General features: G+C 39.5%; 1 protein-coding gene and 2 long non-coding RNA genes across 7 annotated transcripts in view; 1 reads left to right on the forward strand and 2 right to left on the reverse strand.

The window, feature by feature from the left end:
- Positions 1-2,552: 2,552 nt before the first annotated feature.
- On the reverse strand, positions 2,553-118,045 carry ALCAM (activated leukocyte cell adhesion molecule). 5 transcript variants are annotated; one of them, XM_066175157.1, is made up of 17 exons: positions 117,664-118,045; positions 37,028-37,128; positions 34,111-34,330; positions 30,089-30,153; positions 29,621-29,708; positions 28,608-28,790; positions 23,680-23,807; positions 21,939-22,068; positions 16,438-16,550; positions 15,445-15,580; positions 15,236-15,369; positions 13,619-13,751; positions 12,856-12,894; positions 12,431-12,548; positions 10,449-10,505; positions 5,475-5,589; positions 2,553-3,916 (listed from the first exon to the last, which is right to left on the reverse strand). In XM_066175157.1, the coding sequence occupies exons 1-16, from the start codon at positions 117,764-117,766 to the stop codon at positions 5,502-5,504; spliced, it is 1,836 nt and encodes a 611-aa protein (XP_066031254.1). In that variant the 5' UTR covers positions 117,767-118,045; the 3' UTR covers positions 2,553-3,916; positions 5,475-5,501. The 5 variants fall into 5 exon arrangements, with proteins under 5 accessions (XP_066031254.1, XP_066031250.1, XP_066031251.1 ...); XM_066175153.1 differs by lacking the exon at positions 10,449-10,505 and having other exon boundaries at positions 117,664-118,044; XM_066175154.1 differs by lacking the exons at positions 2,553-3,916; positions 5,475-5,589; positions 117,664-118,045 and adding an exon at positions 81,385-81,522 and having other exon boundaries at positions 6,748-10,505.
- On the reverse strand, positions 101,233-109,785 carry LOC136284772 (uncharacterized). Its single transcript, XR_010719296.1, has 3 exons — positions 106,783-109,785; positions 105,685-106,692; positions 101,233-103,165 (listed from the first exon to the last, which is right to left on the reverse strand). It is a non-coding gene; the product is annotated as an uncharacterized lncRNA (long non-coding RNA).
- Positions 118,046-127,152: 9,107 nt separating the features above from the next.
- LOC136284773 (uncharacterized) overlaps positions 127,153-144,179 on the forward strand; it is a 17,112-nt gene continuing 85 nt past the window's right edge. The window contains exons 1-4 of the long non-coding RNA XR_010719297.1: positions 127,153-127,229; positions 127,982-128,746; positions 129,631-129,766; positions 144,030-144,179. The exon at positions 144,030-144,179 is cut by the window's right edge and continues 85 nt beyond it. This is a non-coding gene — a long non-coding RNA (uncharacterized lncRNA). The remainder of the gene's footprint in view (positions 127,230-127,981; positions 128,747-129,630; positions 129,767-144,029) is intronic.

The raw sequence follows: 144,179 nt of genomic DNA on the forward strand, positions 1-144,179 counted from the left end.
TGCCAGTTTGAGGATGTTATCCTTTTCCAGAAGAGCTTGGGAGCCCTTCAGGGGTTAGAAGCACATAACTGGAAGTTATGTACCTCCTGTGTTCTTCTGGCTCCTTCTGCCTGGAGGAGAAACCTGCCTGAAAATGCTGTATTGGGCAATTCTTGGAAACAGACACCGGAATGCAGATGCATTCTTGTCCAAAGGAAACCCAGAAAACATTTGCACAGATGTGGTTGACACAGGAGGTCATGATCTCATTTCACATGTCACTGCTTAATCTTAGCTGAGATAATTACAGACATATGGCTGTCTAAATATGAAGTCAACAGGAAGATATCCAGCTACATGTGGTACTACAAGTAAATCAGATTTCACTGCAACAGCCAGCAGCTGAGGCTATTAGGTGAATATCGGATGTTCCCTGACAAAATTTACCATTTAAAAAAAAACAAAACAAAACACAAATTTAGATTTAGTCATTCTTTTTACGTCTTTGTGTGCTGGCACCAATATGGATAAAACTCACATTAGTATCTCATCATGTTCAAATAATGACCTATACAGAATTTAGTTACTTATTTGTGTATTTTTTCCAAAACGTGACAGGATGAGAACTCTGTGTCCAGGAAAAGGTGTAACATAGTGCCTAAACCATTTGGGTTGATGCTGGCAAAGCCTGGCAAGTATCCAGACAATGAGGTGTGGCTGGTTTGTTCCCCAGCTCAGCACTGTCCCTGGCTTGGGCTCTGACCCACTGCTGGCCCCAGCAGCACAGCAGCTGGAGGAGCAGTAAAGTCCTCAAGCAGAGGCTGGTCTGTAGTACTCAGAACCAGGACAAAATGTCCCTGATGCTTTCCCTTTTATAGTGTTGACCCCAAGCACTTCTTTTCCTTTCTTTCCAGAAGGCCTCACCTATGGCCACACCATTATCACATTCCTGTGGCTCATATCCACTGCAGCACAGCTACAGCTTTGATATTACTGCTTCAGAGGACCCCCAGAGTTGCTTGGGAAGCCCATGGGTATTTTTGCATGATACTGCCATTGAAACCCACTGGTTTGTTCCAAGCTCAGTGGCAGTTTTCTTGCACAGCCGTGAACAGACACCACTAATCGCATTATTTCCTGACTGCAAAGCAAGAGGATGGGCTCTCCTCTACTGCCTCCTGTCATGCTTTGAAAACCATTTGTGAGCAGGGATTTGTTTTTCTTCCTGTGTGCAGTAAACTGAGGTGAAACTCTTGTGGTGTCCTCAGTCAGATTTGAACAGGGCCCCCCAAATTCAGTGCTGGACAATTATTTGTCCAGGTCACAGGCAGAGACCTGTGTGACGAGCTTTGGCAAGACTTTGTGTACCAGCTTGTGCATTTCTCTGAGCAAGTGCTTGTGGTCCCCAGGTGCTGTGGGCCAGGATAAGCTCCACAACCCCACACCTATCACCCCATGACTCTTCCTGCCAGCCAGACTCCACAGGGGTGTATTTGCAGGACCACAGGCAGCAGCAGCAGCTCAAGCTCTGGGTAAGCACCTTCCCTGGGGCTCACACGTGTTCTTGTAAACTGAGATTTCACACAAACCAGTGAAGACAAACTTCAGTTTTATTGTTGTTTAGGCATGGATAGAAACATTAATTCTTTTGCACTCTTGGTTCTTGAGACTTGCCCATAGTGAACTTGGAGCAGTGAAAAACCCAGCTCCTCGGACTGACGATTTAAAGTGCATAGGAGATCAAGCAGAATCCCAAAAGGCGAGGAGTTGTTTATATTCCTTTTTCTGTAGCTGTGAAAGTTGAAGGACTTTTTTTTTCTTCTTGTTTGCCCTACATTCCCCTGACAGTGGTATGAAAATTTTCAGCCCTTCCCTATGCTTTCCCTTTGGAATTTTCCCTATCTTTGGAAGATTCCTCTCTCTCTTTAAGAATTATTTGCAGTGTTACAAACAAAGAGAGGTGATGCACACTGTTTGACAGGACTCTGGCACAACTTTTCCCATTCAGAGTCATGCCCACTGAATTTGTTTTTTCTTTTAAAAAATGTGTATCACTTGGCAGTGTTCTTGCACCAAAAGAAAAAGATATATTTATATATAAAGTAACATTTTTGTGTGTTCACGTTTTATTTTGGAAAAACAGGTGTTTAAAAATTTTAGAATTTTTTTAACAAAATTCTAAAAAGAAAAAAATCACAATATTTACAGAGATAACAGAATGGCTTAGCCATGCAAAACAAATTACTTTGGTTTTTCCCCCATTTTACTTTGGTTTAAATATTGACCAAGATTATAATTTTTTTTCTTTTTGCCAAATAAAACAGTAACAAATTAAAGTTTAGAGGCATATAACAGGATTTCCGTCTAATATTTTTTACAGCATAGAGTTTATAGGACATCTTATGTATTTAATCCATGCCAATGCACTACAGGAAGCTTTTATTAAGACATCAGTCACTACTGCCCAGACATTTAACATTTTACAAATTTACAAGTAACAGTGTTTTCTGCCCCCTAAATAATGCAAAAGTGGCAAAATACATTTCCTAACGTCCATCTTTTTCTTTTATTTATTTATTTATTTATTTATTTATTCATTTATTTATTTATTTTTGCCTACCAGTCTATAAAAACTTACTTTTTCCCTGGATATTTGTAAATGGAAACCTGATGTTCTGCTTACTTCTAGTGTTCCTCTCCATCAAAGGTGCCTGTTACCGTCCTCCAGAAACTAACTTTCCAGATAAGATGAAACTTATCTCCCTTAAGTACAGCTTTCTATTGGCCATTCACCCTAAAACCTTTTCTTATCAAGTACCATTCTAAAAATTCCCTCAAGCAAAAAACATGTTTATAAAGTTACAAACTTGAATGTAACTAAAGATACATAGACATTTCATTGTTACAATTATATGTACTGTCTGATAAATTAGGTACCAGTTAAAAACACTAAAATTATCTCAAGGTGCATTCAATATCTGTAGCATAGTTAACAAAAACACACAAAAAATATATATATATATATTCTATTTTTGTGGGAAAAAAATGCAGCTTTGATATGAGCACTTTTTAAAAAAAGTTTCCAATTCTGACTGGTATCTCTCTGAAAAGAAGAAAAGGTACAGTACTTTAAGGCAGCGAATAACATAAAGGAATCAAAATTAATCCAGAATTCCAGTTCCTTATCCTAATGCTAACATGAAGGATGACTAATAACCATCAATAATGCGTGTCTTGCTTTAGAAGAAAAGGATTTTTTAGCCACCAGCTGTATGTAGGCTTGGAATTTTTCCTAGTGTTCCTTACTCAATACCCAGACTTCGTCAGGGAAATTCTTTATTCCCTCTCTAGCTTGTTTAGCTTTGCATGGTTTTTTAAATGTTCACTTTCATTAACAGTTTTGTTCATTCTTGTCACAGCTGTCACCCTTCTGCTTTACCATGATTTCAAAGAATGAAAAAGGAGTTTGACATTTTCCTTTAAGACAATCTTACACTCTAGGTACTTGCTACAAAGCAGAGGCTTCACTGATAACAACCAGAATCAGACATGTACCTGCTCAAAGGGTGTCATAAAAACAATTGAAATAAAACCATTACACTATACATCAGATTAACAGCAACTCCCAGAACAAAGCCTTACAGTGTATAAAAATAGCTACGTAAAAAATTTACATAAAGGCAAACAAAAAGAAATCTTCAGTGCAGACATTTACAAAAAAATATTTCAAACAGAACACAACATGGTGACCTATTATCATGGCTGTTGCCAAAATTAGTTTGTGGGGTTTTTTTTAGCTTGAGATAATTGTGTCTAAAATCCTTTGAAAACCTGGTAGTATGATCTGCTTAATACTTGAACCATGAATAGCTGTCACTTCTTTGTATATGTTTAAATACAATCCACGTTCATGCTTCAATTGGTCTATATGTATTCTCTGAAAATATGAAAGATAAAGCCAGTTAAATATTTTAAAATATGTTAACCATCATAACTACTCAGTATCTAAGCTTTAAATAAACAGCTATATGAACAGTACTTTCTTCTGCAGCTCAGTGATGTAAACGCTTTCCTTCATGACAAGAATCACTGTTGCAATATTGTTCCTGGTAAATCCAGAAAGTTTATCTGGTAAGTAAGAGATTTATGTTCATTTCATTTATCTACTATCTACTATCAGATCGACTGATCTGAAGGAATAGAGTAGAAGATTGCACTGAAGGCACACAATGTGCACACAAAATTAGGACATAATTTTGGTACGCCCAATTCCCTTTTCCAAACCAGCAAAACAGTGATACTGCTGGTAAAGTGCCTACAGCAATTCTGCATCTCTTTATATACTATGTAATTGCTCTATATAATCCAATAAATTCTAAACATTTAATGCAAAACTTGTGCTTTGTATTTGAAAATTTCAGACAATACTGACATATTGAAATTACTGACAATTGCATTCATTTAAACAAGAAACCTTGTTATGTAAATATGAAATATCATAATTCCACATAATTCCATATGCTTTAAACCCCTCCTACCTCAAGAAGGTACCCAGTGATATTTACTTAAGATCACTGAAAATCAGGGCTGTCTACAGCTTTCCTGTGGAGGAGCTTACAATGTAAACATCCCTGAACATGTAATACTCTTATTTTTTAGAACAGTTGATGACTAACTCAACAAACCTCTCTATGATTAGTTGGTTTCCAGACTCTTGTGTTATCACAGTGTTAATTTTAAATGGCTTAAACTGCCCAGAAAAATGTTGTAACCCCCTCCTTTGGGTCCTAGGAGGAGAGGTGCAGCAGTGGTGTACATATGTGTGAGCACAGGGTGGTGCTCTTGGTGCTCTGCCGTGCTCCTGTAATTCCCAACAGAACTTCGGGATCTGCCAGATCATTTGCAAACAGTTCATTTCATACAGATCCCAGCAGGGGAAACTTTCAAACCTGTTACTAATGTAATACACAGTGTCTCTTCCCAGGATAAAACTGATCACAGTACAGGTGTGTGAAATCTAGACTAAGAGAATTGTTTTGTTCTAAGGGAAGGAAATTTCATGACCTTTGCATTAATGATGAAAAAAGTGACCAAGCACTTGGAAACTGTTGCTTTCAGGAAGCGAAGAAGTTCCTGTAAACATTTCAAGTCATAACTTGAAACCTTCTGAACTCTACCTAAACATCCTCTTCATATAAACACATACTTACACACGCGTTATACAAATTCGTATTTTCATTTCCTCAAGCATGTGCATTAAAATCAAGCCAAGTATTAAGTTCCATCTGAACGTCAGCCTTCTGCTTATATTTGTATGTGCAGCTCTGAATTCTTAACTGGCCTAAAGCTTGAGTCTGTCTGTCCTAAAACTGCACCACAATATGACCCCACTGCCTTTGCCTCAGGAAGGTGAGCACCAGACCAAACTAGAGCTTTGATCACCAGAGGGAAATGATAGACAAAGAGATTTTAATGCTGTAATATGAACCACTTACCTGGAATGATGACTGACACGTTTTCTCTTAAGTTTCAGATTTATGATTGTTTTCCTCTAGTTTTTTGTTTTCTTCTATATTTCCAAGATCTTTGTCTACATGTTTTGATGCTGACCTATAATGTAAAGGAAGGTCATTTTTGCATGCCTACAGCATTTTGTTCCATACTGATATTAATGACACTGCCTCCTCCCCTCACAGTGAACAGAAAATTTTGACAGTTCTGTTCTGAGCAGAGCAACAGGTTTGCATATGTCTGTAAACAGGGCAGTGACACCAGATCCCCCAGTGCTGTGAGTACCACAGGGAGTATTGCAGCACGGGTCTGTGTGTTTGATCTACCGCTTGAGGAATTCAGAATAGTTCTGAGCTAGCAGACATTTAGTAAGGTTAAACCAGTTGTGGAGATCCATGTTCCTTGACAAAGTAATTGTGCAGCTTGTTTCAATAAACACGAGTCTGCTTTAAGGCATACTAAAATGTTACAAGTGTGGCTAAGATATCTTGATCAACACAGCAATCTTTTGTGTACTTGTCGTAAATGACTTCCAGAGCCTGTGCCAAGCGGAAGCTCTTTAAATGTGGAGAAATTAATGAAAATTCTGGCAACACTGAAAAAAAAATATCTCACTCTGGCTTGTAGGTCTGTGTTAGCTATGACTGACAAGCTTTGGGTAAAGATGAGATTGTGTAAATATTTGAGGGGGAAAAAAAGAAGAGGTATGCCTCATTTAAAATATCAGGGCTTCCTTAATGCAAGGAGTGGTGATGAATTAATGAGTTAAGTGCTTAGTTTAGCTTAGCACAATAAAACCACTATGCCATTCACTTAATCTGTGAGAAGCCTCACTGTCTGCCAAGGTGAAAGATTCCTGCAGTGCTGTGATAACATTTCGAAGGCCCCAATTTTTAAAATGTAAATGGGCAAATGCGTTGGAGTGGGACAAAGTAAATCCCTTGTGTCAGAGCAGATTATCTTATCTGCATTCTCTCTACAGATAATTTGTTTCCCCTACAGAAAAGTACGGTCTGCAGTGACGGATTGTTGCATATGCTCACCCTTGCTTCAGGGTAAAGACCCGGAGGACGCTGACTGGCAAGATTCAATGAAGACACAAGTTAGGCAGTGTGACACTGACACCATGCAGGACAGCACCTCCCGGACCGGTGGGCGGGGTTCCCGCTGCTAGGGGGCTCCTGCGCACATCCTCCATCTGAGCAAAGGCCGGGGGAGCACCTGCACCCCGCGTGTGCCCTGGGCTAGCTACCCTGGGGCAGGAACAGTTCAGTCCTTGTCTCTGAGCAGCTCCTGGGGGAGTGCCAATGCACCTCACCCCTCCCCACCTCTGCTGAAATGCTGCTCTCCAGCTTGAGGTGGGAGCATGGGATCTGGATCCCACACCCCACAGGCTACACTGAAAGGGACCACTCTAAAATCTTTTCGTTTTTAGAGGAGGTTATTTCCTGAGGGGCCATAAGTTTTAATGTTTTAAAGCTGCATTTGCCTTCTGCTGTTGGTTTAGGGTGCCCCTGTTATATTTGTGTGACTGACAGGAAGGTGTCATGCTCAAAACCCATTTACTGCAAAGATCTGAGCTCCTCTTTATTACGGGCAAATTTAATTTTAAAAGTGCTGAGACCGTATTACAAAGTAACTTATTCTACAGTGGTAAATTTCTATTGTGCAGTAACAATATATTTTTTTCTGGAATTCAAAACCTGAAACACGTGACCTGAATAAAAGGAAAGGATGTGAGATGCAATGAAGAAGAAAATTCAATGCTTTGGTAAAGACTGACCTTCTGTGAGCTTAATAACCTTTCACAAATCTCTTTAATCCTAACAAAAAAAGAAACAACCCCTCAAAAAAAACCCCTTGAAAATTAAAAAAGTTCATAATTTAAATTTAAAACGTTTGGTTTAGGTTGAGCATATAATTTGACTTGTCATGTGCTAATGAGTTTTTTCTGTAAATAAGTCTCACAAAATTAGAGACAATAGGGGAAGAGATGAAAAGCTGAAAGAATCTGGACTCAGGCAATTACCTGTGCTGAAGTGAGTTGGATGTGAGAAAGCAGTATCATGCACATCTGTCCTCATATAACTGCTAATGTCTGCTCTTGGAGACTGGATAGACTACTAGCATGGCTCACTGGAATTCTTTTTTTTTGGCCTCTTATCATCGGTTTTACAGTGCCCAAAGCAGACTGAATCTCGTATCACCTGACACTTAACAGCAGAGGGAACTGTCTGGTCTTTGATTAGGTTAAAAGTATTCAATGACTAACATCAGGAGATTCTGCAATGCGATCAGGTTTGGATTTTTAAAGTAATCTATTTTAGTTCTACATTCAGTCAAACTAAATGTCACCTTTATTTTCCTAAAGCCACACTGGGAAAAAATGGGAGACTTAAAGGGCAGCACTAACTTTGAAAGAGGCATGTGCTCCAGAACTCTTTTGGAGGATGTTACAAACCACTTGCTTGAAATGAGAGCAGCAGCAGTTTTTCATGTCTGACAATCAGATGGATTTTGATTCTCAATGCCTGAGCATGAAATGCAGCCATTTGTTTGTGATGGTTCCGTGATCCTGCTGACCTATTTTTTTTGTTCCCCAAATACCATTATCTAGGCAGACTCACCACCTCAGCACAAACAATGCTGCTGCCTTTTCTAGTGCTATCTAAATAGTGTCACTAAGAGACACAGGAGTTATTTTGCACGGAGGTGTGCTCCACAGGCAAACGGCAGAGGAACAGCTGGCCCTGGCATGAAACCACTCCCCAGCGTTCGACAGACTTGGCTTGGGTTTGTAACAGAAACATCTCAAACATGGGTTCCATCGCTTCCTGAGGTGACTTCAGGCTCAGGACAAATGGTCCTTCCCCAGCTTAACATCCAACAACAGTTGTTCCTTACTTTTTTTTGTGCAGTAACTCCTGCCAGCTTGCTTTGTTTGCAACTCAAGTTCAACTTCCCCATAATATCTGAGTAGCTGGGCAATGGAGTCTGAATGGATAGAAATATTCCCAAGGATTTACCCAAAAGGGAAGACAGTCCACTTTGCCCAGACCTGGAGCACTCTCACACTGTCATTATCTGCAGCTCCACAAAAAAAAGCCCACACCTTTGTATGCTGTTGCTCTGAAGAGTGAGAAGTTGGTTGTGTAAATATGAGTTTACTCACTCAACTCTTCTTTTTTTTTTTTTTTAATTTTTCCCCCTTTAAATTAATTTGTAAATCATGGATCATTCTAAGCTCTTGCTAAAATTATGACTAATATTTAATATTTATCTATGCTTGCTCTTCAGGAAAATAATTATCCTCAGGGAATCCTAATCAAAATCTCTCTGCAAGTAGTACTGAAGTTAGATTTTAGCATTCTTTGGAGTACGTGTGCTATGGGGCCACTATTTTCATGGATCTTGTTCAGATACTGTTCATAGCACTGTTTGTAACATGAAGACCATTTTCCATAATTGTTTTGCCTGCTGTAGTGTAAATACAGACTACATATAGGTGACCCAAAAATTGCTGTAGGCTTTTAACTTCTGATTTCTTTTAATCTTGCAAGTCTAGGCCTTGCCCACAACACCATTTAAGGAAGAAAGTATGCAGTGCTGCTTGTCTTTGTTACCCAAGCTTGTGATATTGACAAGTAAGATGATACACATCTGTGTAGTTCTGGGTGCAGAAACAAGAGCCATGAATTTCATTAAAGCTACACTCAACTGCACTGTTGCAGATGATCTTCTAGGAGCTAATGATTTTATGTATCCCAGTCTGGACTAGCTGCAACCTCCTTATTTACTCCATTCTTGCCTTCCACTTCCTCCAATTATTTTCAAATGTCCATCAGTAGGAAAAACCACAGAGATATTAGAAAGATATTCCAGTCATCAAGAAATGGGTGACCATTTTAATTTGTGTCACTTTTATATTAGATTTGTGCCATGAGCTGACACTTTGGGAGATGTTTGGTAACTGTGTCTTTTCTCTGAAAGGGAACTGAGTGAAAACCCAAAAAAATGCTGAGTCTTGTTGAAAACATAGTGAGTTTCTTACGTATTTGGCCCACCACATCTGACTCATATGTTTTTTTCGCTATAAAGTACCAGGAAAGCAGAATTTTTATGCTTCAAGTGTTCAGTTTCTGAGATGCCAGTAACCTCTATCATTGCTGTGATCTAAGAAATATTTGAGGAGTTTGATGTGCTCTGAGTGTGAATAACTTTAAGACTGCTGCTCTGATTCAGCTGGCCCAACTGAAGTTTGCTTCACTGGATGTTGAAACTCTTTAACCTCGATCTAGCCTCATGTGTTGGGCACCTCCAAACTCCAGGGACAAAAATGGGGCCAAGATCCAGCTACATGCAAACTTTCATGACTAGAGAGCAGGGGACAGGGCTCTGAATGCACTATTGCCTTTCTGAATCTTTAATTTCTGCTGTACCCTCAACTGTTTCTGGCAAGGTGAAAATTTCTTATATGAGGCATTTACCTAAGATGGGTGTCCTGCAATCTCTCAACCGAGGTCTGACACAAAAAAATTAGAAAGATTCTGAAGTGCTGAGTTATATTCTGTTCAGTGCAGATTGGTTTACAACATCAGTTTTGGAAAAAGGAGAAATTCTGCAGAGAACATGTGCTTGGCCTTATGCTCAGATGAAGGAGAAACAAGGCATGCTGGGGTAGGTAGCCTCAGCTCTTTATTCAAGAGGAGGCTGGTTGTGGGATGTGGAATACAGATGAGTCTCTGATTTATGGGATAATATTCACACTGAAAAGAATATGTGGCAATAATCAGCTTTTCCATCAAGTGGAGCTGAGGCAGTGAGTAACTGTACAAGTGATTTATTGTGAATATATTCCAAGGCTACGAGTATAATTCCTACTCAGTGTGGATGACAAGACAATAGGAGATTATACAAACCACAACACCAACAACAAAAAAAAGTAATGTTTTTCTTGCCTCGGCAGACTTGGTAAGTTCTGTGCTGCTGCCTTCTCAGACTTTCCTTTGGCGTCACTTTGGGGATAGAGATTAGGTGAGTTACTGGTCAAGGGTGGGTTCAAAAAATAACTACTACCTGCTGGCCTGGACGGAGATGGGGGGGAGTTGTGTCCAGAGGTGTAAGTTGCTTTTAGCAAGGTCTACTTTGATTTCTACGCTATGATTCATAATGAAAACTTTGTCAGAATAGGTACTGACATTCCGCTTGCTCCTGCAAGTATGGTTTGCAGAAAGCAGGGAGGATAACAACAGATCAATTTAAAAATATACAGAGAACAGGAGATTGTCAATGATGATACATCAATTAAGGGGTTTAGAAGCCAGCAACCATGTGTTGTACATGTACAGAGACTATTATTTAACTATAAAGACATTTTTGTTTCCAGTGAACCTGTCTAATCAATTCTAGTTCTAACTTTTCCTCTAAGCTTTAGGAAGAGAAACTGAGCATGAAGAAAAGAAATGGTGTCCATTTAGATTATGCCATATCCTATCTTGGAAGCAGAAAAAATTGTTGTAATTCATAAATTCATCTCATGCTATATTCTACAATTCCTGTCAGCTCTCCCCACGCTACTCATGGTGCAAAAAGAGACATTTTACCTTCTCTGCCCTTGTTATACTCAAACCACCTCATCCAAAGAAACCCAAAGCAGTATACCACAGTTTTATGACACCACATTCACACATTGGAAAAAGAAATAAGGAAGTTATCTAGACATTTTTGCAACAGTAGCAAAGTGTGGGAGGAGGAGAACTATGTTGTTACTTTTAGTTTTTTACCAAAAAAAAAGCATAAGCTTTGGAAAAAATCAAAAAAACCCCTTCTATAGTATCTGCGTGTGGTTCTTTGCATGGGTAATTTATAACAATTCTATATTTGAAAAACTTCAAGAACCTGATTAGTTATGGTTGAGCCAAAGTCTTTATGTATTATGCAAAAAAAGAGCATTTCTTAGCAGATGGAGAATTCCTTGTACTTTCACATCAGTGAAAACACATTTGTTCATAGTAAAATCCCACTGGTATATTTTAGATTTCATTTGATTCAATTTTAATGGAAGATCACAGTAAACCCAATTGAACTTTCAGACTGCTTTCACACCTGTACTGATTGGAGCATGTTATGCACAGCCACTGAACCTCCCCTGCTCAGGAGCAGCAGTAAGAACTGTCCGAAAGCAAATCCACTTCTGAGTGCCCTCAGCTCTCCCTGGAGACTAAAGTATGGGGCAAGACCAAATGGGGCACACAGCTTCAAAAGGATGGAGCAACATGGTCACTTCTTGATACCTTCCCATTTATTTTCTGAAGTGAGCCTCCGTGACAAGGAAAAAACTTGAAAGCAGGCAGGCCTCACTGGAAAATGCCATTCCATGCCTATGATGGCTAAAACCTGGATTGGGTTGAGAGGTCCTAGATTTTTCAGCAACAGAAGCTCTATTTTTACCAATTTTATTTCAGAAATCTCAAAGTACAAGTGAACAAAACAATTAAGGACCTCTCTTCTCCCTGAGACGGTTGAGTCCTATTCTGTATGTTATTCGATTTTTAAAGGAAACTAGCCAATTTCTAAATGAAGGCAGTTTCTAGCACCAGTACCAGCCACACAGACTTCCACACATCGAGTTCCACAATGAAGTACTATATTTAAATGCAAGAGTCAGCACAGACTTGGCTGTCAGGAAACAGGACCTCATTACTACTGTGGTCTATGAAAATCTTAGAACCCGCGTCCAGGAGATGAGTCCCACTAAGCATTAGGACAAGCCAATCAGAGGTACCAAGCTTCCTGTCACTATCAAGTGCACCTGCTGTAACAGCTTTGCCCCACTCCAGAAAACTGGAATGCTGTAGGGGAAGGAAAACAGGTGAACATACATCTCTGCTTATCGCTGTTCTTTTTCCAGCTTAGTACAAAGTTTCGAAAAAAATCTTACTTTGATTTCTTCACATAGAGCCAGTAGACAACACCTGCAATCAGAGCAACCAGCAGAAGACCGACCACAATTCCTACTATTAGCTTTGCCTGGTCATTAACCTTTTCACTATTGTCATCTGAAGCAAAGAAGAAAAGTTAATGAGATGACCTATGATAAAGTAAAGCATTACAACATTTCTAAAGAATTTCCACCAGAAACAAAAAAAGGCATTAGAAAGTTTAAAAAAAAAAAAAAAAAAAAAAAAAAAAAAAAAAAAAGTGCAATGTTCTTTAAAGGCATTTTTAACACCTTGGTCAATTACAGCACCAGCTGATTCCAAATCAAATCTGGCTTTAAAAGACTTCCAGGGACTTGTGAACTAAAAAGGTCTTGAACTGAGACAATCAAAAATAAGGGTTACAGAGAGAGGAAACCATACATACCACTTCTATCCTCTGGCTCGTCATATTCTGGAATACTTACTGAAATGAAAAATATTAAAATTAAATTAAAGACAACACATAGTAGACCTGAACATCACATTTAATTACCTATTTAGATACAGCAATGACAGAAACCAGAAGAGTGTTTGCCAAACAAGATATTTAATCATTAAACAGATCTTTAAGCAGAAGTCTTTTCTCTGCAGCTATACTAAAGCCATTAGAAGAATCTTACTCTATACCTGTAATATTCAAGTCAGAAATATTTCTGACTGAGTATTTCTGTGCTACCTTTCCATACCTTCTCACTGCCTTTCATCCTGACATATGATTAAAGCCCAGCGTGGCTGATATTTCTTTTGTGAGTCAAGTCATGCCAGTAAAAACAAACTGGAATTTAGGGACTTAGAGATACTGCTAATTGTGTAAATAATAAAGATCTCCGTCTTGCAAATGAAGTATTACTTTGCAGTATTTTGTACTATTATGCTGTACTATTATTTTGTAGTCTTGTTTACTTTTGTAAATAGAGGTAGCTAGCCAAGAAAGTCATGAAGACTAAGTGACTTATTGTAGAAAGCTATCAAGAAATTTTATGTACTACTGATCCAGAGTAGATTTACAAATGCTTGACTTAAGACAAAAAGGTTAAATATCTTAGTATCAACATTACTATGCAGACCTACTCTCCATTTGAGTGTGATGTATGGGTACTTTATGAGAAACTGTAACTTTAAGGAAATTATCTTTAGAGGACACTCACTAGCAGAGACGTTCATGGAGGTCACAGTCCTTTCTAGCTCATTTTCTGCAATGCAAGTTAAAGTTACATTTTCCTCAGGAGCAATTACAATTTTACTGGAAAATTTCCCATTAACATATTTTGTCTCCTCTGTCTGAAAGGTGAAAAATGAAGATTAGTATCCTTTAAAAACACAAAGAACAATACATGCATCACTTGTATTAAACGTTGAAAATGTTCAGAGGGAAATAACTTTAAACTAATATTTCTGTTTTCCAAACAATAGCAAGAGAAATACTACATTGTTTTACCAATGAAAATGCGAATACTTGAAAGAAAAAGTTGGCCAAAATATCCAAGTATAGATAGTATAGTGTGTACTGTAAGACCAATGATAAAAAAAGGTTTTTTTTTCTGAAAAAGTTCACATTCTCTATTTGCTTTTAATTCAAGTATTTAAAAAATATTGCAAGTGAAAGAATTGTTAAAGAAAATTTAAAACTTCTAATGTATAATTTTTTCCATCTTACTGTTTTTCATTTATGTCATTATAAGGAGAAGAATTGCTCCAAGTTTTCCAGTTTCCAGTTTTCCAAGCTATGTCCACATTAAGCATTATTTTGCCAAGCTATGTGTATCTAGTAACAATTATCGTATCTGTACTGTAATATTGATGTGTTGCTCCTTAAATTTGCTGTACCTCAGTCTTGGATTAATGCAACACCTAGAGAAAATTATTTTCCATCACACATACAGCTTCAAGACAATTCCTGTCCTATACCTATACAAGTAAAAGGACAAATTTTGTGAGCTGCGCATAATTTCTGTAGGCTTAAAGCAAAACCTAATGAAATGTAATGGAATCTACAGGAGTGCTTTACATTGTACTTCCAGCCACTGATTGTAGAGAGGTCTCATTTATTTTTCCTGCTAAGGCAAAATGTGGCAATGCTTTGTATGGGATTTGGTAATCCATATAAAAATACTTCGGTTTGCATATTTTCCAGGTATTTTTCTCGCTATATATGAGTTCTTCTTATTTATCCCTCAGGATGAATTCATAATCGTTCTGTTTCCAGTGAGAAACAACAGGTATAACCATACAAAAACAACTATAAATATTAGGATAAAAGCTGCAAAGCTCTTAAGGAACTATATTGAACGTAACTTCTGATCCACACATGCCACATTTCATTACATTTCACTCAGTTAATACCTACATCAAGTGCACATTTGCTTCCTAATGTAAGTTCTACAATTCCATCTTTATTTGCAAATTCTTCATGCAATGGCAAAATCAGCACATTACCGAGATAAAACTACTAAGTACCTTCATTTAAAAAATGCATATTTCATTTGTAACCTTTTCTTTTTCCATCCAACTTCAGCTTGTAGCCAGTGGACCTCCTTTGCCTTCACCTGTTCTATTCAAAAAGGCTTTATCATAAAAAAATCATCCATGTAAATACCATGTAGCTCCAGCTACCACTTAACCTTCTCTTAGATAAATGAGAAAGACTTTTCTTCGATCTCACTATCTCAAAAATGCTCCCTGATTTTAATTTGCACTCTATATTATACTATACTATTTCCTATACTCTAGTTTTTGGTGAATAAAGTAGTAAGAAAGATACTTGCTTTATTTAGGAGGCTTCCGCTGCCCGTAACCGTCCACTGCACTGCTGGTTTGGGGAAACCTTCCACGTGGCAGATAATTGTTTTAGACATTTTATTTGTGTTGGTTTTCTTGGTCATTTTGATTTGAGGTTTTCCTACAAGAACAATATTACAGTTAACCTTTTTATTTTTAAAGAACAATTAATAATTGTGATTACTTGCTTGCTTACCTTCCACAATAAGTTTAAGTGTCTGTCTTTTCCTCAATCCTTCAACCTCCTGTAGAGTAGTTTCACAGACATAGTTTCCAGCATCTTGATACTGAAGACTTGAAAATGATGGACTTGTTTGCATTCTGGTATTGTCCTGATAAAGTCAGGAGTTAGAAATGACAGAGATGGACTCACTATACATTAACCCCTTAATGACAAATGTGACTGCTATCAACACAAGTTTTCACATGCTTTGGAAAATTAGAGCCTCACTTTTTTAAGCTGTTTCTCCACTAATAAGTACATTTGAATGCACAGCACAAAAAGTGGAAACTGCTGGAGATTTACAGAAGCCATCTCCTTTCATCTTGAACAGTTTTGCTTTTAAATCAAGAGCATAGATGGGATCAATTATTGGCTCTAAGTTTTTCTAGTAGATTGGTCAAGATCATGAGTGATAAAACATGTCTGAGACACAAGCAACTCTCCTCTAGGCCAGGCTTACAAGAGCAACACATGCTCATGAACAACCATTAGGTATCATTATGGTAAGTTTCCAGCACTACAGGTTCATATAAAGCCACCTTCTTCAATAGCTACATTTTTCATCATCTGACCTCTCAACCCTTACCCTTTAGTTATGTTTATCAAAACCAAGACCAAGCACACCTCTGACAAAATGCACCAAATTCCTCCTAATGGGCTTTTTTTTTCTTAGAAGAACCTTATTCTCAAAGGGCTCTTGTATGGACCATTTCAAAAAAAAGTTGTACTTGTGCTACAATACGCCTTAATTCTCTCCATTTGGAAGCTGAGCTGATAATTACAGTAACTGATTTTCAGTCATCAATGTGAGTAGATCTCATTTTAACCACATGTGTAACAATATTCTTTAAAAAGCCCAATGAACAACTTCCTTCCTTCCTTCCTTCCTTCCAAAACACAGAAGTAGCAGCAGTAATATGAAGAGGAGAACACTCAGATGGAGTGTGAAATAGATGAATTACTGACCTTTATCCAAAAAACAGTTGCGTTTCTACTGGAAGAAATCGTGCATGACACAGGCAGGGCCTCTCCAATCTGTTTTGTGACTTCTCCGCTAGGAGTAAGCTGCAAATCCAAATCTGGGATAGAAAGAACATTTGTAAAAAGTTAATCTCAGAAAGCCTGGCCCATTTCAGAGGCTTACCAAGAAAAGAAAATGTGACTAATTGCACTCATTAAATTCAAGATTTCATTTCTTCAATAAAATCTAAGTCAATTTTACAAGGAAGGGAGATGAGAGAATTATTCTAAAACAGGCATTGCAGAACATTCATATTTTTGCTGTAATTATAGGCTAAAAGGAAAAGCAAAAGCTCACTAATCGCCAGACAAATGGATTTTTTTTCACCTTGTTCTGCTGAAAGGATGACAGAGTAGGCACAAGAAGCTGAAGAAGTAATTCACATAACTGTGTGCATCTCAGAAAGGGAAGCACAGAATGCTGTGAGGGTACCTTACTATGGGTCAGCTAAAAAAACATCTTCAGGAGAGGACTAGTGTAGGTGGGGACAGGTTATCCTAAACAGTAATTGAGGAGAAAGGCAGGTCGAGGGGTACCTTTTTTTTGTGTGATAAAACTAGAGGATTTTTATCCTCAGAATCTGCAGGGGAAGAAGAGGGTCAAAGAGGGTGTATGAGACATGATACTGACTGAAGGGGTGAGAAGTCTAAATTACAGGGTTGGGGAAGTGCACATGAAGCCCTTTATTTGTTCTCATTTGTAACTTAAAATGCCACTTTTGTGTACCTCAAAAAAGAGTCCAAGCTCTGAGTGGCACATTTAAGCTCCAGGGAGCAGTCAGTGACAGCTGTGTTTGACACAAGGCAGGGTGAGAGCCACTAAAAGAAACATCAGAAAACATTGGTCTGGATTTTTCTTAGTATAAGGACTTGGTGGGCAGGTCATTTTTTAAATTTTAATCCTACAGTGAAAGAAACCCAGGGTTTTCCAATCTCTATTTTGCTTCCCCTCTGACAGTGCCTTGCTTGTAAGCCAAGTTGCCTGGCTGAATGACTATCACAGATGTGTGCACACACACACAGACACATGCAGTCAAAAGCACACATGACTTCATCTCAAATATAGTACTTGCTGGAAAAGGACTGCAAAGGCTCCTTTTGGCTTTTAAGCTGAGCTCAAAAAAAGCTTGAGAGAAAAATCACAGTAGAGGAAAGTGAGTTTCCCTTAACAAAACAGTGAACTTCACTACTGGCTTCATTCAGTGGTTGCCCTGGGAACACTACTGTAATTAAACGTAGACGTTCAGGGAACAACTAGGGTTCAGCCTGTACTCCTGGTCTGCAGCACTATTACCTGTGTTACAATGTCTTGTCTGAGAGGTCACAAGAACTGTACTTTCATCTGTGAATGCATGAAAAATCTTGATGAGATAAAATGGCATCTTGTTTCTGTATTCTTATGGGGATTTCCTATCCTCCCTCCTGAAACCAGCAAATGGAACCCAACTGTTCTCCTGTGGCTTCCAGAATAAAAAAAAAAAATAAAAGAAATAAAATAACAAGACTCCTTCACTGAGCAGCATATGGATTTGGGATAGTGTATGGGATGTGTTTCTTCTTGGTTTGTGTTACCCTTAAGCACATTCTATCAGGGCAGAGGGGTGATTGAAGAAAAAGCTAGGATTTTTTCTTTTTCCCCTCAAGAATTTCCTTCTACATGTACTTAAACCTTTTGTTCTTTGAAGCAAGATAGCATCTCAAACCCAAGAGATCACCATTCAGAAGACCATTCAGAAGGCATTGCTCTCACATCTGCCATAGGAAGCAAAAATTCATGAAAGTTTTTGCTTTCATCTCAGGCAAGACTGACACTGAGCCCAGAGCAGTTCTTCAGCCCGGTCTTTATGCAGTGTAACAGACTACAGTCCCTCCCACACCGAGGTCTTGGTTGCTATAGCAGCTCAGGAAAATGTAGTGTATGAGATGAGCTATGTAACTCAGAGCAGTATTTGTATGACTTATGAGGCAAGACAGAATTAAGCTACTGTTAACATAGGATCCTCTACATGAATCACTTGATTTAGCTTAATTTTCTGCCAGTTTATCTGTATGGTCCACAAAGAAATATGATGTAGTTTCCTTTACCTCACTACTTAGTAAATAATCTCTCTTTGGTAGAGAAGTATGAGGAGAAAACATTTCATGCATATAAAGGCCTGTCAAAATTAAATTTTTGTCTCCATTGAAAGAAAAACTTTTCTGTGAGAATTTTCTGTACATTTCACATTTGGCTTTGAAATGTTCTTCAGAAGCAAGCTTGTCATCAGGCACCATTTTCAATATATGCTAGCTCTTAATGTGGTCTCATTTGAAGTCTTGCATTGATTTCAGTGCTGCGTTTGCATACCAAGTAGGGCAAGGAAGAGACAAACAGTGCATTCTGCACGTATCACCACATCATGTGAGGGAGGTATGGAATTAATGTGGGCAAGACTGGAGCACACATTTCAGTTTGGAAGCTGTGGCACATCTAGGACAGACTTCCAGCATTTAAAGGAGGCCTCTGATGGAATATTGGGAAAACTATGCAGGCACTTGTTTGTTGTCTGAACTCCATAAATAAACTAGTAGACAACTGGAAACTTCTCCTAGTACCTTGAGAATAGATTTTTCCATGCATCATTCAAAAGTTGATTTCCCCTGTATTTTCAATGGCTTTACTGAAAGACAAGACAAGACAAGGCTATAAAAATATCTACAGAGAAATACAAATGCTATACTCCTCAGGCCTTTAATTTACCGGATGCTTTGTAGAACGCATTTTAGCAGAAAGGAAAGTACCACAAAGAGGAACTTCCACAGACCTACATACTCCACATTAGGTTTTATGGACAGAAACAGTAACAGAATCATAGAATGTTTAGGCTGGAAGAGACCTAAAAGATCATCTACTTCCAAGTCCCCTGCCATGGGCAGGGACACCAGCACTGCACCAAGCTGCTCAGATCCTACAGCAAGAGATAATGTAAGGGCACTGTGGGTTGAATGAGTTGCTTCTTTATAGCTGAGGGAAGATATACCTGTCCTCTACTGCTGGGTGCTTTCCTTGCCTCACTCAGGGTGTGCTTCTACATCTCTGTAAGTGGCTGTAAACAGCTTTTGCCCTGGTCCCCTCCCTGCCAGTTTTGCTCATCTGACCCTGGGCAGACTCACTGAAGGAACAGAGCTGGCAGAGGATTTACAACCTAGTGTAAAAAACCCCAAATCCACAACATCAATCCTGCTCTGTTTCTCCCTCTGTAGAGGGACAAATCATGCCAACCACGAGCACTCAGTTATGCTGGACTTTAAACTGGGACCTGGCTGCACAGATCTTGCTCTGAAGGGCAAGAGCTCAGGTTGTACAGTTTGTCCTTTATGTTCCATGGATAACGCAGGCAATCTTTCATCCCCCCTCAATTTCCTTCATAACTAATTTCCTTAAGCATTATGGGTAACTCAGGTGCGTTAATGTCAATTTTCATCTCTCTGTAAGTCTCATAATTTACAATCAACTTGGAAATAGCGAGCTTGGTATTCTTTAAAAAAAAATTTGAGGATTATGGCATGATAATGTTTTTTCATACCAGCAAGAGGCTTTCTCTGTCTAGACACCAAAAAAATGAATGCCATTATAATGCTCAATAAAATTGGTTTGGGTAAAAGCACTAGAGTTCAAATTTAACATATTAGTATAAATAGTTTCCCAAATTTAAAATAACATTATTATATATAGTGCCTGCTTGTTGTTGTGTTTGTGGTTGGGTTTTTTAAAAAGAAAAAATCTAAAATGCTGAGATTGGATGTGAAGAAATGAAAAGCCCTGACTCCTAATCAAGAAATTTTTAGTGTAACAGCACAGAGAGGAATATTCATCCATATAAAAGGTGAACAATAAAGCAAAAGAAGCAGAAAAAGTAGGATTTGATAGGCATTAGTAAGTATAATCTGAAGGACAAACTACATGCCGTAGAAATGCTTTAGATCAGCATCAGACAAGACACTGAAGTACCTTAAAGATGGGGCATGGTCTGGACATTCAGCAATTACAGAACTATTCCAGGCCACTGCATCTCATTTAAAAAAAGGGCTTTATTGCAGATGGAGGTGTTTTAGAAAAACAAAACAAAACGAACTCAAGTAAACTGAAGCAGTAGGGTACTGGAGTGCAGCTTTGAGTTCTGAGTGGCTGCATTAGCTGCCAGCACTGGGAAGACTCATATCTGGAAATTACATGTTTCTCTGGCATAGTAAAGCTCTTCAGATGTGCAGACAAAATGGAAGAGATAGTAAAACTGTCTTGTTAAAAATAACTTGGAGCTGAGGAAGCCATTTTTTAGAGTAATTATTTATGAAAGTACAAGTGGACACGCAATGCACTTGGAGAAAAATTAAAGGGTCAGTTACACCAGAGCAAAGCTACCTTTGCTATCCAGCAGTTAAAAGGCAGTAGCACAGGACCCTTTTCAGGTTTTACATGCTCAACACTTGGCAAACAAAATGGGTGGGCAGAGTAACAATGCATGATCTTATGACAGGCAAAATATTCATTAAATATAATAGTGTAATTAATCATGTACTGATACATTACGCGCGTATTGCACCTCTTCCAAGAAAAAAGAATTCAAAGCCAAGTATAGAAACATGAAGTTCGTTTTCATGTAGAATATAAATACAGTGGAAGCCTTTAAACTTCATTATCCTTCAGAGAGATCCATCTGAACCTGTCAGCTATTGATGCTACTGTGAAGACTATAGACCCTCATGTTTTTAGGGGAAAAGTACTACCCCTGGCTTGCGTTTTATTTCCCAGCCTGTGATAGTAAAGCACAGTTTGAAAGAGTTCCTGCTCTTGTCTTCTGCATAAAGACATTAAAAGCAACTATTGCTTCAATGGTTCAACTAGTTCAATGGCTGCTTTTGAAGTGTTGCTGATAGTTACTAAATAGTATCCAGCTAAAGAAAATTTACTGAGCTCTGTGGCTCTCACCATCCTGGGAAACGTAGAAAACCCCAACTTTTCCTACATGAACATAATGACTTCCTAAGATTCTTTTCAAGACTCCTTACATGTTAATCTCGTTGAGGGAATGGGAACTTGACAATGAAGAATGACCTTCAGTGATATCCATGCTTGTGTACATTCTAAGGCACAGCTGGAAGAGACTAATTTGCCCTATATACATTCACATGAGTGAAAGAAAAAATAACAAAATTCTCACTGTATGTGACAATGTATAGAACCATATACTAGCCAAAGTTACACGAAGTGAAACTATCCAGCCAATGAATTGAGAAAGTCAAGATTTTCAAACAGAAATATATTAGAATGACTAGAAATGACTGGACACCCCTTCAAACCAACGCTTCACCTGTAGGTAACTGCACTAAGCTGCACGCACAAAGCAGAGGAACCATCCTAAGATCAGTTTGTGTCCTACCTAGGAGTGCAGAATGCAGTGACTTACAGTGCACAGTGATGGTGGTCGAGTCCATCATGCTTTTGTCAGTCAGCGAGCACTTGTATTCTCCTGTTGCGTTTCGTCTCACATCTGTCATTATGTAAGTATCTGAGCCTCTTATACCTTCTGGTTCTCCCTGGGGGTGGAAAATGATACATTTACTGTACATGGGCCCACTAAATCCACTAATTTTTGTTGAGGATTTTTTTGTTATAAGGATGGTGAAATACTCCAAAGTACGTATAGACGCAGCATCACTGAGGTGTAATTGCCTATTACTTAAACTAATATTTACGTCCTGCATGACAACATAATTTAAAAAAAACTACAATCAAGAGCTTACTCTTTTAATTGAACAACTAACTCATTTTAAGAGGACGTTAAAATACAAAATTTGAAAATGTAGCAGAAAAAATAGCCTATTAATAAGTATTGCAGAAATCAAAACAACAAAACAAATCATGTTTCTAAATCTAATTCTGATATACTCAGTTCAGGACAAATCATGAGCTGAATTGTACTGCACTGCACATTTTTGAACAGCAAAAGCACACTACTGTTTTGAATTATCCAGCAAATGTTGCTTTATGGCCATCCAGTACCCCAGTTTCCCTGATTACTGACTTAGATCAGCTTTGAAACAAGCACAGAATGATACCCTTATTCCTATCTCTGAATCCAGAAAGAGGTTTATAATACCTGTGAGCCTTTCAAAGAGATCACCCATTGCAGCTCTCCTTGAGAGAAAGGACCAGTATCAGGGAGCCTGAAGATAAGACAAACTTGGGTGTTTAGCTCACTCACTGTGATAGTGGAGCAAGGAGAGATACCAGACACTTTTTCACTGGCATTTAGTGAGTTTCTAGGATGATTCACTGAATCTAAATGGCTGTTCCGAGATAAGGACTTCGGCTCCTAGCTCCCCTTGCTCTCTCCAGCAATTCAAACATGCCAGGAGTCCAGAGGAGATGACTATTATGTTCAGAGGGTGACATGCTGGGTTTGAAATATCTGAAAGGATATCACTTCTTTGGCTTCTCACAAGAGCAGCTCTGCTCAGGGCTGCAGCAGGAAGAAATAAGGCATATAAAATAGGAGCAGGAAGCAGGACATGGGAACAAGGACCAGGAGTTTTAGAATATAAAGCCACATCTGTCTGTGGATTTCGCCAGTACTAAGAAGATTAATGGCAACAAAGCCTTTATTTTTGTCAGTCTGTCTCTTAAGCATTTTACAGATTTGCTCTCCTGTGCTGCCACACACGTTATTTTTTGTGTTGTTATGCCACCAAACAATTAATTAACTGAAGAAAAGAAATTGCACAAAGATTAATCTGTGAAAGCCCAAAAAACAGCTGAATTAATTTGCTGTACTTTCACTGCTGAATCTGTGTTATGACAACAGATGACATAGTTTTCTTCAAGATGTTAAACTGCTGTAATCAAAACTGTTTATTAAAATACCTGATGAAGGGAAATGAAGACTGGTAATTTTTAATAGGTCTAAACTCCTGAAAAATTTGGGTGGGCTGGGAGGAAGGAGAGGTTTTTTCAAAAATATTTTGCCAACTGAGGTGAGGCATTCTCAGAGCATGATATAATGGTCAACGTCTATTTTCAGTGTTTGTCACACAGAATTCCTTTCTTCATTTGTTACAAATCCACGTAGACACTGACATGTAGCAACGTCTGCAGGAAGGAATGATACAGAATATTTCACTAGGCAAGGACAGCAAGGCAGGACTTACTGGAATGTAAAACAGGAACTCCTGTGGAGGAGGGTTGCCATTTCCTGAGCACTTCAGAGTGATGTTATCGCCCTCTTTAATGTTACTGCTTTGTGGCAGCACTTGAATAGTCACCTTCTCTGTTGGGTCTGTGAAAATAATGTGCATATTTAATAGCTCCATCATAATCCACACAGCAACACTATGCATACACTATTGATGGCCCAAGAAAGTGCAATTTTATCATCCTGCAGCTGAAAATATTTGCATGTGTAGATCTTCTTATAAAAGAACTTGAAGTTAATCACACTTTCTATATTTTTGCCAATTAAGTGCAAAGAAGTCATATGACATTAAATTCATTTTTTCTTTTCCAAAATACCTGTAACTGAAACAGCAATGATTACAACCATGTCATGTGCTTTAAAGCAAAAGAAATCCTGATTAGTATGAACCATTTCATGGTGTGATTTCATTATGAGGGATTAACTTGTCCTCTGTGAAATTCCCTGTTTGGAGCACTGCAGCAATCAGAAAAACAACTGAAGCTCTCAACGCCATGTATTAGTATTAGATAAGAGCCTTCTGGCATTAAAAAGAAATAAATATGAACTAAGCAACTACGTTCAGCTTATTCTATATGCTGATCACTACAGGCTTTCAGAAAGATAAATCTGGTGAACATAATAGGGCCCTTAACATAGTCAACAGAACAGTAAATGTAGCATACTTCTGTCATGTTCACTGAAGTTGAACTATAACTTACATTTTACTTTCATAATTTTTTAAAGCAGAGCATTCTTTAGCAGATGCTATTCTTTCTAAGCAGAGGCCTAAACATAATTTTTAAAAAACAAAGTAAAATGAACAAAATTAAAATAACACGGGCAGGTAACTCTCACTATTTTAATTTCAAAGGATAAATAAAATTCCATCAAAGACGCCAGTCTTGCATTAAGACAGAGCACAGGGGACCTTATTAGACACTAAAAAATCTCCACAGCAGAGAAAGCCCTGGCTGACAGGTGATTCTGTGTGTTTAGTGAAGCGTGTGCTCTACAGCCCTCTCCACCCTCCAGGCATTTATCACCTCTGTCTCCTACAGTGGGATTTCTCAGTACCAGGAGCTGCATTTCCCTGTGGCCTCTCAGGCCTGAGAGCCCTAACACAGCCCAGCACCTCACCCCTGCCGAGGGCAGGATGGGTGCTGGATTCCCAGCAGCCACAGCCTCCCTCCTGCAGAGCCCCAGCTCCCTTCCGAGGCCAAACAAGCTTCTACCACCTCAGCACCTTCAGAGCTGAAGCACAACCTTGTCTGCTTGGGAGAATGAAGCCCAGCATCACTGCTGGTATGGAATACAGCAGATGCAATGAGATAGCTGGCCAGGAGTGACATGCATGCCCCTCTTGGTAGCTGCTGAGCCAAAAAACTCAGCTCCAGGGGCTGCTGCAAAATGTCTTTGCTCCTGTCAAGTTTATGTTAAGGTAAAGTTATCATAAGGAATGTCTAGATATATCCTGGAATTGCTTAGGCTTTGTCTCTAGGCTGAAATGGGAGGAATTAATAAAGAGTAAGACTTTAGGACTTTAATTTGGAACAGGTTTTTCCCCACAGACATAAACAGCACTGGTTAAAAAATGGACACAGTTAAACAAAAGTTACATTCTTGCAAACTATCAGTCTTTTCAGTATAAATATCCTACCCTTCTATCTACTGTAATCAACTGGGATCAGATTTTAATTTAATTTGCTTATCTAGGAAAAAAACCCAAACATAGAGAAGTAAGCAGCTAGACTACTTTAACTGCTGTCTAAGACAAAGAGGTCATTCTTCTGAGGAAGATGCAGCCTGAGAATAGCAAGGTGGTGTCCAGTGCCATGCAGAGTGGGGCTTGGTATGAATAATGTACTCCCCTGCTTTCACTAAGAAATAGGAGCAGCCTGGTGAAGACACTTCTTGCCTCTCAGTGGCTCACACACCTGACTTGGCTCATCTTGGTGCTTTTGCAAATCTGAGATTCTGCTTTCTACAACAGCAAAATTCCAGGGGCCAGCACCAAAAGGCAGCCATTTAGTAAATGAATGCTGCTATCCCAGAGCTGCCCCAGCCACTGTGCCATTTCAAGGAAAAAAGCAAGGCTGGAAGCAGCTGAGTGTGAAGTGTCTTTGGCTCTAATCTGTTATGTACAGCAGTTGATCCATAACAAGACAGACACCTAACAACAGGGCATGACTGGGAAGTCTGCCTGACAAACATTATCTTTGTACACTGATTAATGCTGAGCAGAACCCCACATAACTGGAGCCTAGATAATTAAATATCTGAGACGGTATCTAAGTGTCCAGCTCCGAGACTTCTCTCCTAGTACGCCTTGCTTTCAGTAGCTTCCTTGCTTGCAGCTGAAAAACCAAGCACATAACTGCTGCTAGCTGAGCTAAATTACCCAAATCCAAGCAACATCCAACACAGCAAGAGCTAATTCACTCTTCTTCTCATACTAGGTTACAGTGGCTGGCTCCTTCCAGAATGTGAACTAGCTATTAAACACTTGACTACTAAGTCTGCACTAACTCAGTGCAAAATATAAAATAAAAAACCAAAACAAACAATAAACCATTTCTTAGATCCTGACTGAATAGATCTATCTTTTAAAAAAATCTTCTGAAGGCACAATTTCAATCACGCTCTCCCCATTTCTTTAGGAGAAATGGAGAAGTTGCAAGGAATGAGCAGCAGGTCTTTATGATTTTATTCTATTGCTTTAGAGATACAAAATATCATAGCTTTGACAGTCAATCTAAAATAAAAAAGGCTGAAAGTCTTCTGTTTCTTAAGACTTGGAGTCTGCCATTTTTTTTTTGATCTGCATTATATTTGACTCATTAAAAAAAATCACAATTATTGAGAAACTAATTAAGAAGACTGAACTTAACTAAAAAAGCAAACCCAAATCAGACGGGTCATTATCGTCAACTAACAGCAGGTCATGAAATGCATCTGTTGAAGCTTGGACATCTATTAATAAAGAACTTCAAAAATTCATTTGGAGATGCATTTATGCAGAGTAAGGAACTGAAGTTACAGCAGATGAAAATACTCAGAAAGAAAACTGAGTAACTTCACACCCTAAAGCCAGAGTTCATACCTGAGGCCTCTTCAGTACTGAAAGGTGTGCCTGTCTCCCAGTATTTGCTAATTAGCAGCACACTGCTGGAATTAATTAAGTTGTGTGTTATTAGACCAGGACAAGAAGAGCTAGGTTATCAAACATTAAATCTTTATACAGAGGGCACACTACACATGGCCAGTGAGCACCCCAGAGCCATGCAGCCTTCTTTTCCCTTCATACTGGCAAGTTCTTACTTGCAAGTGCATGTAGGACACGCACCACAGAAATCTGGAACAGCCTCACCCTCAACAGGTGAAGTGGCCCTAATGCATGAAAGCAGAGGGGAAATGAGGACAGCACAGCATCTCTTGGCAAGTTGTAGCAACAAATGCTTTCTGGTCATTACATTTCTTTCCTGGGAACATCTGCCATGCACAGCAGGAGTTATTCACGGTCATGGGGCTCCACAAATGACAGAAAAAAACACAGTGAAATTTGATACCCAGGTTTATAAAGCAAAACCAAAAAACTAAGAAATGCCTCTAGCTTTAAAGCGATGAGAGAAGTGTCTGCAGGCTTGTAACACCTATGGTATTCCCATAAATAACAGCTGTCCCAGAGGTTTTCTTCTCCATTAGTTCTGCTGATTGTCATTCAGGAGAAACAGCTGGTAAAATGACAACCCTAACTCCAGATGAAACCAAAGACCAGGTGCTCCAAGGTTTGGTTTTATTTGATTAAGGTCAAAACTGATCCCCTACCCTGCAGCTCAAAAAACTTTACCTGCAGAGGAAAAGCAACTACTGTCTAGGCAGAACACACATGGTACTTCCAACCTATGGTTTTTGTTTTCAAGGCAACAGCACACTCACACTACCTGGAGAAATCCAGTGCCTTATTTTCTATGCTTTCAGCTGGATTACACAGTTGTCATACAACATATTGCCAAAACACAGATGTTGGAATGTATAATTAGACCTTATCGTTCCCAAAACAGGGACTCATCTTTTATGAGATTACTTGAAGTGTGCAGAGAAGTAACACTTGACTGGACATATTGTCTGTCTCCTGTTCCTCTACATCCTGCTGTGACCTGCTGCCTGCTACTGTCCTTCAGAACTGTCATTTTACAATATTTTGAAAGGTCTCTTCCCCTGGTCTCTAAGTGCTGCCACCTCCTCTGATCTTTCCTTGCCAACAGCCTGTTTTGTTTATTCAAAGAAACATTATGATTTCCACATCTGTCAGTAACACAGTAAGGAAGCTGCTTTAAAATTCAGTCCACACAGAAGCAATTATTTACACAAATTCTCTACCTAAAAGTCTACCAATATTCAAATTATACATTTTAAATGTAAAACACAGCATCTTAACAGCTGTAGAGAAGCATTGTGTGCAAGGTAGATAGCCAGCATTAACTGCTTGGTGATGACTCTGAAAAGATGTAAAACATTTGAGTTTACTAGAAACTGTATTGTGTATTTACTACCTATTTCAGGGGGTACAGATACTTTTATACAGTCACTTTTATCAACCACTATAACTTAAAATTCTCAAAAGTCTATTTCACTGTAGCTTTTTATAGCTATCTCTTTTCACTTGTGAATGAAATCTTGATATTCAGTATTCTATTGTTAGGAAAAATGAAATCTCAGGTAAATCTGAAGATAATAAAAATTACTTTGGCAATTAACTCAGACCTTCTTGATGCAAATCAGTTTTGAAGAGAGCATTTCAATAGCCAAGCACCCTCTGATTTTGTAAACTGTTTCTGATTTAGCTTTCCCCTGACCTGGAAGTAGACTTTGTACAGCAGGATATGCTTTTTGATAACTTACAGTGCACATCGAAGACAACTGGTTCAGACTGCATTGTTTTCTGGCCAGATGGTCCATAATAAGTAACAATGCAAGAGAACTTGGCATTTACATCTTCCTTTGTTGGCATGTACTGAAGGGACGATGTCATGGTGAAGAGTCCAGTTGTTCTGTCCACAATCTTTTGCAAATTTATGACCACAACTGAAAAGGAAATAATGTTTCAGTGTCACATAGACAGAAATTGAAACCTTTTTCCTGTGTGTTGTTGCTTGTTCTGCATTTGAGATCAGGCTGTAAACATACAAGAAACATGACATGTCACCCAAGAGATTGTATAGTTTTCCTCTGCCACTGAATTATACCAGGAACATTTTACCAACAACACACTCCTGACCTACCAAATCTTTTAAATCAAATCCAAACATAAAACTAGTTGCAAACTGGGGGAGGTTTATTACAAATATCAGCCCAATTTCTAAGACAGAAAGAAAGCCTCAAAAATGATGGCAAAAAAATTAGGATCCAATTTATTTTTTAAGCATTCTCTAATTTATGGAAGGAAACATGTTGTAGTTTTATCAGTCTATCAAAGTTAAAAAGAAAGAAAAAAAATTGTTATTCTTACATATCCTGGGAAATATATAGTTGTATAGGCTGATGCTCTGTGTGTTCCAAAACACAATACTGGACAAGTATGAAACTGAGATAGTTAATACCTTATAAAAAGTTGGAAATTAGCTACAAGTTTCTTTTAGTTATACAGGTCCAAAAATAGCTTTGTGTTAGCATTAATAAAAGCAATTCTCCTCCCCATGGTGTGTATTTAAAACTGGAACTAAAAGAGAATTGTTACAAGGTGTAGCTTGGGTACTCTGAAAGGCCTGAACATCTCCTTCCAGCTGCATCTTTCCACATGAGCAGTTTTTCTCAAAGGAAGAATACATTAGAGTAAGGCAGAGCAATATAAGCACAGCTCTCCATTCATTCACCCGTGTGTGGATCCAGGGACACTGGCCATGACCAAAACATACCATCATCCACGGGCTGCAAGGCTCTCCCATTTTTGTACCATGTGACGTTGCCCTCAGGATAGCTGTCCCTTGAAACACACTCCCCGAGCTGCAAAACAGACAGGAATCAGTCTCTTGTTTTTCCCACTGGGTTTTCACACAATTCTGTTTTTACTTACGCCGTTTTGGGTCAAAAGTTCTAGGAAGTTCAAATGCTTAACCTCAACCACTTTTCTCGAATAGGGCATATCAAATCAGTGAGGGGCAATTTGGAAGAGGGTGGTGGGTCTAAGATCAGGGTGGCCCCTGTTTGCAGAACAGGCAGGAATAAATAGTGTAGTGGCAAGGCTACTGCTCTGTGCTCGGCCTGGCTAAAGACTCACAGGCAGGTGTTCATTCACCTCTCTGAGCCATCACCTCTGTCTGGACTGTAAAGGGACTTCAGGCAGCTGTTGGGAACATAACTGTGAGGGAGAATGCTGCTCTTACCATTTGTAGCTTCTCTGTTTCTAAGAGGTTTGCTTGATGTAAGATTTCTGGTTGAGAGGGTTGTTCTAAAACATAAATAGGATAAAAGTACTGGTGAAGGGAGCACAAACAGCTGTTTGAAAAACAAAAAATAATAAAAATATGTGGACTTGTGAAATGAAACAAAATAATCTAGCCTGATACAGTCTTACCTATATTTTCCCATTAAAAGAAGAAAAGGTGAGGTACTTCTATTTCAATATTAGGAAAAGATCAAGAACAAACTCTCACTTTAAATGTGTCACACCTTCCATAGTGAATTCTATGTACTGTGACAATACATCTTTTAGCCAGACAGACTAGTTCACCACCCAAGAACAGAGAACCTGATCTACTGATTTATAGGATACACATGCTGGAGAAGGAGCCAGTAGTACAGAAACTGTAGCAACAAAAAACCAGCTTTCCTGCAGATATTACTGTAGCTAAACTGTCAGCATTATAAAGGAACAAATTGAACCTAATCATTCTTCTAATGTTTATTTTTCCTAACTGGGATTATTACATTTAAGAAATTCAGATGATAGAGGAAAGTGCAATTATTTTAACTGATTCTGTGTTAGTTATGACTCTCTTAAAAAATATAAACTTTTTCTTCAGTGCCAGTTAGTTTTCTTACTTACTTTTATTATGGTAGATGGACCTCTTAGCTTGCCAAAGTGGAGGATCTCTCAGTATTTCCATCATAAAAGACTACTTTCTGGGGACTATATAACTTGTCTGTTAAAACAGTTTGGCCTGAAGCCCGGAATGCAAATTTTTATCTCCAAAAGAGACAGTTTTGCCCACAATTTTAAAAGAAGAGGGGAAGAGTGAAGGAAAAAAAATAAATCAATGTCTATACAGTCAAGGAAAGGTTCTACACCCTATCTGTATTGCTTAAACAAGCTTACTTTTACAGAGTGAAACATTCTTAACCATGTCAGCCTACAGAGCTGTTTCCCCAAATCAAGCTTCCTACAAAATACTGCATGTACTTCGGTAATCCCAGCCCTAAGTGGACTTCATCACAGTCTTGCCGAAGTCTCTACACACACTGATGAAGTTATTGATGTGCAGATGCACTGCTCCTGTTGTCACAGAGGTAGCAAGCCTGTGTGTTTTCCCAATAATCCATTTTATTGTGTGCGTGTTTACGTGCAAGTGCACAAATACTCTTCACTTGGATGACTACCCCAGGATGGAGCAAAATCAGGTCAAAAGGGAAATGGAAGTGAATAAAAGAAGCTGCTCATCTGACATTTTTCAAATAACTTTGCTTGTGGCAAAAAACAAAACCACACAAAAGACACAGTCAAAGCTACGCACTAAGACCATCATATTTTCTTCAAAGGACTAATAAGGATTTTTATTTTTAGGAGATATACGTATGTTTATTTCTCTTTTGTTAGCTTTAAATGAAAAAGGCTGATCTTTTCCATATAAGAACCCGTCAAGGACAAAATATTTTCACCTCGATTCCAGAAAACATGGTTTTACAAGACCATTAACAGGCCTTCTGGGTCAGATTTTTGGCTCCCATAAACAGGGATAGTTGCCTGCCTGTCCCAGTCACCACCTGATCAAGCCACGACACCTTCCCCCACCTCAGCTTTGCTTCTTTTTGTCTCTCATCTCCCCCAGCACTGGTTAGAGAAGAGCCTGGCTGTGGTGTGTTGAGGGAAAGGGAAGCCCCCTTGCCCTGTAGCTGTAGTGTGGGGCTCTCCCCATTTGGAGTGCTCTGTGACTGAGCAGATGTTCCCGTTGAGAGGCTGCCACCTGCTCTCTGTGAGCAGCCTCCGAGAGGAAACGCCTGCTGCCAGACCCCCACACGTGCACCAAGGTAATTCACTGCAAAACACTTACTTGGCATTTACCAGCTCAGCGTCTGAAGCGAGGAAAAAATTTTAAACTTGGCAGCAAACCCCACTTTGGTGGGTTTGCAACTTCAGCACACTGCTTATCTCTCAGCTTAAGAGCTTGCCAGAGTACTTTGCAACTCTATATAGGCCTCATAATAGAGGGGAAGAGAATTCAGTGCCTACAAAAGCCAAGTGCCGGTGCAGCAGGACAGCAGCTCCTGTCCGCTGGGCTGCTCTGCTCTGGAAACTGGCCATTTAATTCCACAAAAAAGTTGCTGACAGGGTCCATCTGGAGAGCTGGTAGTGCTTGTTTGAGCAGTCAGTGAGAGAAACTAGCAGGTGGTACCTGCACAGTGAGCCATTTCAGCTCCTTAGTCCTGAGATAATCAGGTAGCACAGCTGAGGACGGAACAAGCTCCAGCAAAACCCAGAATCAGTCCTGACTTCTGGGACGCAGCCAAGTTTCAGGTGCATGAGATTCTGGTTTATGAGGGTCACACTGAAGCAGCCTAGCTCTGTACCTGTGGCTCAATGAGTTAGAAACTCCCCCCATTAAATAAATGAAGCTTGCCAGCTACTCTTAATTCTTCTGCAATTAAAGCAAGCAAGCAACTAAAAATGAGAACTTAAAAACCAGACTCAAGAAAATTAAATGCAAAGAAAAGTTAAGAGAACCATAAATAAAGCTGTGAACGCAAAGTGAAAAAACACAAAGGTAATTCTTCTTGCAGCGCTAAGTTGGCCATATTACATGCGTGGCATCCTCCCTTCTTATCTTCCTTAGTAAATAGAAGCTTTCTCTATTAGAATTAATGCACAGAATAAACCAGACAAGCTGTGCTCCATGGCTGAGTTAGCATTGTGTTAATGCTTAGTAGAGTACACAGTAATTCAAGCAGTTAGTTTTTCATTTTACCGTATACCATTGCCTCATCTACATATTTACCACTGTGCAATAAGTAAACATGATAATTCTTTATCATTTCCTTTGAAGCACTGTGTTCACTATGTGTGCTCTGAGCACACTCCTCCCTGTTGTCATTAATTCAATTGTTCTTGCAGTCAAATTGAAAGTGAAACGAGGGAATTACTATTGCCTTCTAATCTAGCTTTAAACTCCTTTATGTGGCTGACAGCATAGATTTCATTGAAGACACCCTGACACCTTCTACCTGAGGGAAGCAAAAGGCTGCCCTTCCAAAACCTGAATTTGTGTTTTTCAAGCAGAGTGTGATCTCTTTGAAACTGCCCATACCTGCAGTCAATGTGTTCCCACAACAGATTTGCTTTGTACAAATCTGTGCCTGAAGAGCAACAAAGGCCAAAAGCCATGTAAAAACACAGGCTAAGGAAGATAAGACACTGCAGTCACAGCTCTGTGTCCCTAAAAATCCACAATGGATGCCTCCCCAGGCTGACTCAGGGTTTGATGGATTACATTTGTGCTCTGAATCAGCACCAGGAGGGGACCAGGCTAGTGTCTGCTCCTGTGTGAGCTCTGAACTGGGCTGTGCCTGTCAGGGCTGGGGTTTGCACTGCAGACCAGCCTTGCCACCAAGCTGTAGTGACACCAAACACTAACGAACCTTGCTGTGCTTCAGGAGAGAACGGCAGACTGGTACTTCTCCTTCCTACCATTCAGCAGGGGACAAAGCAAGCATTTGGGGCTGGTGGCTCATTTTCCAGCCTCTCGCTCTCTCCCTCACAGTTTGTGCTGTTGCACAGTAGCTGCTCAGAGCCACTTCAAACCTCCCCCCTGAAATAATCCTGCAGACTGCACATGGTTAATGTTTCCCTCCTGCAGCAAAATTTGCTCTGAGAACAAATGGAAAATAATCAATGCTAATTTTACATTTTTCATTTCCAAGGCCAAATGACATCACATAAGTGAGTCATTATCAAAGTCTAAAATTCTCTTTGAGCCAGCACTTATCATGAATAAACTGCAAGTGCAGGCAGTCCTGTTACATAAATGCCACCAGTAGATTACGTTTTTGAAAGCTGCAGAAATTTGCTAGTCTTAGTAATTTACTGAGCCAAACTTACATTCTTGGCTTTAATCCTGCCTTAAACAAAAGATTCTGTAATTTATGATTCAGATGCTGATGAATGTTAATGGTAGTAACAACTAGATTTACTTACTGAAAACTTTGACTATCGTCGGCTCTTCGGAAACATCATCTTCTGTAACTAGCATACATACAAATCTCTTTTCATCACTGATTCTTGCATTCCTGATGGATAATGTATAGTTTTCTGAGAGACTCAACCTGTCTCTGTAGTCTGGTACATCATCATACTGCACATTTTTTTTTGTTGATGATCTGAAGGCAATAAATACTGGAGATCCATTTGGCATTTCCTATAATAAAAGGAAAGACACCTCTATTTTGCATAAACACTCATTTAAAAGTTCCTGAAGATTTGCAATTGGTACAAACATTTAATTAAAAAAAAAATCTGCAAACTGTATCAGACGGCTTTTTTTTTTCCTGATTAATTTCTGTTGTACGTAGAAGAAAGGCAGTGTAATAAGAGCTCATTTAAGACTGCCATTGAGAATATCAACAGTAGAAATTATTTCAATCCTTTGGCTCCATCTCAGCATAGCAAAGGGCCTTCTCTGATAAAAGCTGGTGTTTTTGGCAGCACTTACCACTGTCTGTATGAAAAAGTATTTGAAATAGAAGCAAGTGTGAGCTAGTCTCAAGAGTTCCAATTTCCTTTTTTTCATTATTGTTTTATATATTCATATTGTTTATTTGGGATATTTAGACTTTAGTTCAAATGTAGGATTTAATCAGGCATAACTGCCTATTTTATTCTAAATTACTTGTTAGTTTTTTTTTTTTCCTTTGTCTTTAAAGGACCCAAGAACTTGGAGCATGGGAATATACATACAACCAAATATTGTTAATCTGCAAAGTATTGTTTTCTAGACATCCTCCTTATACAGTTGCCATCCCAAGAAGGAATACAAAGTTGACAGCCTTGTACAAATCTCTCTCTCTCTCTCAAAAAAAAAAAAAGAATTTTATGAGGAACAAAGTTACGGGGGTAGTTCTACAGGATTTGATCCTTTCCTATTTACACAAACACACACACAGAGCAGCCACAGACAGTGTCTGCCCTTTTTTAAACAGAGGTGAAACACTGATTCTATCCTTATGTTCAGTATTGTGCCGGGTGCTGGAAAAGGTTTTAATTCCCTTTTATCCCTTATACCTTGCAGCACTGATGTCAGAGTGTTCCCAGCACAACACCTGGACTGCAGAGCCCACAGAAGCATGATGATGCTGTGACCAGATGAGTGGTGTCAGAGCTGGGCAGGCAGCAGGAGGCATCAGTTGGTTGTGAAGTTTAAATTCCCTCACAGTCTTTCTCCCTCTCCTACTTTTAACTCTTGGATTTGTCCAATGTTTGTCACACAGAAAACACTGTCCTGACTCGATACTCTTGACAAGAAGTTGGCTGCTAAGTGCAAATGAGCTCCTGGCTGCTATAGTCCACCCCAGCTGCAAGCACACACAGGGAGACACTGAAGTGAGCAACAACTGCCATGGTGCAAGTCTCCCAGTGCCTCCAGGTTCCCACCAGGAACCCAAATTCCTCCTCACAAGGCAGTAGAGAAGAAAATAGAGTTCATCCTTCTTCCAATAAAATAATCACCTGATGAAAAAACCTAATCCAACCCTCTGTATTTCCATGCCCTGGGAGAAAAGACACCACTTTCCCTTAGTTGTGTGGGCTGTCAACAATTTCATACAATAGCAACTTGGATAGGCTTCTTTGTATATTAGGTTTTGTGTCTCTTTCCATTTAGAAGAAGCTGCAACAGCTCCACTTGTTGCATGGTACTTGTCCAACACAGACAATCCAAATGCAATGGAAAGAGATAATGTGTTTCTTCTTTTCAGAATATCCATGTGTCTTCAGAGAGATGGACTTGTGTCTTCCCAAGAAAAGTCAGCAGACTGAAAAATATGTAAAAGGTAGGCATTCCATCTTCTGAGAGCTCACATGAAACAGTTTTACTGTCCCCTTTTGGGGGAAACTTTCTCCCCAGACTTCTGACTTAATTTCCTGACAAGTGTTTGCAGGAAAAGAACTATTGAGTGGATGTGGGCTGCAAAAACGATGATAAAAAGGAAGGAGCTAGGGGAAAAAAGGACTCCCCCCACCACTGGTTCCTTCTCCTGTAAAAATAGGCTGGTGGATGCCATTTGCAAAAACAGAGAGAGAACTACATAATTTTAACTCCACTAGAAATTATCCATTATTGCAGGTATATTTTGTTTGAGAAGAGGAAATTTAGATGAACTTCACAGAGGCAGGAAAACTATTTGCCTCAATACAGTCTGAGAAGCAAAAGGGGGCTGGTATCCCTGTGTTTTTACCCACATATACTTCCAGGTTTGCTTTGACTTGGATATGCTGATTCTCCGTGTGGCCTGGGATAGCAATCATATACAGGAGAAACTCATCCTGTGGTGTTCCTACTGCAGGCTGGGCAGCACACCTAGAGAGCACCCATGATTCTGGCTCTGTTCCCTGCCAGAAATGGCAGAGTGAAACCACCAGTAATTCTCCCAAGGTCAGGTCTGTTCTCTTCTCTGCAGTGCACTGAGCATAACGGAGCCTGAAACAGATCGGAGTGACTGTCAAATCAACCAAAGACAGGGACAATGTTTTTTTTCCCAGGGATGGAGCACGCTCTGCTTCAGGCAGGCGACTTCAAAAGTGTTCCGATGTACAACAACGGCTCTGTCAAGTGAGCGAGACACCACAGGATAACATGCCAGATCTCTAATACAGGTTGGCATAGAACTCTTGACTAATTATTTCTCTTGAACAGTGAGATTAATTCCCCAAACCTCTAATCTGCACTTGGCAGAAATTATACAGCTTGGAATCTTGCAGTCTTACAAACAAAGGAATAAATGGTTTCATACATGAGACAGAAATCCTATCATTTGGGATCTTAAAATCTCACACACACACACAAAATACACATCATCTTATAACAGCTCTAATAAATATAAAGGTAAGATATACTTACATATTTCCATTTTCCAAACATAAGACCATCTGGTACTTCTAGAGGACAAGGCATAGTAATAGTGTCTCCATATATTGCATTTACTGTGTACAATCCCAGAGCTAGAGGAGAAACAGAAAGGGAGGAAACAATTTTAAGAGTTTTCTTGAATTCCCGCATGCTAGCTAATATTTGGTTCACACCTATTGCAACAGCAGCTCCTCTGCAAATGGCTATTTTCCAGCATGTAGAATTTATCGGATTCTCAAACCTACAGCAAAACAAAACTCCTGCCACTAAATTTGTTAAGTGAATCTTAGGACCTTTTTGGACCCATGCTTCCTGCCAGAGCAAATGGTAGCCAAGGGGATTTCCAAACGGGACTGCACCTGCTCTATCAGATGAATACCTACACAGCAATCAGGATCATCTCAAATTTAAAATGTATAAAGTGAAAATTCCTAACCTTTATTTTCTTCATCTGAAAAAAAAAAGCCTGGAGAGGTTACATTGCAACACAGTGTTATGAGGAGGCCAGCAAAGAAGTGATACTCTGGCTGCTGCATAACATTAAAAACATAGGAAATTATGACAGAAAAGGGAATGAGGATATTAAAATGTATTCCCTAAAACCGGGGGGGGGGGGGGGGAGGGGGGGGGGAACAAAAAAAAAAACCCCAAAAAAACTAGTCTGCATATTTACATTTTGGAAAAATTAAGTTAAATTCTTCTATGAATTATTTAAGAACAGCTTTTTTTGGAAACCTCAGCACAATGTTATTGTGTTAATGCATATCAATTTACAGAATAAAACTGACCCACTTATTTTCATTGTCCAAAGCATGTGAATTGAACAAAACCAACAGACCCTAAAGTGATGAAGTGCGGAAATGCAAGAAAGCTTAAAGGGGAAGATGTTACAACTCGGTGCCTTTGCTACAATTCAGCTTTGGTCCTCCTTTCCTTAGCTGCCTCCTCTTTGCTGCTCCTTGCACGGGGGAGAGATTTTGCTTCTAGTGCTTGCCCAGAGAGTGTGCTGGCAGCCTGCTCTCAGCCACACATCTGCAACTTCTGTCAGATTCTTTGCCCAGAGATGCAGGATCTCTCGCTTTGCTGTCCCTTTATTTGGAACTGTAGCTTAAAGGCTTGCTGCCAAAGGAACTGTATTTAAGAGACTGAAGTAAGATGCTGGTGATGTAGCCAGGTGTTTCTAAGGAGAATCATCCATTCCTTCTAGAAACATTAACTTTTCTGGAGATTCAGCCCTTCCTCTCTATTGCTGGAAAAAGAACCATGCAACCCCAAAGACCTGAGCCACGGACCCCTTTGCTTTTCCCAAATCCTAAGGCAGCTGCCTGAAGAATCTGACATTTCTAGAGTGCATAGATGAACTCAATAGGGAGGATTTTCCAAGGGATTGGTTTTCTGTTTTAAAGAAAATCATGCCTTTCAAAGAGCCAAACACTGAATCCCTTGCCTGTGATTTAAACTAGGAAGACTCCAGAGCATTTTTCTCCGGTGTGGAATTCAGAGCTCACTGTTACACTGTTAACATCAGCTTGCATTTGTCACATGTATCAGAGGGACAAATGAGGCTAGGGGACTTGTGCTGTGTGATATTGCACAAAGAAACAGTATTCCAAAATCTTTCCTTAGAGAAGCTACAACCTGGATGGCACCACCTGGTTAAGGCAGAAAAGCAGGCTGGAGCTTAATGGATTAAAGGAACACAGGAGAGAACAGGCATCACTACCCGCATTTATCTTAAACTTTCATTCCTTCCCTTGTCTCCTTTTCAACTAAAGCACTGGTTATCTTTCTGATTCTGTTATTTCATTAGTCACAAGCATGCTTTAGATGCATTATTCACACTACAAGGACTAGATAATTTTCTATATGGTTCACGGAGACCAGCTGTTTCCTAAATGACAATAGCGGTCATTCCACTAGGTGGTGCTGAGTAAGAGCAATCTTTTAAAATGAAACAAAGATTTTTCAAAGCGATCAGATAACTTCAATTTCACGGAAACAGAGGCAACGTTTTACAATATCAAGCTATAAATGTAAGTAAAATTCAAAGCTGTAAAAAATTTTTCCCTTGGCCCTTTCTTTGCACTCATTCTTATTCTGATCACTAGGAAGGGAGCAACACAACATTGGCTTGGCAAAGTGAATCCTAATTTTTTTTTTCCCCTACAGCTAGAAAAAGCTGTCCTTTTTTGTTTCTTTTCCATGGGAGCAAAATTACAGCACACTTGAAAATATGTATTCAATTAGTAAACTGGGTAGTACCTGTTCAAATTCCAGCTAAGTGTCATTTAGTAATTTGAAATCTGTAATGGTATTTGGCATCATGTGGAAAACCAAAAACTGCTTTATATAAGAGTATATGAGATACTCTTTGGTATTAGGGGAAATACTCCCTGCCATTAGAGGAAAACAAAATGCTGCTCTCTTCTAGACATCCATTTAGCCCCTGCAAAACTGCTAAAGTAGCAAGTATACACCACTGAAGACTCAACAAACAGCTTCAAGAGGTTGAATCAAAATGTTTCTGGAGAAACTCTACAGCATTCAGAGTAAGTAATTGACGAATGGCCTGATAAAGGGAAAGACTAAGCTCTGAATCTAGAGCTTCTTCAGCTGAAAGGTGTTTCTTAAAATGGACAAAATCATGACTTGCCATAAAATCTGTTTTCTGTGAATTTGTTAACACAGAACCAGAAAGACACTGGTTTAACTTTGAATACAGAGAAATGGTCCTCGCAAGAATATAAAAGGTTCTCCTGCAAAATATTCTCATCCTACTTCTGTAGCAACAGATCTAGCACATTGAAAGAGTGCAAATTAATTGAGTAACTGCAAACATCCACCGTAGTAATTGCAGTAATCTCCACAAAATGGCCCTACCAACCTATACATTTAACACAAAAACCCAAAAACCCACTTCAACAGAATTGGAAATTCCTCTCTTTGTTGCTATTAGTCATATTTGTAAAATGGTGGGATGAAGAAGAAAATTACTGCTTAATGATATGATAGTTCTTACCATCAACCATCATATTGTGAGCCCTCTTTACATAATTTCCAGCTCATTCTAAGAAAAATAAAATGAAAGCAGAATCTACAAATACATAACAAATTGTTCCATGCCCTAACACAGTGCAGGGTCAATGTCAGGGCCCTCATTTCTCATTAACTCTGCAGGAGGGCGCAAAGGCGACTGCAGGGAATAACACGACGTCACCAGACATTATGTCCTGCCTTGCTCTATTTCTGGTGCACCTTTCTGTAGCTAATTAAGAGCTCAGCCAGCTTCCTTACGTGATTTTCAGATGTTGTCTTCTAAAACCGAGCTAGTGCTGCTAATAATGCCACTAATTCAGAGGCAGAATCTTGTCCCATGTACACGGAGAGCAGCTCTACCTGCTAGGTCTGAACTGCACCTGTATCACTTTCCTTCCACTTCTTTACATGTATAGAGGCTTGAATAGGCTGAGATTCACTTCATTTCCCTCTCTTTGATCCAGTGCTGAAGAAACTCTGAGCCAGATGAGACCATTCCACACAGGTTAGAACATGGGAGGAAAGCAGCGGCTTCAGGAGGTATGTGATGGCTCAGAGAAAGATCCCAGCAGGGCACTGGTAAATTGAGATGACATAGCTATTGATGCTTTCAGCTGGAGTACTTTCCATGTCCCCATGGCAGTGCTAACTGCTATCTTTTTTGTGAAACACTGTTCTCTGCCTGTGCTACACAGGGGAAGAGCCAAACAGTACACACATCTTCAAGGGACAAAACAAAAAATCTTGAACAGAGAAGGTGCTGTTGTTACTTTAGATCCTCACCAAAAGTGTGAGGCAGGTCATACTTTAGACCAATTATTATTTTTAAATAAACAGGATCATATAGGAAGAATGCACAGAAAGTGAATTAAAAAAGAAAAAAGAAAAAAGAAATTAGGAAGCTGATGTTTCTCCAAGGAAATAACTAAAGCTGTAGGAATTGTGTGGAAAGCAGGCATGTTTTCCACCTCTACCTTCCGTTCGCAATACTGAAACAACTTCTTGCCACAAACACATCTTGTAAGTGCTGTATCTGAAAACTCACTAGCACAGGTACCGCCCAAGACTCCTCTGCACTGGCCTGTACAGCAGGACTTACTTTCAGAGCAGTGGAAATCTGGGGAGCAGAACCTCCCTCAGTACCTTGGTGTCCACTGATTTAAATTATGTTTCACATCTACAAAGATGTCCTGTATTTTCCTCTGCACTTAACGTTTTACAGCTGATGCTTCTGCCCTGGCAGGTTCAGCAATGCTGCTTTTTATTACACTTTCTGGACCCAAGGAGCAAAGTCTCATTACTAGAGAACAGCAGGACATGTTGGCTGCTATGGCTCTTTGCAGCAATCAGCAGAATGAAGCAGGGGAGGTCAATTAGCAGCTTCAGCAATGGCAGTGTCCAGACTCAAGAGCTATTATGTCTATTTAGCACCTACCTCAGAAACTGTAGTTAACTACTTTGGAAACTCTACATGAGGATTAGCACTCCAAATCTTGAGGCATTAGCCCTCCCATCTTTTCTCCAGGTAGCCCAGACTAGCCTGTACTAAATATAATCTGGGAGGTTAGAAGTTTTGCTTATAATTATGCTCATATTTATTTGCTCATATTCTTTCTGCTCTCCACTTCCTAAAGGGATTTCAGCTATACAGGCATACACACGGGTCCTACTGGGCACCCACTCAGATAAGCATCAATTGCTGGTATTGATCTAAATGGGTTGTTTTAAGGAAACATCAAAACCATTACATGTTCTTAGGATTGGGAAGGCACCTTTTAGAATCACAGAACCATTTAGGTTGGAAAAGACCCTTTAGATCATTGAATCCAACTGTAAACCTAATGCTGCCAAGCTCATCACTCAATTATGTCCCTAAGTCTTTTAAAGACCTCCAGGGATGGTGACTCAATCACTTTCCTAGGCAACTTGTTACAGGGCATGACAGTCCTTTTGATAAAGATATTTCTCCTAACAGCCAATGTAAAAGCCCCCTGCTGCAACTTAAGGCCATTTCTCAACTCCCATCTCTCCAGGATCTCCTTTTCGGTAGCTGTAGAGTGATAAGCCTCCTGGTTTCCAGACTAAACAGCTCAGCTCTCTCAGCCAGTCATCACAGGACTCATTCTCTACACCCCTCACCCCTCATTGAACACATTTTTATTAAAAGTAATTTGTTTTTGTTTTTTTAAAGACAAAGCAGTATATGAATGACAGCTGGGCGTTGGTACAATACAAAATGTATTGGAAAAAAACTCTCCTGCTTCAGATGTGACAAGACTTGACAGCAGGTGTTTACCGCCCCAAAAGTTGATGCTTGATAACACCTTAAAGCAGGTTTTAACATGGCAAAGTATTGTTCCTTTAATTAAAAGTAGTATTTGGAGAGGGAAAAAACATAAGAGAGTTTGCAAAATCACAGGCTGGTTGAGGTTGGAAGAGATATCTGGAGGCAACTGGTCCAACCACCCTGCTCAAGCCAGGCAATCTACAGCCCTGACCTACAGCAGTCCAGGGCCTCATCCAGATGGTTTTTCATCACCTCCAAGGAAGAAGACACCACAGATTCTCTGGGCAACCTGTGTCAGTGCTCAGTCACCCTCACAGGAAAAAAATGTTTCCTGATGTTCAGAGTTGCAACCTGTGCTTCAGATAGTGCTCACTGCATCTTGTCTTGTCACTGGCATCACTGAGAAGATTCTGTCTACGTTTTCTTTGTATCCTCCCCTCAGGTATCTGTGACATTCCCTCTGAGCCTTCTCCACTCCAGGCTGAGCAGTCCCAACTCTCTCAGCTTTTTCCTATAGGGGAGGTGGTCCAGTGGCCCTTCCCTGGACTCCCTCCAGTCTGCCCATGTCTCTCATACTGCAGGGCTCAGAAAGGGACATACTGCTCCAGATGCGGCCTCACCAGCACTGAGCAGAGGGGAAGAATCACCTCCCACAGCCTGCTTGCAGTACTTTCCCTAAGCCAGCTCAGAATCTCATTAGCCATCTTTGTGCAAGGGTACATCACTGGCTCCTGTTCAACTCTGTGTCTCCCAGATGATCTTCTCTGCAGAGCTGCTTTCCATGCTGCATGGACTCCTCAGGTAGGGCTCAACTTTTAACTACTCCTTCTCCCTCTCTGTTCATTGCCTAGAAAAGTCACTTTTTCAGTAAGTCATTTGTAGGCTTTCAAGATCTTCACAATAGTGGAAGAAGACCACACGCAGCAAATATGTCTTGAACCTTTTATTTTGCCACCTCTACCTGATAAAATCAGCTGAAAAACACAACAAAACCTACATGGATATAATGGGCCTTAAAATAATCTTTTTTTGCTGAACCACAACAGCCAGGGAGCCAAACATCACTCAGCCTTGAGTCTGCACATCTCTACAACAGTGGTCCGGTTTTCTAAATAAGCACGTCCTTGTGATCCAGATTGCTCTACTAAGAACAAGCCTCTTCACATGAACTACAACAGGCAGTCCCATGCACAGCTCACACAGCGCTCATTAATTTTCTGACATAGCACAGAAAACACAAGATACACTTCAAGATGTCAAAATACTGGTTAAAGCAAGCAAAAAAGGGCTCACGTTATCAAAACTCACACACAGGACATCCCCTATTTCAGCTAGGTGGGTATGATCATTTGTATCCTGGGCATGAAAATAGGGAAGCAGGGCAAACACTTCCAAGAAAATTCAACAGTGATTATCTTCACCATACAAATATGATTAAAAACAAAGCTGCACGTGTTTATTGATATGTTATCTGATACAGGTTATATAAACAGTATATTGTTTCTTATCTCTATCTGTTTAACTAGTGAGACAAATCCACACAAGACCAACTAGGTCATCAAAAGGACCATTAGTTACAAAGAATCATCAAAAGTATCCAAGAGGGAAACTAATTTTAGATAAACATATACATCAGTATTTAATGCACCAAACACTTTTAAAGCAATATAACAGAACTTGCTGAAGGGTTTCTTATACTTCATCACAGTATTCCTTCAATTAGTTTTAACCCTGAATAATATTAGATCCCAGGCACTTTTAACACCAAAGGGAAAAAAAATCCTTTATCAGCTTATAAGCACTGATGGAACCGACAGCAATTACCCTTCAGAATACACACTGCTAACTTGAGCTTTTTGAAGATGTGAAGTAACTTGCATATTTGGGACTGTTTGTGTGTTTTTACGGGGGGGGGGGGGGGGGGGGAAGGGGAGGAGGGAAAGAAAGGGAGGAGATCCAGCTAAAAATGTGGTTATGACTCTGGAGGATGTTGAGTCCCTTTTGACAAGCTTGTCAGATAAACACTTACTTAACTCCAATGACACAAGTAGCCAAACCCACACATACAGGAGCACTTATGTACTTAACACTGATTTTGGCAAGTACTCGAGCAGGCTAGAGAAATGGGGCTTGGCACCTGACAACGTTAAGACACTGGACAGTACACATCAAGAAACAAGCAGGGTATTTAAAGCTAAAGAGATACTGAAAGCATCAGAGAATAGGCATTAAATGCCAGCAGAATTCAGCTATCATTACCCTACATAAGTATTAAGTGTGTTTAAATTACAGTTTTTCACCATGAATGAGGAAAAAAACCTGAAGGAAACATGTCAGCCCTTCAGAAATTGCATTTTTTATGAATACGAACAATAACACCTTTCTAATACTGTATAAAACAAGTGTTTTCCTAATCAGTACAAAGAAATGAGCTGTAACTAGAAACTAGCTGAGATAACGTGCCCCATCTGACCAAGGCTACACGGGCTCTAGCACCTAAATCAATGAAGAAATCCTTAGCCCACTTCTTTCAAGAGGACTGAGGTCATTGCATGTTTCTCACTGGCTCTTTCCTGTATAGTTCAGCCACTCTGGAATGGCAGGGATGGACAGTTTTCCTACAAATGGATATAGTTTGGCTTTCCACGTAAATTTAAGTGTGAGCTCCAGGCTGAGCTCCTCCATGAGTTTAGGTCCAAAATCCCATGGAGCACTTTAACCACAGTTTTCAAAGTCCTACATTGATGACCAAACAGAGTGTGCTGTGTGTCTGTTCAGAAACCAGACTACTCAACTGTTGTTTATTACACTGAGGGCTACTTCTGTTTCAAGATCTCAAAATATCCAGCTATTTCAGCATTTTGGTCACTATTTTTCCCACTTCCCAAACCAGAAAACAGCTTTTCATCTCTACATTCCTTTTCTGTACAATTTGCATGTAGCCTGATTTGAAACTACTTTAGCAGAAGGTTTTGGGAAGATTGAGGAAATTTCTCTGCGAGGCAGAGGTCTTAGGAAGTTATGTCCTTCCAAGACCAGATGGTTTTGTAGTGGATACCACAGTGCATAGTTTACAAGTATGATCATCACTGCAAGCTTTACCCTAGGGAGGTTCACACTGAGCATTTCTCTGAACATCTTCTATCATCATCATTCCTAAAGCACTATGCTGGACAACATACAGGAACACACATTGCATCTAAATGATGACTAATAATATTTGTCAGATTAGGAACTTCAAATATTATATATAAAGCAATAACCATGACATTTTCCAGATCATAATCACCAAAAGTTTCTAGAATTTTTCATAGGTATGCAAAAGAAATTTGCACACAGTCATACTCCTTTAAAACTTGAATGGCCATTATTAAATGCATTATCATTGTCATTTAAAGTAAAACAGATACTGCTTTCAAGTCAGCAAAGCTTTCAAATGACATAAAAGAGCTGTTCCCAGCAACACCCTGTGCAAAGCTGGAGACTAAATGAGCAGTTCAAAGCTCAGTAACTGATGTAAAATGCTACTGCAAAATGAACTACTTGTGTCAGCACATCAACCTTCCTGCCTTACCACCTCAGCCTCGCTCCAATGCCCAGCTCCATGAAGACAAAGGAAACTGCTAAGTCCAACAGCTCTGAAATGGGACGAGAAAAGCTCCACTTTTTAATCCCCTCCCTTCTAAATCAGGAAGGCTCCAAAATCTGCTAAAGAACTGCAAGAAAAACCCATGAAAGCCACTAGCACCTTCGCGGCACGTGGGCTTTGTTATAGCAAGATTTTCCTTCCAAAGAGAAAGACCTAAGCCTCTTTTCCCAAACCACCATGCCAAAACATCACCTGTGATTTCAGTGGCCTTCTAATCATACTATTTTATGGAAGCCCTAGCTTTTGGCTCAGGATTATCTGTTTCTGGATTCAGTGCTAATCCCAAATCAGTCATATTTGCAGATTTAAAATTTCAAGTCCTTTGAGTAAATCTTACAGGTTTAAAAGAAGTTACATATACAGCAATGTTGATGTAAATAGGAAAAAATGCAGTGTAATTCCAAGCAAATATTTACAAATTAAGACTTAAGGAACACAAAACTACCTACTTTAAAATGCTTGAATTAGTATAACGCTAACAAGGACAGCATTTCCACAAGATTCAGGTAGAACCACATCAGAAGACATGAACAACATTGGCAAACTGTGGTCAGCATCACAACACCCAGCCATGACTTTTATGAGCACCACAGAGTACAAAAAAAACTCTTTCCCACAGCTGATGCTGCAACTGAAAGACCAGGGTTAATGATTTATTTTTGTGCAATTTTTTACAAAACATTGCTTAGGATAGTTCTCATAATTCAGAGGAGGAGATAAAATGGCTAACAACATGTCTTCTTACAAATATTTCTGTTCGAGATGTAGCCATGACTAAGGAACCATGATCAATTTTTTTTAACACATTAAAATTTGAGAATAGTTTATTAAAATAGTTACCAACATATGGTGTGATTTTTTACAAGTGGTCAGGCACATCTGCCAGGGAAGTGAGCTATAGCTTACTGAAGTCTGATGATACAAGCTATCTGCCAAGAGATGAGAAGCAAATGTGACTCAGAGAACAGTTTCTGAGTCAATACTGCAGAGAATCTTTACTTGAAAGGGTACATCTAATTAGGCAAAATGGGATCAACAAAGCCTTTGTGTCTTGGTGAAACTTCTCCCTGTTTCTGAGCTTAGCCCCTGGCTGCTCCTGAAGCATACTTCTGATATGCTTCTCACTTGCACTTCTGAAACACTTCTCCGTTTGTTAAAACTACTCAAATTGGTTTTTATTTTCTCATTATGCTAGTCAGCAATGCTGGTGTGTATCCAATAACTTGAAGGGATTTAAAAGTTTCTACTAAATCCAATAAAACCTGCAGCTCAAAAACAATTACCTAAAAATCCCCATTATATTCTTCCATGAATCCCTTTTCTTTCTATTAAAAAAAAAGTCAATAGACAGCATACTAAAAAAAAAGATCTTGTCCTTATTATTTCTTCATGACTTGATATTGACAGTATAGAGTATACTGAATTTCTTGCTAGTAAAAGCTTAGTAACAGTTCATATTTTACAAAATATGAACTTTCCAAAACATGTGTATATTTTGTATACTTATTTAAGCTTGATCAAGTCTCAGGAGCAAAATCAAAGTAACACAAAGCAAATAATATTGCAAAGTATGAGGAAAGAAAAATATCGCAGATCACTCTAGTTAAAAGTAAATAAATGCAGTGGACAAAAAATTAGGAATTAGAGGGAAAAAAAAAGGCAAGCAACACAAAACATTAGAAAAAGTCATGTAGTTAAATTAATGCCAACAGAGTCCTCCTATGCAAAAAATACTCAACAGCAAACAACTTTCCTCCTCTTCTAACCACTGTCTTCCTGTGAACTGCATCTTTTCTGCCCACAGTCAGAAGGAATAGGCACTTCCCTTCCACCTGTCTAAGGTCTTTCCAAGTTGAAAATTAGTGTCTGACAGGCTCCAGCAATGTAATTTTTAAAAATCATGCCTGTTGCTCCTCTACTTCAAATCATGATCTGCTCTGTCAAGGAGTCTCAAAACACAGGAAAAGGCCAGATCTCTCCTACTGACTGTTCCCAATCTGCAAATGTACTTTTTTCCATTATCTGCACATCCACCTGGGATTTTGTTTACTCATGCAAAACTATCCTAAGGTACCCCCAGCCTCTACCACAGGCTTGCTATCTGCTGTCCATACTCAGTTCTGCAACAGTGTTTCCAGCAAGCAGAGAAGACCCCATGGGGAGAAGCCATCATTTCTCATTTCTCTTTTTTAGTGCTCTGAAACACTAGCAAAAGATTCAACTGTATTCCCGTAATAATCCCATTCACTCCAATAAATAAGAAATAAAATATTTGGTGAATGTAAGTTTGATAGGTGACTCATAGAAGGGCACAAGGCACCGACACTCTGCCAAGATGAGGATCCAAAATTGCACATCCAGTCCTGTGTATCACAGAAAAGTGTTTTTCCTCCCTGCCCTTCATCAAGGCTGTAGGGTCCACCGCTAATTAACAATGTCCTGCCACGCCTGCCTTACTGCAGTCACACTTACCAGACCTGCTGCTTGCTGGCTTTAGTCATTCCCAAAGAAATCAGCTAGACTTCATCTTAGAGGAAATAATAACCTGTGATTGTAATCTGTATAATGTCTACAGAATAATTTTTTCAGTGAATGAGCTTCATTTACTTGTGGTGAAAACCATGCACTAACTACCCCAAACAAACAAACAAACAAACAAACAAACAAACAAACAAACAACCCCCCCAAAAAAACCCCAAAAAACCCCCAAAAACCAAAAAAAAAACCAAACAAAAAAACCAACCAACCAGAAAGGCCAAAGCCTTACAGAAGATACAACTTCAGAGGGCACAGATGACGGACAGATTTATCCTTCTATGACACTGAGTGGGTGAAAAAAGCTGTACATGCTTTGGAGAGAGCCTACTGGACAAACACCCTGCAGCTGACAAAAGGCTTCTGGCTGCCCTGTTTTTTTTCCAACTGCTTTCCCTACTGATAAGGGAGAGGACAGAGCAACACATATGAGATGAATGTAGCCTTGCCAAATCATCCAAAGGTCTTTGTTACCTGGAGACGAGACCTATCATTTCACAACAACACAGGCATGGAAGGGGAAAAGCTCATTGAAAGTATAATGCTATAAATCCTTATGATTTATGCTAAAATAAATGACTGAGAGCTCCTCTGTGTCTCTCTTTAGATTTAATGGGCTCCTCACAGACAGAGTTTTTTAAATTCCATGGATGCCTGTAGCCAGCCTCAGTATTGGCAACAGCCTCCTGCCTTAGGAGGATGAGTTGAAGCAGATATGCACTTTCACCAATGGGAGAAATCAACACCACCTTAATTTCTGAAAGTTTGTCTTTGCCTGCCTTTCTTAACCAGCATGCTGAAAACTCACAAGTGTGCCAAGAGCAAAATTTGCAAGCAATATATATAAATATATACATACATATATATATAAAAACAAAGGTTACACAGACTCATATTCAATGGTGAAACCTACAGACACATGGATATGGAGATATCTAAGGCTGGTGTGACTTTAGTGCCCATCATGTCTACTTGAGGATATTACTGACATGTGTGAAGGTAGAAAATGCTGCCAAGTATCATGTTCTGCTTCTACCTCATATGAATTTACATTTCTATGTGCATATACAAACTAGCATCTGATGTGCTATCACTTTTCTGCTTTGCATGATTTTTTTTTTTTTTTTTTTTTTTTTTTTTATTTTTTTTTTTTTTTTTTTTTTTTTTTTTTTTTTTTTTTTTTTTTTTTTTTTTTTTTTTTTTTTTTTTTACAAAAAGCCCCCAAACTATTGCTTAATATAATGCTGTATATAGAAAACAATCCTGGAGAGGAGCACAAAGCAGCAGCTCCAATCTGGTGGATGCCGTCACAGCTTACAGTGATTTTTCAATATAATATAACACTGGAAAATATAGCTACTGTCCAGTTACTGAACTACTTGCTGTAAGGCTCAGCTGCCCTCTGGAGAAAACCATGAAAGGTTAGAAAATGCAAAGCATGATTCTTATTAACACTTTAATTAATATAGGAGTTACTTTCTAGAATTTTAATATGTAGTCATTGCCTTCTGCAAATACGGTGCTACTAAAAAGTTCAAAAGCAGCAAGATACAATGCAAGGCCTGTATGTAGGCCCAAAAAGGGAGTTACTCTCAGTGTGTGAAAACAGTTGCCATAAAGAAGTTTAATCTTTCATATATTTAAGCACATATTTATCTTCAAGAACAAGTAGTGCCACAGCATGAGGATGGAGGCATGAGAAATCAGCATAACTACTAGAAAACTGTTATGTTGACTAGGCTTCCCCCCATTGTTATAAATCTTGTGGTAGCATCCCGAAAGTCCAGGACCCCATTTGTAAGATACAGAGACACAATCAAATGATTTCTCAGGGATCCAGCCCAGACCAACCTTACGTAGAGCACTTTAGGAGCCCTGTGGAGCCCTTACTTCTTCCAGGGCATAACCCCAGCTCAGTGGAACCCCCCAACTCCAGGTTTGTGCCTATGCCACCAGTAAAACCTGCTATGTGGTTTGCAGGAAGAGAGAAACTGTGACTGCCTGAGTAATACACTATGCTGGCTTTAGGGAATGTGTTTCCTGCACACAACTCACATCAACACAGTCCTGAACAGCAGTATCCAAAATGATAGCAACTGCACAGGCTCTGGTGCTTATAATTTCAGATTTTGATCTGAATGGCCAAGTAAACAACAGTTCCTGCAGAGCAGCCCACCTCAGACACACGGCTTCCAGTGCAGAGTGGCTACACTTATGTTGTCACTGGAACTCTCTGTAAACACCAATCTCGGTGTGAAAGTCACTGCTTCCCTATACACCTGTCAGAAACCCTGCAGAGAAGGCAGCCGTGTTTTAGCCAGAACGACAGCTGCTACAGTGCATCATGCTCCTGTAAACTGCCTTAATGCCCAACTGCACTTTCAAGCACATTCGAACATCTTGCTTTTACCTTTGCATTTGGGCCATAATTACCAATTTCCCAGTCTAGGTGCTGCTGCTGCTGCCCATATCACCACTTGCCCCCAAGGAGGAACACAGAGGATGGGTCTCCTGAGTTGTTATTTTGATTTGTGGCAGGAGCTTTTACCTGTACAGTGCCAGTTATCCATTTTTTGACACTAATTATGTACTCAGAGGATGTCCATTTTGCAACAACTGAAGACAGGGTGCTTGCTAGGTAGGCCACATGCGGGCAAAGCACACAAGCTACTGCAATGTTTGGCTGAAGCAGATCCCGTCCTGAAGTGCAGAGCCTTCGTGTGCACCTTTATGCTGCAGTCCAGTGACGTGAGAGGTACCTTACTTCTCTCCTAAGAGCACTCTTGTGTTTCCTGCATAGAAACAGCATTCACACGGGGTCTATGAGGAACTGCTTCAGCTCCTGCTCAGTTGAAAGCATCCCTGAGTCAGTCAGTCAGTTGCAAGCTGTCCTGCTGTGCTGTGGTGATAAAGCCATCATGCCTGAGGGGACTCCTAGAGCACCCATTACCTACAGCCCTCCCAAACCGCCACTCTGTACCAAGAGGACTATAACCATGCTGGGGACCTGGCAGAAAACATTCCTGAAAGGCAAAAACAATCCTACAGCTACTCCAAGTCATCTCTGACCATCTGGAGGGGGTGCTAGGATGGCTCAGTGGGTTAAAGAATCTGACCCCCAAAGAAAAAACTTGCTCTGTCTTTTGTGAGGATGCAGAACATCCTTAATTATCGCCAGCTTCTGTAAAAACATGCACTAATTCGCATAAATATTTTAAAAAATGCTCCTATACATAATAATTCTAAAGACAACCTGAAAACTAATTAATAGTTCTGTAATTCATTTTTCCCCCCTCTTTCTGGAGCACCATCTGGTGCCCTTCCTAAAATACCAAGGCTAGAGAATTATTTATGTGAGCTTTGACCAGGTCTGAACAGCTCACAGAATGATGTATGTTTTTAATGCCCTGATACTGACAACAAGCCTTTTTTCTCTAAATTAATGGGAAAAAGTGTCGCACAGTGAAGATAAAAGTGACTTTGTGAAGTTTTACTCTTTAGAAGTTGCCTTTTGTAACAGATGAGGGTCTTTGCAGGAATGTCAGAGTCAGCTTGTCTGACCAAAGGGAAGGATGCCATGACACATGTGGTTCGGGTTGTGTGTACAGTTAGAAACAAAGAACTTACCCCAAACCAGCCCCACCACATACACAAACAAAACCCTAGATCAACCCTTGTCACTCTCCAGCAAAAGAGTAGCTGCCTTTAGCTTCTCACAGGTAGGCTGATTAGTTTAACTTTTTTTTAATATGCTTTTCTTTTTAATAAATGCATTTGATATGCAAATTCACACTGAAAAACAGATGCTCACAGCCTAAACCAAACCACAGAATCACAGAATGGTTTGGGATGGAAGGGACCTTCCAAATCTTCTAGTTCCAACCCCCATGCCACGGGCAGGGTCACCTCCTCCCAAGACCAGGTAGGTGAAAGCCCTGTCCAACCTGGCTTTTAACACTTCCAGCGATGGGGCAAAGAGGAGTGAAAGGCTGGTTTTGCGACCCAGCACAGGTGTTGGGTGTACCAGACCCCATGAAGCAGGGCTGCAGTGCACCCCCTGCTCACCAGCTGATCCCCAGTCATTCCCCATCTTGGAAAGCAGCATGGGGACCTTTGAACAGGAACCCACAGCTTTTGCACCAAAGGGCTGTGAACCTGGACTTTTGGAAACAGAGCTCAAAAGTACCTGCTAAAAAGAAGTCAACTAGAAAACCTAAACTCTCCATTTTCAGATCCTGGTACTCACCAGCAAATCTCAAAGCACTTACTCCTGGACATAACTGCTTTTATCCTTGTTTTAAAACAGCACAGAAGACATCCCCAGACATGCAGCGCCTTGAACACAACGGTGTGGAGGGCTGCCAGCTGTGGCAGAGCTGGGATGGGGAGAAGCAGTGACAAACAGTTGGCACAGAGCAGCTTTAAACTGGGTGACAGACCACCAAGCTGCAGAGTTGTAAGTGTTTCATTCTGTACCCTTGGTATTATCCTGAAGTACTGTTTAATAAGCATCATGCGTCTGCTTTGAGGATGAAATACCAGAAAGTCCCTAGGAGTAGCGTCACACCTGAACCTGCCTTCTGTGCACCAACAGCTGCTGCAAGAATTATTTTTCCTCTCTAGACAGTCCATATAAGTATCTGAAACTAGCTCCTACAGTATTGAAATGAGTCCAACATAAGATAAATATCCATCATAGCCATTAAAAACAAACCCCTCAATATATTAAGTGCTCTAAAATCAAAACAAGGCACCTTAAATCAAGCTGAACGCATCTGAGTAGGTTTTCATTATCTAGATTTATCTTAGGTACATGTCATTTCTTTCTCATTAAATTCCAATATAAATTGTACGCATAAAAATATTAAAACATATTTTCTTCTCAAAATGACTAAAATGTGATAAAAGCCCACACAGTACTTTCCCTTGCCTTGATGTTTGCAAGAGAGTTACCATATGGCTTGTCTGAATCCCTCAACGAGAGTTTTCCTGAATTCAAAACTAATTTGATTTGGCAGCTCCTTCTTTAGAAAAATGTAAATTCCCATAACATGTTTTAAATTATATTCTAGCTAACAAAACATTACTTTCTTGTTCTAAGTACAAGAAAGCTTTTACTCATTTTTCATTTTCATTATAAAGGCAAATTCTTCAGCTTTCAGAACAGGCAGTAGTATTTTTTCAAAATAATCTTTTCTGCACATCACTAATAAAGTAATATTTCATAGTTGTCTCCAAGCCTCCCCTGTATCTCAACACAGATCCAGAGTATATGGTAATCCTTTTCTTAAACAACTGTGCAATCTGAGAAAGAAAATCAAAGGAAAAGAGCCTTACTGAAACCCATTTTCTCCTACAGGGAAGGTGTAGCACAAAGTTCTCATGATTGGCAAAGGCCAGGCAGGCAGCATTTGACAGGCAGAACACCCTGGGCTGGTTTTCCAACGTTGTGCTACAGAAGACCATCCTTCCTATGACTTGTCTTCCAGAACTACCAAAGTAATTAAATCAACAACTAAGGGCTTTTCTGAAGAGATCTGCTTATAGGACATGCCATATAGTAATCTGGTTTTGTCCTGGATTTCACACCAGGATGAAATCACTTTATTTTTCAGGAGGGATGCAATAGCTACAAACAGAAATTGCTATTTAGTTACATCTCAGACTGCCAAGGAATTTATGATAAGTTGCCTCTGTGGGCCTAAAGAACCCTGGGCTCCAAGTTTTAGTATGATAAACTTTTCTGACAGCTGTGTTACAGGCTTTTCTTTACAGCAAAGGAAAAGGAAGCTTGTGTGACTGTTGCTCACAGGTGCAGGTACAGAGCAAGACAACAAGTTAAGAAGCTGACAATTTCCGCTCAAGTTTCACAGGAATGTAACAAGAACTTCACATCAAAAGTGTTGTGAAGACCAGGAAGAGGGGAAAATAAATGAATAAATAAATAAATGATTGTGGTCAGCTGAGAAAAAGACTGTAAAACAAGATTAAATTGACAGGTTACCAGATCATCCACCCTGTGGAGAAGTTTGCACAGAGTAAACGAGTTTCCACAGAACCTTCCACCAACTTCGTTTGTGGACACACTGATGGGCATGAAGCCATGGGAAAAAATAGCCATCATTAGATCTCCTGCCTCTCATTTCCTTAGCTACATCTCCAGACCTTTATATTCTGTCATTTCTGTCGTTGACCATGACCTGCAGCAGGCTGAACAGACAAGGCTCTATTAGAGGCAGGCACCTGGGAACATCAGCCCCACAATAATGGAGAGATGGCAGGAGAACACAAGTGAGCATCAGACCCTTCCCTGCTATCTGAACAAGTCATCAGCTCAAATGATCCTTAACAAGGTGAGCTGTGGTTGTAGACCTGGTTTTCTATCTCCAGCCATTAAGGGATAGAGGTATACTGTTCTAGGAGTAATCTCACTTCATTAAAACAATTATTTGAAAAGCAGGAAAACAAGAGGAAAAAAAGTCTTCATCCCCCAAAACCAAAATGCAGGCAATTCAGAGGATGCAGCAGATTTTCTGTATCAAAGCACAGTCCTAACTAATCTTACAGAAGCAATTCTAATTAGGCAGGAAATGAAGAACAGTTCATTTCAGACTGACTGAAAGAACAGTGGATTGATTTAAATCAAACCACTGATTTTAATCACGGATTTAAATCAACCAAGCAGGACACCTTGATTTAGCTCATCAACTTTAATCTTGTACTTTTTACTTTTTTCCTAATGAAAGTTCATTCATTTTGTTAAGATAATGTGGGGAATTGTGGAAAGAACACACTTCATGTTAAAATGGCTTAAAATCTTTTTTCTCACTCAACATTAATGACTTGTGACATCAAAGCTTGAGCTATTTTTTAACAGTTAAAAAGCATAGCTTTTCAAATTCATTCACATTTTAAAGCTCATGAAACACACTCTAAATTATTTTAGATATTATAATAAATCTAGGTCTTAATAAACGTAAAGATTTCTGCTTTGGTATCTTGTAAAACTGGGTAAAACAACTCCAGTTCAAGACACCACAGACTTTAATCCATTTCTGTGAAAGAACATTAGAGCCCACTAGAAGATAATGCATTATGTAATTTAGGTACAATTATTTAAAGTATAAAACCTGACATTGTGCAACATTCCCTTCAAAAAAACAAAAATTAAAAGCTGTCAAGATACTTTTGCAACTGTGTTAATACAAAAAATATGAGGAAAATGGTGCTCAGATCACAATCACGATGAACTGTTCAGAGTACTTTGAATATGAAAAAGAAATCCTGATTAAATGCTACTCTAGGAAAAGAAAAAAAAAAGCTTCATAATTTATGGGGGAAAAAAATTCTGAAGCAACTGTAAGCAAAGAAAGAAGAGGACATGTAGGGACAATCCTCATGCTGGAAAAGGCCCGGAGGTGACAGAAGAGCAGAACACATTTCATGTGTAGGTACATGTAATACAACGTGGCAGTAGCATAGCGAACAACAAAGTGCATTAATAAGAACGAAGAGAGACATTAAAATGAATTAAGAGATGTTGCAGCAGAGTGGACTGAGCGACACATTATTTCTAGCACACCTAAGCGTTACCAGTGTACGGCATTGGTGTTTCATTCACTATTGTTTCCTTTTTTCCCCTTTAGAGCCTTGACAGAGAGCAAAGTTGTAAGAAAACACTCATTTTGTACCAGTGCACATCAAGACATAACTCTCCACATAAAACCCAGCAAACCAAATACAGAATTACATCAGCTAATAAATACAAGACAAAAGCACAGGGAGCTTGTAGGCGAGCTCTATCTCATTTTAATTGTCGATACAATTCTGACTGTTTTTGTTAGGGAAAAGTTACCGATGAAAAATATCAACTCCTAATCTTTATGAGCTACTATTTAAATCTCCACCAGGGTGCTAGGGCTCTGCTAAAAATGAGCAATGAAAAAATGGTGATGCTTTATTCATCAGTCCTGCCCTCAGTAGGCATTTAAAGCTGCGGACTCAGAGCTGCCTCTTTTCCATGTCAATGCCCTAAGCGCCTTTGCTTTTTCCCCTCAGCTCTATAAAACTTTGACAGAAAGATGGGGAGGGAGCCCATCTCAAACCATTCTGAGCCAAAGCAGACCGAAACAAAACTTACAATTCCTTCCAAAAAAGATTAAGTATGTTTGATTTGCCCATATTCTAACTCAGAAATCTCTCAGGATAATTTTTCCACTCTTACTGACAATGCTCTTGAGTAAGAAAAGATTTACATTTGAATTTGAAGTGTTAAGGTACTTTTCCTTACAAACTATGGGAACCTGAAGCACAAAGTGTCAATCTGCTAGTCGAGGCAGATGCAGTGATTTTGCTTTTATTTTTGACACTGCAAATAAAAGAGGGACTTTTTAAACACCACTTGAGAGCACACAAGTGATAAGAACAGTCAATCCAGAAGAAATATTCAGAAGAAAAATAGACAAAACCAAGCTACCGTGGGCAAATGATGAAGATTTAACAAAAACTCCAGACTGCTGTCCTTTGGTGTATAGGTCAGACAAATTAAAGTACTGCTTAAACAGCAACGCAGAATTTCTCCTGCTTTATGATTAGGAGCTTCAGCTACTTAGTTTTGTTCATTTGCTTTGGAGGTAACATTTCAAGGCCCAAGCGAGATAGCCTGTGCACTCCTGGTAATTGAAATTATCTACCTGCAGCTCCAAGAAATTAAAAGAAGAACACAGCTGCAGGTGGATTTCCTGGGTACCACAGTCTTGGAGGGTTGACCACTACAAATACATGCAACAGAGCAATTTACAGCATCTTAAATAGTTACACCCTTCACACAACAGCACCTAACTGTGCCAAAAGAAACACTCTGCAAAAGCATGGATGTGATGCCAGTTAAGAGTGAAAGTGGTGGCACCAGGAAATAAAATCAGCTGCATTAACTAACAATGGTGCCAGTTTATTAGTCTTTAAGCATCTTCTGCAAACTGTCTTCTCCCCTCTCCATCCCAGCAGGATTACCTATAGTACAGTTTACGCCACAGACCAGACATGCTATTGAAAGCTGCATTTGTTAATGTCACCTCCCCCTTCAATGTTATAAACCAAGTTTATGCAATTTGGTGTGGAGTGTTCAACCTTGGCCTCCCTTTCCAGCAGAGGGGAGGGAGGGAGAGAGAGGACAGAAAAGCCCTCAATGTCAGCACTTAACTTTCCCCTTTCAAGTCTTCACACCTGCATCTTTAAAAATTACGGGTTTTGAGTGAAAGTCATACTCAAGCCCTTCAAAACCCTTTAAAACAAACCCCCATACTTTCTATGCTTAGAGAGCTTCCATAAATCACACTATTAGAGCTGGACAATGAAAGTGGTTCAAGTCCTGTATCAGGGCACTGAAGATGCCTCGTGAGGTACTTTATCATCTATCTCATCTTAAACATAAATTTATCACACAAACAGAAAATAGTAACAGAATACACACCTACACTGCTTATAAACCTCAGCCTGGTACAAGCCCCTCTAACAGGAGGAAAGCTGCACTGCCTTACAGATGACGAATGCATCTTTGAATTCATGTACTCCTTTTAAGAAAATCACTAAGCTTGTTAAATTTATATATTAAAGAAAAAAACATCAAACCTTTTGGTAATCAATAGACCCCCCCAAAGACAGAGAGCACCTATTTAGTAAAATAATAGCTATCCCAGCTGGTTTTGGCACACCTAGCTGGATACACCTATGCCAGCTGCTGCAGTCAGATGCAATCAAGGACAGATTTTTCACTGTTTTCCATCACAGCCAGAATTGCTATGCTTAGTCACTTATCATAACAGAAACACACACTTAGGAATAATTACTAAAAAACACCTTAGTCTGTACTTTTCACCAGATTTCACTGTGCAGATTAATCAAAGCATAAAACCTAATGATAGGTTAAACCTTGGACTTAGCTGTTTTCAGAAGGACACTTGCTATCTGCTGACACACCTCCTTTCTTGCCTCTTCTGTATTTTTTCTATTCATCTATCAAAGAAACAATCCTATTCTTGCTTTGTGGAAACAGCCACTGGAGAGAAGTGAATCATATTTTAACAAGCAGTCTTTTGGCTCTGTTCTATTCAAAGGAGACACACAATCAGGGTAACACTGGCAATTTTCTTTTCTACCTGACTTCACATTTTAATTTTTGTGAAGAACTCATTTAAGCAGGTGTCTTCAGACCTATGGCTTTTTGATCCTAGGTAAATTTTTGGGTTTTTTAAAATGTCTACACATTTATGCATTAATATTTTACACTAAGAAAAAAAATCCAGTTTTCTGAATAATTCTTTCCTCAGAATTATGGTCCATCACCTTAACTTGTGGTTTGTCTTCCACCGAACACAGAATGCAGCATTTCCTATTTTCATTGTTTGCACAGGACATGCCATCTTTAACAGAGTTTACATTCTTCTGTGATAGCAGTTGCTTTTCAATCAGTGTATAAAATTATTTTCATGAACAACAAGCTTTTCTGCTTAAAAAAAAACAACAACAACACATGAAATAAGTTCTGTAAATGTGAAATTTTGTTAAAACATTCATTATTCCTAGCAAAAAAATAAAAACAAACCCAAAAGGAAGTTCAACTAGAGCTTATTGGCATTACAATGGGTATTTCAGGCCAAATAGTAACACTTTGATAGCTAATAGCTAAATAAAAATATTTCTGATTATACAATTTACACTTGCAGTTTAAAAAGAAGTGCATGTACAATCTTTTTGAAAAATTTATGTTCTAGCTATCAATTTTTTTGAGGGATAACTTTAAAGTTTATATCTGATATGAGCTGGAACTAACACATCTGGTTTTAAAGGTATATCCCAAATAATAAATTCAACATTTCACAGATAAATATGATATATTCCTAGATTTTGAATTATTTAAATACATCAAACAGAGACTTTGTTCCATGGTTACAAAATTTTAGATGACCACTTTCCTGTTAAAAAAACCCAAAAAGCCAAAACAACCAAAAACCTTCAAACTTTAAATTTTGGCACATTTCAGTGCTTATGGACTGGAAATCTAACAGCACTTAGGTATATTCTGTAACTGGTTTTTGCTACTGTTAAAAAAACCCTTTTGTGACCAGGTTATGACTTTTACTCTCCCTGCTACCAGTCTGAAGCAAGAGAAGGGATCCGGTTCACCTCCTCCAATGCACACAGTCTGGCAAGTGGAAATTCTGATTTACTAAGAATTTTACACAGTTCTGCAGAACCCTTTAAACTTTTTTTACACAGTTCTGCAGAACTTCTGCAAATTCTTTGCTCTTTGTAGGCAAAGAATAAGCCTACAAAAATGTTAAATCATTTATCTATTAGGATTCAATCTTTGCATTATTCTTTCACCAACATATTCCTGTAAGAAATCACTGAAGGACAAATAAAATAATATGAAATATTCCAGTTAGCAGATGAAGATGGGACTTTTCACAATATTAAGAAACTGTTATATGAACTCAGCTGAAAAAGAAATTAGATAGAGATCTTACATTTCAGGTTTCTGGAAAGGGGAAGTGGCTTAAATGTAGGGTATGTATGTCCCCACACACCTGTTCATGTCTATGTTCATTCACACCACAAATATGGACAGACTTTACAAAATCTTCTTTTCAATCTCACACCCACATATCACTGAAACATCAAGTAGAAAACAACGAGCCACCCTGCCCCCCCTCCAAGTTAGTGAACTCATTACAATTTCTTGAGACTTTAACCTTCAAGTTCCCTTTAAGTGCATGAAGAGAAGATGAAACACAATGGCTGTGGCTTGGGTTCTGATTTCACCTCTAGCTGCATAAATCACTGAAATTTACAAGTTACTCTAGATTCATACTGGATCAACTAAAATCTGGCTCTACATTTTTAAAGTCATCATGTATATTTTTTTAATCACAGTGGAAAATTTTGTTATGGCCACCAGAACAAAACACTGAAAGCTGATTGTTACAAACCTCTATGTCCTTGCCTCCCTCTCTGCTCAAGCCAGTCAACCAAGACAGCCGTATCTTTCATGCTGAATCTAAATTTATTCTCTTAAACACACCAGTCAGTTTTCATGTAAAGCAGGGTGCAAGACTTTATGTAAACCAAATACCTTAATTTGAATCATTTACTGCTAGGAAAATTATATGTTCTATATCTAGAGTAACAAGCAATAGAAAGCCACAACCAACCTACGAGTATTCGAGAAACGAAGGTCTTTTGGCTAAAGCTCTGAATAAAGAACAAGGACACTTGTATTCTTGTTCTGCCACCAGAAAAAGCAACAACTTTGTACATCAGGCAAAATGCTTTTAAACCTTTAAACCAGCTCTATATAATTTTGTGATGAAATAATAGTATACTGTGTAAAAAAAAAAAAGATTTTGTGAGTATAGTTAAATGATCTAACACCTGACTACTGATATGCAGTTCAGGTTTTCATGAAATATGTAGTTTTAAACTCTGGTAGGTTAAATGCTGAAGGTACATAACAAATGATAACGAACTGTTCTGACAAAAAGGCAAATTACTTGTATTTCATTAACATAAAACCACTACTGTATTTTCTGTATCATTAGAGTTTCAGCACATAAGGCACCATAAAGCCTAACTAGGGCGGCAATTCAAAGTGATAACTTTGCCTTCCTGTGACTAGTTTACCTTTTTTGATTTAAGCACATTCATATCTAACCCAGGTGCTCAGGTGGGCAGATGGAAGTTGGACAGCAGTTCTCCTATCTGACCCTTCCCTCTGATGTATATAATGCATGTAGACAATTGGTTAATGAATGTTGGCTTTATCTACAGATCACAAAACAGGCTGAACCTGTCCTGTAACACCCTTGAAGATCAAAACGAACTCTGAAACAGGCTGGGGTTTCAAACATAGTGCCTACACTTACACCGTAAACGACTTGCTGATGTCCACATCCTTTGGAAGCAAAAGAAACCTTGACAAAAGCCCCACAGTTTTGCCCAAAAGTTTCTCCTGCCTTCAGTTTTATCCAAGCAACTCACAGGACTCCCACTGTTGAGTCTCTTTCAGGCTAACGAATCCTTTGTTTCACAACAAACTCAAAGAGATGGAAGTGATTTTGCTGACCTTTGCCCAAACAGGCCAACACAGAGAGGTTTAAGGCAGAACAGCACAGGAAAAAATGTCAGAGGCCCAGGCCCACCGAGGCACATCGCGTTTTCCCTACCACTTTTTACTGGATTACAGCACATGTGCTCCCTTGGCTGACCTGCATTTCCACTCCAGGGATGGGTGCTACAGGAGTAGCTGCCTCTGAAGTAACCACAAAACCTGCCATTTAATCCAGCTTCTGTGGGCATTGCAAAATAACTCCTCTCAATGCACAGTTAGCATAACAATTCACCATTTTCCACAGAAAAATCTGAAATTGGTCTCATAGTGACACCTTTGTGGGGTTTTGTGACACATCAGCCTTATGTATCTGGGGAATAAACAAACTAAACAAATACAGTAATAACTTTTCAAGTGATTCTTTAAGACATTCCATATGTATTGTAAGTTGAGAGACGAACTTATAAAGTGCTTCTGAGATTCTAACCTCCAGGTTTAATTGCATGAATAAAAAAAAATTGTTATCATTTGGCACCCAACCGTGAAAACAAAACCACCATTTTCTGTTTTGGAAAAACAAAACAGATTTTGCTTTCAGCTTGTTTTTTGTGAAACATGACGTGGGAAGAAGCAGCTTTAAACTGCTGCTTTTAAGTGTCACTTGGAGGCACGGCTACTTAGAAAATGAAACCCATAATACATTGTACTACAAATGCAACTCCAGGTCTCTTGGGTATTAATTGTGTTCTAAACACAATTTAATTTGGCTCTGCTGCCTGTCAGAAAATTGATAAGAGAAAGCAAGACTTTGTAACTTTTCCACTACAGCACCGTGATCAGTCCTTCTAGGAACTTGCTATTCCATGATACTCAAAATCACTGTGTGCAAATACCAGAATTACTCCTTTTCACTTTCTTTTCTATTTTCTGTTCGAAAATCACGTGACAGCAAAAAGCAGTCAGTGAAGAAAGTACTAAAACACACATCTAATCCACTTGATTTTAGAGATATCAGCCTATTTTTATCTGTTATTAAAGATTTGCTGCTCAGATACCACAATTTCTCTCTGCATTTCAAATGCTGGCATTGTTAGGGCTTCTATGACCGTGGCATGAAGAAACCTGAAGTCTCAGCCTGCACTGTACCAGGTGCTGCACATCTCTGGAGGCAGACTGCCACAAACGCTTGCAAAACAAGCAAGGCAGAGGGACAACATGAAAGACAAAATATTTCTTCTTCCACTTCTTCTCCCCACTTCCCTGCCCCCAAAGAAGCTGTGGGAAGTAGGATGCAGTGAGTAGACACTGAAGCACTTTGGAGGTGAGAAGCTGGACCAGGGAGCTGGGAATGCCACTGTGGAACAGGTCACACCTGTGCTCACCAGCAGCCTCAGCTGCACTCAGAAACCTGGAAACCTCTCTTTAAAATGATCTTTATCAAATCCCAGCCTGAAATTGCAGGAGGGGGCAGACCCATCTCTAACAAAGGGCCAGAGACAGGAAACCACCTTCTCCAGTAAGATTAACCCAGGAATTCAATTGTAAATATGCCACTGCTGTGGCACCATGGTTGGCTTCTTTTAACTGGTGAAAAGGCAGCCTGCAGGAGATGAGAGGGGCTAAGAGGTAAGGACAGCTTTCCACCTAGGGACAGCACATTTCACAGGTTCAAGAGATCTTAAAACCTGTTAAGTCCTGGGCTCGAAGCCACAAGCTCTGTGAGCACATAAAGGCCAGCTCTGGAGGAGTCCAGGCAAAACAGACACTAAGAGCAGCTATTTCATGCTTTTCCAGGTTTGGCTTACAAAAATGACATTTCCCTGAAAGTTCTGTTAGCAAATCCCCAAGGATGCTGCTACCAAGGGCTGATGAAAAATGAAGCGTGAGGAAGGAAGCAGAGTCTGCATCTGCTGGTGCAGCATGATCAGCCATAAGCAAGAGATGGACTGTTTGCTTGACAGGTCTGAACACTCACCACTTACACCATAACCTCAGGTTTGACATCAAAAAAAGTGTACAGCTGGTAAAGCTGCTCCTGGACAGTAACATTATTATTTTTAATAAGGAGGAAGAAATAAAAAGTAGCAGGAACCACAGAACAATAAGCCTTAATAAGCGACATATATTTTACTCCAGTTAAAAATTAATAAAGAACATTTTTAATCAGGGTCCTTCTCAAAAATATTAACTCAATCAGAGATATATTTCTGTATGAGCAAGACAGCACAGACATTAACATGAATTTAGAAAGTCAATATTGCTTTTTGGGTGTTCAAAGTGACATATAATGGAGAAATCTGATTTCCTGAATTGCCCCTTAGTCACAGGCTGAGAAGATACCCAACTTGGCACCCCAAGGCCAGGCACACCAATTGCACTGCTCCTTAAGTTTATTATGTCTCCCCATAACATAAGATCGCCCCAAAATTCTGTTATTATGATAAGTGAAATTCTGCAATCCAGTACAAACCTACAATATGCTCTATTCATCATATCAGAATTAATATATTAGGAGATTAAAAAACTCCGACAAATCAAACACCTAATATCCCAAATCTATCCCAACTCAGCAAATTCAGAGCTGCAAGTTGTAAAAGAACCATTTTTTTCTTATTATTTGGCGAGATCTCTGAAGATATCTTACGAGAAGGGCAAACAAAATCCTTCTACGCCTTTAGAAATTTAATTTTTTGAATGAAAACTTTTGAACAAGGATTTGTAATAAGGTATTTAAAATTTAGTTTAACCTTGTCTGTGTATTTCTTCAGTTTTCCTCATGAATTTAGACCCCTCATCTTGGAAAACATGAGAAACAGAGCCAGTTGAAGAGCACAGGCCCTTAGATACATGCCAAACAGACATATGTGCTGTAAATTAAAAGCATGTTCCCCAGATTTTATAAGGTATCATCAGGCAAATCCCCACGTATAACACAAGTTGTTGATAGCTGCAACCCCCCCACACTTCCCTCCCCCTTCTCTTCTTTCCTGTCCAATTGTAAGAAAGCTTAGAGCACCGAGTGTTCCTTCTTTATGTATATAAAATAAAAGTTCAGGATGTAACTCAGCCCACATTTCCCTAGCTAGAAACTAACCTGACTTGGACTCATCTCCATCTGGAAGAAACACGTGACAGGACATTATGGGGGAAAAAACTGCACAGGGGACTCATCACAGACCCAACCCAGGTGCTTTTTCACTAATGCCAGCTCTTCCCACATAATCTCATGGCACTCTAAAAACGGAGTGTTATAAAGGTGAGCTGTGTAAATACATTTTGGTTTTTTTCTGCTGGTAAACACGTGTGAAATCTTCCATGTCACATTAAAAGGTCCAGCAAACAGTTTTTCAATGGAAGAAAGTAATAAATGACTTCTCTACTCTGCTAAGCAGGATACTCTGTCACGTCTCCAGGACCTCCATTAATGCTCCCAGTCCACCTTTGTTTTTCCACTCATTACTTGCAGGCCTAAAATGCAAACAGCACCATGCTCTAAAAAGCTTGCTCCTGCCAAGTACAGAAGCAGAACTCCCAGTTCTTCTGGTGTTCATCACTTATAACTTTGTTTTATATGGTGTTTTTACAGGAGGTGAGAATACAGATCAGCACAGCAGAAAGTTAGCCAAAGATACATCTTTAAGATTAACCTGCTCTGGGTAGATTCGTACCCACCGTGCCCCTGAACATCCTGCAGAATCACAGACTCAAAGTCTGGGTTGAAGGGGGTTTGGAAATCATTCAGTGCAACATTCTGTTTAAAGGTGAGCCCAGATCAGGTTATGGACCTGTCAAGCCAATCCTTAACTATTTACAGTGAAATGCTATGTTTTTATCTAATCCTCTTCAAATTAGGTAGCAAGGGTAAGAAGAACACTCAAATACCACACGGGTGTTGACTTTAATGGAGGCCTTTCATTTTGACAGATTTTCAGATATTAAATTTTCCTTCAAGAAATGATGACTTCTAATACAATTTCAAGACAGAAAGCAAATGCAAAGTTAAAAAGTTGCTCCAAAATCACCCAGTGTCCTCTAGTTCCAATGTCCAAATCATCCAATATCTGCTAGAGTTTTGTAATAACATGGAGATAACAAACAATTAAAATGCAGTTCCAGAGGCTTTACCAAAGAGACCTTGTATTCCAGTTGCCATTTGGTGTAAAACCCAAGACACAATACTGTTTTCCAACTAGAGACAGAAAGAAGCTGGTGAGCTGTTTTGTAATTACGGTGTGACAGTACTAGAATACCGCGTTTGTGTTGGACTTGGGTCTGCCTAAATCTTGCTGATATCAATCAGCTTCAGTGAGTGCTGGATCAGATCCACACCTGAGAATTCAAGCAATTTAATTAAGGCTTTGTCAATCCCAAAGTTTGTTCAAGAAGCATCTTGCCTCTAACTGAAGAGGACAGGTTGTTTTAAACTTGTAAGGCTCTCCCTTGAGGACCACGGCAAACATTTTAGGTCCTTAATCTACAGCTAAGGTTAATCTGTTTTAACAATGTCCTAATCAGCTAAGATGTGCTGGATATTGACGAGAAAGGAAGCAGAACAGAGCCTTGATTAACTGAAGGGCAAATTAAGTCTTCAGCTGAATCCTGGGACACTGGAAAAGAACAGGTGGAAGAAGGAGGAAAATTTTTCTCCTGAAGAATAAGGAAAGATCTGAAACTCTAACTCTCTGTGCAGAAGAGATAACTACAGGAGAGGCATTTGGACAAAGAATTACAATCAATCAAAACTGGAAGGCTCAAAGGGTGCTTCCATTAAGAAACTCAATATCAGATTAAGACCACAGGGAAGAAAGAGCCTCTGAATGTGAGCTTTATTAAAAGGAGTATTTTAAGAAAAAAAGAAGAAGAAGAAATCTGACTTCAAGTTGTGAAAGAAGGCTTCCTGCCTGCCCTGAACTCTGCACCTGATTGCTAAAATAGGTGCTATTTGCCCTTTCAGTAGTCACCTCTGTGGATTTTATCAAAGACTTCTGGTGGGAAACCAGGATCACCACCTACTTGTTAGGAGGAATTACCCCAGTATTGTTAGATATGCCTGGACCACCAGTCTCCAAAACACATCAGCAGCTGCTGAGAGGGCATTTCATCTCTTGAGGCTGTGATTAACTATTCCGAACCTGTTGCTGGGAAGCAAAAGAAGTAAGACTCTGCAGCCAGAACATGATGTCAAGAACTTAACAGCTGATCATCAAAGAAATCATTCTCTAGAACATACTCAGAAAGGACATGAACTGCACCACTACATGTGTATGAGGAAATGTTAAGAAGTAACATTTCTTGTAACATAAACTGCAACCAATAAAGGAAAACACACCACCAAAAGAATTATAAGGAAAAAAATTGCTGATTTACTATTTAAGTAATGTCACTCTACACGGATCTGAAATTTGCTGTTCTTGTTTGTCAAGGTTCCTCTCATAAATATCACTGAAAGAAGCATAACATTGAGGAAAAAAAATACCAGTAAAAAAGGTGAGCAAGCAGAAACAACTGAATAACAAGAGGCTAGACAGAAAAAAAAAATTAACTGATTAATTTTTAACTGAATTGAAAGTGATTCAATACCAAACACCGGCAAAATTAGCATGGCCCCTCAAAATTTTTCACCATGACATTAAAAAAAAATTCCAAAGAACATTGAAAAAAATTAATCCTAATTTCTTCTGACTCTATTAAATCACTAATACTTTGTGGATCTTAAGGTTCCTAATCTGTAGAGAGACTTTTGGTACTATAAGCTATTAAAAAAATCCTTTTTTTTTCTTAGAAAATGATCAAGTCCAGTATCTTTTGTATATCTCTCCAAACTGTGGCTTAGTAAGTAGGGCTTTCTGAATGTTGTTGCCCATATGTCTTAGTGATGTCAAAATCCTCTTTGACATTTAGCATACAAATTAATTTTGATTCATGAACAGTCCTTGAGCTGAGTAAAAAGTTGCTTTTACCAGTATGTGAAGCATATAGAAAACCTACCAAAAAAAAAAAAAAAAAGGAAAAAAAAAAGAAAAAAAAGCAGCTGAATACACAACCACTAACATTCCTGGCTTATCTATTCATGCTGTAAAATTTCCATTTCAGTTCCTCAGCAACTCCCACTTCTCTCCCATTAGACGTAAGTATTATCAGGGCTAAGTATGCTTTTCAAAAATTTGACTGATTTTTTGTATGCTGACATAAAGCTTACCAAGCATTTGTTACTAAAACACAATCCTGAAGTCATAACTCACGGTATTTATCTCACTGTAATTTTTTTTTCCCCCCAAGAGAACCATCTACAGCCATTCTCTGACTCTTAAGAAAAATTAATAAGCAGTAGACTCAGGTAAAAATTGATTTCACCTAACCGCAATCACATTCAGTGTGGGTTTTTATGCCACTTCAGCATCACCTTTGTGCACAGATGAGGGAAAATGGTATTTCTAGGGAACTAACAAAGAATAGTCTTCCTCACAGTGAATCATGCCCTCTTGACTGTGAGCATATGCTGCTTAGACAGCTGACTCAGATGTACACCTGCCCAAGTGGTAAACTCCTGTGATTACTGTACTCAAAACATTTGGGGAAAAAAAAAATTACGGTCAATGGTATTTTTAAGGAAGTTATCAACAGAAGCTGACAGTCAAATATTCTGTGCATAAGCCTGCAACTGTTCCAGCTCTGCCTTGGACAGGAACATTTACAAACTCAAAGCTAACAGAAATCCTCCCTAGAGAGCGGGGATACCCAGCAAATCCAGCTAGCCACTGCTGCAGGTCTCCTCCCTTAGTTAAGTGCCTTTGGACACCTGAGAAGTCCCAACACACAAAATGACAATATAGCAAAATGGAGCCACAAGGACTATTCAGATATTTATTAAGATTTGGTTCATATGGTTGCAAAAAAAAAAAAAAAAAAAAAGGATCCTTATTTCTATCACACTGGTACAAATACTCAGGCTGATTTTGCACTGGTTTGCAAGATGAAATGCTGAATAAGCAGTTTCAGTATTTTACAATTTTTGCAGACAAAAAGTAAAGGTTTTCTAGTCAAAATGCTGACATTAACTTGCTCCAAGCATTACCAATATTTTTAAAGTTATAGAACTAGAAGAAAAAAACAATATTTGCAAAATCATGTAATACATCAGTGTTGATGGCATTACTTTTCACAGAGTGAAAAGTGATGGATTTCTCTCCCCAAAGATGGGAAGATATTTCCCAGACACTGCACACAGAGAGAACACTGCACAGGCATTTAATCTAGTCTCCGGTAATAAAACATTCAAAATGTTTAGAGGATGTAACTGACACCAATGTACCAAACTTTATTTCATAGAGACATTGATATTGAGCAAACTACATATAAAGATTCTCTAGATATCTCAATTAAAAACCTGCAGAATTTTTATAAGATATCACCATTACCATAAATCACCAAGATTTAAAAAAAAACACGCAATGGTTTACGTTCCTTCTTCAAATTAATTTAATAGACTCAATGAATAATAACTAGAATTTGAAACGATTTTCTAGTTAGTAACTACCAAACGAATTCCCTAGTGAACTTTTTTGACCCTTAAAATAAATAAATAAACATATATGAGAAAAAGGCTGTTTATAGTTTTAAGACTGCAACAATTAAGAACTTGTGAGCTGATTTTTCAAGTCTATTCCTGCGACAAAGATAGGATTAACAGACCTTTCTTCTACTTTGTGCTTTCCAACACAAGGAAAAAAAGAGAGGTAGAAAGATACAATAGTTCACAGGAAGGACACAGAGTTTCTGTTTCAAGGGAAGAATCTAAAATTATTCTCATTTGTTTTCAGACAAAATTTATTTAATAATATTTTGTCGAGACTAGCAAGTTTAACATCATAGTTTGATATTTATCTATTTATTTCTAGCTACTATCCCAAGCAGCACAGTGATCCTCCCCATGCTCTCCCCTAAGCATTTTAAGCTGCTATGCCTTACCTTTTACACAGCTGTTGGCTCTTTCTGATTTCATCATGATCTCCCCTTGATGACCTAAACTCACTTTCTGATACACATAATTTTTAAAATTTCCTGGCATTTCTTCTAAATTCTGACTAAAGGAAGTCTTTAGTCAGAATCACTTAGGATGAACTTATCTCCCACAATAATGAAGAGCTGAGGGAACTTGCTTTGAGATATAGCCAATAAACTTCTGGTTTCAAAGTTTAAACCTGCCATCATTGATTATAACAAGTCCTTTTTTGCAGACACGCTCCTAAGCACATTTGTTTTGCCAGTGAGTCAGTATCACTTGAATCCTTTGCACTTTGGGGAGAGATGATGGGGAAAAGGATCCACATTTTTGAGTATCCAGCTACTCTGCCTCCTCAGGATATCGATACTAGATATTTGGATGGATATCTATCTGCTCCACTGAACAGGGAAATTAGCTGGTATCTACTGATCTGGAGGACATGTACAGGGATTTCATTTTCTCACATATCTGCACAGACTTACTGACTGCTGTCACTGTTATCAGTAAATACAGACTTTATTAACCAGCATGTGGCCCTTCACAGGGAACGGTAAATGCTGCCATTTTTTTTCTTTGTGAGATCACAAAAGTAACAAATAGAAATTATTGTTGTGTCCCCTCTACAACCATGGATAACTTATGTGGCACCATGTCTTGCTAATTCTGATGGTAGAGAATAATATTGATGACATACAAATGGATTTAACACATTCTGACCTATGTCTGCAGTTTCTTCCTACAGCAAAGTAAATAACAATTGAGTAGGATTATTTCTAGCATAATCTGTATTACCATGCAAGAATCAGGGTTGGAAAAGAGCAGAGTTGGTGCAGATTATATCAACATATTGTACTAAAGTTCTCTGGACATTCCATTCTTTCCTAAATCTTTGCAGTCATTTTGTGAGAATTGTACGTAAGCCAAGGGCAAACAAATCCTTGTTACAACCCATGTTTTACATCCCTTCTGCAGTCAGTATGAAAGCTGCCTTTGTAAGGTACATGACAACAGGCTGTAAAGGTTTAGTGGTGTGACTTTACCCTGGATTGCTTCCATTGCCATATTCAGACTCTAAATTCAGGAGATGAGGTGTAGCAATAACAGCAGTGTCTCCCAGAAGGGTTAGATGCACAAAGAGGAACTGGCTTTTTCTTCCATGCTTTGGGCAAATCTCTTGCATACAGAACAGAAGATCATCACAAAGGCTGACAGGCGGGGATACAGTGGGTTTGAATAGGATTTTATTTTTGTTGTACAGGTAAGTGTTTTAAGTCAATTCTATATGGCCATTAAAATGAAACATTTTATTTCAAACTTGAGATAACATGCTTTTGAACATAAAATGAGAGTCAACACACCAGGGGCTATCTCTCCCACTCCCCGCCCTTCAATTCCAGTACCATGGGAAATGCTAAAGGAAATCAGAGGAGGGAAGAGACAGTGCTCTACAGAGACTTGGGACACAGCTGTCTTCTCATGTGGTAAGAACTCTGGACTAAAAGTCATCTAAATGTATGGAGTAACTTAAAAAACATAATTTGGGGGTGCTTTTAAATGTATTGGTCACTCTCTCAGAGATGCCAAAAAAGCCAGTTAAGAGTGCATACTTATGGGCTAACCAACAGGAATTACTTTTCTCCTGCAGGACAACCTAAATGATCAATGCTCCAAGAGCAGCTGTCAGAAAGCCCTGAAGGTCTCCTGCTGGTGAACTTCAAAAGCATAACTAATCCTGCCTGTCTCTGGCAGGAAATACTCACCCTCCCAGCTCTACTGGGGAGGAGATAAAGGAAAAGCTTTAGGTCACAGAAGCATCAAGTGCTTCAGCAGGGACTGAATAGCATACTGATTTACCTGCTATCTCTTCTCTTCAGAGGATCCCAGGCCATACTTCCTCATCATAGAGGAAGAAACTCATATAGTTTCCAAGATTAGAGTGGGAAAGGCAAGAAAAATCCAAACAGATCTGGTCACATTCTCTCTTTCTCCTGCACTTTGCCCTTCACTAGCAACAAACTACACACTCTGAACAAAATGAAAGTCACTAAGTTTTCTGTGGATGTCTCTGTTCCACCCACCAAAAGCACATACATACATTCAAAGCAGAGGACAAGGCCAGAGGTCTCACCTGATCTAGAAACTGTCTCTGGAGAGATTCATCTTAATTAATTACATCCTGCTTTATAAATCCAGCAGACAACGTAACACATGTGCTACACGGCTTTCAACAATGCTGGAGAAAATGAAGTAGCTGACAGAGGGGAAAAAAATTGCCTTTTCAACCTTTTGCCATTTGAAATTAATTGCAAAACATGTATCAGTGTAGTGTAAAAAGGCTGAAGTCAATACAAAAATTTGCAAACGCAAGGACCCTCGTGTGTTTGATATATACTTAATAAGGATTTTATTTTTAAATAGCCAAGAATTTTTTTAAATTAACAAGTTTACTGGTAATTTTGCTACACCTACATAAGCTACCTAGAAAAAGCAGTATTACCATTTCTGTTTTTCAAGCACAAAAGCTGAACAAAATAAAAAGAGAAAAATCAACTGTTTAACACAGATTTGAGCTTAGAGAGCCTGGAGTTCATATCCAGCAGAGTAATGAACTTGACAACCTAACATGGCACACTAAAAGGTTGCATCAGCCCCCATTTCAAGGTGGTTAGGTGCAGGGTCGGCAGCCTGAGAGATACCTCAGGTCACTGATCTGACATCAGTGGGAAGAGCAAGCAGGAAGGGAGGTGCAGCTGAAGGACCTTGTGGATGCCAGGCTCTGCACCAAAAGGACACAGCCCAGGCACCCCCAGCTCTTCCCATTTCCAAAGTAGCTGGAAGAGGCATGCAAACGGTGACTCTCTAAGTAATTAGCAAAAGCTAAGTGCTAAGGAAGTTACTTCACAGACTGACATTTTTAAGGTGAAGATAATGGGACCTGACCACTCTGTATTAGTTTCAGCAGTTATCAGGTTCTTTAACTTCATACTCTGCTTCAAATAGAGTAAGTCATTCATTGCTTTCTAAATGGGCCTAATTAGTCAGCCCACAGTGTGTGAAACTTCATTTCAAAATGAAAAAGTGACATCCCAGAATATTTAGTTAACCTAAGTTAACTAATCACATACTGCCCAGATTAAAGGCCAAGAACTTGAGAACACAGCTTACATATTCATGATAAACTACAGATCTCTGAAAGCAAGGCTGGTGGAAGACTCTGGACAATACATGCCCATAAATCCATTTATGGTGCCAAATTAGTTTTCCAATTTACACTGCAGAGTTCTCAGGAAATCTTGCTCCAGTTGTTCAAAATCATCCTGATCCAGTTTGAGCAGATGTTTAACAATGAAGTAAAACACTTGGTGCCTTTATTTTGATGTTGAATTCAGATAAGAGTGAGATAAAGCAACTGAAATACATAATTTCTTCAAACACCCCTGAACAATAAGGTTAAAATACTGGCATATTTAGAGAACTCTGAGTACTATTGTCTTTAGTGATTATATATCTAATTGCAATTGTCATCAGCTTCTCAGGAAGATTGTAAAATAACAAAAGTTACAGGAGTGGAAATTGAACAACTGAAAAACTACAGATTTGTAAATAAAATTTGTAAAGCTTTCTAGCAAACAGATTTTTAAGCTATGCCCTCTAAATAATTGTTGCCCTGAGACATAAGGTCCAAGCACAGAAGTATCTGGTCATGAACTCACAGGGCAAAAAAACCCCAAACAAACAAAAAAAAAACCCACCCAACCAACCAAACAAAAAAACCCCCAAAAAACCCAGCAAGGAAACAGGCACTTCAGAACACTTTTTTTTTTTCCCCTTAGAAGGCCAAAGTACATAATACCTGCCAACATAATTGCTTGTTTCAATAAAAAATACTTACATTATCTATTTTTCAGTGAAAGTAAAGGTTTTTACAGATCCCTGCAGACTAAATTTATCAAAAGGCATGTATGATTTTCTTTATGTTGATGCTTCCATGCAATATTGTTGGAGTGAGATACAAAGAACTCATTGCTGGCTAGGAGCGACATCACAGCTACACATCCATATATAAAACAGAGGGCACACTGAGCAAAGATCAACAATTCAGAGTGTTTTCCTGATGAAACACAACTACTCTTACCAAAGTATACACAGCATGCATGACTTCTCCACCTTGTCTGCTTTAAATGATTCAAGTGACCTGGCCTAAGTCACTCCTTTGAAAAATGCACAATTGAGAAATGGTTCTTAGTAAATGGGGTGGGGGAACGCTGAATGGGAAGTTTCAGTGCTCTGCATGCATCATTCATACTAAACTGCCTTTTTATAAAAGTGGACTTGTCTGTATTTGAGAATTCAAGAGTCACATTACAGGTCTGCATAGAGACCCTTGGAGGTTTGGTTACAAAAGCCAGACATGGTATTGTGTGTTCCCTGATGACAAGAAGTCAGCAGAGCCCATTACATCACTTCAAAGTGGTAAAGCAAATGCAGGAAAACCCCTGAAGTGATCTGATAAATGATTTTGCTAGTAAGTTTGGCACCAGTGTGTCTGCTATCTAATACTTATGATATACAGCCTACCAAGTACATGGTATTAGATTCCTGCTATTTTGTGTCAACAAGAAATGTATGCTGTGACAAAGGTCTTTGTAGTAAAGTATGGGAGGAGAGAAAAGTCAGAGAGGGAACACAATACATTTCCCAAATAAGTAAGGAAATCAATGAATTGTGCTAGGATTGACCATTGCTAACAAGCTACCATTAGGGAGAGAACCTCACAATTCAGACCAACTCCAAGCATATCACATTTCACTACTAATACCTAGTTTTCAAACACAGTTCGCTGTTGGACAAGTCCCCTAAGCAGGGTATCAAAAGATCTTTTTCTTCTCTTATGATACATTTCAAGCAATCTTCAGGTAGATCCACTATCAAGGCCATGAACGAAGAAGGGAAGCAAAGCAAGGTCAGGGAAGCAAATAATCCAGAGAGTGACCTATTTCACAGAATCATCACAGAGTAATTCAAGTTAAATCCCAGGAGGATCAAGGAGGTCCCCGGATCCCAGGAGGTCTCTAGTCCAGCTCCTCTGCTCAACCAGAGTCAGCCATAAGACTGCATGAGGCTCCTCAAGGCCTTATGTGGGCAGTTCACAGAATCATAAAAGCCCTTCCTCTATGGCAAACTCCTCACCACAACTGCTCCAGTTTACCCACATTTATCTTTTACCTACAGGCCCAAAATCAGGTGCAGCATTCCCGATGTGATCTAGGAGTACCAGTTAAAGGGAGTAGCTGCTTCACTTGACCTGGTGCTATTCTCCTGGTAGTGCAGCCCCAGACACCATCTGCTGTCTGCTTCAAGGGCACGCTGCCAGCTTGTGGGCAGTCCACCTGTTGAGACCTCTGGGAGATCCCAGTGAAAACTCAGGAAAAGAAGGTCCTGCAGACTTGGTCTTATTTGTTTGTGACCAGTGACTCAATCTGTCCTGTTCAGTAACAGGCCAGCATTTTCCTTGCTTATTCTTTTACTGCCCAGCCAGTGGTAGAAGGTTACCTTGTTGTCCTCAATGTTCCTTTCCACTTTCAACTCCAGGAGAGCTTTGGCTTACCTAACAGAATCACTGTGTTCCATGGCAACAATTCTGAATCCTTCCTTCGCAGCCTGCTGCTGCTTCCACCTCTCCAGTATTGCCCACTCAAAATGAAGTTCACTTCTGATCTGCCTACTTTTTTGCTGATTAACAGGCAGAATGCTTAAAGGAAGGAAGGAAAATATCAGCATGAAGAACTTGCCAGGGACCTTGAAATCTCCTCACAATCTTGAGCTCCATCATTTCATGGTTGCTTCAGCCATTGATTACACCACCATTTTTTACTTGTTCATGAGCTACAGATTAAGAAAATATTACCCCTAGTTGGTCCATTAGTGTAAGTGTTAACAAAAAAAAAAAAGTAATTCTAAGTCCACTTCAATATCAATTTTATAATTTTAAGGTACTAAGTCTGGATTCTGTGAAAAAAAATGTATTTAAACTGCCTCTAGACTTTGAAGTTTCTTAGTACTCGAATGATTTGGTTTACTTACTTGCTCAGTCATAAACTTGGGACAGTAAGAATTCAGATACAGAGTTGCATTTGATAGCAGTGGTCACTGTGCCCAGACTTATAGCAGTAATAAGCCTTTCAGTGTCTGGAGATTATTCTAACTATTAGAAAGATAATGTAATATGAACTTCCAGGCTAAGAAATAGATTGGTATTGAAGCTTATGGCAAAGCACAGAAAAATAAAGCTTGAGTTGAAAAATACTCTCATCAGTATGTTAGCTCTTTTCACTTAGTTTATCTAAAGCAACCAGACGCGTGCAATGAATAAAAATGTCTACTTTGCAGCATTTCAGCCAGTATTAGAAAAATATATACTTGAGGACACAAATATTGGCAGAGGGAATCCTCTGCCTGAATTTGGATATATGGTAGTTTTGTAGGTCATGCTAAACTTCAAAGAACAAATATAAAAATTGTCCAATTCTTCTTTTTAATAAACAGCACTTTTGAATGAGAAAGGCTAAAGAAGACTATTTCTTTCACAGTTAAAGTACTCTATAAACACTTTTACTATTAGCAAAAGGCTCTTCCCCACCCCCACGTCTAGACAGCAGTTTTTTGTGGGATAGAGACCAAGCAGCTCAACTTAACTGTCAGGCAGAAGAAGCAACATCAGTCTTTTATAGCAGTGTCATCCTTGATACTTTTTTTGGATGAGGCTTCCATTTAACATATTCAGCTGTATCTGATGTAGATGACTGTCTGCTGGGACGAAGACAGATGACCCTTCTATATTACCCTGTACAGGAGTTGCATTGATTTTGCAATACCACCTAGTCACTGTTTCAGTTCACGGTCTGGCATTTTTGTCAGTACTGGCAGTTATTTCTCATTCTCCTTCTGTGAAGAATCCCCATCTATCATCCTCTGGATGAAAGCCACAATAGGTTTTGCTCATCTACAATAAACACTGTCATATACGAAGCCTGATGTCCTATCGAAACAGAGCTTATGTAAACATGGTGATCTGTGTACGTGTCCATCCATCAGCTGAGCCCTAATTACTTTGGCCTGAGAATATCTTGGAGTTGATACACAAGCCTCAAGCCTCTTCAGTACTTACAATTTTCTCATTTAACAGAGATAAGGGCTATAAGGAAGCCTTTATTTAATTTAATTTCTTCCCCTTCAGAGAAACTAACTCATATGGCTGATTCTCCTGGGATGTGGGTCAGGGCTATCACGGATATGACCTCAAGGTTTCAGGAGTTTGGGAAGGCAGAAAGGAGGCATGAGATTGGCAATACAATGCTGTTTGGAAAGAGACTTTCTTCTGTCTGCAGATGAATGAACACATTGACTTGGTAATACATGTTAACCAGTATATTCTAACCATCAAGGTCAAGATGAACAGTAGCAAGTCCTGAGCCCTTTCTGGGAAAGATTGCCCTTGACAAATATAATCAGAATTTTTTTTTTTTTTTTACGAGAGCTCTGTGCACAGGAGATGTGGTATTTATTTAGCATATCTGTAAGTTAATTCCACCTGATCCATTTTCTCAAAGATTTCATTGATCCACGCTCTTGCAATCCCACACCAATCTGTGTGTCCACGTGGTCTGGCCAACACACTTTGTGTGCAACACTGTGATTTCAATGCAACATCCTGTGTTATCATTCTCACGTAAACAGTTGAGGTAACACTTTTTATGGCAAACTGTCTTTTGCTTCAAAGTGTTGCTGACTTCAGCCTTCATAAATCTTGGGACAGGTTGCTGTTTGCTGGCCATTTCTCCTTGTTTGTTTGAAATATGTTTGTTTTTCCCTCATGAGATCACAGGAAGAAAAAAATCATATAGATTATATTCTGCAGCCTTGTTGTCATCATCCTGTCGCCAGCAGAATATACTGTTTTCTGAGTATTCATCTATGTTGAGGTCTTAGCAGAGGACAAGCCTTCTGGTCTCAACACAAACCATATGTTCTTCAATGTTACTACTAGGAATGGTGTCCTGGGAGTACTTGTGTCTCAAACTACACAAACTGTGTCTGCTGTTAGCAAGACAGGCTGTTCTTACAGTCCTCATCCTGCACTTTCTTTTGGTGCTCTCACAGAAACACAACAAATATAGACAGCTCTTCCACTGGTACATCGTTCATATAATCTTCATAAATGTAACTAAATTCAAAGTATTAAGACTGAAAAGTATAATTTTCCTTCCAAGTTCACATAACTGTTACAAATAACAAAGACTTGCCACTGTTAAAATCAGTGTTTGTTACACTCATGTTATTTTGAGGGTCTGAATAACATTGTAGGTGAGCCAAGGCTTAACTTTGACAAATAGCTTCTCTGTAAAATCCCAGAACAAGAACCTGCCTCTTCATGCTCTCCTGAACACCTGCAGAAGAACTTCAAAATCTCCTCCCATCCTTGGAAGTGTTCAAGGGATGATTCTTTGAGCAGCAAGTCTCCTGGAAGGTGTCCCTGCCCACATCAAGGGTTTGGAACGGGATGATCTTTAAGGTCCCTTCCAACCCAAACCATTTTGAGTCTGTTGATCCAAATAGAGCCAAATATTGATCCAAATAATATCCAAAATGCATCAGTACCTGTGTTTATGTTATTATCTGCAGTGCCAAGATGAAACCCCTCCATGCTTACTTGACCTGCAGGTAGCTTTTCTGTGTTTAGGAAAGGTAAAAATCAGTCCTCTCATTGTCCTTCTTAATGAAATACACAACTATTATAACATAGCTGTATTGGTACTTAAACATGTCATTATCAGTACACTTGAAAAGAATTATGATAATGGTTAAGGCACAAAAACTTCCCAGCATTTAAATGACACATTGTTTCCATGTTTCTCATTCAGTGTTAACAACTGCCTATAGAAATTGTACCTAGACCCTGAAAAGCTGATTAGTTCAATTAAGCTAATAAAAAAAAAGCATATCTCAACCTTCACTTGACATTAACAAAAGTGTTTACATGGCACAGCTCCTGGCTTTCCAAGCCAGCAGAGCCTCTGCAATACAACTGATTAATTAAAGAGCACTGCGAAGTTAACACTGAAGGTTACTGATTAATTGTATGTTAGAGCTGCCTAATCAAGTACCCAAGGCAATAAACAAATACAAAGATATATTACACACTGATTAACACAATTATTTATAGTTCTACTTTTAACTGGTTGCCTGCCATACAGCTGTCTTTAACCCGAATAAACACTGGGGAGGGTGATCAGGATCACTTACTATATTTCCCAGATGGCTATTAAGGCTGTTTTCCCTGGAAGTGAAACATATGATTATAAATCCTACTTCATGCATGGCCATCATACAGGCATACACGCTGAACGAGCAGCCACACCACAATTGTTTATCATGTATTTCTGAGTGCTACTGGTTGCTATGCATGTCTCCAAGGGCTGAAATTCAGCATTGCAAACAGCTGCTAACCACCATTAAGAGAAAGAAAGCAAGCTACTTTAAATACTACAGCCCTATTTGAGGACAAGATTTACACCTAGAGATGATCAACAGCTCTTTCTCCTATTCGCATTTCTCAGATCTAATGGCAAATTTCTCATTTCAGAGATCTTTGCTTCTATGTATGAATTCCCAAACCCAGACTGCAATACTTCTCCATCTTGTAAGGCCATTTTCATGGCCTCCTCTAAATCTATCATGTAACTCATTTCTCCATATCAAGAGATGAATACAAAAATGTGTCCTCACTCCACAGTTCCTGTGTTATCCATACATAACACAAAATAAAACATTTTCTTGCAAGCACTGGAACAAGTTTATTCACTGTTAGGGAGGTCTTTTGAAGGAAAAGCTGCAGGAAGGATTCTAAAAGAAGGAAACTCTAGAATGATTCTTCTACCCCCAAATCAAGGAAAACAACTTTGCCCCCTGCAGAAATGTCATTAGTTTTCCTCCCAGATATGTCAATTCTGTCTGATTAATACCATGAAGTCAATGAACAGACTCTGCCTCTTTTGAGTTCACCATCCACCTCTCTCCTCCTCTGAAGAAGAAGAAGAAAAAGAGTAATAATGAAAGAAAAAAGCTTTGCCTCACAGAAGGCAACAATTACTGAGCAAGTCATTACCTGGTACTTTCCCCAGAACTTTCACTGTGCCATACAAAGTTTTACTAGCCACTTTAATGGGCAGAGCCCTTTGTTAGCCTGTTCTTAATATAGTCAGCACAGCAGTCTAAGTACAAATGTTTATTCTTGTCCTGTAGCACACTTTTGTTATAAGGTCCTTATACCTATCCAATATGACCACAATCAAATCTGCCATTAAATTACTTCTCAGCTATGAGGGAGGCAGTTCAAAATTTCCTTCTGAATATAAATAGCCCCATTTCCCATCTATATTACACTAGTTTTAAAGTACTTTCTACCACAAGACTGGTGTAAGGTAAGAGACTTGAGCACATTGTGCCAGCTAATCCCAGCTACCTACACACATTTGACTGCTTGCAACAAGATCCACAGCCAATCACGAATTTCCCTTTTTCCATCAAGTTGGTGTGCATGAGATCTGACAGCTCCAGCACACTCATCTTCCTCCATCCTCAGATAACTACTCCTTGAAGCTGTTCAGTGGAGATGAAAGTATAATAGCCTCAGAAAGGGTTGAGCAGCACGATATAAAAGAGAAGGCCAAAAGCTGATTGATGCCACCACTGAATATTGTAATATTAAGACTCAGTCAATTTACATTGTTAAAAGCCACAATTTTCAAACTAGTACTATCAATTTTTTCTATGTTAAAATTACCATTAGAATTTCTCTTTCACATTTTTATGTTTTGGTTTTTTTTTTGAAATCTGGTTGCAATTACAGTCAATCAAGAACAAACAAACCCATCCCTTATCTCCTGAATTATGGATTCTGTGACATAAGTGTAAATTATGCATTCAAAAATCTGTCTGTCCTTGCTTACAAAAGTGGTTAATTATATAACATTTGAGAGTTGCTTTTTGGAAGGCTAATTTTCATAAGAATCTTTAAATGTACAATAGGTTTGTTGTTTTTTTTTCCTTTAGAAACAATTTTCACCCAGCAGAAAAGAACAGCAGGAACGTCTTAAGAATACTGAGCTTCATTCATGTGTTTACCAACCCTGTAAATACTAACCTCATGCTCATGTACCAACAACAATTCTCCAGTCAGGAACTCTCAAACCCACCAGTTGACCCCTGTAAACACAGATCTCTCCAGCATCCTGGGCTCCCAAATGTTAAATGACAGAGTTTGTCCCCTCATGAACTTTTAGATTAAACTCGAATCTGAACCACCTGGTCTGCATGTGCTACACATACAAGCAACATGTTAAAGCAGGCACTGGACCTTCAGTAACTGTTATCATACAATGAATAAAACATATTTAATTAACAAACAGGCAGGCAACAGCTGCTTGTGAAAGCTGTTGAGTGCCTATCACTCTTACAACAGAAATACATCAGTCCTCAGCCACTAAAAAAAAACCCACTCACTGTATGTTTGCTATAAGTACAGACTCAGAGATTGGGGGGTGGGGGGGGTTTCCTTATTTTCTCTCATAGATTGGTACTTAATCTCTACTGTATTGCCACATTAACTGGTTTGCTCAATTTTGACACAGAAAGGTAAGCTAATTCTATAGTAAGGAAACGCACTTACTTCTTCCTTTAATCATACAGCAATTTTTATTCCAGTTCATTGTTAACTATCTTCCAGATTCCTGTGACTAATAAAACTCTCTGCCACCTTCTTCCACTTTTTCCATGACACTGTGTTGCAACACAATTCCCTCACATAGCTTTCCACCTACTTTCTCATAGAGTATTTCCAAAAACTAAAAGTAACAGGAGGCAAACATTCCAACTACTCACACAACCAAAGGTCTTTAGAAAGCCTCTATCACTGTGCCCTGTAGCTGATAGAAGTTCCCCTAGCATGCATGTGAAATCAGTAACATCCCAAAAAACACAGGTAAAAGCTCACAGCTTCAGCAAATTACACCGAGCTACTGCTGAAGGGTACACCTGCAGTCAGGATACTAAGTTAAGAGAAGTGCTCTTTCCTCTGTCAGTACAACCCTGGAAAATGTGTCAGATAGGGCTCATTTCTATTTCAAATGCCCAGTGACACTCAGTGGTTTCAAAGCACTTTTTAAGGGCTTGTTTTGTAGAGGCCATTGCACTTTCAGAAAAAAAAATGAAACAATTGAATGAGTACGTTTCATACAGACAACTGCAAATCTCCATATATTTTTACTATTCTGGAGGGTAGAGAAAGACCCTGAGTGCTTGAACTGACCTGTTTATCCTAACCTGACACAAGTTTCCCCAGCAAGCCTGCCTGGACAAGCCCTTAACAAGAAGCAAGTTTGGTGCTCACTTTATGATGCATGAGAGAGAGCTGTGCACTAAGTGTTAAGCTGCTCTGCATTTAATATCTGAAAAGTTTATTATCCCTGTAGCACATAATCAGGAAAAAAAAAAAAAAAAAAAAAAAAAAAAGGTAGGCAAAATAAGCCCCTACTTAGGGGTTTGTGTTAAGAAGATGGCAATGGTATTTAAGAATCAGCACAAGGCACACCGCAGAAGTAATCTCAAGAATCTGAACAGTACACACAGGCTCCCCACAGTCCTCACTCACGGAACAGCAATGAAGTTGTCACTGTTCTTCAACAAAACCATACCTTCTTAACCGCCTCCAATGGCAAAGCCCAAATATTACATCTGAGAAACATTCATGACAACATTCACATGGATCAGAAGAAAGAATTTTGTGGAAGGCTGTTTATGCTAAAGTATTTAAGTTTTGACATTTCTGTGCTGAAATTTCAAAAGAGCATATCTGTGGGTGTTTTTGATGAATTATGTATCATAAAGACAAGAGAGTTATTATGGAAAAGATACTGGTGAGCAAAAGATTTTTGTTTTTCATTAACCAAAAATGACCTGAAATGTAAAATCACTGAATTCAGCGTACTGTAACCTAGAAACTAACCCTATAACCTTCATCCTGCAAAAAAAGATCTAATTATACATCTTGCTATGAAATTTAGTTAAAATACCGTTTGAACACAAAATTAACTTCAGAGTTATCCTTACTGTGTCATTGCTACATCGCACCTGTGCAAGTGCTCAAGTGCTCTAATTACAGGTTTATAGGATGTATGAAAATACTCTTTTTCAAAAGGGTTTAACACAATGCTAAAAAACCAGAGCATTTAAGTGCACCATTTCAGTTGTCTTCTGTCCAAGCAGTGGGGCAACTGTCAGGAAAAACAGAAAGTCTTCGAGCTTTTTCAGCTTTTTTATTCCCTCCCAGTCTTCTAATGCTGGTGCCAGACTCCCACTACAAGCTAGAAGGCATTTCCAATTTGTAAAATAACTTGTAAACAAACAAGAAGTGAAGAAAAATTCAAACAACATGGCATCTTCTGCAATGAAGGACTGAAATCAAGACAAAAATCCTCCTGCTGCCAATAGAATTTATTTCATTTTCAATTTTGAACTGAGTATTAGTGAATGAGAAACTTCTGTTGAACAAGGAAACTTTTGCAAACCTGCTAAGTGCTCTAGATAAGAGGCACGTTTGTGAGCAAACTGTGCTGTTTACACCTTTGGAAATTTAAACTTTGTTTAGTATTTCCCTTTTTTTTAAAATTTAATGTTCACAGGACTGTATACTGATGTGTGCAAACGTCGCCACTGCAAACCCACAACAGCGAGTTCATATTTTTGTTCTCAAATGTCTGCCAGTGAGCACAGCAGCACAGGGCCAGAGGTTCCCATTGCCATGCACCCTTGGGCAGCTTCACACATGCTCCAGCAGAGCACAGGCAGAATCCAGGCACAGCTACACCAGCCAGACTTGGCTCCTAGAAGGATGTTTGGCTGGTGGATTACACTCCATGCTCTACCTCCTGCCCTTTTCCTTGGCTAGTATGGCTGTGGACACAGAAGGGAGTCAAGGAGAATACAGATTACAGCAATAATCCTAATGGGGATCAGGTGGGAAAAGCAGGAACACAGTAGGAAACACCACATCCCTAGCAAAAGGAAGTGAATAAAAAAGATGAGGAAATTCTGGATAACAGAACTCAAATATTTAGTCTTTGAGACTAAAAACTCATTAAAAGTCTTCTTCCCTTCTCCATGTCTCTGCATTAATTCTTTAATCCCATTTGCAGGAAAAAAAAAAATCTTACAGATTTTTACCCATAAAAGTATGATCCACCTGAGTCTTTGAGTTTTATGTGAATAAGAAATAGCTCCAGCTCTGGTTGGTTCAGACTTGGGATGGGAAGAGTTAATAAGGAAAAATTGGGAATTGTAGATGCATTGAACTGATTTTTTCCTTTTCTTGTAATAAACCATAAAATAAACCTGCACAATTTCTTTGCAATTTAAATTGCTGCTTTGTCAGTGTAGCAGTGAACATCTTAGGAGGACTGCTTTATCCTTTGTGTATTCCCATAAATAGGGCTTATCAAACTTCTAGACTTGGCATAAATTAACATGGAGCAGATTTAAAGGCTTAAGAGACTTTCTCCCCCAGATTTTTAGAGACTTGATAATAAGTGTACTACACTTTTTAGTACATGACATTTTTATGGATTTTCACATCATAATTAAAAAACAAACAAACAAAACAACAACTACAAAACCCAAAAAACCCCCAAGCAAAATCTTCTCTGGGCTGGGATTGAAAACTCCTAAGCATCAAAAGAGCTAATTAACCCAAAATATCATCTGTAACCCCACATTTTTAGAACTATACAAAATTGCTAGCATGTTCCCACACTCAGTTCATGTATTACTGCCTTTACATGTCTAATGCTTCCAATTCAATGTTATCTTGCTTGAGTGCTTCTCTTGGTAGTTCTACTAATTGCTCTACACTTTCAACATGGATATAACACAAACAGATTCACAGCTTTATCAAACAGTAAGAATTCTCAGGCCTACTTTCATTTGAATCATATGGGGAAAAAACCCCAAATCTTCTTACCTATCTTTCTTAACAAACCACACACTTTCATATACTTGTGATTTGACAACTGCTATCACACACAAAATTACAGTGACTAAACACAGAAATGTGAAAATTCCAAACTAGGAGAGTTCCCTCCCAGTGCTTGGAATAGCCCATTATGCAATAATTCTCATGAGAGAATTATTAGAGAAAAGAACTCAAGAATCTGTTCAAAGCAAGAACATGAGTATATATTTAAAGTTTTATCATGCTAACTTACATGAACTCAATCATTAAGAAGCTGACAAGAATTTCTTGAGCAAGTTTTGCACCACAAAACATACTGCTAACTAGGAATTTTAGTTTTTGCTCTGATCTTAAGATTATATTAAACAAATGGCTTAGCCATTTAAAGTTCTATCCCGGGCTTCTTGTGAAGTCAAGCTGAATGGCATTTCACTATGGTTACTATGAAAGAGAAAAGGTCTATTGTTAAAAACACAACCAGTTCAAATAGATGGTTACTCACAGCCATTTGTAGCTACAGTACAAATTCAGAGATCCCTTTCAGAAAGTCAGACCCTACTTAAATAGTGGTTTTGCTTCTGTTTTTGTTTTTGTGGAGGGTTCTCAACATGTGGCAGGATTCTAAATCTATTTACAGCTCAAAAAATTAATTTGAAAAACCGCTTAGGACAGAAAAATCAGAGGGGAAAAAGAGTAGCACTTCATTGTGTTGGAAGCCCAGTAACAGTATTTGAGAGTTTGTGTCCCTATTTCTTTGTTAAAAGTGACATCCCCCACTAGGCATATTTTGCTCCGGCCCTCATGATTTGAGCCAATAGAGGACACAGAAGCTGCCAGGTTTTGGTGCCAGAAAAGCTGCTTCTAAGTAAGAGAAAGTGTTTATCTCTTGGTCTGTGCCACAGAATTTGCCAGATTCCAGACACACTCGTGTTCAGAGATGGAAAAAAAAATATCATTGTTATTTACTGCTACCCTGCCCTTCAGAAGGGCTAATGAGTTCTGCAGTCACCATCAGCCACACAGCTGTACACGCTGTCAGGCAGGCAACTACAATGACTACTGAATGAAGACTGATGACATTCTGAGGGGAACATTTCCAAGAAAAATTTCCCTAATCAAATTAAGCGCTGTGCACATAGATGAGGTTTTATTTTTAATCACTCGTAACTGTTTGCATTCTAAACTCCAGACTGTCGCACAGCCTTAGAGAAGTGGAGCAACTTGTAGTTACTTGGATACACTAGAAGAATAGGGACAAAGCATGTTAGGTCACAAATGTTTTTCAGGGCTGTCAGAACCACTGTTTGCATTACCTCTCTCCCCTCTTTTGAAACAAACAAACAAACAAACAAACAAAAACCCCAACAAAAACCAGAAAAAACCAAAACCAAACAAAAAGGCTCAATGATAAAGCAAAAACCCAAAGAAATACAACAGAATTGTTGTGGCTTTCAGCAGTTCTGTCCAAGAAAGCCAGCAGGCTCTTTTAATATTATCAGTGTCAGCTTCACTTGTTTATCTTGTGTATATATATGTGTGTGCTAAGAAAAATACTGGAAAGAATGGCAAATGGTAACTAGAATCAGACTGATATTTCACTGATGTGTAGTTAAAACAAACAAACAAACCAACCCCTTTTGTTCATTACTGAAATAAGAAGCTTAGGTGACACAAGTCAGAATTCCTTTTCTTTGTCTGAAGTCATAAACTCATATTTGGTGAATCCCCCTGCAAGAACACACAAAGATGCGACAACCTCAGGCTGAAAACACTTAAGGAACTGTAGAGATACACAAGCATCTCCTTGTTAGCTAGACGTTATGTGACTTTCTTCATCCCCTGATAATTTTAAAGTCATTCATCAGACAGAACTGGCCAATGCAATCCCTGTCCAGTCTGGTACAGATGCCGAGGGATCACACCACAAGTCTGCCAGAAGGCTTCCAGATGCCTGTAATCTTCTCCTCCCTCATGATTTTTCACTGACCTAATGTTTAAGGCTTGAAGTGCCTTCATTCATAGCACACAGTATGCTCAACATATCCACATGTCAGTGGCCATTTCCTCTATTAAAAAAAAAAAATATTCTCCTTTTGTAATAAAAGAGGAGAAACTGTCTATTGAGAAAATGAAATACATTTCACTGTTTGAGTCATTGGTCAGAAAAGATCCATTCCAATTTTATCACGCCAAGACGGTAGTAGAGAATTCAAAATGCATTTATAACCTAAGCATACACCATTTTTAGCAAGCTATAAAACTTAACCTTTGTGGAATATGAATAGTGCTTCACAATAGCTTTTAAAAAGGCTATTAAAACTTCACACTTTGGATAAAAAACAGTCTAATGCTCTTGATCCTGACATCGCCTTTATACAACATATTTCTTCTGCTACTCAACTGTGTGAAAAAAATCCAACCTATATTCTGAAGATTACCTCTTTGGACCTTCAAAAAGTAATCTAAAAACTTCCTGAATTTGAAGTCTGCAAAAAAATAGAAAGAGAAAAAAATCTTCAGCAGTAAGAAAATAATTTCATCCAATTTCTGCCTTCTCTGCTCACTAATAGGGATGGATGTCAAGTAATTAAGACCTTAGTGGGGTTTCTGATTTTATTAAAAGGTTTTTTCGCAACTTTCAGATGGCAGAGAAAGAAATATCCTCCCATTACTTCTTTGGTTTGTAATAGCATCCAAAATTAGTTTCTGCATAACCACTGAGAGGAGAACAGAAGAAATTAACAGGCATTTCTTCTGATACAGCTGTGGGCTAGACTTGCAAAAGCTCTTTGTTTATAAAGCAAAGCCAAAAAAATTAACTGACACTGAACCAACAGATCAAAAAACTACAGCAATCTGTTAATCAAACACTGGCTACAATGAACTGTTCATTTTTCAGGTCAAAACACATTTCTTTACGGGAACATACCGGGTTCTTGGGCTCTCCCAGGGGCAATAAGGCCTCCACATTGTATCATCAGTGTAGTGAGTAAATGATCACCATTTCTCTTCACAGAGAAAAGCAATTAAAAAAAAAGGCAAAGGGCTCATGTCCCAGCAGAAATCTCCTCTCATGCCATATTCATACAAGCATGCCGCACACCACAGCCATAATCCACAATTCAGCAACAAGAGCAGGATGTGTGTTGGCACAAATAGAAGGTTTGAAAGAGGAGCTACAGCTGGGCAGTAACTGCTCCATGCTTTAATAATCCTGCACACAGAAGCCAGATCTAGGAGTAAAGACTCCCCCAACAAAATTTACTAAATGAAAGAAGAAAAACCAAAACCAATATACATACACAAAAGAAAACAACAACTAAAGAAGACCAACTAAACTAAAGAAAACCACCACCACTACAAAAAAAAACATGACAAAACAAAACAAAAAAACCCCAAGCAAACCCAAAACAATGCTCACCAATTTTTTTAGAGGCTCATTACAAAGAATACTAACCAGAATACAGGTACAGGCATGCACTTTTTATTTCTCCCTTAACTCCTGGGTTCAGCTCCTTTGGCTGCAGCAATGTCAGCACATCACAGTAGCAAGCCCAGCCGTGAGACCAGAAAATCACTGAAAGCCATGACCTCGCCCAGTCTTTATTGTTGACAATGCTTCTTTGATATGAGAATTACTTCTTCTGGAGGCTGAGATACAACCTAAGAGTTGACACATGCAAGCTCCACTTTTCCTGCAGTGAACACTCATGAGTATACATGGAATGGCTGTCCAGATCTTCCTCCCTATCCTGCAAGTCGGGTACTGGGGTGGGTGGGATTTAGAGTCACATCTCCAGCTCCTCAAAAAATCACTCCACTGCAAACAGCCATCATGCTAATTCTGAGCTGAGCGTCATTATCTGCTTTGCCAAGTCACTTATTTTGTATTTGTTCACATTTTGTCTCGTTTCTAGTACATTAGCTTTCATTTTCACAGAAGAGTCAATTTTTTTGTTTCTGGGTTAGACAGCTGAAGTCCAAAAGTCTTCATCTACATAGATACCACACAGATATATTCCTTTCAGCAGGCTAATCTCTAACTCGTTAAGTGTTACACATGGTCTCTGCCAGTTTGACCACTCTGTCTCTGTCCTTTCCTTCCATATTCCTCCCACACAAGGTGGGAGTAGGAAAAAGGCAGTAAGACAGCTCTTTACACTTGTAACAGTCTCTTCCCACACAACCATAATAACACAATTAATAATCTCAGGATTCGAGTAAGACTTCACAAAAAACTCTTGCAATCCTATTAAACACGAAAGGTCTCCAGTTTTAGCCCTTTGTGTTTTAAGCCCCATTTCAGAGTTTTTTTTTTTAAGCCCTGTGATCAGAGGGCTGGAGCAGCTCTCCTACCAAGACAGGCTGAGAGAGCTGGGCCTGTTCGGCTTGGAAGAGAAAAAGCTCTGGGAAGTCCTTGCAGCAGCCTCAAAGGACTCTGTACAAGAGAGTGGAGAGGGATCTTTTACAAGGACATGTAGTGATGGACAAGGGGGAATGGCTTCAAACTGAAAGAGAAGAGATTTGGGTTCTTTACTGTGATGGTGTTGAGGCCCTGGCACAGGTTGCCTGGAGAAGCTGTGGATGCCCCATCCCTGGAAGTGATCAGCCAGGCAGGGGCTGAGCAACCTGGTCCAGTGGAAGGTACTGCCCATGGCAGGGGGGTTGGGACTAGATGCCCTTTAAAGTCCTTTCCAATCCAAACAATTCTATGATTTTAGGATCTTAACATAGTTTTGGAAGTTTGGCACATTAACATTACACTTGCTTTAAACCAGATGTGATATCCTGCCTTTCCATTATCCCTTGAATATTTACTGCAGTGTAAGAAAAAAATATTGTAACTGAATTTATCAGCTAGCTCCAAAAACTGAAAAGTCATATAGCTCATATTATAGCCTAATGTCTGAATGTAAAATATAGAGATTTAAGGATTTTTTTCTTGATAGCCTAATCTGATACTTTTCTTAAACTATTAGTGAGAAAAACAAAAAAAATCCACCCTGCTGCATAATTCTTACTCATGAACAGTGATATTTACCACTTCCCAGGAAAGTGAATATATCAATTTTAAAAATATTTTTACATTTTTTCAGATTTATCTTCAGATTTGTCTTTATTATGTAAAAAACAGAAAACCATACCAAGCCAGCAAAACCCATGAATTTGAATAAACTAGCTGCAATAAACCAGTTTTGCACTTCAAGACCACATGTCCTCTGCTTTAAGAGAAATGCTACATGGATAGGGTGTCACTGTCTGCTATTGCAGGAAAATACCTTTCATAACTACCTCATAAGGAAGATGAGGTTTCAGCAGGACCAATCATCTTTGGCTGCTTTGTATTTTATCACCTCACCACAAATTTCCTTTTGCTGGGGACAAATGAATGCAAAAGCAAGACATTCTATTCATCTTGTTTTATCTTCCACATTGCTATAGCTTATGAAAAAACAAGAGTTTTGATTGCTAAGTCCAAAGTCAAACATTAAACTCCAGAGCAGGAAACCTTACAGCCACCCTGTTACAGCATTGCTTGGGCTTAGGTTAGTATTTTGGGTTCTTTATTTCTTGAGGTTTGTGTTTTGGGTTTTTTGTTGTAACTCCAAAAGAAATAACTGCCTCTGTAATTTATTATGTCACTAAAACAGCCAGAGTCAGCTAACAATTAGTAGAAATAATATATGATAACAAATATTTTGCCCTAAGTTACAGGCAGGCAAACTTAAAGCTAGCATGAGTCTCATTAAAATGTCATTTTTGGAAGCTAAGTCCAGCTGTGTGTCATTCCAAAGAACTATGCATATTCCTTATTAAAATCTACTGGTGGACACAGGATATTTATTTCCCTCCCTTCATTCTCATTTTATCACTGCATTTACGCTGTGTAGACAGTGGCAAGAAATGATGCATGTTAAGAAACAGAAACCCATTCATTCTGATTTCCTAATTACAAGGGAGTGGACCCTGGCTGTTTTGAACTATCTCTTTGTTTTGGTTCACATGTGTATAAAATGAGGAACCTTTCTACAGCTAAGTGAGAAATAGCAGTGCATTGCTTTACTGGCACTCTGAAAAATGACTGCTTGCTTTCAGTAATACCGAGGACAAAGTAACTGGTGAATATAAAGAATATCAGATCAAAACCATTCAGGACCATTCTACTCACAAGATGCTACCTGAGAATCAATATTCTTCCAATGTCTTTTTCTGACTTTCACTGCCTCAAATATTTCCCCTCTTTAAAAGATAAGTAGCTATTGCAATACTTGTATCCTAACATTTGTGGGGGAAAAAAAAAACAAAAACAAAGAAAAACCCAACAACAACAACAAAGAGAATAGGCAGCCTCTCAGGTCCTGGGCATGCTCCAGTCCAGCCTCCTTCCTGCCAATCATGCAGCCACCCTCTCTCTCAGTACTTCACTGCTCAGCTCCCTTGGGGTCTAGTTACTCATCAGCAAGCAACAATTTATTTTTCAAGTGTGTGGTAGGGAAAGTCAGATGTGTGAGAAAAGAAGTGCATGTCTTCTCCCAGAACAGTTACTGACACACTGGAAATACCAGTTTTGGTTTCTTCACTCAATTCAGAAGTTTGCAAGGAAACAAACTATCTAGATTACTTAGATCATGTCTACCTGTCCTACAAAAACCCTGTGATCTATGCCTGAAACCAGTAGATCTGACATTGGTAAGAGAACATAGGAAACTGCATCATACTGACTCTTCATGTGGTATTTTTCACCATTCTCACATACTTTTCTTTCTCATCTGCCTTTTTTGCCTCCCACTACATTACTTTTTCTATTGAGTTTACACTCCGTAAAACAGTTATGCATTAATTTTACCCCTTAATGTAACTGATATTTTAAAACATTAAAAAATTGTTTTAATGATACAGTTAGAGCAATTAAACTATGCCCTACTTTTGAAATGCTGTAAGAAGTGGTTACACATTTACCTTCAAAGTTCCTTTATGTTCTGTGTCTCAAAAAACTTCCCCAAACTTTGTACCTCCAGCTGTGTGAATTCTACTTTCAATGAACAGGAGGTAACAGAAAAAAACCACAAACAAAAAACAATGAGGGGTGTGGGTCACCTTGGACACTGCAACATCAAGGACAATGAGATAATCTGTGTCCTAACTTGTCAGGTAGTGATTTTAAGATCCAAGACATCCTTGCTTGGATTGCTCCTTTCAATCAGCTGTAGATGATGGATATGTTCATGCACGCATAAAAACAAAAAGAAGAAAATTCTGATGATGAATAGAATATAAACAGCATCATCTGAACTAGGTTCACATCTGCACAGCTATAAGAAAAATCATACATAAACAGACATGACTAAGTCTTTAGAATGAACGTCCAACACTGTCATGTGCCCTAACAAATATCCATCAAGTTTTCTATCCACATCCATCTTGCTTTATTCACTGCATTTTCACAGTTCAGTAATTTTCTCCACTAATGCTTTGTTCCAAAGACCCCACCATATTTGTACTTAGAACCTGACACCAAATGAATGAACTAACCTTCTACAGTTAAGAGTGGAGAAAACACTGTGTCAATTACCACAGCTTCAGTCAAGACAATGACACACTCCTCCTCATAACCAAGTCAACAGCTCTGCTCCTCCTGTCACTGTGCTCATTTGCAAAGCAATTTTGACAAGGATGAACACTGGCAGGCTGAGCAGAGTGGAGAGGTGCTACGATGCTGCCATCAGAACAAAGGAGAACACCGCATCGGAATATCTGGGATTCCCTTAGGATTAGAACAGAAATGGGACAAAAGATATAAAAATCCAAGTTCTTGTGAACATCTCACAAGTGCTGCACAAGTAAACAAGCCCAGGTATGACAGATAGTGACACAGCAACTATGGTCTGACAGCTCAACAGAAACAAAACCCTAAATTATACCTCAGGACAAAGCATTAATGTCACTGTACAACCACAGAGAAGCCTCAACTCAACAGTTCATTGCTGTTAGAAGTATTTTCAAGACCTGATTTAACTTGAACAAGTAAAAAGATTGTTTACTTGCAAGAAGAAGGAGTCTATCACATGAGGAAAGACTAAGACTTCTTTATTATCGAAACATAGTGATAGATAGAAATGTTTAAGCTATGGTTCAAATACTGCCACATGCACTATTACTGCATTCTGATAAGCTGAAGTTTTCTTCCCCTCTGAATGGAAGAAGCAAAGACAGAAAGCACAATTTTTAAAGGGAGTCAGTCAATTCATATGTGGAATTTATATACTCATCTGCAACTATGTGGGCACTGACTCAGTGATCCAAGACGCCCCTTTCAGTCTCAAAAGTGCACCCATGTGCACTTAGTGCACTTAGTAACACCACTATAAACTTCCAAAGGAAATTCCAGTGTGGGCATAAACCACCTTTTTCATCCAAATGTGCCATGCCCTTTAGCCTGAAATTAGCAATTAACACCTGAACTGGAAATGCAAGACTCCTCTGAGTCTACCTCAATTTTCCAGTCTGCTGAAACTTTAAACAAATTCCCCTATAATGAGCTTCTAGCTGCCTAACACCTTATACATTTGATATAGATCTACCAAAGATTTCCTCTTATCCTCTGTATCCTCTCTGTTCTCTTGTGTTTTTACTATTTTCTTGCTTAAAATACCCATTTGTCCTTGCTGAAGTTACTGGGCCTATAACAATATGCTGAGAGTTCAGTACTTGAGGTAGAAGCCTTAGAGGCTTCCAGGAGCACCAGATGTGCCTAGTACCCTAACGGTTCTCCATATGTCAGATTATGCCCTTTTCTGACCCAGAGATGGGGCAACTGAGAGGCATTTTAAAAACTTTTATTCCGTTTTCAGTTTTGTGTGAAGTGTGAGACAATACAGATGTCATAATTCATGCCATCACAATCAGGAGCCAACTATTTCTCAATTACAATACATTATAAGCATTTCTTGGCCTATTAGCTTTTGCTACACAATGCTGTAAATGCTTTAAGGCCAGTCGTCTAAAACTACCCCTCGTGGGTCCTACTACAATGCACCTTTTAGAGTTTTATTTTTCCAAAGTATCTAGTCTTATTTGCAAGGCCATCCTTCGAAACTTGTTTCTAGTTCCATTTCTCTCTCAACAGTGTCCATTCTATTCCATGGCATTTCTAAGTCAGCGTTTCTTATCTCCAGGTTTGCATACGGATGCATATTATGTGAGCCTTCTTCAGGCTTTGAGAATTCTCTACAAATCCATTTCCTACATTCATACAGCACACCAGGGATGCACCACCAGCCTGTGCAGGTGCAAGTTCATCTCTGGTTACACTTCACACTCTGCCTTCTCCTCCCCCTCTCCTGTCCTTCATTCTTCACCCTGCAATACATTTCTTTCAGAAATGTTTCTGAAGTGATGTTTTAGAAGTGACACGCCACAGCTTTTTCGGCATTTAATAAGCTGGTTTAATAGCAAGTACTTATTTGCCTGCATCTCCCACCTGCAATTTCTTAGCACTAATGCTGGTGTTGCCAAGCTCTAAGGTTCCTCCCCATAAAAGCAGTATTAAATGAACTTCTAAATTACAGACCTTCTCCTACACGTTCTAAATATATAAATATATTGCTCAGTTGGAGTAAATTTAAACTAATTTCATTCTGCAGATTGGGACTTGCCAGTGCATCAACTCTGCTTAAATCACTTACCAGATCCTACTGTTTTTCAAAACCACCAGCATGTAAAATACTCAAACTGTTACTCTTCAGTGCAAAGAGTACTGGGCATCTCCAACATTCCTGAAAGTCCTCCAACACTCCAAAGTCCTAATTAAAGTCTCTTAATTCTAGATTTGATTTTGGTGCAGAAAAGAAGTAACAAACCCAAATAATATTTTTGAAATTCAAGCCTAATTTTTTGAATAAGAAACCTAGAACTCAGACTTTTAAATGTGTCTGGAGGCTACAGTATGGAAGAGTGTACCTGCATACCATTTTCTGATTGAGCATCCAATTCAAAGTTTCTACTTACTCATTCAAATGCAAATTAAACTAGCTAAAGAAAAAATGCCCAGTCTGAGACACAAATTCAATTATAACAAGTCAGTCACTGAATTCTTAATATGGAAGCTTTTCTGTGCTTATATTTACATTTTAATCTAGACAGAAGAAAGAAAAACGACCCTGATGAGGTAGATATATGCAGATTAAACATCATGGTTCTTATGTATATGATAAATTAAAACAAGCCAAATAAAACAGACAAATAGAAGTTCTGGGTGTTGGTTTGTTTGTTTTTTTTTTTAAGAGACAGATATGACCATTTTTATCACTTTTTGTGAAGACTTTTCCTCTCAGTGAAAGAACCCTAACTGCAGACATCAGCCCAGAGATGAGATCTCACACTGGTATTGCTGGCATGACCACAGGTAAAGGACAGAACAGATTGTTCATTTGAACTATGACACCTTTCACTCGATTTAAAAGGACTTCATGCCTTTAGCTTCTATAAACCTTCCACAAAGTTCAACTAATTAAGAGTTGAGGCTCTTTGAATGATTAGTCCTGCAGACACCTGAGTCAAAAGACATTGGGAGGCTTGTTCCATGCACTGGACTGAGCAGTCTTCAGCAATTCCACACACCAACCCACCCCGGCAGGTAAACACCATCCTCAAGGGCTCCAACCACTCAGAAGTGCAACCCACATCTCCCAGTTTTTGTGGCAGATGCCCACAGCTCAAGACCAGGCAGTTCCTTCCCACAGGTTATGTGGATGGTTTGGGTGTGCTGGCCTTGCCTGGATACCAGGTCACTCACCAACTCAGCTGGGGATAGAAAATACAACTGAAGGCTCAAAGGTTGAGATGAGGACAGGGAGAGATCACTCACCAGTTGCCTCCACAGGCAAAACTGACTTGAGAAAAATTAATCTAATGTACAGCAAGTCAAATCAGAGTAGGATAATGAGAAAATAAGAACAAATCTCAAAACACCTTGTCCCCACCCTTCCCTTCTTTTTGGTCTTAACTTTACTCCTGAATTCTCTACCTACCCCCACAGTGGTGGAGGGGAATGGGAAATGGTCAATTCATCACATGTTGTTCCTGCTGCTCCTTCCTCCTTAGGGGAAGGACTCTGCATACTCTTCCTCTGCTCCATCCCATGGGAGACAGCTCTTTGTGAACTTCTGTACGTGAGACCTTCACATAGGTTCTTCACAAACTGCTCCAGGGTGGGTCCCTTCCCTGGTGTGCAGTCCTTCAGGAACAGACTGCTCCAGTGTGAATCCCCCACAGGGTAGGAAGTCCTGCCAGCAAACCTGCTCCAGTGTGGGCTTCCCACACAGTTTCAGCCTCCTTTGGGCTCTGCTCTGCCATGGGGTTCTCCACAGACTGCAGGTGGATCTCTGCTTCACCATGGACCTCCGTATGCTGCAGGGGCATCTCAGGCCCAGTGCCTGGTGCACCTCCTGCCCCTCCTGCTCTGCCCTTGGTGTCTGCAGAACTGTTTCTGTCACATATTCTCACTCCTCTCTCCTGCTGGATCTCCACTGAGCAGATTCTTCCTCCTCCTTAAATACATTAATTATTCCAGAGGTACTGTCACCATCGCTGATGTGCTCCATGGTTGTATCAGACATGGGGGAGGTTTCTGGCATCTGCTCACAGAAGCCACTCCTTTAGCTCCACACCAATACCAAAACCTGGCCCTGCAAAACCAACACAGCGATTCAGAGAAAGCCAGCCTTCTCCAGGGAATACTTCTCATCCTCCTCAAAACACATTTCACAGGTGTGTGCATTAGCACTACTGATCCAATCTGTTTGTAAACCCAGTGACTGACAGCAGAGCCAGGATTGTGTGCCTTGACAGTAACAAGCCTTGTTATTGCAGTAGCTTAAGTAATCCATTCTTGCCCTCATAAAAACCTGTGAATCTTGTTCAGTGCCATGTGCTCAGAGGTCAGTATGTTTCACTAGATCCCCCAAAAGATGCTTAGCTCTTGTGTTGGAAGCATACAGATATCAGGTCATTTTGTTTCAGAGAGGCCATCCAAGTCAAAACCAAAATAGATACACCTCTTCCCATCACACACACACACTCATCTTACTCCTGTTTACAGTGTTACCCAAACACTGAATTTAAAGGACTTTGTGGTCTCAACTCAGCTGTAGCCTAATGTGACAGTTTGGCAGAATTTCAGGGTCAAAGGTTACACCTAAAACAGAACAGCAAAGATAGCTCATTACAGAATTGAAATGGATCATATCTGATGACTCACCACGAGCCTAAATTTAGCTTTACATCATCTAAAAATCTATCCATAGACCTGGGTAAAGATTAAACCTTAAAGGTTAGCACAGCCTTCCACTTAGCCCATCACCATCAACTCCAAACTGAATACAAATAAACTCAACTCCACACTAAATATAAGGTTTAATAAATTGTACTCTGATGGAAGAGTTTTATATGGTCCAGATTTCCTGTTGAACAGTTAGATATACTTTATCCTATAAATTTTTATTTACTTAAATATCAGTTTCAAGAATGTACTTTCTTTTTAGGTATCTTCTCCTGCTCTCCATACTTCTTTATTTGCATCAACATCCTCCTCCTTACTTCTGTCCTTTAATCAAAAATTTTCCTGTGAAATGATTTGCAATTTTCCCATAGCTCCATTATCTGCTCACATCTTTTCGGCATTAAAAAAGCAGCAGAAACAATTGCAGTGCTGTGATAGATGAAATTTGAAGAGGAGAGGAGAAAGTGATTTAGTTTGTTGTGTTTTGTCTTTCACTTGGGTGATTTCTGGAGAATTAAAGTGTGCATTAAGGTAAGCATAACACTTCTGAAAGCATACAATTATTCATAAAGGTCTCTTGTGCTCAGCTTTATATTTTTTCCCCAACAATATTTAGTGCAACTTGCAAACATCAATAAAGAACATGGCACCTAAGACTATCTAACACACCCACTTAAGGTACAATATTGGCACTTACAAACTATCCTAGTAAAACTTCTGAAGGGCAAAACTAAAACAGGAACTCAAAAGTGAAGTATAGCAATCAATTTAACACAGAGACACCAAGCTTTCACAGCCACCAAGACATGTTCTTGCATGCATTAGAGCAGGTAGGCTATTCTGCTTTCTGCTCTAAGCACTAAAAATCCTAGAGGGGAGATTTCATGCCAGACTAGAAGAGAGAGAAACAATCATAAAGATGTATAGTTTAAAGTAATTTTGTGTTTAAAATATAGCAGTACAGAACTTCCCTAGTTTAAGGTTTTAATAAAGAAGTTACATACACAGCAGATACTGGGACACAGGGATCTCAGTGGCAGAGCTGCCACCTTGTAACAGCACAGAATTAGTTTGTCAGCATTAGAAATAATCAGGGTCTTCCCTGTTTTTTTAGCACATTTAATAACAGTAAAAACAAAGAAACCTGGCTGTTTGCAATGGTGAAACTTAACCAACCCGTATGTATGAGTTATTCCGCTTTGAAAACTCACACTGCTGAAAAAAATTACATGCTTTCTAAGATCAGCAAAAAAAATTAAGACAAAGCAAGCAAAACCTCAGCAGGATAGGTGATTTGATTTCAGTCGACAGAAGCTATGCATCACCTAGCTTCCACTAAGGACACCACTGCTACACTAAACAAGCCCTGCAATTTGACATCAAAGGAGTTTAGAAAGAATAGTACATTACATGCTGAAATCACTGTTTTTCTTCACTTCCTGACATTTTACAGCAACTGCCCAAGGGACATGAGAGACTTCAGTGTTAGTCACATAAAAACCAGAGGGAAAAAAAATTCTGTTTTACTAATACAGACAACTTAATTGGAAGAGCTGCTAAAGTGACCTTCCAAGTGATGAGGTGTAATCAGGATGCTCCACTTTCACAGCATATAAATGAATTAAAGCCAGAGAAGGTACTGGACAGCTGCTTTAGTGCTTCTAACACCCAAAGGTGTTTTTGAAACTGGCTACAAAGGGACATATAGTCCATCTTGGAAATAATTCTCTTAAGAGAACAATTCAAGAGCACACAATTAGCTGGAAACTGCATCCTGAGAGTAGTCTGGTGTGCCTCTTCATTACCTTGGCTGATGAGGCAAGGGAATATGAGAGCTGTACTGAAGCGGGAATAAAAGAGCCAAGACTGTCAGGGACTGGGACAGGAGAAAAAGGAGAAAGGAAAGGAAAATGAAAAAACCAGTCAGGCAACAGTTTCCTCAAACTGTGGAAAAGAGCAAAACACCTGAAGTACAGTCTGCTGCTAAAGACAAGAGTCTTCAAATCAGAAGCTCCAGCTTCAGAAACAAGTCACCTGGTAGGAGGAAAAATGTTCAGGATGTTGAGAAACAGCCCATGCTGGTGCAGAAACCATTGCTGTACAGCACAGTATGCTCTCTTTCATCAAGTTTCAACTCAAAACATTATCTAACTTGTATTTCCAATACTAAAATGCAGGTAGTAACATCAAATAATTAAGTAGTATCTTTATTTCCTTATTTTAAGGAAATTAGCCACATTATGTGAAAATACAGTGATCCACTCACACCACTATGCTTTTTCCTTCTGTAGGATGTTTCAACAGAGCAGTAATAGGACACAAAGCACAAGGAAAAAAGGCATCTGCAGAAGTAGACATTAATCTGCAGGCACCAGCTTATGAAAACCTCTGCTACAGTTTATTTTCATTTGCATTTGAACTCATACAACTTTTGAGGAATAAAGCAAAAAAAAGAACTGGAATATAGAAATAGAGAATTTACAACATTCAGTCAGCCGTGCACCAGCCGTGCACAAGGCCCAAATTAAAGGTTGAAAATAAAATTGTTTTCTTAGTGAGACAAAAAACGGAGAAGGTAGTGTTTGGATCATCATCTCTGTTATACTGTTCTCTTCTACTCTGTGTTAGCAAAAAAAAAAAAAAAAAGAATTGCAAACTAAATGCTTTATGTCTTTTATTTTAAAATTAAAAATACCACTTTAATAACTGATCAACAGGAGAAATTTATAATGAAAAATAGGCTTTAATAATGTTCACTACACACAAAATCACTAGGATTTATTGGTAATAAAAGCCTTAATGACAGATTCAATTATTGATAGACATAAATGAAGTAGTTATATCATTTTTATAAGCTGTGCAAAACATAAAATAGAAAGCGAAGAAACCATTCTTGCACTTTATGACTTCATGTCAGTAAGAGGGGTTTTGTTGGGGGTTTTTTTGTTTTGTTTTGTTTTATTTACAAAAAAAAATAATCTGCAACAGCCCTCATTCCCTCTGCTTTTCTTTACCTTTCCTTAGCTTTTTCATCTCCATCCAATTTCTCCTTTCATGCAGTAACAGAGTCCTTCTCAGACTACTTAAATTCTTTCCTTCTGTCATTTTAGATGATGACAGGAAGGAGTTCCATTGACCATTCCTGGCCAAGGCAAGCAAGCCAGGCACCTGCTTCCCCAGGCACCCTGCAGCAGCCCTGCCTCAGGTGCAGCAGCATTTGCTAGAGGGACAAACCCACCTGGCCAGGATGAGCTGGTGATGGCAACAAACTACAGTTTCACTCAAACACCCTCCTTTCATCTCTGCAAAGGGCAGAGCTCACTCTTACGTCCTTCTCCTGTCCCTACAGGACTTTAAGAGTCTTGCAGTTCTCCAACCCCCTTTGTATGGCTCAGGTACCTCTGAGCTGATGTTCCACAAGTTAGCAACAAAACTAGAAGGAAAATTGCCTTGGTGACAATGCAGCTGAGCAGCACCTCCATAAATCAACTCCTGGCACATCACCACAGCTACATCCTTCCACACCAGAGCGCTGTGCTCATTCCGGGATCCTTGCACAGCCCCAGGAACATTTTGCACCCCAGAAAACCACTGCCACAAGACCCCTGTCCTGCAATCAACCCCCTGCTCATGGAAGAGGTGGTTAAACCATCTGTGTGATGTGGATTCCCTGGCTAATTTGTGCAGAAAGTTGGGGCAACTTGAGAAGACATGCATGATCTTGGAGAATAGAAAAATAGCCCCACTAAACACAGATATCAAGGCCTGAAGGAGAATCGTGCCAGTCAGGCTAGAGAAGGTTGCTATTCTTAGCACTGCTTCCAGTTAAATAAAGATTTCTGAGTTAAATAAAGATACCAAGTGTACCTAAGGAATGCTTTCATTTTCACTACTGCTGCAATCTGCAGCTGGCAGTTAAGTTTCTCAGTGAGGTCCTGGGAAGAAGAAAACAAGAAAATTCTACAAACTTAAAATGACTGGACATGGCTAGAGATTCAAATGCTATCTATCACTTTTAAAAACAGAGGTGCAGTGAGGACACTAAGTCAATTAACAAAAAGATAATATTGAAACAGAAAATGCAGTTAATGAGAGCCTGACTAATGCCAATTAGATGCTCTTTGAAAAAGGAGGATGCCTGTGATACAGTATGATTCAGACTAACTGGTCTACAAAAGCTAGCCTTGAACAAGAAATGGTTGTGTTAAATAACTATAAAATTAACACAGAGCAAGAATGCTTTTTCTTTAATTAAAATGACCAAAAACTCAAGTAGTAACATTAGCAGTTTCAGTAGACTTTACAGTGCTCATGGAGAAATAAACAAAAAAAAGGTACAAGACACCCAGTTTCAACAAAACTAATTTTATCTTGAGCAAAATAACAAAGAAATACAAATAAATCAAATATCCTACTGGGCATCATCTGCTTAGGGGAGCAACTTGAGGCAACCATTTCTGATACCTGCAGGGAAAAAAAAAAAAAAAAGAATAAAAACCACCAAGGATTATATTGTACAAAAGATTTTTCTTTTTAATAATTCAGTGAAGTAAGCTATGCAGAAGTATGCAACTCTGACAGGATATCCAGCACAAAACCAGAAACAAAGCCTGCATGAGCCTCCAGAAATACCATCATAGAAGAGTCAATAATCAAACATCGATTATAAAACATTTGAACAAAAATAAAGGAGGTACCTCAAAAACAAGAACATGAAAGGTTGCATATAAACAGCAAACACTGGGCTAGCAGGATTGAAAGATTGACAATTTTATGTCACAATGCATGCACAGCCTGTCACCAGCTACAAATAACTTCTGCACACAAAGAATTTTGGATCCTTGTTGAGAACATTGGAAGAAAATAAAATAACAAAAAAAGAATAAAGTTATCCTTTGTTACACTCCCACTTATCCGTAAATTCTGAACAATGATATGGTTGAACTAACCACACAGGGATGGAAGCATTCTTTAAACTTACAAAGCTGAAAGTAAAGCAACCAATGCTTACAAGTGAAAAAAAGGTGTTTGACTAATGAGAAAGTACACACCATCATCTTTTTTTGTGGGATGAATGTAAATTGAGCTCAGAAATTGAAGGGCTTGACCCTCATCTTTTGGAAGCCAGTTTAAAAGACTTCAGGAAAGAAACATTTCTCCCTCAACTCCCTAAAATGCAGCATGTAGAAATACATTGAGATAATGTGTAGGCATTCAATGAAAATTATTACAGCTTCTAACCTTTGCTAACAAATTTCAGGGCTAGGTAATTGATTATAAAAATGAAACTGCATTTACTATTTGCTAACTTCTGATAAGCAGCAGCTATATAATTGATTCTCCCTTTCAGTATGCATCCAATTGCACTGGTATGAAAGCCTGTATGTGAAACACTGGTATTTTACTTAACAGTTTGTCTCACTGCCTACTCTACCCCCCCCCTCTATGAATAAAGGCTGAACTCAAATTGCCATAAAAAAAATGACATGGACTACTTCAGTGTATTTAGTGCTATTACTGGGTAAATGGCCCGAGACAAAATGAGATGCAAGGTTATCTTAAGTTACTACTTTTCTGGAAAAAAAATCTAGGAGTCAGAAGGAATCATTAGCCTTGGTTCCACAAGTCTCCCAAGAAGATCTGTCACAGAAATCTGGCAAATCTCATAATCCTGTGTTTCTATATCTCCAAGGCATTGTTTGGTAGACAAATTCTGATTAATTAGCTGTATCTGAATGGCTGTGTTAATATAAACATAGCTCTAATCAGCATGCGTATTCCTGGCAGTCTAACAATTCTCCATTCCTCCTCTCCCTTGCTTTGCTTTTGACAGTGCAGTCTGCTCACGTAAGCACATCTATGCTCACACCTGGGCTGGTGTAGGAGCATCAGGGAAACATGCATTATATTTGTGAGCAAAGTCTGTTGGACAGTTACCCCTGAGAATTCTACCTTATATTTATCTGATGTGTTTCCTCTCCAGATCATCCCAAAACCCCTATAACTTGTGTTTAATGACCCACAGGGAGAAAAGAGCAGCATTCCTTACTCCTTTGCATAATCACCTGCTGGCCTAGAGCACAAGTCCGTCCCCATGGTCACTCACACAAATAGGTCAAGGCAAAGGATTTTGAATCTTCACATTCGCTTCTGTTGGAATGATTCCTAGATTGAGAACATTTCTAGGTGTTATATGAGATGACTGATGAGCCAGTGAACAAGAGATTCATGTTGTCAGGCTATCATAGGCACGGTTAAAGAAAGACAAAAAAATATTTGTTTAAGCCTATTCTTTCTTTAGACTGAGCACAAGTTCAAGTAGAAAGCAGAATGCCTAGAGATCAATTTTCCACTGACGTGCCTGTCCACTGCAAAGGGAACAGAGCACATGCTGGTCTTCAAAAACTCTCACTTTATCGCAGTAAATTTTCTTTAGGTCTTGCTTCCTTTCACAGTTGTATGCAGTGAGAGCCAAGATTTTACAGGATTTTGTTTATGTATAGACAACTTTTTAAGAATTTAAGTCTCTTGCAGCTAGTCACAAAGATCTTCCTTCACTCACATTCTACAATCTTTCAGCATAATGAAAATGGATGTCCGGGAGCTGTAACAACCTAAATGATAATTATTCACTACAATCTAATAAAATATGCTTCACTGAAACTTAATATTAAAAAAAAAATACAAGCTGAAATTAAAACTACTCTGGGAGTTTATTTTAAATAGCAATAACAATAAAGCACTACAATATCTCCTTGAAAAGTGGGACACAACCAACACATGAATGGGACCATAACTGATTTAGTCTACACTGCAAAATAAACAAGTAATCATCACAGGATTTGATAGCCATGCATTTAAACATATCCTAATCCCAAAACTAATAAGAAGGCATAACTACAAAAATAGATCTCTCATGTTAAGTCTCATAAAAGTCACAAAACTGCAAATCTGCTCTAAAGGATTTTCTCACATTTTAATTAACTATCATAAAAATATTGTGATGAGATAATCTCAGTTTATATAGAAGCATTTTCTCCATTTAAAATTACGCTCAAGAAAGCTTAGTAAGCTGCCTATTCCCTGCTGACAGGCACAAATATATATGTATATATATATCCATTCTCATATATTATATTTTATAGATGGGAAAACCATGTGTGTGCAATTTAAAAACAGAGGTTTGAAATAGTCAGCCAAAGAGATGAACTTGCATCAGACTTGGGAAGGCAGAACTAGATCAATCCCCTACCTAAACTATTTCTCTGCAAGTCATGATAGCTCAATATGCTGTGCAAGGAGCAGGAAGATGCTTTGATTCACAGGCAGTATCCAGCATCTTAACAGCCTCCACACCACCACTTACGGCTTACTGTATCCTCCTGTGCCCCCTCTGCATGGGCCTTGATATCTCTATCCTAAAAAACAGGTCCTTAAGAATCTGTTTAAATACTCTAATAATTTCAAAGCCGGGTGCTCAAACACATGCTGGGTCACAGCCCAAAACGATTGTGTTAACTTAATTTCTGGATTTGTGAGTAAGCATAGATCAACCTGTCAAGTACCACAGGCTGATTCCCCCTCCTCAGTCTAGACACAGCATGAACAGGCTTACATCAGAAAATGGCTGACTGTTGCAATTTCAGCAGCAGTGGGTCGTACATCCATGTTTATTGCAATATCCTTATTAAACATCTAATGTTACATTTCTTCAGACTTGGTAACAATACTTGTGAGAACATGGGTTGCTTCTTTCCAGGAGTGAGAGTTTCTGGACCATTTTGAATGCCCACAGTATGAGTCACTCCACAGAACACCTGATGGCCCAACAGGACAGACGCAGACATCTAGGCCACCCAGCGATCGTGCTCAGCATGACACCCTTTCCCTGGCACCTCACACACTAAGTCTCTTACCATGCCTAGAAGAAAACACTCGGGATTTTTCCTCCCCTCAAAAAGACAGTGAGCATGAAGAGCTTTTCAGTTTATCTGTCCTGACCCCTAGATGCAGAAGGGAGGCTGTCTAGAAAGGGTATGTTAGTCCAGGTGGTTGCCCTGTGAGCACAGGACGTATGTGAATGTGTCAGCTTTGCACAGTTCCTGTGGGGACACAGAGACGGCCTCATGAGACAGGAAATTACACTGAACCGTGTGGCTGACAAAAGAGGAACAGTAGGGTGATGTGGCAGTAGCATGATCTTTACCAAGAGGGACATCCTGCCGAATTATGGCAGGGGAAAGCAAAGGGTGCGACTGTCAAATGCACGTGGAGATACAGACAGGGGAGGGCAGGCACTGCGCCTATCTTGAAATTGGGTTCTCTGCTGCTCCTCTCCCTCAACTACTCTGTTCAGGGGCTCTCCTCAACCCCACCACTTTCCAGAATGCTTTGAGCTCTCCTGTCACAACTTGTTTCACTTGCAAGCCTAACTCCAGCTGCCCTTTCTATGCAGAGGCCTTGCCTCCGGCGCCCACGCACGGGGAAGAGGCAGCACACGCTGGCTCTGTGCAGCTGTGCCAGGGCCCTCTGCTTCCTTCCTCCTGACACGGCCTGCCTGTTCTCCCAGCCCAGGCTCGCCACCACCGACACCCCTTCCCGCAGCAGCAAGAGATGTGGCCAGATCCAAAAGCTGGGCTCCCCTCAGACTCAGCTGAGTCTGTTTCTGTTCTCCAAAAACTCACCCACAAGACGCTAGCTCCACACACGCCAGCTACAGCTCGTCCTGTTCCCATGCTGTCTGTCTGTCCCTTCCGTCCCAGCTTCTTCTCTGTTGCAAAGACCCCTTTCCGTGGTTTTTCTGTAATATTTCTTCTCACAGGCTTTAGGGATATACCTGGTGGAACACGCTGGAAGTAAGTTCTTTCCCTTTAGTTTGGATCTGCCACTCCAGAGATGCTGATTTGTGCCTTTGGCCCAATCACCACTACCGACAGCAAACTTCTCTCTTCAGGCTCTAAAGGCTCCAGTTATAAATATTTGCTTACAGAACAGTGGCAGAAAAGCGAACTTTTAAGTGTGCACATTAATACACCTTGTCAAACATCCAAAGGGTTGCTGTTGCAATCCTAGATACTCCACCTTTAATTGTTCTCACCGCTAAAGCCTTCACTCTCCAAAACCCACAGAACATAGAAGGCATACACCAGTCAATGACACAGTGAAGTTAAGCAAACAATATGCTAGCAAAAAAGTATTTTCTACTTCTCAGCCTGAAACGTTCTCAAATATCTTTTGATGTTCAAGTGGTATTTATAAATTAAAACCAATTATGTTATTTTGCTTTCTTTAAACTAGAAATCGAGACTTTTTCTCTTAAATTTCAGCTGCCAAAATAATAAAAATTGGTGGGTAAAAATTTAAGTAATTTTTGCATCTTTTTCCCTTTCCCATGATTTTGAGAAGTCAGGTTCAGACTCCCCTCCAAATAAAATGGCAGTAAAAAACAGCTTTAGCTTCCAACTTACTATACAAAATTTTAAACCTCCACTTGTGTGACATCAGTAGAAGAGATCACACGTGGCAATATACAAAATACAGCACCTAGCAGGCCTGGTAAAAGCCCACACAAAGGTTCAATCCAAGGCTATACCACAGACAGGGATGTTCCTCAGCTGCAGCAGTAGCTGGTGGTACAGGCTGACACTGTCAGGCTCCTTCCAGAAGCACAAAACACTCAGCCCAGTCTCTTCCTGTAATAAAGGGAAGAAACAGTGTCTCACAGGAATTGATACCCCTGATGCAAATGGTGGCGGGAGCTGGAACTCCCTGAGTTTTCTAACCTGGACGTGTGCTGTGGCAGTTCTGATCACAAGACAATCTCCCTGTTCCCAAGCCTTGTGTGGCAATGTTTGGCCACCCTGACACTGGGAGAGCTCTTCAACATTCGATTTATCTGGTATATCTGCAAATATAAATTGCAAAAGATTAAGCATTCCAGACTCACTGACGGCTTGTTGGCAATAGAAATTACCAATGATGTGCAGAAGTAGACCATACAAAATTATTCAGCCTTGCAGTGGCAAGTAAAGCACTACCAAGCAGTCAAAAGCTGTGAAGTGTCCATTCTGTTTGAAGTATAGATCAAGCAAATGCCACAAGAAACATAAATATTTTTTTCACTGCTTAAGTACCAGAGATCACTCAAATCCTTTCAGATGAAATGCATGCTATAGTACTTCCACCTGGACTTAACAACCCAAGGGTGCTGACATGTCCAAGAGGAAAGCGGTTCTCCTAAGCCACTCTCAGTCCCAGTTCACAACAGCTTCTACAAGAATCACTGTTTGAAAAACCTAGCATACAGTGCCACTTTTTTTAGAGAAGTCTCATCAATTTTCTCTTTCATTAAATTACATTTAAAGGAAAACAAACAAACAAACAAAAAAAAAAACCCAAACCAAACCAAAAAACAAAACCAAAACCAAACCACAAAAAAAAACACACAAGAAAACAACCAACCAAAAAAACCCCCATCCAACCCTTAATCCACATCCAGTCTGCAGTTTTCCCTGACCACAGGGAATTAAAGAAACTGGATTGTGAGGGCTTTTTTTTTTTTTTTTTTTTTTTTTTTTTTTTTTTTTTTTTTGTTAACTTTCTAGTTGCTGTTGAGGAAGATAATGGAAAATGGTAGAGCTTAGCATTTTATCAGCAGATGGAAGATTTAGGTCATAACCTCACACCTGGAATTAAGCTGCAATAAAACTTCTGGTTTTGTAGTAGCTATCCCTCCCTAAAGACAGAGTAAGAGTTTAGCTCTGAAGAAGGAAAAGAAATGCAAAAAAACATAAGTGACTGAAAACCCAGCTAAAAAGACCCTTTCAAACATCATGAAAAGTTTTAGGAAGAGAATAAAGGTTTTCATTGAAATATTTATTCCCTTTAAAGTTTCTATTTTCAATTAACAGAGTCCCTCAAGTTTTATGTAGAGTTTATCACACTGTCACAGAACTTGCATTCTGTGAGCCACCAACCTCCTTCTGTGGTTAGGAAAAAAACCCCCTCTGTTCTGTACAATATGTCCAAAAAAGTAACACGTATTGACACTACTGCATGGAGACAGCCCCCTCAAAAGGAGTCAAGATCCCCACATGCTCAGTCCTCTGCTCTCTCACACTTAAATGAAAAGCCTTCCAGAACAATTGTTGCTGTTTACAGATGATGACGCCTCACAGGAAGACTAGAAATCAGTAGGAACACAAGTAAAAGCAAGCTATGGATGCTACTTCTGTGAATTAGAATCCACACCTAAAACAAGGCATCCCAACGCACTAAGGGCTAATTTCTTATATATACACTAAACTCCCAGTGTGAAGCTCATATGTGGCCTTCATACTCATATATGGAGTAACCATAAGTAAAATTAAGAATAAATAATTTTGAGAAACAGTTCAAATGCATTACTTCTGCCCAGAAAAATTAACAAGCTCTTGGACTGAGCCATCAACTTCAACCTTCAAAACTACTCCCACATCTAAAAAAAACTGAACTGAGCTTTCCAGCTAGAAATGATTCACCTGTCTCTCTTCCTCTGGGTGCAAATATCGCTTCTCCCAACACCCCACTTCTTTCTGGATAAAGCCACTGGCAGCTCACACTCAGCCATTCATCATTCACTACAGAAACACACTGTGTTATTCATTCCCCTATGCCCTGTGCCACTGATGCAATGGAAAGAGAGCCAAAGACTGTGAGCATACTGGGTGTGCTGAAGCCCATCTTTCCGTATCACTGCTGTACTTACAGAAGGACATAATGATTAAAAAGTGACCCACAGAGGGCTTCATGCACCATTCAGAGCAGAAGAAAAGTGCTTCTAAAGTAAGCAGACACATCTCTGCAGTAGGTCAGAGAGTAAGCACGTCCCAAGCAAAAGGAAGGAATTTGTCATGCTTGGGAGGAACAGAGATCTTTCCCCTCTTACACAGCAGAAATGAAACAGCCACCATGGACCTATAGGTGACCACCACTCCAGGGAGTTCCTACCTGCTGGTTCTTGAGCTGCATGCTGTCCAAGAGGAGCTCCCAAGCTCCCCAGGCTGAGCTGTGCTGCCCTGGTGGCTGCAGCAGCACTCCAAGGCGCCCTTTGCAGGATGGTGACAGCCAGCAGGCTCTGCAGCTGCCAGCATGCCCCAATACCCAGCTACATTCCCACCCCCACAAGACCTCCCAAAAGACCACAATTCTCATTTCCCTGCTCCTATCCTTTTGACTCTCAGGCAGACACTAGGCATCTCTTTTGCCCCTCTTATAAACCAACAGTTTTACACACAGGCCAGAAAGTTTGCCTTCCTTCTGGCTGCAGATACCAAGGGCTTAAAGCTCTTTTAAGATAAGGAAAGAACTTTCTTACAGAGCAGGCAATACATTATGTTAGGATGCCAAAATATTCTGTGAATCTCCTAAGAAATGGTTAACCTGCCTCTACATTCACGGTAGTCATCTTTGCAACATACCACTTATTTCTCACTATCTCAAAAGTTTTAGACCCCTCCCCCTGCTGCCCTCAGAAGCTGTGCAGAAGTTTTGGATTTAACACCCCAGGGTACTTAAAGTGAGACTCAGTGACAAGAAATGACCCACAGAGACAAGGGAGTCGGGATGATATACCAGAACCTGACCCTTACCAAGTCTGCAGGTGAACTTCCAGAAAGTGCACTCCAAGATTCAGGTAGACACTTCAGAATTTACTGCTGTGGGGCACCTCACATTAACTAGGATTAAATCTTGAGGGTAAAGGACTTAAACTTCAAAGCTAAAACAGAACATGTTGCATCATTCAACAGCCGTGTGATGTGTGAGGTCAAATTGAACTACAGAACCGAGGTCCCTCCAAAATACAGAAACCATGTCAAGAGCTTAACTACTGGAGCAAATCATTTTCTGAAAGTTTTAAATATTTAACAAAACAAAAAATATCCGGGGAAAAAAGTGCAAAATATGAATTTATGCAATGCGAAGTAGCTGTCATTATTTACTCATACATTGGTTACTGTGTCAAACCACAGGACTCCATTATTAATTACTAGAATTACTAACCATAAAGCTCTGCATTACTAAATTCTTGTCTATGCAGAAACACAACAATAAGAAACATAATTCTCTCAAACTGGAAGCTGGTGGGACATTTAGAACACTGATTTTCTTACTGCATCTGTGTGTAGGCAGGGTTCAAGATTAGCAGCAAGCTGCACAGCAGTTTGAAAACTGAAGAGTAATATTAAAAATACTCTCTGTCACGAACTAAATTTGGAAAAATTATCCCCTCACAAACCCTTAAAGCTGTTGAGTGTAAGATGCAAATGTTTTCTGGATTTACATCACCAGTTGTCAGGGCACTACTTTACTGTTAAGTGTCATAAATTTTCACATTCCCCAGTTCTAGACAGCAAATCCCATACTGGGGTGTCACTGTGTGGATTTTAAAATAACACATACCCTATCATCCCCTCCATATTCAAGCATTTGATGTGCTGTATCAAGAATGAAGAAATTGATTCAGCATTCTTCTCTCTTCTGCAGTTACATGGCTACATAGCAGTTTCCCAAATCCTGCCTGAATATTCCATTTGTCCTTTCCCCGTTTCATGTGTGGCTTTGTAGGTAAAGGCCACTGAGTTCATCTCTGTTCTCCAGAACAACCAGAATAAACCAACAAACCATGATTTTATCTGGATGAGTCACAGAATTCACTTTGCTAAACACATGCTGCTTTGTATGTTTCACGAAATAAAATTCCATGCCAAAAGGGAAAAATGCATATATTAATACTCTAGCTATCTCATCAACAGAAAAATAATTCAGACGCTGCAACTAAAAGAAACAGCATCTCACAAATAATTTTGAGATCTCATAGCTTCCTTCAATTGGCCACTTTTAAGACCATCTCAACCCATGTATTCTCTGTAAGGTATCCCATTACAGACTCCTAAGTGAACATTTACCATTCCATCCCAGAGATAAACTGGGCCAATCCTCTAAAATAGGAGTCTTAGGAATTCTCCCTGGTCAGCATGAAAAACTCATTCAGCTCAACAGTGAGTTCTCAAAAAATAAACTGTTGCATTTTCTAACAATAACATGCAAACAAAAAAAATTAAACAAACCCAAACCCCACTCCACCAAAAATTCACATTAAAATGCCAAAACAACAAAACCATGAAATAAGTCAGTTGTAAATAAAATGCCACACTTAAATCAAACTGTACACGAGCTACATCAATTTGCTCTCCAATTTCTAGAGTTATTTTCTTTAATTAAATTGGAGAAAAATGGATTAAAAAAACGCAAGTTTTGCGGCAAGTGAAATGATTAAGGGCATTTGTCTGGGATTCATCTCATTGAAGAACAATGCTGAGTTCATCACAAGCTTACTTGAAGGTGACTCAAAGAATATTTTTTTAGATGTCTTGTTCTTTATTGGGACTTCATAATTAGTTTCAAAACCATCTGATAAGAAATACTATTTTAAAAGTGAAAGTATTCAAGGAAAATATCAAGTCCTAAGTTTACAGAGCAGTTATCAGCTTTCTGTATGCATGCGTTTCTGTGTTAAAGACATGGAATGGGTTAAAAGCATACACCTAAGCTGGCTTCTTTCACAATGACCATGTTTAAAGAATGGCACACATATTCCACTTTTCTTAAAAAAAAAAAAAAAAAAAAAAAAAATCCTAGAAGAACTTGCTGAAAAAACAGACTCTTTTTTTTTAAACAAATGTCCTACCTAACATTTTACTGGAAGTGTTCTAGCTTCGTCTCACCCCAGCAGTAAATTTGGTACAATCATTTCCTTATCCTGTTTGCACCCTATTTCATGCCACACCACTCTGGGCCCATTCAATCCCTGGAAATAACCTCTATTTATTCTAATTCTTTCTGGGCTTCTCCATGAATCTCACCACCTGCCTCCCCAGACAGGAAAGCGTCACTTAAAAACCTGAAGGTGTAGTGTATCCATCTAAAACACCCAAAACCTTGCAGCAAAAGAGAACTATCCCTAATTAAGTCATCTTTTCGGGTTTGCCTAGTACATGACTTGCATTAGTCCTTCTGTCCCCTTCAGGGAACAGGAAGCCTGTGATGAAAGTAAGATGCTTGCAGTAACAAAGCCTAGCACTACAAAACACTGAAGAAACAAAGGCTTTTAATATAACTTTCTGGCTGAAGCCAGAGGTCTGGGAAAAACTGAGACACGCTGCTTCTAACAACAAGGTAGTGGAGCTCCCTCTATTGAATTAGCTGTCAATATCTTTTCAAAGTTTAAAAGATGCCAACTATGGTCACAATCGATGTTCTAATAAAAACCCAAAACCTTCCAGCCTGGGCAGCTGGGACCCGTCATGTACACTTTACGCAAGAGACAGCTAAGGGAAGGGGACAGGCACCACACAGAGCCCATGACACATGCCAAAATGTCACTGCCTGCCAGGGCTCCAGCCCTAGGGACTTCTGCTATCCTTGGCTGCTGTTTGAGTTTTCCCTCAGGTCCAAAACTGCTGTGACCCACACCCATGATTAATGATTCCAGGACATACCATGCAGATGGTGCTACCACAGCACAAAACATAACACATAAATGCAGTTTGAGCTTTTGAAGTTTTTCTTCACAACAGGGGTTAACTGTACAGCATACAAACCTAAACAAAATATATGGATACGCAGACTGCTGAAACACTCATTAAATCACTGACTGCACTTTTTACTTCTTATCAAGGGAACAGCTTAGTATTTCCATTGCTGTTGAAAGCACTTCAAATGCTTTCTACCCAAACGTTACAGAACTGTTCTAACCCCTGATAACCTCTAAAAATCATACCCTGAAGCTGCATGTGCTCTGTTTTGCTCTCTATGCTATTTTATCGCTTTCTCCCATTTTTTACCTCCCAAAAGAAGCATATTTCTTATCAACAATAAAAATACTAGTTCAGTAGAAGCAGCAGTGTTTTAATAGGCAAATATTTATTTGCCTGTCTGGATCTATATGTATGATAACAAATGCAATTTGATCTTAAGCTAGGCAGAAATTCCTCAAAACAGCCAACCCTTTGGAGCAGTAGATTAACATCCACTGGTGTAGGAATGATTGTGATTCAAGCCACCCTCAATAAAACACACTGGGGAAGAAGAAAAAGGAAACAAAACCAGAGAAGGAGAAAATAGGAAGAAACTTGATCTGATCACTGCCAGTAGTGGACTGTCAGAATACAAGATGTATTGCAATCTCCTCTCTAAATGATGAGATTCCTTTTCTAGTATATTAAAGGCAGAAAGGTACAGCCTTCTTCAATATTCATCCTGTTCCCATTAAAGAAAATATACCGAGATAAAGAACATGTAGGTCAAAGCCTTGTCTTCTGGGAAGATTACATGCAACCATTTCATATCAAGGGGACTTGTTAATATTCAGGTTTTCCTGGAAAAGTCACGTTCTGCTTGAGTCGTTTCTAATTATCACCCTACAGCATTTACAGTTCTTTAAGAGTCTCTCATTTGAGCATCAGTGCATGGAAGCGTAACCATTTTTCTTAAAGACAGGAACTTGAGAGAAATCAGAATATTGCAACAGATCCTCAATTATCTTACAAATGTGGTCTTCCAGTTTACACACTTTTTAAAATAATAATAAAAAAAGATTGTATTATCAGAGGTAAAAGCTGCAAACCAGTCAACCCACAAGAACCTTGAGTACCACTGAAGAGAGAGCCTGAAGACTGTGGGGTTTTAGGTATGGTAAAAATCAGTATATAAAGTCTAGCATCCAATCAGAGCTGGCAGAACTAACCGAGACCATGCTACAACACCATACCATCAGAGATGTGGAAGAACAGTTTCAACAATCAGCATGGTAGTATTAAAAAGCCACAAAACTCCCACGTGTGAAACAGCAGTGGAACAACCACTGGAGATCAGACCTCAAGCCAGCTTATCTGTGATCTTCATGTTATGGTCAAGGAGTACAGATCACAAGAAGAGAAGACTGAATATCGATAATCTAGTGTTAGGAGATCCAATTACAAATTACAGCTCTTAGAAAATAAGCAAACTCAGTCTCTCCAGTGTTACTAGGTTCAAAGTGCATACAGAGAGGTGGGGCTCCTCTGTAGTCAGTTTCCTACTAGCAACCTGCTCTTATTTCACCCAAGAAGTCCAAAATCACTTTGATCAGAAAATACTCTCCAGAAAGTCGTCTGGTAGGAACCTGAAAAAGTCCACAATAATGTGATATGGTATGAGTATTAAATATTAAATATATTAAAACTATTGCTGCTACAGAAATGCTTGTTTCCATATGGCTTAGAAGGATCTCATGTGGAATCAGGTATGACACCATGGAAGTCTGCAGTGAGCACTCTTACTTCTTAAGACTGTAAACCCCACTGCATAAGTAAGATACTTGCAAGAAAATAGAGAACAGTTTTAGCCTGATCACACAGATGTAATTTGCATTATGTAAAACACATGCTATTTTATTTTCCCCTTTATGTATCATCTTGCATAAATATTTAGAGATTCTATTCCCAAAAAATTTCTGCTGGAAGTAAGTCAACAAATGAATTCTACTACAAAGGAAATAATATATAAACCCAGGGTAAATACTTTTAACAACCCAGATTACTTTCAGGAAGGAGAATGGATGCTACTGCAAGAAAGGGGATTGTTCTTACACAGGTTGGAAGGTCAAAATAAAATATCTTGAAATTAAATATGACTTGTGACAGAGATATTTATTCAATGAACATAACATATATTTTCTTCAGTAAAAATCACCTGGCTGAAATTTGGAAGATTTACAGACCTGGATGATTTCTGTTGTTGCCCTCTGCCTTCTCAGTGCTACAAACCCAACAGTAGAGAGGAGAGCACAAGAAAAATAGTTTATGTTGGAAGACTTTCAGACCAAAAAATAAAACAAACAAACAAACCCCAAAAAACCCACAACAACAAAAAAACAAAAAAACCCCTAAATATATCAAATGCTTCCCGAAGCAATCAATCTAACAATTAAAAGTCACTTAGGAATGAGTCTGGTTTGTAACCTGGATATAGGACCACAAATAAATGGCACACTGAAGCCTATACACGTGGTGCAGACGGTTTTCTGACTTCAGTTTCAGAAAACCCATGTGAACTCCAGATCTTAATATAGAAATCCAGCTCCCCTAGCTCAAAGTCACACCAGATATACCCGGGGAAAAACGCAGCCAGGAGTGAGAACACAATGAGTTATCCTGAATAAGATTAGGTGTTTCAGTCTCACTAGGCTTAGGCAATATTGCCAATATGTAACAAGTCTAGTAATAAAAAAGACAGACTAAGAGCTTCATTGTTATAATCCACCAGAAAGCGGGGGGGAGGGGGAAAGGTAATGATTAGCTCCTGATTAAGAGTTGACTTTTTTCATATACAGCCATTTCCTCTAGAGATGTATGAGATTATAATTGGTGTTCAGACTTAGTCTGACCTCGAGTCAGTCTCTTTGTGTCAAATGTGTACTGGGACCCTCTCTCTCTTTTTAAGATGGGTATCTTCCTATGCAGTTTATTCTGTGAAGAAACAAAATCAAGTTTTCTCACAAGGATCTCCAGTCCACCTTGAATATTGCCAGAGATATTTACAACTGAGGCACATAAACTTTTAATATGCTTTTAATAGCTCATCTATTGCTCTCCACATCCAAAGCTCAAATGGAACTCCCAAAAGCCGAGCACCATGATAGAGTAATACATCCACAATTTGTTTAGATGATAGCAAACTAGCTATCATCTAAAATAGCTGAGATAGCAAGAGGTAAGAACCAGTAAAACTACAGCAATATCAAGACCCTTTTATAGGTATTTTTCTATCTTAGTATCTTTTATATTCCTCAGAACAAACAGAGAACTAGAGGCTTAAATCTACTACTGGGCTTTCCAGGTATTTTCAGTGCTGCAGGGAAAGTTTCTAAGCTGAGGTGGGGCTGGTTTCTCCCCAAATGTATTTCCTTACAGTTAGCCTGAGCTTCTCATTCAGGGGGCAAGGAAGGAATGAAGAGCAGAAAGAACAAGTTAAATGGTTTTGCTGACAACCTATTAAGATCGTAGGTAGTCAGGTGCCATCTTTTTATACAGCTCCATCAACACAACCTTTGAGATAAAATATTTTATGGTTTCACGTTTTCTTCAAATGGAAAATGTAGACAGTCACACAATCACCAAGATCGTTTTGTATTTACTGGGCTAAATCTCTCCACCGGGGCAAGGTCTCACTTCTTAGAAGCTGAGGTGCTTATCCCTCTGATAATCCACATGCCTTCAAGATTTCCTAAAATGAACAATCTTTCCTCAAGACTTTCTCTGCATCACAGCAACCAGTATTCTTTGTAAGCTCTGCCACCGGGACTGGTATTTATTATGTCTGACAGTGATTATACCCTGTATTTGCCAAAGCAAAAGCCTAGCAGTACAGCCTGACACACTGCTTACCGTTCCAATGTTGCTGTTGATTCTGTCTGGAGCTTTTTTTACTATTCTATTTGAAATTACAGATTCAGCAGCCTTGCTTTACTGTTGTAGCTAGTTTTCTACTTGGAGCTTGTAAAACATAAGCACAAAATGCATCCAGTGAAAAAGGTCTGCTCTTCTCTTCCCTTTCGCCAAGACATGCTGGCCGTAAATGGTTAACTGAAGAGCGCGTAACAACCAGGCAGAGGCCAGGAATGAAAAACCACCACCAGCTCCAACACTTCTGCAAACCCCCCGTTGTTACAAAGGCACACAGAGAGGCAAAGCCATTTCTTAAAGCAATACAGAATTTTACCACAGGCTGACGCTCTTTCTACAAAAATAATGAGACGGTCCCCGCGCTGAATGCAGAACTCCTCACTTCACAGCTTTTCCCTCAGACTTCACTTTCACGCTCAATATTTACAAAACAAAGCCTACAAACACCTCATAGCCAAAATATTCCCAGAACAATTAGGATATTTAGCACTCTCTGCGCCTTCCTACTTCCCCAGCGCCTCACTCAGGACTGCTTTCACGGAGCGGGGAGGGGAAGCGAAGTTACCCACGCCACCCCGATCCGCCGGAGCAGCCTTAGGCACGCAGCCTTGCCCCAGCGGGCTGCCCGCGCTCCGCGGGCTCCCACCGGCGGCGGAAAGCGGCGGGAGGCCGCCGGTGCCGGGGGCTGCCGGCACCGAAGGCGCGGAGGGGAGAAGCGGCTGAAGCGCCCAAGTTGCAGGCGACTCGCCGCGCAGACGTGCCGCTCAGCCTGGAAGTGAAAGAGGCAACCGGGACTCGGCTGTCGCTCCCGCGGGGGCAGCGCTGCCCGGCGGCCGCTGACAACGCCCCTGAGGGACTACACCGCCGCTTCCCACGCGGAAGAATGAGACCGGCACCTCTCGGTCCCCCTCACCGCGGGGGCAGCTCCCGCCTTCCCCGCGGGAGAGACGGCAGCAGCCGGCGCACCCTCGGAGGGCAGGAGAGGACGGCTCTCCTCCAGAAGCGCAGCGGGATGCGGCGGGCACCGCCGGTCGGGAGCAGCGAGCCCGCGGTAGGTGCTGGGGCGCTCCGGGGAGCGGCGTGCGGGCACAGCCACCTGCGCCCCGGCCTCCCCTCCGCCAAGTTACGCGTGGCCGGGACGGCGCGGACACGGCTTCCCGCGGGCGGGCGGGCGCTCACCTGGGGGCAGGCAGAGCGCTGCGAGCAGGAGGCAAAGCAGGGGCGGCAGCGGGCGGCGGCGGCAGGAGGCGCAGGCGGCGGCGGCGGCGGGGAGCTCCATCATCCCGCTGCCCGCGGCGGGACCGGGAGGAGGCGGCGGAGCGGGGCGGCGCGCCCGCGGGGGTTCTTCCCTCTGGCACCGGAGTGCGGTGGAGACTTCTCCCTAGCCGAGGTCGGGAAGAAGCAGCGGCGGCTTTCCCCCGGCGGCGGGAGCTGCGGTAACTTCCCGGGCGCGGGCGGCGGGGCGGCTGCTCTCCCTCTCGGCGCGCAGCGAGGAGCAACTCCGCACCGGAGCAGGTGGCGCCTCCCTTCTGGCAGCCGAGCGGCGCTCCAGGACTGAGCGCAGCAGCAGCGGGAGAGGCGGAGCCGGGCGGCGGCGGCGGGGCTGGCCCGGCCCCGAGCCCCCGCCCCTCCCGCGCACGGCGCGCAGGCGGGGGGAGCCCCGCGGGCAGCCCCGCCACCGCCCCGCCGGGGCAGCCTGCCCTGCCGCCGGGGCTGTGCTTCCCCTGCTGCCCGGAATGCGCATCCCTTGCCGCCCAGGATGTGCCGCTGCCTCCGGGGCGGCGCTGTGAAGGCGAGGGTGCCGGGGCTGTCGGGCAATCCACAAGCCGATCCACCCTTCACCTACCCCTGCTTTGCATCTGCTCGGTGCATGGGCTGTGTTCTGGTGCTGTGTTCAGGGTGCGTATAAAAAAAAATAATAGTGGCAATGCCCGTTCTGGTGTGTGTATAGAAATGTGATGGTGCCTCCTCTGAGCCGAAAAAAACGAAAAAAAAAAAAAAAAAAAAGGAAAGATAATAACGATCATCTTAATCTGATTTAATTGATATATCAGAGGGTTGAATAAAAGGAAGGGAGCTCACAACCCTCTAGTTGCATGAAGAAATGCGCTGCAGGGTGAAGAGGGATCTTTCGTCATTTGTGGAAGTCGGCTGCCCTAAGAGGTCAAAAAGATTCCTCATCAAAGTAATGTAATCCAGAAGCAGCACTTTCATGCACAGCGCTCTATTCTCCTGTTTCGGTCTGAGTAAGCCGTGCTGTTTCATTGAGAGGGAGGTAAGCACGCTGAAGCCGCACAGCAAGTTTCTCAGCTAACAGTTCTGCGTGATCAACATGTAGCCCACGCTGTCATGTGAAGTAAACCTGATGTCCAAATTCTGAAATATGAATAATGCACATAGTTTGGTCTCTAGAGGGACTTTTTAGTAGTGAAATCCGAAGTGTCAAGTGCTCTATCTCACTTCATCATGTGATGATTTGAATTCTTGGACGGGAACTTCCCCAAAACTCCGGAATATGAAAGACAAACCTAGCCAGTCTGTTGTGTTATTCTCAAAACAATTTTCTTGATGGCTAACAACTAAAAATACTTAAACATTACAGTGATACAGAGTAGGTTTAGAAAAACACAGCCTGTGTACTTTTTTGTGTACCTTGCTTTCTGTAAAGCGAGGTACGGATATTTGGCTTTTAGAACTTTAAGTCTAAAGCATTCTCTTCACTTCAAAAATCCTTTTGTTCTTCCACATTATTGTTATTATCTTTCATATTGTGTAAGGCATGCCATGCAATCGGTTTTAAGAATACTTAACTTTCTAGGCTTACTGCTCAGAAGAGCTCTTTGTTTTCTCAGCAGATTTCTCTTTATGGGTGTATTACTAAGAAGATTTAAAAAATACTACTTTTAAAATAAATAATCTATTTGTTTTCCTGTAGAAACAAAGTAGTATTTCTCATTCAGTTGTTTGGGGGTTTTTTGTTTGGTTGGTTTTTTTGTTTGGTTTTTTGTTGTTTTTTTTCTTGCATGCTTAGAAGTTCTAGGGTAATCATTAGCAGGGATATTTAATATTTCTCCTGCCATCAGACCTGGAGACTTCAAAATCTTGAGAGAAGCTTTCTATAGAGTTGCACTGAGATGACCATCTAATGCAGCTCACACTTTTATTCCTACTTTGTTTTTTTTTTTTAAAATTCCCAGAGCTTTTAATAGTATGTGCTGATTTTGCAACAACTTGGGCTCCATTACAAATTAAGGCCCTAATCCTGCTTTCTTCACTGATATGGACAAGCTTCTTGAAGTGAGTAAAATTGTGGCTGGGAAAAAAGACAGAAAAGGCCAACTCTAGAAATTATCTGAGTGCAAATAAACATAGGAAAAGGCTTATAGGCCAGATTTAGCACATATTTGCTGGGGTTTTTTTCCAACATTGCAATAGCGAGATCAATTTGTATAAATGCAAACACATGGTTTGCTGGTTTAGGGAATTAAATAATGCCCAAGTACCTTGTTTTCAAAGCAGATGATTAACTGCTGCCTCATTTGCATGAACATAATGAGTAGTATATGTTCTCTCTCACTGGGAGAAGGGATCAGGAAGTCCTTCTGAATATTGCAAATAATTCCCAATGGCACGGTGTAGGGACTGAAAAGCAAGCTATAGAACTATACATTTCAGGCAGGCAAAGCATGCAGGGCAATTTTATAATTTATGTTCAAGATAGTATTGAGAAAAATTATTTGAGGACAATTTTGGTCTGAATGTGTTGCTTAAAGTCTGTAAAGAATATAAGAAATGTGGGAGATTACATAAAGGACGTAATACTTTAATCAGAAGTATGATTTATTTAGGGTTTCCCTCACTCCTTTGTCATTTATCTTCAAAGCTGTTTCTACCTTTCACATGAAAGGAGCTCTTTGAATTCTGAGTAAATAGAAAACATCTCAAGCCCAGATTACTTAAGTGTTTTGATAATTTTACAGGATTCTAAATGTGATTAGAAATTGTTAAGATAATTATTAAAGATATCTTTATATGCTATGTCATTTCGACTATCCTCACTTCAGAGACTTATAATTAATTCTTTTAATGTCTATTAGGTTGATAGAACAGAGATTTGTTTTTCTACAGATTATTTTCTTGGGCCATGCTCCTCTTCCTATTGAATTTAATGGGAGTGTAAGTGAGGCACTGATCTGTTGGGAAAGCAGCAACTGCCTGGCTTTAAAGTCCAAAAGAAACATTTATTTTGAAGAAGTTAAAACACTTACTAGTACAAAAAAGTTATGTAGAAAATAACTGTTTTTGAAAAGCAATAATAATAATAATAATAATAATAATACTTTGTTAAATGCTTAATCCTATCAAACCACAGATTTTTCTATTTATGTGGCAAAGTGGATTAAAAGTGTAATCCATTAATAATGGTTGTGGATAATAACAAAGAGTTTTTGTTAAATTGAAACATCATTTCCCTTTTACAACAGGTGCATAAAACACTTTGGAAGCCAATTTCTAGCACGAACAGTAGAATAGTGTTTAATAGAGCATAATGCTCCTGATAATTTCATCTGTTGTTAATAGTGAGTGGATGACTGTTAATATTGTTTCAAGGAAACTTTGAGGGCTGGTTTGGCTCAGCACTCAAAATACAGTCTGCAAAGTGGAGACCTGTTGTTGAAACTGCCCTTGGATTGTAAGACAAGCATTGAACGCAATATCCAGCCTTGCATTTCTGCAAATCTGATTCTGTTAGTTTGGATGGGCACTGCGGGGGTAAAGGTGTCAATTCAGAAGAGACCTGTGTGGGTCTAGATTATTGTAATTTGTGATAAAACGTGGTTCAACATTATCTAACACCAAGGGTTAAGCATATACGTAATCCATACTGCCAGTTACAACACAGCCTCAGGAATTTTTAGTGAATCAGCTGGGACTTGGCTCCTGTTTTATGACTCTTGAGAAATCCACAAGTTGCTTCCAGCCTCCCTAGGCATCTTGAATACCTTTAAACACCAGGCTCTGCAAATCTGAGCCAAAGCATGTTCAAGTCAAGCAGAGTCTTTTACTGATTTTGCTTGATTGCAGTGGAACCTGTGGTAGATGAATACTCATGTCTGTCAGGAACTGTTTTGCATTGCTCAGTATCAGCACGTGAGGAAAACTGGCAGGGAAGTCTTTCTGAAGCGGATCAGCTGTACATGGTCAAGTGTCTCTACGTTCTAAAGTATTTCAAACAGAACATGCAGGACACATAGAAAATGGTCAAAAACCAGAGCTGGCTTAAAAACGAACTGTGACCAACAGTAGCAAAGAGGAAAGCCTACTTAATTGGGGTTTCTGCAGGTATCTGCAAATTTGGCTGGCTTTAACCTGAGTAAACAAGTCCCATAGATTTGAAATAAATAGAAAAACCCTGGCAAATTACAGTAAGAATACCTGGAATCAGCGTTTTCAGTATTTTTTCACCGCAAAAATCATACTACTCGAGAACATTAGCAAATGCCTGCCAGTGTTGTTATTACAGTCATCAGTGTAGCAATTAGGTTCCTGAAACAAACCTATTTTCCTATTACCCATGTCCAGTGCACCTGTTTTTTTACATAATTTACTAAAGGACCAGCACTGTACAAACATTCATTAAAATAACATTACATTTGTATTTATATACGAAATACCCAGAATGCTTTCAGCTGAGATGAAATTTTCATAAAATACAAGGGGAACTTGAGAGTAAGGAGTTTATAGAATAGCTGATTGTCTTTAAAAGTTTGTGATCTGCCTTAAAAACAAACACAAAGAAAACATAATTTTTAGACTATAAGCAGGTTTTATGCACAAAATAGACAAGAGTTACATTAGATGATGATGATTGAGAAGTACTTAAAGAGAAAAAGCAATCCAGTTCTCTAGGCTGGACCAGTATATATCAACTTTCCTGGCCACCTACTCGTCTTTTGTGAAGGCTCAGTTACCTTTTCCTCTGCCTTTTTCATAAAAGTTTGAGGTAGGTAAAAGTATGCAGTTTTCAGATTTTGGATCTCTTTTTTTCATTACAAAAGCCACTTATGAGGGCAAAGAATTCTTTTTCTGTGAATATCCAGTGGGATACACAATTGCAAAGACTAGCACTGATAATATAATGGAGAAGTAAAATAGTTGTAATGCAAAGAATGAGATTATTAGCATTGCTAGAATAAATAGACTTTCCCCCCCTTTTCTCAGTGTCCATGAAACCAAATTCTATGACTTTTTGTGCTTTCTAGTCCTTGGCAGTCCCTGACTGTAACAGAAAAATACCTTAATAAAATAGGATCTGATGGGCCTCCTGTACTAAGGAGCATCCTTGACAAGACACATTGCATTCTGCCAGAAATATCCTGCAAGTAGTTCTGCAACATCAGGTTTGCAATGTTGGCATGCTGTGAAGGAGCAAGAAAGAGCAGAGTGTCATGTGATTTATTAGGATGTCACTGAGTTTTTCTGTCCTGCTGGATGGATCCAGACAACTCCTTACACTTACCCACAGCTGACCAGCCTGTGTGTAGGATGGACTTTCCTGAGACTCAAATGGTGCAGAACATAGTTCTCAGAAGGGCTCAGCCAAGTCCTGGCTTGTGAAGTTGCTTCTTGGGCTGAGGAGCCTCTCCAGAGGGCTGCTCACAAAGCAGTGGAGTGCAGTTGGTGTTGGTGCCAGCCTCACCTGGAAGCAGTTCCCCATCTGTTCCCTTGATGTCACTTGTGCCTGAGACTTGGACTGGCTTGATTCTTGCAAGGTCAGCTCTGTCATAATCTGCCCCACCTTCCAAGCCTGTGTTACCCGTTGCCAGAGAAAGTGCAGACAGCGCCCTGGCAGAGCAACAGAGAGTGGAGGCCCACTCTGGCCAGCAGCCTCCTTTTATCCCTGCTGTGTGCTGCCAATCATTATCACAACATTAAGTCATAGCATTTTATAAGGTAGGTACTCAAATAGCTTTCACCTTTTTCTTGCCTTTCATTTGAGGATTTTGGATTCTGTGAGAGCATTAAGTGCTCAGCAGCCTGTGACATTGGACAAGATACTGAACCCAAGAGATATGAGCAGATTTCCTAATCTGTTTGAAAACCAATGGTGATGAAAAGAGGATTCAGAGTTCCTGAGATTTCATCCTCAAACTCCCAAACTGAAACTACCCTGTTGTAGTGGTTTGACAGCAAAACAAATGAGAGGCTCCAAGTCAGAGATATAATTTAATAGGAAGAAAGGAAAGAAAGTAAAATAAAATAGATGCAATAATACCAAAGATCACTGACAGAGTCAGAACACAACCTGAGCAGAGTGGTGGAAGCAGTCCAGATGAGGTGGTCTTCCTGAAGCAGTGATCCTGTAGAAAGGTCTGGTAGCTCAGGTCCTCTGGGAATCCAGTGGGTAAGCCCACCTCTGCTGTTCAGAGTCTCAACTTATATCCAGGCTGGAATGCTTGGTTCCTCCCTCTGGGCGGAGCATCTCACAATGGGATGGTGAGTCATGTGATAAGGCCTGATGGGCCCATTAACAGAAGATAAGCCAGAGTGGAGGAGGCAGGGAGCACTGCCTCACCTGGTTTCAACAGTTCATGAAGATGGTGATAGAAAATACTTCAACCCAGGACACCCGTTTATATTTCTGTTGGTTAGAGAAAGGTGTTAAAAACAAATGCAAAGATCAGAAGCACAGCTGGTAGTGAATTCAGTGAAATGCTCCTGCCTGTACTAGTTAGTGTGCTCATGTTTAATTTTCAGACTTAGCCAAGGGGAGAAAAGTGGAGGTAACTCATTCAGGGCATGTTAGGGATTTTCTCCTTTGCATTATGAAAACAGCAGTGAAAGTAAGGATGGAAAGAAATGAGGCATACTTTATAGAAAGTTTGAGTGCAATATATGGAACAGAGTTTGTACTATATCCACCTGGAGACCACTTGGTTTTAGGTCTGCTTGTGGCTGAAGAAAACCAGTGAAAATTGAGCAAACCTGTAGGTCTCTGTGGAAGATGGACATGGAAAAGACAGCCCAGAGCCTTTCATGCCTGTTCAGAACTTACTCGGACTAAGGGAAATTTGTTACCTCTTCTGCAGAAGCAATTTTCTTCCCTTTTTGTCTTGAATGAACCAAAGAACCTTGATCAAGTATTGAAGAATGATGAGCTAGTGTTGAGTAGAGCAGGTGCCCCATACTGCAGAGTTCAGCTCCATCAAAGTACTGCTTCTTTGAGAGATGCAAATACTAAATGAGAAATGAGAAAGTGAGAGATGCCGATAAAACAAGAATTGGAAAAGGAGGCTTAAAATAGAGAGTTACTACCAGCTGCACACTGGTTTTCAATGCTAGGTCACTGGATTCTGCAAATCTCAAAGCTGGGCAGTTTCCTTGTGTGACAGGCATTGCCTCAGACCCCACTAATCAGTTTTTCTTTACAGTTTTGATGGTAGTAGCAGACTTTCTCATGCTGTATGACTTTTAACATACGCAGCTTTCATTTATTAACTTGGAGGAGAGGGTCAGCAGGAAATCAATTATGCTTTTTTTTTTTATGTAGCCATATGCAGAACCATTAAAATGAATCCACTGTCTGTGTTCCAGCACTGCAATTTCTTCCTTGCAACATTTATTGCAGTGTGTCTGCCCCCAGTTGTGCTACATCAGCACTTATAGATTAGGAAGAGCAATTCCAAAGTAATGAAAGGAATTGCTTATTCCCAGTCTGCCAGTTACCCAGGGCAGGAATAGGCCTGCCTCAAGGGATGAAAAGGCCACCAGTTAGTTGTGTGTTCCTCAGAGCCTTGTGTTGTCAGATCCTGGAAAAATGCATTTGATCATCAGTCATTTAACTGGATACCTTTGTCTAGGTTATGTTTGTAAATTATATTTTTAAGTGCTTGAAGATTGCAAGGTTTTCAAGACTGGACTGTTTCAACTGCAACACAACCTAGGTAAATGGTATTGGAATATCTCCCTTATGTATGTAATGCTGGTTCCTCAGAAGGTGATATTAGTCCCTGAAAAGGATTCCATGATTGGAACTGTTCAAAACAGAGAGTTTAATTAAATTAGCAGAAATGTGCCACCATACTTGAAGATGTGGAAGGTTAGCACATGGATTTTGAGAATTAGCCATGTACAAATTATGATTATTATATCGTATGTATATTGCATTAGAACAAAAGGCTCTGAAGTGCTTGGTCTCTTTAAATAGCTTTGCTGTACTGGAACAAGGAAGAGCTCCTGCTACAGGTGGTTTACAGATGAACTAGATAGGATGAGTAAAGTGTGCTTGGAAGGAAAAGAAAATTGTTATTCTTGTACATCATCCTGGCTCAGTTGAATACATTACACTGTTGAATGCATTTCTTTTTTATGTTAAAGAAAAAAAAAAAAGGTAGAAAAAATCAAATCAAACTTGAAAAAAACTTTTGATTTGCAGAAATATAAGAGATTTATTTTCCTAAAAATGAACTTATAGTTACCTTCAAGAAACTGTAGTGATGTCTTTGGTAAGGAGATTTATGGCATTTTATGTTGGCAGGTGATTTAACCACAGGTCGTTGGGTTAGTGCTCAGTCACAGCTTAGAAGGCAATACCAATTACTGGGGCAACCTTGTGAGAGAGGCTCACTGTAGTAGCTGCCCCATGTGTTTCCACTGGCTAAAATAATCAGTGCAATTGTAGAAGCAGTGCTGCAAGGGCTTTTTTTTTCATATAGTGTGCTGAGAAATTCTGATAAGGGTGGATAACTAATATTTTGGAAATCTATTTAGTAGCAGTCTTCAACTCAAAGGCTGGAAGACAATTGTTATTAGCTGTCTCAGGACCATGCTCTGCAAGAGGTGGATTCACAAGCACATTGTAGATTTCAAGGTCAGGTCCTCATTTTGTCAGGATGTGTGTAATGGTTCTTTGTTAGGAATGGCAGTCGAAAGGGTTCAAACCTTCCTGGCATTAATGTTCTGAAAGTTTGCAGTTAGGAACAAGACGGAGAGTCTACCTGTTTCGCTTAGGCCAGACTTACCAAGTTCTGTCTACTTTTCTGACTTACATTTCATCTAACTTTTTAAGTCTATGACATTTTTCAGTGGGCAATTTATTCCCTTGACTCTGCTACCCAGAGTTCTATCTTTTTTGCAGACTTGCTGTTCACCTTATTTTCTCATTGACAAACAGTCTCCCATGTCTCACAGACAAGATGTTTCTGCTTCATCCAATTATTTCTGTTCTCTGTGAATTTCAGTTCATATGTGTGCCTATTTCCTGGTCTGTTCCCCCACTCTAATTCATTTGTCTTAGCCCACAGGTAGGTTTCTGCCTGTCTGGAGCCTAGCAGCTTCCAACCTGCCAGTCAATCCTTCTCTCCACTTTTTTTTGTGTGCACCTTCCTCTGAAGAATAGGGAGATCAAGGACCCCTTAGCTCTGGTTTTATTTTCCACCCAAAAATCACCTACTCAGTGCTTGCTGAGCTCAGTAGCAGAAGATTCTTCTGTTACTTGAAAATTCACCTATAGCTTTGTTCTGTTTTGGCTGGGATAGGGTTATTTTTCTCCTGATAGTTCCTATGATGCTGTGTTTTGGGATAGCAGTACTTGCACAGTGTCAAGTCCTTTTCTGTTTCTCACACCAGCTCATGAGTGAGGGAGCTGTGGATCTACAAGTCGGGGGAGACATGGATGGAACAGCAGACTCCAAGTGACTGAAGGAATATTCCACATCATATGACATCATGCACAATACATAAAGGTGGGGGAGAAGGGGGAAGTGGGGGATGTTTGGAATGATAGTGTTTGTATTCCCAAATTACCACTACAAATGATGGGTCCTTGATTTCCTGGGGATGGCTGAACGCCTGCCTGTCCGTGGGATGTAGTAAATTAATTCCTTGTTTTGCTTTGCATACATGCATGGCTTTTATTTTTCCCTGTTAAACTGTTTTTATCTCAGCCTATAAGTTTTTTCACTCTTACCCTTCTGATTCTCTCACCCATCCCATTTTGGGGACTGAGCAATGGCTGGGTGGCTCTGAGCTGCCTTTCAGGGTTAACCTACAATGGGTCCTGTTCCTTACAGAAGTACTTCTGTAATTCATTGTTTGAATTTCTCTTCTGTTCTGTACTTTTTAAAATTCACCTATGCTAAAGATGTTACACAGTCACTACAAGTGAACAGGCTTTGTATCACTTTATTAATAGATAATGACATACACAAAATAGTGGTCATGCCACTTGTTCCCCAACAAATTTGTATATTCAATATGTAGTTCAAGATAAGAAGATGCATTTGAATAAGAATGTTTGTTAAGTGTAAGATGTATGCTGAGGAACAATTTGATCCTTAAACTAAACTTTTCCCCTGCTGTTCTTTTGTATGACAGTTGTAAAATCTATTTAAACAAACAAAATGAGGGCATTAATCACAGTTCTCTGCACCTTGCTCACATTCACTCACCCACTCTTTAAGTATAAATATTTCAGCGTTGTTGCTTTCTCACATAGATAAAAGGTCAAAACAAAAGAAAAAGAAGTTGGAAATGGGAAGAGGGTATAGACATTTTAGAAGTCCTTTTGTGGGTGAGATGGTGTCAGAGTCTGTCCAAGGATGTGATATGCCTCACAACTGTCTCCAATGATTGAGGACCGAGACCCCAGACTCTGAAAGGAGCCCCTGGCCTGGATGAGATGAAACGCTTGCCAAGCCTTGGAGGACTGGCATGCAGCCCCATGAGAATGGAATGCAAGAACAATGGCACAAGAGACCAAGCCCAGGCCACCTGTCCGAACTGGTCTGTCCATGACGAGGGTATGGTTTGCAGCCTGTTCCTGAGCATTCAACCTTTAACCAGGTGGCTCCTGCTTTGGCTCTGTGCCCCTCGCTTCGGTTACCTATAAAAACCCTGGAGACCCCCGCTCACTTTTGCGATCACCCCACTGGAGAAGATCGCGCCTATAGGCATCTTCACACCTCGAGGACTCGTCCCTCCACGTTGGTAGCTACAATCCCCTTCCCTCTTTTTCTGTCTTTCTTACTATTCTCTTTTCTCTCCCCACTATCACATTTGTTGGCACTAAATAAAGGTGCATTTGTGATTGAATAAACTGAGTTTGTCCCCCGCTGTGTCTTTTGCACTCTGAGATCCCTAGAACGAACCATCACGAACCCTGCTTGTGTGAGCAGATCATGACAGATGGGGACAGAAATTAAAATTTGCTTCAATGAAACAGCGCAGCAGTGTATGAAATTTCAGTTTTCTGAGAATGGAGGTAAGGTTTTAGAGAGGCATAAATGCAGATTACTGAAGTGAGCACTGCTGTTAGACAGACAGGTTTCCACTTTCTTTTGAACCACTGTAACTAATTTTGCATGCATTGTGACCTTTTTTTTTGCAAATCTCTTTTGAGAGAGACATGAACCCCTTGAAAAGCAGAATGCTCTTAAAGGCAACCGGGAGGATTTGAGCCTATAATTGAGCTCCTACTAAATTAATGTTGCATTGTCAAATGCTACTTGATGACATGGAGGATGGCACAGCCATGTAATTCTTATATCGTATGAACCAAATTCTGAGGTCTTAAGAGGTTCTTAGAGATGGCATCTATCTCACTTATAGCTGAGTGGCTCTTAAAAAAGAAAAAAAAAGAAGAGAATAATAGTACTTAGAGGCAGCTTCTGTGAAGTGCTCGTCATGCACAGTTCCAACAGCACTTGTAGAAAGAATGTCAGTATCATTATTTATATTGTGCTTGATTGGGAAACTGAGGCAGGGGATGAACTGTTAAATTCCTGAATCAACAAGTAGTCTGTAAAAGACTCAGAAACAGCTACAATGTCCCATGAATGCTAATAATGCCCTGTAATCTATAACATCTTGTTTTTTCCTCTGAATGTTGCCTGTGAATAAGCTGTCCTTGAGAGAAACTCTTCAAGTGGGCCACTTCAGTTCTTTAAGAAATGTTAAGAAGTCTGAATTTGAGAATTTTTTTTTAATCCAATGCCTCTTGGTATTGAATCCTTCATGTCCTTCCCAAAGTATATGTGGAGCCTTTGCAGAAGCCATGGATAATCTGGAAAAGGTATTGTTAGGCAGTATGTTGATTTATCTCCTTTGCATTCAAGTCATATACTGTGGTCTTTGTTATTTCAATAGCTGCCAACCACAAGGACCAGAATGAAGAGCAGGGAGGAGGCTGAGCCAGAGATGACAGAAGGAGAGCTAATATATTGGCACAGGGGCTTTGCAATGGGTGCATTATCCTCCTGTGACAGCAGATTGCCCTCTCAAGGTATTTGTTCAAAGACATTACTGGAACTAAGTCCTGTTGAAACATGAAGTTTTAGATAATGTTGGTTAAATGTGATTTGCATCTGTGTGCAATGAAATAAATTACAATTAGGTCTGGTTTTTTTTGTTTGGTTGGGTTTTTTGGGGTTTTTTTTGTTTTTTTTTTTTTTTAATGAGAACATTCTTGGGATCTTACATAGGCAATCCATAGGACATGTTATTTATCTGTAAATAAGAAGATAGACAAAGCTATGTGGAAACCATGGGAGGCAGAGGTACTTTTCTTGTACAGGTACTCAGGTGGCTACGACAGTTAATGTAATAGTCATTATATTTGCTTGTTCTTATGAACTTTCAATCATGAGGCCCTAAGTTCTCATCAGAAGATGGACAGTACCATCATTGTTATGGAACATTCATGGGAAAAGATGGATGGAATTAGGTGATGCAGTATGATTCAGAGTGTTGAGCTGCTCGTGGCTGTAGGAATTGGGTCTTGGTTTTTCAGAAGGATATCATGTTCCCCATGCAGAGTATCTGCTGTCACTGGTGACTCCTACTGTTTGAACACATGGAACACGGTAGCAGTGGCTACACATGATTTAATGTATACGTATAAGGGAAATAGTAGATTAGAAGTAAGTTTGGAAATACCTTTGCCTTCTGAGCAACACTATATTAGCTTCAGAACTAATCCATTCTTTAACAAGTTGGAAAAGTGATTTAGTTACAACTGATAGGAGGCTGAAGATTAGTGAGAAACAGTTGCAGAGACATACTCTATGTCTGCTAACTCACAGTCCTTTTTTTTTGGTCCTTTTTATTCCTAACTTTACAACTATTTTATTTTTGTACAGTAGGTTTGAGGAAAAAAATAATTGTTAAACATAATACTTTGCTTACTAAGCTAATCTTTGCATATTTTCTTTCCAGAACTAATTTATTTTTGTTATTCAAATTTACTCCAGTGGCATGTTTGAGGGTTCTTAACACTCTTGTGCAGCATATGCAAGCTGGTCTTAATAAACAGGCAAATGTGAAGTCTATACTCTATATCTCAATATGAAATTGAGATTTTTACTTGTCATTTATTTATATTAAAACTTTCCTGGATTGTCAAGAGACACCGGTATTTTTGCATGAATTGCTGCTGATCTGAGAAATTATTTATGCACTTGCTTGAGTCTATCCTGTTTGTCTTCTAAGTGAAAGAACAGTCTTGGCTGATTCAGGGCAATAGCTTTTTTGAAGAAAGTGTAGTACATCTTCATTGCCTTTTAGCCTGGATGCAGCTATGACAGAACACAAATGTTCTTAATGAAATCCTGTAAGTATGGGTGAGTTATCCTGCTCTGAGCTCCTGTTGTTATGCTTCTCTCAGTATCCCAGTTAGTACCAGCCATGGCTATTGCAGACACACAGCACACCAGAATTGGTTTCCTTCGGTCACGTTCCTCTTGGTGGCAAGATGCTGCTTCTGGCAGTCCAAGTGGAATTCACTTCCTTTTCAAAGGAATTCACTTCCTTTTCACTTTAGGCAGTGCTGTTGGCAGGTCACAAGCAACTTTCAGTGGAATTTTTTTTTGTTTTGCAGGTTGCTCAGCATGCGTCCCATACTCCCCAAATAATGGCTTTATTTTTCTGGGTCTTAACCAAGTAAATTTCCTGTTAAAAAAGATTATGGCTAATTAAGATGCAGAGAATTTGATCCAGGATTCATTTTGTTAGCATTTTTAGTTTCATATTCCTCCCAATTTTTCTATGTTATCAACTTGTATTTGGAAAAAAATAGTTTGAGAGTGTAAACAAAGCAAAGGATTTAGATGAGTCTGTGCCCTAGTAACCAACTAAAACCTCCTATTTCCATTTTCATTGTGCTTGAAACTGTGTTTGAACTCACCACTAATGCTAAATCCATGGTTATCAAACTGTTCCACAATACTGTGGGAGTGCAACTATTTTTTTTGAGATATTGCCTGTGATTGCTGGAAAAGAGAGGCATATTAGTAACAATATTCGGAAGATTTATAGCTTGTTTGCTGGTACACAGGAGAGCAAGTGCTGGTTACTGAAGGTTCTCAGTTATGAGGGCTATGAATTAAAGTTGTTATCCATAATTTATTATTCTCCATGTGCTTCTAGTCTACATTCAGTTAGAGAGAAAACAGACAGGTAGAGTAGGGAGGAGTAACCTTGAAAGAGTAAGACTTGCTTCATATAATCACCATCTTCATCCTGTCCCTGAAAACAAATACATATTCTTACAGTTATTTAAATACTTCATTGCTATCTTGCTTTAAGAACTGGAGACACATTCATTAAACCAGGAAAACTGCCTTAACTATGGGCTCCTGTGGAAAATTTGGTAGGCTAGAAAAAACAACAATGAGCCCTGGAAAGACTACCAGCATAGCAGAATCAATTTCTTCTATTCTTGCAAGTATTTGTATACATTTTTTCATAACTGGTACTCCTTGGATTTAGGCCACAGGTCAGACCTAGTGCACTTCCATGTGCTTTTCTGAAGCTGGCTGAGAAGAAAAGCCACTAGTTTGATAGATATGCTCTTGCTTGTTACATCCTAATACATTTTTCACACTGATACCGATGTATGTATTTAGAGAGAGAGAGAAAATTGTACAGCACTGCTTAAAAGAGGAGAAAGAAAATGCTGTAATTTCTTTTAAACTCAGTTCAGTTGAACTTTATTATTAGAATGCATTGTTTAACTGTCTACCTTTTAGCCCTTATAGCAGCAGCACATCCAGTTCTCTTCAGTATGTCTTTCATTCCCCAAAATTTTAAACAAGAAGTAGTTTAATAATTTAAGGAAATTGTTTCCTGTTCATCTTCTTTTTTTCAGTGTTTTCAAATTAGCTTCTCAACTCCTGCCCATGTAATGCATGGTGCAATTTCTGCAGAAAATGGGTAACTTCATCCAGATATAGATGTGTAGGGTGGCTGAAATTGTAAGTAATCATGATACAATTAAGTAACAGAATTGTTACGTTAGAGTCTGCTTGGGCAGATTGAACCTCACCATTTTAAAATTGTCTTTAATGTTCATAAAATGAGGATATAATATTTTATTACCTGGAAATAATTTGCATTTATTTCCTAGTTATTAATTCTTAAATTTATAGCACAGAAGTAACCTGTCTGAACATTCTAGATTCTTCTGACACATATCTGAGAACAGAATAAATCCCCACCAAAAGCAGCATCCTTGTAAAATGAGAGGAAATCATTGAGTAGATCAAAAAATAAACAAAAAGCTTATTTTTTATTTGAAAAAGTATTCCAATGCTTCTATAGCAACTGTTCTAATAATTTGAACCTTGTGGTGCACAAACGGGTGGATTTCAGCAGTATTGAGGAACTCATTGAAAAGAGAACTTTAGATCCATTGCTAGTGTATTGCCGAAGGACAGAATTCATCTCCTGAACTCCCAGACAAACAGAAGAACTGAGATTCAGTTCTCATGGATGGATGAAGACTCCTCCAGAGCAATTTACCTTGGATTTTTTTTAGCACAGTGCAGCCACATAAGTGTTGACATTGCTCCTTGATTTAGTTGAAATTATGATATTAAGTTTTTCAGCACCACAGTAGTGAGATTTATTTGGCAACTTGTTAACAGATTAAAAAAGAAAATAGCTGGGTTTATAATAAAAATGTACTCCTGAGCATCACATGCACACCCTTTGTCCCTGTATTTGTTGCCTTCCCATTTTTTTTTTCTTGCAATATCTTTCTTTAGCTAATAGTCTGAAAATATTTACGCATGTACTCATTGTAGGTTTGAAAGTATCCCAGATGTGGCTGCTCAACTGCTTGCAGTAGGTTCCTGTGTTTACTGAACCTTTAAGGGCTCCACTTGTCGTGACCATAAAGTGTTTTTTTATAGTGTTATGGCTGAATATCTAAAGCTATCTAGATATTTGGATTCACCCAAATCCAATAGAAATCACCTTCCTCAAATACCTTTGAAAATCTGCGCTTTTAATCATTTGGGGCAGAAACATACTTTTCCCTATTTAACAAAGGAACAGTATGCCAACATTTGGTTTAAGCAGCAGTAATAACACTACATGCACTCACTGCTGCTATTTTCATATGTGTACAAAACCTTTTTGCTTTTACATTTTCACTCGAGGACTTGTTCCTTCTGGAGAAGAGAGTGTCTGGGAAAACATAATCGCAGCTTTGTATGGAGAAGCCAGGAGGTGATCAAGAAGTTGGAGCCAGGTTCGTAGTGGTGGAGCACTGAGGGAGGGCAAGAGGTAGAGGACAGAAGTCTAAACAAGAGAGGTTCAAACTGGATAAAAGAAAAATCTTTTTCCTCAAGAGGACAGTAAGGTAGTGGAAAAGGTAGCTAAACAAAGGGTGTTCTGTCTCTTTCTTCGAGGGATTCCAAGATGTGGCTGGACTAAGTTGTAAGCAACCTGGTCTGCCTTCAACAGAGATCCGATGTTTGACTTCCAGAGGTTGCTTACAACTGAACCTTGTTATAATCCTGTGGGCGTACTATCTTAATTACGGAAGTTTTAAAATAACACTACTGAAACAGATAAAAATGGCTACTGCACTCAGATTGTGAATGAATTAGTCTAATCAAGTAGTTCTGCCTTAACTGCAGGACCAAATTCTTCCTTGATACTGTAAATGTTTCTCTATAGCTTCTGAAGCATTGTAGTGATGCCACATCTAACAACATGCAAGTGCTTGAATATATTTACTGGAAAGACAGGTTGATTTTGTTTTTGCTGTCTAGCTGTTGAGATGAAGAGGTAGGCAATGCATTCATAAACCATAAGAGGAGCAAGCTTAGGATTGCTAGGGTTTTAGCTATTAATAAGTTCTTCAGTTTATGACAGCCAGCAAATCTTTTTTGAAAAGTAGAACTTAGTCAATGTCATTTTCAAATGAGAATTCTAATGTGTAAGATGTATTGTACTAAAACATTTTTTTTCCACATGAAATTTTCTCTAAATCACCTATCATGGTTAAAGACAGATGTAACTTTATTCCATACTTTAAAGCAATGTGTCTTTATATTATACCTTGAAAAAAATCTGCTTCTATCTTTTAATTCAGAAGTTCCCATCAAGATGTGCTTGTTTTTGCCTTAGATAAAAATAAAGAAAGAGAGAGAGAGGGAGAGAAGCTACAGTTTTTAAACTCCTTTTTTTAGAGATTCTGATTTCAACAGCTGCAGAGAGTAATTATTTTAAAGACTGTAGTCCCAATTGTTTTGAGTTGATGTTGTAGCCCTACCATAGCAGATACTCAGCAGATGCAGACTGAAGCACACAACTTGAAACATATGGCAAGATAAAATCTGAAAGCTATGCTAGTTAGCTACCATAAAGATTTTGTGTGGGAAAAGAGCTTTAAATCAACAGAGACTTTTAAGGGAGGACAGCAAAAATGTTTTAGGACAGAAATGATGATACCTCTCTATCACTTCCGCATCTGTAGCTGAAATGTCTGGAAGAAGAAGTTGCTATGTTTTATTCTAAATGAGAGAAGTTAAAAATCTTTTCAAGACTTCCAAATAACGCTTATAATCCCAAAGTTCAATTATTGCACATTCTATTATTCCAAAGTCTTCGTTACTGTATTGGTATTCCAAAGAAGGCAGAATAAAATTTCAGATCGCCATCAAGAAAACAGATTTTAACTCAAATAGATATTATTAGCAAGTAAATCACTGAGAAAATTTCTGACTTTTGGAAATTGTTTAGGTGATTTCCACTTGAGGCATGATGTAAATAATGTAGCACCTGCCTTTTTCCCTGATGGGCAAGTTTAGTTTTAATTTCTCTGGTAGAATACATTACTGAAGTGTAATTGCCATTCATTTATTTTTAAGCATTCCAGAGTAGAAACAATTATATGCATCTTAGAAGGCTCATAGAAGGTCTATAAATGTGAATATCTTTATCTATATCTATCTACATAAAGATAGTCAAAAACGTATATTTCAGTATTGATGCTTATGACGCCCTAAAGCTGAGATTATTCCTTTTACCTGTAGATATACACATGCATCACATATGGACATTAAATGTGTCAAACTCTACACAGAGTAAGAGTTTACTATCTGTGCTGGTCTGCCTACTGTCTTGGTTTTCCACTGTCAGCTGCTTCATCGTCTGCCCTGCTAGCCATCATTATCACCCTGATTTTCCATCTTTTACCCTTCTACCACCCATGTTATGTAAAAAGCATCCCTGAGGTGCCTAGTCATATTGGAGCAGGTCTGACAAGCAGCAGCAGGCATCCCAAAGCTACCTTAACGTGTGGATGACATTTTACTGTAAACGATGTGTTTATGTTTTTTCCCTTTATTTTGATATAAGTATTTCTTGTTTTTATAAAATATTTACATGAATAACATCCTGACGAAACAGATGCTCCTGCATACAGTACATTTTTTTCTGTTTCAATGCTGTTTGTGCATCACACTGATGCTTCTAGAACTGTGTGGGTGCCTAGTGTGTGGTTTGCAGCAACATCTTCCTTTTGCATATAAGCTTTTAATATCTTATGTTTCTGGTCAATGTTAATGGCACATGAGTGGGAAAGATCTCATAATGCAATTTACTGCTCCTATCTATGTGTATTGAGTGCCTGAATACATCTTCTCTTTACTACAACAGTTTTTTTCTTATGAGAAAAAAATAAAAATTGCCATCCATTGACCTGTTTTCCATTGCACTTTTCAGAAACTTACCCTTAAGAGATAACAGGGTATGGCTGTGCATATCTGAAACACACGTTCACATCTTCAGAGATAAGAAACAGCATGCATCATAACCAGTAGATATTTCCCATTGGCAAGGAATGATTTTATGTCAGATTGGAAGCTGCTAGATGCCATGAATGACAACGATGGCTCCAGCTATCCCTGTGAAAAAAAAAAAGAAAGAAAAAGGAAGTGCATACACACCATGTCAGAAACACTTACAACATTCTGAGTATGCCTGTAAATTCATGTGGAAGGCACCTCACACCTGCTGTTTGGTTGAAAGATATACCACAGTATAACTGTGGCAGAATGGGATAGTATGTGGAAGGCCTTTGCTTAACATCCCGTATTCCATTACTACTTTCTTGGGAGACCCTGGATAGACAGGGACTGTGATTGGACTGAGGCATTATGTAATCTTTGACTTAGGTGAAATGTCTGGCTTTTTAGGAATATATAGTTGAGGATTTGGATGAGCAGGAAAAAGAAGTGCTTCCAAAAATTCCATTATGAAGTACAATGAAATGGTCTTTGCAATTATAGGTAGGAAAAGAGGTGAAGTCTCTGTTCTGTGCTTGACTGAGTCCAGAGATGCCAGTTTGGGTTAAATAAATATATATGCATTGTCATGATTAATATTATTTTTGTAACTATTAGCACATTAATTACAATAATTTTTAAGGTTCCTAATAGGTCTATTACTCTGCTATATTTACCAAGACATCCTGTTTGTTAGGAATTTAAATACTGCACAATTTTATGGGGGGACTAAATCTTGTAAAACAGATGAAATAGCAGCTGGGGAAAAGAAAAATGAATACAGATTTTTTTTTCTTCATAGTTTGACCCAGATTACCTCATCCATGGAATTTACAGAGTCTGCAGATATCACATCTGACTAAGAGCTCAGTTCAAACTATTGCTGAAGGCTGGAGCAAGCCTTTCATGAAACCGAAGTCCTACGTGCTGCACTTCCTGTGGTTGGAAGTTTGCGACATGGTGTTCCAGGGCAGAAAGCTGAATGCAGCTCTTCCTATTTTTCACTGCTTGTAATTTGCATCTGCCTTTGAACTTGAGAAGAGAGACTGTGTCTCTGAATTGTGCTTTTCTGTGCTCTCTTGCACTTCTACTTTTGATGTAGCTGCAGTATGAAAGAAAGGCCTTTGGAATGAGGGTTAGTGCCCCATCCTGCAGAATTAATGTAATGCATGTATCTGGCCCTGGTTCTTGTTCTGTGGAAGTGGGGCATAGAGTCCTGATCACTTCCATGGGTGTTTGACTCAAGCTTAGGGAAGTAATGGTAACTGTGTTTGCCTTTGCAGGATTGAAAGCAACGTGCCACAGTCAGTGAATGCCTATCAGGCAACATATGCACACAGAAAGTGTGCAAGAGCATTGGTCCCTTTCTGAAAGTTTTGCTTTCCTGGTATCTTTCAGGGGGAAAAATATTAAAAATTAAATTAGAAGTCTTAGTGGAGAGGTAATTTTAAGCAATGCATGCATTTGACAGATATTTTTAAGTAAAGAAGATTTTTTTCATTTACATAAACAGGTAATATCTGTGTTATTTGTGTCCTTGTTTTCGCTTATAGTGAGGACAATACAGCCTTGTAGCTCAGACCTCATTTTCAGAAAGGAGTTCAGGCATAGTCACATCCAATCTAGTCATGTAATCAGCATGTTCTGCAATATTGCTAGTTTAGGGGCAGTGAAGTTTATAAATCAGCAAAACTTAGTAGTATAAAGCAATGTATTTTTAAAAGGAAAACACTGTTAAGACAAATAATGATTAGGTGAGATGAAAATGATGTTACTCTTAACAAAACAATTTACTGAAACATTTTGAAAATGGAATTGCCAGGAGGCAATTTATTTTGCTTTGAAATAAGCCTCAAAATTACTTCTGCCGTTGTGATGGCAGGATGAGGGAGGCATGTATACAAAAACTGGAAAATATACAGATAAATATATGTACAGGCACTTACACCTCAACACATGTCCGTATGTGTGCATACATTTGTGCATAGAGATAATGCTTTCCTTTATAACAGTTGTGTTCAGCTCTTTAAATCTGATACCTAGTGTAGTAATAACTCTGTCTTGGAATCTCGTGGCAATTGCACAAGGGAAGCAAGGTTCTTTTTACAAAAATAATAAAACCTTCTAAAACATTATATTAAGAGAGTTTGAGCAGTACTGAAGTCAGATTGACAGAGGCTCTTCCAAGCTCTGTTTCTACATATGGAGCATTTAATGCATATGGAAAAAGCCAGCAAACCCTTTTGGTTTGCGAGTTTTACTGTAGGGCCTATTCCAGACCATAGTCAATAAATTTGATAAATTCGTTATTGAGGTTAGAAAAGCAAAGATGTAGAATGGAGAGTAGAGGACAGACACCACAAAATTGTAAGCATTTCAGAGGAAAACTGCTAAGAGTCAGGTTTTCCAGCCTAGAACTTTGTCTCCTATACGTTCATTGTTGTGTGCTATTCCCTTTCTTATTTTGGCTACATGCACTTCTTGCACAGTTAGTAATAAATACTGAAATCCTTTAATATCAATTTACTCAGACAATTTACTTCAGACATGCTGAATTTGGCACAGACCTGTGACTTGGAGGAAGTTCTGAGTATTTCTGAAAGAAACTAAAACACATATGAAAGTGCATGTGTATGCAGAATCACGCAAAAAGGTTCCCTGAGTGTACTAAGGATGGGTGAGGAGGCCCCTGATAGAGGAACATAGGCAATGGGATTGGTTGGGGATGGCAGGGGCTTTTGGCAGCTAACTTTTCTAGTTGTTGTTGAAACCATTATTCCTGCCTTTCCTCACAAAGTTGAGATTTAGGTGCTCTCTGAGCATCTCTCAGTGCTAGCATTTTTGAGTTTGTGTGAGGGATCACAGGCTTTTGTTCATGACCATCTGATCTAACACTTCAGGGGCTTATCCCCACATGTGGATGTCTGAAAACAATATTTCAGAAGCACACAAGCTAGGTGGAATCAGCCAAAGGTATATCATAAGGAAGAAGAAATTTTTCTGTTTTTCTGCTTGCGTGTACGCATCATCCCCAGCAGAGAATGTTGCTCCAGAAGGGCTACACTGCCTTGTGTATTCAGGAGAATCATTGCAGTTTAAGTGATGTTAATCAAACCTCCAAAAATCTGTATCTCCTTCTTATTGCTTGAGGTACACCAGTACATTAGTGAGGTAAAGATAAAGGTGATGGTCCAAGTGCAGGGTTGTTTGAATAAAAAGTACCAAAGTGGTGGAACCAGTACAAGGAGGAAGACGACTCTGCCTATCTAGAATATCTGTCTTGGCTTATGATCTACTGGATATAGAAGTACCCAAAATATTCCCACCATGTTTCCTCCTCCATCACTCAGTTATACAAGATGAGTTACACCTTGTTAAGAAAAACTACATTAAGAGGAGGCAATAGATGATCTTGCAGAACATCTCTGATAATCATGCTGCCTTTATGGCATATAAACAATTTATCAAAAATACTTTATTTTAGTGTCAATCTTTATGTTTTCAAGGAACTGGAAAAACATTGAATCTTATAACCCAACTGGGAGCGGAAAGGATATATATTATTCTTTTAACCTCTTGCTTTTATGAATGAAAATGTTAAAGCAGGTTGCAACCCTTCTGTGTTTGCAGAATAAGGAGCTCTGTTGTGTAACTTGGTACTGCTAATTGTCTTGCCAAAGACACAAAGGGAATCAATGTCAGAACCAAAATGGGAATGCAGACATTCCAGGTGACAGTTGCAGGAATACTGAATGCTTATTTAACCCTTCCAGAGGTTTTATATAAGTCTCATAGAGATATATTCAGAAATCTTTGGGTGTTAACCTACACACCTTGCCTGTTCCTCTCTGAACTCCTCACCTTTGTATCCCGCTCATTTAACACCAAGTGTTTGTATTTGTGGTTCAAATGCTGCCTATGGAGTCTACAGAGTCTTTAATTCCTGTCAGCACTGGTGGCCCTGTTTATGTGCTGTGCCACAGCTACATTTCATCCTTTGTCAGTGGCAGCTGAGAGGAGTAGTCCTCCCTATTTTCAGCAGTTAGTGCCATCAAGGATTAGATTAGGTACAAAATTAGGACACCAAGAAAGGATCCCTCTGATACTAACTCCTCTGGAGTTTTCCTACATAACACACACACTCATGCTGGTTTCTTGGATTTACCTACTCTTTCTGCAGCTCAAGCACTCTTCTGGGCTAGAAGCTTCCAGAGGCACACTGTGGGGAAGTGGCTGCTTATGGCATAGTTCCCCTGAAATTAGGACATAAATTTTGGTTAGGATGCCCAGGCTGCTCCCTGACAAGTCTGCACAAAGCATCTGTGCCAGCTGAGGATTCTGCCTGCAGCATTTTAGTGATAGGAACAAATGTACCTCACCAAGAAATGACCCTTGGGACAACAGGAATCTGCCAGAATCTCCTAACACAGCTGTTTCTGATGCAGACATCACTTTTTGCCTCAGAAAGTGGAGTTTCTTGTCAGTTCTCAGGCAGCCTGCAAGAGCTTTATGAAGTTACCGGAAAAATCAGAAAGTTCTTTGAAGACATGAGCAATACTGATACTGCACTCAAGGCAATAATTGGGCTCTGTACCAACTCTCTCTTTTATATTGTATTGGAACAGTGAAACACCCTATATGCTAGACTTCGAAGATATTTCTTGATTTATTTTTCTCCTATTGTTTTATCAATACTTTTAGCCTGGCTTTTAGTATTCAAAGTATGGAATAGGTCCCCATCTTTCAGTTCTTTCTGTAGGTCTCTGACTTAAAGTAGAAATAATGCTGGGCTGAGAGACATTTTTGGTAAATCCTATTGCTTTAAAAAAAAAGCTCGTTATCTGCTGCCAGCACAGAACATATACGAAGAAGAGGTGGAGCAGATTTGTAATAAACCAGTTTGCAAAGTCTTTCTTATAGAATTATATATCCAATTAGAAGTCTTTATTGTAATGTAAGATTATGTTTACATTTTAATTAAGCTTACATATCATAAAAGGGGCTTAATGTAAATATTTTTTGGTCAGTGAGGAAATGGCCTCACTCCATACTGTAAAGAATACAGAAATCTGAACTACTTTTAAACTCTCTCGACTGGGTAGACGCCTGTACTTCCACAGTTGGATTGCTTCTATTCTAATTCACATATCTATACAGTATATAGGATTATTCTATAATGCCCCTGAGTTATAGACTGCATGCATGGACACCCCAGACCAGATGTATTTCCTGTAGTGTAATAGTTTTCCCATCTGGTCACAAAGATTATTGTGGAGATTTTTATTTTTTCTCCCAAATAGTGACCAAAATTGTAGTGTGACTCAGGAAATTAATACCAGATGAGTTTCATCAAAATACTTGGGAGTTTTTGCCATTATCATCGGTAGAGCTGGAATTCCATCCACTGTGCCTTTTAGTGAAGATACCCTTGGATAAACTGCAAGGCCAAGCATGGGCATGTCCAATGGGAATGCTGAGCAAATCATGCTGCTCAGAAATAAAATAATAAGTCTTCTTAATCTCCTCAGACAGCACACATCTTGCTTCCTTCTAGGAGGCTAGTGGAAAGATCTTTGGCCTCAAGTTATAAACAGATCCTAAAAATTTGGGTAACCCCCTGGGAAGTCTTATCCTGGGCTAGCCACAGCAATTGTCCTCATTATTAAATTGGCTCCCTTGAAGTAATTTTGAGGATGAATGGAACATGTTTAATATTTTTCATGGATAAAATGATGTCAAGTATCAAATCACTGTCAAGGTTGAATGTTTTATTAAATACTGCAGCTACTCTAGGTACAAGTTTGAGTATCAACCTTCATTCTAAATAAAAGTTTGCAGTTTGCATGGTTTTCATGTTTTTCTTTGCAAATGTCATCTGATGGCCTTTTTAAATGGCAAGGCCAAAGCATAAAACACTTCTCTTGTAGGGAAGCCCTTGTAGGGCTCTTAAGGCTTACAGAGCCTTTTTAGTGGCGCTTCAGCAGTTCTGCACATTTTCTGGTGCTTAACTCACTTTTTGAAATCTGAAGAGATAACAATGAGTAACATAAAAGGGGAAAGAGAAACCGGCTGAAGAAATTCTTCAAAGCACAACTCTAAACAAAAGAAATATGGGGCCCTTGTCCTGTCTGCTTCACATTCCTGCTGTAATGATTTCAGTTCCTTCTGGTTTCCTTATCTCAGAAAAGAGATAGTGTTGCTTGCTTACCGCACACAAGGGCTGCAGGAAGTAATTGATTTAGACATACAGGCTGCTTTTGAAAGCCTGGAACATTATTAGTATGAACCACAGCCTGCCAAAGACATGACCATCTAACCACTGTACCCTCTGTGATTGAGCTTTATGGAATCATTGCAATTACTCCCAACCTGCAAGGATTAAGGAAGCCAGGCAGGGCTTTCTATTCAGCAAATTCATTTTCCACTTTATCCCCAAACTATAAACCTCTTCTTGGTTTTGCTCATCAGCATTCAGCTTCAAGCCACGGAGCCTGTGGGATCTGCCTGGCTGGCCCAGGGTGAGACTTTAAGGGACTTCCCAGGTTTTTAGTGTCCGTTTGTAACTTACCTGGGGCCGAGGACCTTTCCACTAGACGCGTTGTCAGAGCAGGAATTCGCACTGCTATTTTTAATGTCTGTAGAGCAGTTGCATGTCCCTGGGGCTCCTGCAGACATTTATCCCTCTTAGGCTTCCTTCCACAAACCACTGTTGGAGCAGCACTTTGGACGGCAGCTGGCCGTGGCAGGCGCCGATTCACTGTGCTGCAGTCGTGACTGTTGCTTAATGCTTGTAAGTAGCACTGAGGGGTTGTTTTTCCCTAATTGCTTCCAGCTCACCCCTGCACCACAAGAAAATATTTCTGTGCCTTGTTGATCCTCTGGTTTGTGCAGATATTGTGCCACTGGGTTTTGTATGATGTTTTCTGTGCCTTTGAGCTTTTAGCATTTTTCACTCCTCTCTTTCCTTCTACTTCAAAGCTCTGCTGTTATGCTTTGCTGGACAAGTCACATTCCAGAAAGTGTTAGAGTAAGAAATAGGTTGCTGGCGAGGATGGTTTCTTTTATATAAAATAAGTATAGCAAGCCAGCATGTTGCTTTAGCTTTCAAATGTACATTTACTCTTACCAGCAGTTAAAATAGTTTGAGATGGACTATTTCAAATATTTACGGGAATGAATAAAAATATTTTGTGGAAGAAAGCCGTTTAATCAACGTTGTGAATGAAAACCATATTTTATGTTTTTTCTTTGGGAATATTTTTGCTGTATTTTCTCTTAATGTTAACATTCTGATTCTGCATTGTTTTATGTGTACTTCTATATCATATTGTGTGTGTGTATTTAATAAAGACTTGAATAAATTAAGTATTTTGGTATGTTTATGCTACTGTTCCATTAATGTATTATTATCTTTTTTTTTTCTTTTTTTTTTTTTTTCTTTTTTTTTTTTCTTTTGTTGGGGAAAAAAAGCCCAAATTGTTATTTTTCAGTCTGAAGGCACGACAGGAGAAGGAACCACGGTGCCATTCCTCATGGATTAGAAGTGCACTGGGCACACCCTGACACAGAGCTCTTGAAGACTATTGTAGATTTACCTCTTTCCATTGAAGTCTCCATAAA

The sequence above is a fragment of the Chamaea fasciata genome, unplaced genomic scaffold (assembly GCF_029207755.1).
Source record: "Chamaea fasciata isolate MVZ Bird 193981 ecotype frontalis unplaced genomic scaffold, bChaFas1.0.hap1 SCAF_2, whole genome shotgun sequence".
In the NCBI taxonomy this organism is placed as follows: domain Eukaryota; kingdom Metazoa; phylum Chordata; class Aves; order Passeriformes; family Sylviidae; genus Chamaea; species Chamaea fasciata.

What these genes read in the sequence shown, in the direction of transcription:
- ALCAM (XM_066175157.1), bottom strand. Translation starts at nt 117,766, where the DNA reads ATGATGGAGCTCCCCGCCGCCGCCGCCGCCTGCGCCTCCTGCCGCCGC. An exon ending in GACGATAGTCAAAGTTTTCA is followed by an intron (nt 30,154 to 34,110) that starts GTAAGTAAATCT and finishes TTTATGTTTTAG; the next exon opens with AACAACCCTCTCAACCAGAA. An exon ending in AAACAGAGAAGCTACAAATG is followed by an intron (nt 29,709 to 30,088) that starts GTAAGAGCAGCA and finishes TCTGTTTTGCAG; the next exon opens with CTCGGGGAGTGTGTTTCAAG.